At 41.3% G+C, this 144,179-nt stretch overlaps 4 protein-coding genes across 4 annotated transcripts; 2 read left to right on the forward strand and 2 right to left on the reverse strand.

Annotated features, from left to right (window-relative positions):
* The first annotated feature begins 6,220 nt into the window (after positions 1 to 6,220).
* slc4a3 (solute carrier family 4 member 3) lies at positions 6,221 to 45,974 on the forward strand. The gene is made up of 22 exons (XM_079169699.1): positions 6,221 to 6,340; positions 14,628 to 14,799; positions 15,892 to 16,142; positions 16,328 to 16,515; positions 18,090 to 18,316; positions 27,864 to 28,009; positions 29,233 to 29,413; positions 29,615 to 29,750; positions 34,454 to 34,637; positions 35,377 to 35,482; positions 35,959 to 36,143; positions 37,086 to 37,305; positions 37,899 to 38,114; positions 38,207 to 38,355; positions 38,450 to 38,644; positions 38,873 to 39,064; positions 39,416 to 39,505; positions 39,607 to 39,773; positions 39,878 to 40,131; positions 41,999 to 42,168; positions 44,656 to 44,829; positions 45,877 to 45,974. Exons 1-22 carry the CDS (start codon positions 6,287 to 6,289, stop codon positions 45,952 to 45,954), a joined length of 3,735 nt encoding a protein of 1,244 aa, XP_079025825.1. The 5' UTR covers positions 6,221 to 6,286; the 3' UTR covers positions 45,955 to 45,974.
* Positions 45,975 to 51,704: 5,730 nt separating this feature from the next.
* LOC306703698 (receptor activity-modifying protein 1) lies at positions 51,705 to 70,443 on the reverse strand. The gene is made up of 4 exons (XM_079169751.1): positions 70,359 to 70,443; positions 56,289 to 56,334; positions 55,188 to 55,305; positions 51,705 to 53,744 (listed from the first exon to the last, which is right to left on the reverse strand). Exons 2-4 carry the CDS (start codon positions 56,332 to 56,334, stop codon positions 53,477 to 53,479), a joined length of 432 nt encoding a protein of 143 aa, XP_079025877.1. The 5' UTR covers positions 70,359 to 70,443; the 3' UTR covers positions 51,705 to 53,476.
* Positions 61,803 to 79,888, forward strand: igfbp2b (insulin-like growth factor binding protein 2b; the record flags this gene model as incomplete). The annotated part of the gene is made up of 4 exons (XM_079169750.1): positions 61,803 to 62,163; positions 71,534 to 71,685; positions 75,697 to 75,837; positions 79,730 to 79,888. The coding sequence occupies 4 exons, from the start codon at positions 61,803 to 61,805 to the stop codon at positions 79,886 to 79,888; spliced, it is 813 nt and encodes a 270-aa protein (XP_079025876.1).
* Positions 79,889 to 88,102: 8,214 nt separating this feature from the next.
* On the reverse strand, positions 88,103 to 100,761 carry igfbp5b (insulin-like growth factor binding protein 5b). The gene is made up of 4 exons (XM_079170394.1): positions 100,067 to 100,761; positions 91,196 to 91,410; positions 90,879 to 90,998; positions 88,103 to 89,974 (listed from the first exon to the last, which is right to left on the reverse strand). Exons 1-4 carry the CDS (start codon positions 100,398 to 100,400, stop codon positions 89,840 to 89,842), a joined length of 804 nt encoding a protein of 267 aa, XP_079026520.1. The 5' UTR covers positions 100,401 to 100,761; the 3' UTR covers positions 88,103 to 89,839.
* Between the last annotated feature and the right edge of the window lie 43,418 nt (positions 100,762 to 144,179).

Genomic DNA, 144,179 nt, shown 5'->3' on the forward strand with positions numbered 1-144,179 from the left:
ATGAAGAAATAGCTCAAGGCTGTATCTGGAGTGGCTTGATCTGGCCTGGAGTTAGGGGGAGGTTGTTACCGGGCAAAGACCTGTTAATGAGGACTCTGCTGGTGGCCTCTGTTCAGGCTTTCTGGCCGACGTGATAGCATTGTGCTTGCACAGATGGTATTTTTGGCAGTGCTGCCCGTTTGTTGCTAAAAAAGATGTGCATAATATGCAAGGCTACATTAAGTACCGAGCAGTGTTAGTTATGCTGCAACACGATACGTGTGGGTTTAACATGTTGACTGGGGTTTGCAGTAACTTGTGATCTTACATTCTCCCTCTGCACTGAGTGTTAAGTCCTGTCCACGTTTGTCATTATGTACTGTGAATGTCTGCAAGATGTCTCCGCACTGATGCCAAGAGTCAGTCTTGTTCAGTTTTTGATCTAAGATAGTCACTCTCTGGTTTCTTCAGCGCCATAATAATTCCCAGATAATATGATCTACTGGTTGCAAAGATTAACAACCTGAAAAAGGACAGGGCTGCAGAAATAAGAATAAGACAGAATATGTATACACAGTGAACAGGAAAACAAAAATTGGCATGTTTAATGCAAATTGTATACATAAATGATAACTAAATGATACGTTTGATTATGTGATATTTAATGCATCAGGTTATTGACGTGATGGATTGATCCTCCCTGGGTTGGGGACTGCCCCAACTGAGGGAGTTCAAGTATATCCAGGTCTTGTTCATGTAAAATGGAGCATGAAATTCATTTCAATTCAATTCAATTTGTTTTGTATAACCCAAAATCTCAAGTCACAAATTTGCCTCAGAACGCAAAGGGACAGGTGGCTCTGTACAGCATCAGCAGTGATGCAGGCATTGTGCCGGACCTTTGTGGTAAAGAGGGAGCTGAGCTCACCGATGGTCATGAGCTTTGGGTACTGACCGATAGAACAAGATCGCGGATACAAGCGGCCAAAGTGAGCTTCCTTCGTAGGGTGGCTGGGATCAGCCTTAGAGGTAGAGTGAGAAGCTCAGACATCCAGAAGGAGCTTGGAGTAGAGCCGCTGCTCCTTTGTGTCGAAAGGGACCAGAGACTGAGATAGTTCAGGGTGGTCAGGATGCCTCCTGGACGCCTCTTTTTTAAAGTTTTTCCGGGCACGTCCAATGGGTAAGAAGCCCCCGGGTAGACCAAGAACACGCTGGAGAGATTAGATATCTCGTCTGGCCTGGGAACACCTCGGGGTCCTCCAGGAAGAGCTGGAAAATATTGCTGCGGAAAAGGACATCTGGAATATACAGCTGCCCCTGCAACCCAGCCGCCGATAAGCAAAAAGCTAATGGATGGATGGATGGTTATTAAGAATCAGTGTATTACTCCAGACTACACTTTAAAGCAATACTATCAGTAGATGCATTGGAATAAACATAATAATACAGGTTTAAAGGATGGATGTAAGTAAAGCAGTGAGCTGACGACTGATAGCGATATTCACTAATATTCATGGCTTATTTTCGACTGTATGGAAGTCCCCTTGAGTTGATTCAATCCCTACAACCAGTGGGAGGCCACAGGGCAGATATGGCTTTGGCATCTGTAGTGAAATTTGTCGTGCCATTTGGCACGAAGACCCACCTTGATGTGCAACAAACACCAGGCTGCTGGAAAATAAGCAAACAAACATGTTTCCATCGCTGCTTCTGTGTTAATAACACTGTTCAGTTTTAATGTAGGACCCTCCACACAAACCAGCCTCTGTCCCTCAGGGTCTTAGCTTTCTTTCCAAGTTGCCTGGCAGAAATAGCATTTCATTTCATTCTTAAAATAATTTTAGTTTTCTTCTGATAGTATGTGACGCAGCAGAATTATGAGTGTAGTTATTTTCGTCCAGTTTCATAAGTCAAGATGTAAAGTATCTTTAGAAATGACCCTCTTCATATTTAATAATGCAGCATTGTTAATTGTTGCAATCAAATAAACGGCTTGAAGAAGCTACTGTTCATTGGCAGCAGTGGTGTTATTGTGAGATGTAAACATATTTAAATATAATTGATTGCAACCTTACTAGTCACTTAAGCCAACAAACTAGCTGAAACAATTATTCAATGAATCAATCAACAGAAAAACAATATTTTGATCAGCAATTTGATAATTAAGTCAATATTGTTGGATCTACGAGGATTGGTCGACAAAATAAGACATTGGATGGCATTACTTTGGTACTTGAGAAATCTGTTTTTTTTCAGAATTTTAATTTCATTTTTCCATTAGTTTCTTTTTAAGTCTGATGTCTGGACTAGTTCCATTCAATTGTGATAAAAACAAGTGCTTTACAAAAGCAACAGTGAAAGAGTGCAATAGTGTACAAAATGTGTGGTTAACATCAATTTTATATATTCATAACTATTCATTTGTCAGCCACATCTTTCATGAAAGTGTTTGTGGTGGGTGAAATTGACCCTCCTGTCCATTTGACCGAGCGTGTGGGTCCGTATGTCTTCTCTGCAGTGAAATATGTGGCTGACTATTTAAAGGGGGTCCGTCCTGTGCCACCCTCATCATCTGTATTGTAGCCCTGACATTCACCGGAGGTTTTGTTTTCCTCTTCTTGTATCTGTTTGGCATTCCTCAGCAGCTCCGCCCCACACCACCACAACACTATCAATGTCAGTCACTTATGTATGTCAGCGTCCCCTTCACACGTTCAAAGGGCGAGCCGTGCAGAGCTCTCTGATTACACAGCTGGTATGAAGGGGTGGCAGTGAGTCAGGTGGCGGTGGGCAGGAGCCCGGGCCAAGGTCGCTACACACTCCGCCAGCGGGCCAATCAGGATGACCCACAGGCCCTTCGGACACAATACAAACTAGAGCGGAACATTTGCAGCGGGTGTTTTTCCCATAGCATATTTAAACTGCACAAATTAATTGTAGTAACGAAAAGGTGTTGGAAGTTGCCCAGAACGGATTTGTCCCTGCCTGTTTTTATTGAGCCTGTTGTTCTTGGCGATGCAGCACAGCTATAATTAATGCCTCATTTGGGCACAACAATTGCCCATGTGCCATAATGCAGACTCATCTCATCGTTTTATATGTGCAGCGCCTTGTGCGTAATGTGAGCCACGAGCCAGCCATAAATGTCTCAGAGTGAGTCAGCTGAATAAAACGCAGACAGACCTCTTATTGTGACAGTTGGGAAAACAGCAGCTCCAAACAGAGTGGCTCACTTGGGACTTATCAGCTATATTCCATCGGCCTCTTTGTGGAGGCAGCATCTAATTGTAATGCTCAATTCAGTCTAAAGTGTTCTTTGTTTTGTCCCATCACTGCATGTGCTGCTGTAACTACAGGCGTAGCATATTCTGGTGTTCCCTATTCATATTACTAAGGGGCATGTAAGCACTGCGGATCGAATCAAACTCTGAGTGACTAGATCTCGACTCACACTGTCCAGAATAATTGCTGACCAGCAATCCTTGGCATGTTTACAAGGATGAGAGGCACCTGTTTTCCTCCACGTGAAAACCAAAATAATCAGCGGCTTCCATTTTGGCACCATCAGCATAATTAAGCGGTCCCAAGGTGCCCTCCCTTTGTTTGTGTATGCGTGTGTGTGCTACAGTGGTGCCCAGATTAGACTGAGAAGTGAGGATACAGATAAAAGAAGTATTGCCTGTGGCCGGATATGTTACTGAAATTGAAAGACATGGAATTTGATGAGAGAAATTTGATCTTCAGGGTACCAAAATAACAATCCATCAGTCTGTCGGAAGCTACTAAGTTGCTCATTGCTATGTCGTCTGCGTTTCCATAGCGGTCTAAAGATCTGTGAAGACCAGGCAAATTAGTCCCCTGACGTACGAAAAAGCAACCTGACATGGGATGGGACGAGGGCTGCTGGTGGTCGCAGCGGTAGCCTGCAGTTCAGTGTGGCCACCCGTTTCATCTAAAAAAACAAAACAATGCGATGAACCTGTACAGGCGTTGACGCAGCAGTGCCTTGTGTGCAGAGATGGGCAAAAATACATCAAAATGTATTTTGATACAAAATACCCCCAAATAAATGTATTACAACAAAATACAAAATACAAAATACTGGTGCCAGAAAATGTAACAAAATACATGTATTTTATATTTAAAATATAGGAAATACTTTTTTCTGGATTTTCCGTTTTCTCACCATGTGGTATAGCAGAGCATTCAGGTTTATATAATGTACACAAAGCTCTGGTGAACCCCACAAACAGGAAGAACAGTCACAGAATGTCAGTGTAACTAAGCAAAGCTATTAAAAGACAACAACTTGATTGATTATGTATATATATATTTTTATTAATGGGACTTAACAGCCCATAAACTTTGGCTTTGTATCATCAAGAAAATATGAATTTACTTATGACATACAAGCTCCCAATCTCCCTCTTCCTATAGCTAGCTACTCCACTGATAAGCTAACTTGCTAAACACTGGCTATGCACTAGCCTAGACAGCATGCTAGCGTCATTAGCATGTTAGCATCGATCGCTAGCTTGATATTATAACCATCACCATGTATATACAATAGGCTATGTAGCCAGACCCAGACATAAGTTATACATCAAGCTAGTTGACATCTGTCACACTCAGATACAATATTTAACTTGACAGACAATCCGTTGAACTTGAAGATCTGAAGACTGAACTCTGAACTGTTTTTTGTTTCGTGGAGAAAGTATTTTGAGTATTTTAAATACAAAATTACTCCACTCTAAAGTATTTTGTTACAAATTACGTTAGATTTTGAATCGGCCCAATCAAATACAAATTACAAAATACTCAAAAGTAATTGAAATACGTATTTCAAATACAAGTAATTGAAATACTGCCCATCTCTGCTTGTGTGTGTACGACCAATCAGCGCCAGTCATTCCTGCAAACTCACCACCCCAAAGGTTTCTGTACGTTGAGGAAGCACTAACTCCTGACCTGAGCCTCTTTGGGGGTTAAAATGTCTCCATCAAAAACATAATTTAGACCCTGGTCCGTGAGCTTGAAATGCAACAAGTTCCTCAAAAGGTTACTATAGTCCCTGGGAAAAGTTCCTGTTTTCAAAAAGGGGCTTTAGCTGAACATTTCCCAGAGGAGTTGGCAGAGGTCTAACAGAGCTAAAAGGAGACTCACATTCGCCAGATGGACAGAGAAATGCCTCCTAAATGAATGCTAATATTGCTCTGCGACTGCTGGATGTACAATTGTTTGCTAATTTGTTAGCCATAATAACTTCAACTTTGTTCCTCTGCCCCTAATTAGGATTGATAAAGAACTTGTTTTTACCAATACTAATTGTGCACATGGTGAGAACATAATGAGGCTTGCTAGATAATTTGTTGTTCAAATACTGTTTGCATCCAGCTCTTAACCCGGCCCAAGAGAAGTATGGCAGGAGAGGAAAGGGAGGAATTGTCACATCTTGAAGGAAGATCCCCTGGTACAAGTAGTACACCTAGAGGATGTAATGTGGAAAGTTAAGTGTTATTCAGATCAATGCATAGTGTTCACCTTTCACTCCACTGAGATACTACAAGTATAATGTCCCCCCTAAAGTTTAATACAGTATGACAAGAGGAGGGTTGACATGGGGATGACCACAACACCCTCGCTTTGAGTCCAGACAGGGGCTCTAGTTGCATGTCAACACCCTCTCTGACGCCGTTGAAGCTGAAAAAAACACAACAGGGAACCAGTGATTCACAACAGATGCATTTATTCATTTAAAAAAAAAAATGCAACGGTAACTAACTGACATATTGACACATTTTATTTTGCAGGAATTTGCTCAGACATTTGAAGCAATTTGATAGGAATATAGCTATTCACTTTGTGTATTTCTCAGCATGTGTTGAATCATTTACAGTGCTTGGTTACTGTGCAACAGTTGCTTATATATTCCTCATATGCGACGAGTAACTTTGTCTCTCCTGTCCACTCTCCTGCAGGTTATGCCACCCCAAAGGCTTCCTGGATCCCCAGCCGTGAAAGAGAAGGGCTGATCCTCGTCCTCCCCGAGGTTCCTGCTGCTCTGCACCCCATCTTTCCCTCCCTCCCTCTCCGGCTTATTCCCCTCTCCCAACAGCACTGACCCCACCCCACCCCCACACCTGCCACCCCTTTAAGACTGTCCGTCCAGACACATCCCTCCCCACAGCAACTCCATACCCAGTCTCTCTCTTTAGTTTACAGCAGCCACACTAGCCGTCTTTTCTGCAGACCCGCGCCCTTGTCATAGAGCTGTTCTTCACACACTGGCTGCACGCCAGGCCCCATGGCTACAGGAGGTCATGCCCCAGAGATAGATGTGTTGGACAACCTACAACAGGTAAGAATTACTTTAGGTGTTCCTATAATCTAACCTTGTAAAAGGAAGATATAAAACATGGAAACGTGACTTAAAATACACACGCCAAACATCTTTAAATAAATCCCACTGTAGATTACTGTCATGTCTGGTGTTATTAAGTGTTACAGTAATATGAACTTTTTTTCTTCATTCGATTCGGAACCATAAACGTGTGAAATAGGCTTTTGCAGTTCTAAAAATGTCATAAACTTTACATTTTATATAACTAGACACAAGCTTGTTTTGCCCAGAGCTAGTCGGTTCTGAGCTGGAGGGATTCTGCTGCTTTTTGGCCAGCAGCCCTCTCAGGAGGTCAACTATTCAGCCCGGTGTTCAGAATGGCATAATCTTGTGAAAAAGCCAACAGCTTTCAGCTTGATCTAAATTGCCCTAATTAGACCCGGGAGCTCTCCCAAGCAGCCAAGTGAGTAACAACAGTGGCAGACTCCCTGTGGCAAGTAAGGTAATGCTGTTGGAGTTAGTCCTGTTGATTTCATTCATTTTTCTACAGAAAGTGCGTAGAGGAGTACACTAAGTAGGAGTGTATTCTTTGCCAACAAAGAAAACATAATCAATGAACATGTGTATATTCATTGTGGGTAATGTGCTAACTGCCCTCTTGCCGAGAGTCAGATGAGAAGAACCATCCATGCCACTCTCATGTCTGTGTCTAAAGATTTAAATCCAAAATGCTATTAGCTTAGCTTTGCTAGCATAACAACTGGAAACGGGGAAAATAGGCTACGTCCAAAGTCAATTTGTTGTATTTTCCAAAATGTTCTTTGAACAGAAACTAAAGAAAAAATATAATAATATGTTATACTGTAAGCACAGACAAACACTTTCTGTGGTATGCAAAACCACTTAATGCAAAAGAAAAATAATATGACATTTTCTTTTCAGCTGGCAGTGCTGGTTTGCATTATGAGATGTAGAAGTAAGGGGAGTGAAGCAGGGTTAATAGTTCATTTTGGAAATTGACTGGCATCTTGAAGATTGGAAAAATGGATATGCAAATGCAGACTGCTAGGGAACTGGAGGAGAGTTTGACTTTGATGGAGTCACTCTCAGTGAGCCAGTAAAAGAATCGAGTAAGATGCCTTTTCACTAGGGAAATTAATGTTCGCAGTGTATGTCTAAGCTGCATAATCTCTAACATTAAACTCACATTTTCACAACAATCAGCTGCCAAATAACATGTCTATAAAAAAAAAAGCTTGTGATGTGGTGTTTCCTGTTTCCCTAATCAAGTATTTTTCCAGCTGGATCTGGTATTTCTAAAAGAGGCATGTGTCACTGTTCTCTAAGCCTCTAAAAGGCCAGTGCTGCCCATTAAAACTGTTTGTATATCATGAATGTCAAACAAAAGGCCTGTTTCAGTTATTTCAAATGGCACTTTTGATATTTTTGCAAAAATAGAAAAGTTTGAGCTTAAACAAGGTCTGCCTAAGGTTTTATCATTATTTGGACATTTATTGACAATAAGAAATTGAGTTTTTCCAGATATTGCTCAACAACCAATTGCAAGGGCCACAGCAAAAAAATAATCCATGCCATGAATTTGAAGTTCTAGAAACTTGTTGACGTAGGATTAGCTGGCAAACTACTGCTGGTGAGCTAACCACTAACATGCTAGCCAGAGCTTTTTTTTTACCAGTTGGACGACTCTGACGTCCAGGAGGCATCCTGATCAGATGCTTGAACTACCTCTGCTGGCCCCTTTTCTACTCAAAGAAGCTGAGACTCCAAGCTCCTACAGGATATCTGTGCTTCTCATCCTATATCGAAGGCTAAGCCCAACCATCCTACGAAGGAAGCTTATTTCGGGTTTCTTGTATCCACAATCTCATTCTTACAGTCACTACCAAGAGCTCATGACCATAGGTGAGGATCGGAGCGTGGATGGACGTAGATGGATTGGTAAATAAAGAGCTTTGCCTCCCGACTCAGCTCCCTTCTCAACACAACGTTAACTGGACCCACCCCGTCATCGATGATCGTCCGTCCATCTCCTGCTCCATTTTACTCTCACTCTTGAACAAGACCCCGAGATAATTGAGCTCCCATCGCTTGGGGCGATGATTCACTCCCAATCCCGGGGTTGCAATGCACCCTTTTTTGGCAGAGAACAATGGGATCGGACTTAAAGGTACTGACTTTCAATCTGACCACTTAACACTGGGCTGCACACCACCCCAGTGAGTGCTGAAGGTCACGGTCTGATGGAGCCAACAGAACCACATCATCTACAAAGACTCTGAGGCCCCCCAAACACCCATGCGGCGGCACCTTGAGATCCTGTAAATGAAAATCATAAACCGAATCGATGACAAGGGACAATCCTGGTTGAGGCCATACCCGTTGGAAATATGTTTGACCTTCTGGACGAGTATACGGACACAGCTTTCACTTTGGTTATATAAAGACCGAATGGCTCGTACCAATAAACTCTGTGATCCCATATTACTGCAGAACCCCACACAGAACTCCCCAAGAGACAGGGTTATAAGCCCTCTCCAAATCCCTCTCCAAGTCCACAAAACACATGGGGACGCGATGGGCAAACTCCCATGTCCCCTCCAACATTCTGTTAACTGTAAAGAGCTGGTCCACTGTTCCATGGCCAGGACGGAATCCACATTGCTCGGCCTGTATCTAAGGTTAAACAACCTCTTTTTCCAGCACCTTAGAATAAACTTTCTTGGAGAGGCTGAGCAGTTCACACATTGCCTAAAAGAAGTATTTTCCATTTTAAGGTTTTGAATTGAAGTATAATGAGTAAGGGTGTCACAATTATTTTCTTAATTGAAAATTGTTTGGACTGAGCTTTCGATTTCGAACTTTAAAATCATATAGTAAATAACTATAATATTATAACTATCAAAACCTGATTAACAATGGCATATAGTGTAAGTGCTGAAGAAAAATCATGTATCTTGATTGAAAGATGCACTGAAATGCCTTCAAGACTGAATTGTTCCCTCTAGTGTCTCACATAGGGATGGGTCTGTGGAAAGTGCTCAAGCCCTGCATAGCAGAATGCTTCCTGGCTATTAGCCTGTGTTCTCAGGGAGAAAAAGCTCTGTCAACTAAGTCGGTGATGTGTCATTACGCACAGTGGGGACCGTGTCATCCACAGTGTGTATAGCATATTGTGACACTGGTTTGAAGGAAGTAATAGGCTGATAGCCTGGCTACATAAGTGGACCCTTCAATTTCCTTCCCTCAATTACGTGTGCACTCTCTACTTACAGCACACACACAGCATCCATAGAGAGACAAAACGGCTTCTTTGCAATGTTACCTCTTATAGCTGATCAATGTCACTCTTAACTCTGAACAGATTCATTTATTTAGTTTTCTGAGGTGGTTTGGTGTGAGTGTGCGGAGGATATTAAAGCAAACCTATGTGGCCCAGCTGAGTGTGGGTTGCCACAGAAACATCACCAGCTGCTGCCAGCTTACGTCAGCTGCAGTTTTTGAAGAGATCCTCTTATGGATGTTGGTGGCTTTGGTCATCGCATGTGGGTCTTAAGATGAAGATAGATATGCTTCAATTGAAACAATAAGTGTTGGATTTTGACTGTTAGCGACTACAAGTTGCATTGCCTTAAGCTCCACTGGCAACCGTAGTAAAGCCTCATTATAAGCTTCATGAAATAGGTTTTCCATCTTATGTTATGCAGTCCATATATTCTATCTTATTTGTATGTGCATTTTATGTCCATTTATTTTATTATTATCTTTATTATTATTGTTATTAAAGAGTGAAGATTGCGGAAACTCTGCTCTGCTGAATCTGTATTCTCTGTGTCGCTGTTGTTCGGTGGCAGATTAGAAGTGCAAAGGAGGTAACAGGAGTATTTGTGGTAGTTAGATGTTTTTGTGTATGATTGGACCATATTTAAGGCAAACTTGCAAACAATCCCAGTCAGTGAGGCGCACATTTTGAAATAATGGCTCATAAACATCAGCTGTGCGGTGAAAAGGGAAGCAAAACACTGATGCTGATATTTATGTTAGTTGCGATTTGTTTGTCTGGGAAGAGTGCCAGCTCCTTCAATCACTGATGCCGGGATGAAGGGATGATGGGAGTGGGAAGCAGTTTAAAACACTGCTAAATAAAAACGAGCAGGAAGCAACAGAAAGCGGCGTAATCTGCAGAGGCAAACAAATTGATTGTATATTTTCATGCGACTGGATTTTTGATAAGTCACATTTTTTAACTGACTCCCTAGCACTATGCGATCCTCTTCGCCTGGCACTGGATTGTGACATTTACAATATCTGTGTGAAGAACAGCAAACATACAGTGACATACTATCAAGCAGTGTAACATACAAGAGCCCAGAGGCACTTTCTTGCTCAGCATAAAGATAGAGACAACTCCCTTTCATTTGATTCAATTAGGTTGATCCACATCCAGCAGACACTGAGCAGCATCTGATGAATGCAAGACATTCACTCTCTTTTTAGCTTTGGTCTCCAATAACTCCTGAGGGCACTAAAGGCTGCTGTTTGGTGCAGAGCAGGTAGTGGACAGAGCTTTTTGAGAGTAAACCAAAGCACTGAATGTGCAGGCTGTAAAACCAAAACCTTTGTAGAGCTGAAACTGCTAAATCTAGTGTTAATTATCTATGGGTTTGTCACTGCGAGTGACTCCTTTTACAGTACACGGTTACTTGATCTATTTATAGGATACAACTTTTGATTGGAGCCACTTTACGTTTTCAAAACCAATATGGCCCGCAATCACTGACAACGTTCTATAAATGATGTTTCCAGAGTTCTTGTAGGACATAGTTGGGCAAAATATGCTGCCCCTTCCACCTGGAACAATGTATATAGAAGAACATGACATGACATTTTTCAGAGGTTAATACTCCTACGCGGTCGATGCTTTTTCCTTTTTCAAAACACCAATGTTGTTTTTTTGTTGCCTTATTGGCTTGAAAAAGAGCTTTTACCTGGGGAAATTAAAGGCAGAGTGGGTCGGATATTTCCTATCAATGTATGACTCATACAGAAGTAATCCCTCTAAATCCCTCTAGTCTCTGACCCACTAGAAGTGTGTGGTGGTGTCTATATCTGCTAAGTCCCTGCCCTCTGCTTGCATTCTCTTATTTTGGAACGTTTCTGGGCATCAACAAAAACATATTGCCAGATAGTATGGGCGCATCCAAGAGGAAGCTATGAAAATGGCGGACACAATGCTGGAAAAAACCCCCCCGCAAATATCACAAGGCGAAACACAAAAAAACTAATCTGGGGTTGGCTTGTACCAGCTGGTGAGCACCTTGACCCTAACAGCGGTCAGGGGGCGTGCACTTCTGGGTTCGTTTGTCGATTGTTCCAACATCTGTAGTAGGGTATACGATGCCTGTAGTTTATTTTATGGCTGCACCATCACATCAGTAAATACATCGACAATATTTTCAGCTTTCAGCATAACTGATTGATTTTTATATATAGAAAAATAAGTGATATTTTTGAGTGAACTTGCTCGGCATGTGTTTTTAATGGAACTCCGATGGGTTCGGCAGAGTGCAAGATGCTTATTGCATTGGTCAGATGGTCTGCAGGTTTATGGGCAACTTAATCTAACAATTAAACTGTGGTTCATTCAATTTAAAGGTTTAGGTAAGAAAAACTCATGTTAGCTTTAAGCAACAAAAGCACTTAGTTTTGGTCTATATATATATATATGATGGTCGGGGTAAAAATAAGTACGTAATCAAAGTAAAATACGTAAACACGTCACAAAACTAACTTTACCTCAACAACAAAGCCTTGCGTTTGTTTGACCCATCCACCAAAACTCCTCCCCACCATAGGTAATCTCTCTCACTGCTTATACATCACTAGTAGCATATTTACCAGGATGCATTCAATAGACATGAAAAACCCAAATATGCCCTCGCCCCAGAAGGTTTTCCTGATCACGACTGTGGAGGCATTTGATCTTGACAAAACCGGGCAAACACCCTCCTCCATATTAGTCAGCAGATGATGAATATTTTAATGTAGCTCTCTGGCTCAGTATTCCATTAAATATGAAATATTAATGCTGCAGTGGAAGTTGGGCAGTTGGCTCATGAGAAAACGTTAGACAGCATGTTTTAGCTGAACAGTGATCACACTGTTTGAATCGCAGGCTCTCCTCCTCATAATTGATTAGAAGTGGCCAAACCAGCCACAGAGTAGTTGAGTTTTATACGCATCAACTGTTGTGTTTGATGTAGATGGTAACCCACAGTGCTAATGCTCCTGAAGATGAGCGCTCTTATCCAGCATTCATTATGTGGAGATTTCCATCTCTATGTTGGCTTCGCCGCCGACAGAAATTGGATTGTATAATTCCTTTGTGCTCCAGAGGGTTTTATACCACTCGTCAAAGGATACACTCTGTTGACTGCTGATTCTTTTTTGTTTTATTTCCTTCAATTCATTTTCGCTGTGGCTTCAACTTGCTCTTGGTGATACTGTATTGTTCCGATTTTTTTATCTCACATCAGAATTTCTCACCAGACAGAATGACTGGTCCATCTGTGTCTGTGTGGATGAAACTAGAGTTTCAGTGTATCCAAACACTGGAATTATAAGAGCCAGTTCTAAAATATCTGATTGCTATTGTGTCCCACTTGAAATCACTGCACTCCATTGTCTGTCATCCAAATTGGACTCACACAGTGACTCCACCACCTGGGCATGGGTTGCCCTCCTCCTGTGTCCCTCCACCTCCAACTGACTTCAAAGATGACATGAAAGAGTTTTGTGCCAATGGAGCTTGAGCAAAAGCAAAAGCAGGTTAGGAAAAAAAAAATCCCTTTACTGTAGTATCTGCCACAGCTGAGAGAATTACCTCCCCATGCATTGCATTAGGACTATTACATTCAGAGTCTTACACGGATACGAAGTAAGAAGAGAAGGATGTTAAGAGAGGTTGAAATTAAACCAGAATGGCTTCGCAGGAATATAGAGCCCCTGAAGTAATGAGCTGGCCATCCAGTGAAAACAAGCCTTTTACTGCTCACTGAATTGAAAATTCCCCCTTTTATAGTTTGTCTGGCTTCTTCTGCCTCAGCGTTGTGTAGATAGGTAGCTCAGATCATTAAACATATCCCGTCCCTTCATCCCACTGGTAATTAGGGAGTAATGGAGCCCTGGCTCTGAGAAATCGGAGACCACCGAGCAGTTGCCAGACTGCTTATACCGCTCTTGCCAGCACCAATCTGAGGCCGAGGAAGCGGCCTGTCCCAAAGATTTGACCTATCAGAGGCAACCAAATGGCTCTGGCAGGACACTCCCTTCAGCCTCCGCTGTCTCCAGGGGCTGTCTAGTGCATTAGTTCTTTGCTGCTTAGCACTATGTTGTATTGATTTGATGTCCTCACATGCAGTGGAGGGTGTACAGACACTATGTGCTTATTGTGTAACAGAATTACAGTACATTACTTTTAGCGTACTGCTATGAGAAATACAAAGCAAACACCAAAACCCTGTTTGTTGATGGTTTTTGGCTTGAATTGGAGCAGTAATGGAAGTTTTTGTTGGCAGAAGATTCTTACTCTTTTTAGTTCTACGCAATTTAAACTGTTTATGCGCAATGCATTGAGGCAGTTTTCAACCGTATATACACACTGTGGAATTGGTGCTGGAAGTCCTCCACATTTATTTGGTCTAGGTTCATCCTGATTAGGACTTTCTCCAAAGCACTATGAATACTTAATCCATAAAATTACCATTTGTATATCAAATTATAACCCCATGTTACTTTCAATGCATCCTAAATTATGCATTTTCGCCCCACTCTTACTATTTAAAACACTTCCTCCAGTACCGTCTCATGCACAGACTTGCAGCGAGCGTGATACAGTAGTGGAGGACTTGTTTTAGGTATTAAGATTTGTTTGTGAATCAGTAAACATATGACTAGATAAATGAGACTTGGATTATACTTCATGAGTTGTGTGAGAGTTTGCAAAAGGATATCGGCCTCCATTTACTACCATTCAACAAGACTTATCTCTGTTTTTATGATTCTTCGTTCACCGCGAAGGCACGCTTGAAAAACGACCTTTCTTCAATTTAAAGGTAACACAGGGTGTGTAATTAATGTAGAAATGGACATTTTGTGGGTAAAGTATTCCTTTTAATGAACTTTTTAATGAACCAATTATTCCCTCGTGGAGCCCTCTCCTTGTTAACTCTTTCGACCAGTTCCTTTTCAAGTGAAACGTTTTCTCTTTCTCTCCCTTCTTCTCCAGGTGAAGGTGGAGGAGGAAGATGAGGAAGGATCAGCGGAGGAACTGGAAGGAGAAGAGGAGGAGAACTGGGAGAAAGCGTTGTCTGTGGAGCGCTTTGGAGACATCATCAGTGATTCTGCTTCCGCCAGCGGAGACAAGATGGGCCGGCATTACACTGAGAAAGACTTTGAATGTAAGCAGAGCTACAGCTTGCAAGTACTATATATACATTATATCGACAAGTACACAATAACGCGCACACTGTTTTGTAATCCAGCAGAGACCCGTAGATTGCCGCCTGGTTCTACCTGGTGTTTTGGGCTAATTAGCAAATGTTAGCGTGCTGCTTAAACACCGAGATAACATGAACATGGTAATTATTATTCCTGCCAAACATCGTGACATTAGCATTTAGCACCACTGCCCCTCAGTACAGCCTCACAGAGCTACAAGCATTACAAAATATCCACGTCTATTATCTGTTTATATCATCCACTTAAATGTAAATGTGTTTATGCGTGTATAAATACAATATATATACAATTTATATAATTGGATCTTGACCTTGTCAATCACAGTTTGGCTTGTGTTAATACTAAGAGATCAGAATTAGATCAGGGCACCAGATCCTGTATATGTAAACATATCAGTGGATTATTATTAGACAGATTAGCTGACTGATACAACATGCTCTGGCAGGAGATAATAGTGGCTGGGATTAGATAGAGCTGCTTTCTTTTGATGTGTATTAAACATTGCATTTCTCCATTTTTACACGTTAATTAAAATCTAAAGCTTTTGTTTGTGTTGTGTCTTTCAAGTGCTTAATAGGGAATTAGGGAGAGAGAGAGAGCATCCTCTCCGAGAATAGCAATGTGTTTGTTCTTTGCATATTTCACCCTAATGGAATCAAATCAGTATGTGGTTCTGTAATAACAACAAATGGTGGTCGGTGATGTGATTTCCTATTGTTGGTCTTGTTTGCAATGTGCATAGTGACGGAAATGCTTCTGCGTTATAGCTCAGATTGCATAGATTAAATTACAGTTTGTAAAAAATTGTTGCCCCGTGTTTTGGGAAAAATCATTAATAGGTCTAGAAGCATTGCGTCGCTCAGAAAATAACTCTGAATATGCTGCTGTCATCATGAGGAGAGATCCTAACTTGCCATTTGCAGCGTCAATTTAGTTCCATATCCAAAGCACAACAGAACCTTAATGTGTCAGCTGTTCATCATTTACATACTACACACTTCTGATTTCATTCTTAATGTCGTCTAACACAGATCACAGACACACTTTTCACCATACGCACCACCCCTTATCCACCCACCTGCCCCTGCCCCAGCGTCTACGCAAGAGGGTGCACAGCATGGACAGAAGGCGCAAAAAGAAGCGGAAGAAAAAAAAGACCTCCCTGCCCCCTTCCGACGTTACACCCACCATCCACGAGGTAGACGAGGAAGAGGCCGAGTCTGAGACCGACGGACAGGGAGTGGCTGCCACGCCCACGGAGCCACCTGATACCCAACCACAGGTAAAATAGGACTGAGGAACCATTGGGCCTCTAGTGTAAAGGTGGCAAGATACATTCGTACAATTGACGGAGGCTGGTTCCTTCTATTGAGATGGCCGAGGCATGTGTAACTTTATTTGTGCAGGGGTGCTGAGCCACAAGTTAGCACATTCCTCCCCTCTCACTAATCTTCATCTTCCTCTCAGTTTAGTTTGGGGAGCCAAGAGGACTTGGAGGAACCCCTTCCCCTCACTGCCTTCCACACGGAAAACGAAGAGCATCCATTGTCTCGGAAAGCCTCGGCCATTCTGATAAAGGAGGAGGCTCATAATGGGGCAATTGCAGTTCTTGGACAGAACGAGGAAGTGCACGGAGAGGAAGCGGCGTGCAACAGGTGGGCTATTAGGACATCTCAAGTTGTTCTGTTTGTGCAGAAGACTGTTGGCCTCTTGGGTTTATAATCAGATTAATTCAAACACATTCATACACCGATTTTGGGAGCAATTTAGGGTTAAGTGTCTCGACGAAGGACACATCGACATAGACTAGAGGAGCCGGGGATGGAACCGCCGATTTCTGATTGAGGGACTGATTGAGACTCGCTCTACCTTCCGAGCCACAGTCGGTACATGCAGGTACCGTTCTACTGATTCAGTTAAAAGAGAGAGGATTTGGAACACGCTTTGATATTATATTATCAATATGTTCATATAAACAAATATTTGTAATATGAAAGGTGTCGCTTGTAGTGACAAACCCACAGAGAACTAGAAGGACAATCGGAGAGGGCAGATATCCGCCAAGGCCAAATGCCCTATTTCGCAATGTTGAAACAATAATGGAAATGTAAAGCTTCTTCATTGGCCCATGCTACACCCTTCAACCAAGTTTTAGGAAAATCGGGCGAGTAGTTTTTCCAAAATCCTGCTTAAAAACACAACCTCATGGGCGGAATGAATTATCACCTGATTTTTCAGTTCCTCTCACCTCTACTGAGTCTTCCTCTGCTTAGCAGAGTTTTGTCTCTTCTTTCATCACAGTCATTGAGCAGCAAAAAACAACTGATGAATGTAAGTTGTAATATTTACTCTCCTTTTAGATCTGTTTTGGTCTCCACCAAGTCCTTATATCTGTCAAATATCCATCTTTTTAGCAGCTAAATGTTCACCAGCTTCTCGCTAACCGTGTCATTCTGCTGTTTGTCGCTGGTGAGCTAGCGTATAGTGGAATTGAAGGCTGTTTTGCTGTAAACAGCTGCTTGCTGGGGCTGGAAACAAGGTTTATTAGAGCAATGACAATGAAATGAACCTGTTGGCCATAAAACTAAAACAATCAGCTTGAAAATGTCAAAATGCTCTGTGAGGGGAAGAGCATTGTTCGGTGAGAATTGTCTTTGACTTTATATGAATAACTCCTTTGACATTACACACATTGTATTTTAGTGCATTGTGCATGGTTTTTCATTATGGTCCTAGTTGAGTCCTAGTTATTGGAAGACCATCTAGCCAGAAACACATACATAACATCGGAATTGCATTGTTTTTTCTTTTCTTTTCTTTAATTAATAATGTATGGATTTTGCTGGTCGGAGGTCAGGGGCCCCATGTGGATTCAGGTATTCAGGTCTCTGCTAATACCTGGTTGGATAAAAACCACAGAAACCCCACCATGCCTGTGCCATGCAAGATTGTGTTGCTGCCTTTGAGCGGACACAGCTGAGGATGACTCAGAGGTTTGGTGAGGAGTCAGTCCTACTGCTGTGTTGTGAAGCCCCCTTCTGGTGAAGAGACAGCAATGCAGCCAAGGAGCACAACACAGCATGTTGGTCAGCAGCTACATTTGAGTTTGGAGCAAATCATAACATCTGAATTTCGACACTTTGTACCACATCATTCCCTAATGTCTTATGATTTGAAGCTCATCACTGCAGCATTTAATGATCTTTAATCTCCCTTTGCTTTTTGTCAGTGTCCCCCCAGGATCAGATCCCACAAGCTCAACCACGAACCGCGGCTGGTTCCGTAGGAAGCCCGTCCACCACCGCCTGGCGGGCGCCCAGCGGAGCAACTATGACCTGCGGGAGCGGATCTGCATCGGCAGCATGACTGCTCTGGAGACCGCCGTCTACCAGCAGGTGCCCACTGATGAGGCAGAGGCCCAGATGTTGGCCAGCGCCGACCTGGATGACATGAAAAGTAAGGGAGATATAGCTGAGGTGGAACCACGTGTGTTCTCTTCTAACCTTCACTGTCCTATTGCACACTTCAGATTAGCAGTTGGATAAGTAGCCAAGAAAGAGGAGGTGATTTGCTGCAACAGGCTGTTACTCTTCTCAAGCTACAATGTAACATAGCATGAAATAAAAGTACCTTCATATGTTCTCATTGCTGTGGAGAAATAAAGGCTTCGGAGCAGGGGAATGGGAGATGATCTCCTCTGTTGCTAAATGCACCATCCGAGGTGACTCAGATTCTACTTTTCACCCACGCCACAACAGCGTCGTGGGGGGGGATCTTTGTGAGAAGTCTGTTTTTTTTTTTTTTCCCCGCCGTGAGTGTTATATAGCATAGCAGCCAGTCACTGTGCTCAACCACTTCTCCATCAGACCTTCATGATAACACCTGGTGTGGTTGCTAGGATATTTGTGATATAACTGCCGGGTCTGTATAGCAGTTTGTGTAGTCATGTGTGTGTGAAACACATTTTCATGTTTTTCCAGAATGTGCTGTTAGGCTGGTGATTGAAAAGCTCACATCCTCTTTTATTTTCTGATTTATTGGGGTTTTCTTCTGATTATTTATTTCAATCTGCAACTGGTTATCCTGCTTTAATGCGACACACTACACTAGTAATTGTGGACACCAGCTCAAGATGGGAATACCAAATATTAGTATGATCAAAGAAATTGATAGATGCCAGCAGCTCCTGTGTCTGCCTGCACTGAGGGATATCATTGGACGATGGGGGTTAAGACTTTCTGGATTTGAGGCGATAAATGAGTCAATGACTGTGATGAGGGAAGAGAGAAAACAGGATTTCTTAGATATTTTATCTGACAAAAAAAGAAGAAGGAAGAAATTGCCAATTTTAAGTTGCATCAGCACACTGATCTGAACATGAATGGATGTGATTTTAGACTCTGTGTATGTCCCTTCTCGCCAGACAGTAAAGGAAATACATCGTCAGCATCCATTCGACCTGACAGAGAGCTGGAAACCATTTTCATTGATGTCTCCACTGTTGTATCGTGGAAAACAGACTTGTGTTGGTTTGATTACAATATAAATGTTTAGTTATAGTAAAAACATGCCAGGGTCTCCCATCAAAGTATCAATTTCAGCAGCAAAATATATTCAGAAACGACATGTTTTGCTCAGATAGTATTTTCAGCTGCATTTTGGTTTTGAGGCTGGATTCATATTATAACGCTCAGCACCCTCTCCTGGTGATGATGAATATATCTGCCAGACAACACAGTGATGGTACAAGAGTTATGGCAATTTGAATGATACAATTTAAACATTTTAGCAATATTTTTAATGACTTCTTTTGCTTTCTGACCTTTCTTAGTATTGTCAGTATTAAGACATATTAGATTACCCAATGGTACACATACACACACACACACATTTTTTTAATTTTATTTTGTTGAGCATTTTATTGGCTGATTATGACTCAGCAGCTGCTGCTCTTTGGTTAGCAGCTGCTTTTTTTTTACTCAGCCTCCAAAAAAGGAAAATAACAATAATAATACGAACCGCTTTATCTTATTTAAGAAACCTGAATTATAAATATTGACGTTTTCATTTTTGTGCAGATATATTATCTGTTCCATTATTTTGTCCAGTTAAAAGAGCAAGAGACTTCTACTTTCAGTTTAAAATAACACATTACTAACTGTACACTGAAACATTAAGAAAAGATGTTTAACAAAAGAATTCAAAAAAAGATTATTAAATTTGTTTCTAACCCTAGAAATTCAAATAGAGTTAATGCAACAGACCTGTTGGACCCTACAAGACTACCTACTAGAGCATGTTGATGCTGTTCACAGTGACAGTAGTTTTCCAACAAAAGCAGCTAATTTGTACTCGATGTCAAATTCAGAAATAAACAATGACCAATAATCTAAAATTCCTGTTATAATTCCTGCCTCTGTCGTCCAACTGGAAACTGGAAAAGCATGTTGTTATTTTTGTTGCGACATGTATTGACTCCGTTGCTGCTCCGTTGCTGACCATTGACACGTTTTCTCACTGCTGCCTTATAACCAGGCTCCACTGTGGGAGTCCCACACATTCTGTCACATGAAACCAACCCACACAGCTCCTGGCCACCACACACACACGTTTAGAAGTCAGCTTCCAATCTGAATTACACACATTACAGTATCTACTCATGATTTCTGTCAATGATAATCGCATTAACGGTATAATGATAAAGAGAAAACTCCAGATGGGTTTTTATTATTGGGTTTCTTTTCCGTATATACTCGGTTATTAGATATCGTTGTGACACAAGAGTCGCGTAGTCAAATGCATCAAAACTCTGCATTACCGCTCATTTTAATGACAACTGCAGTGAAGAATTGTTTAGGGGAAATTAGTGGCACTATTAGTGCAGAAAATAACAGCTCATCCTCATCCCAATCAGATTTGCACATGTATTGCCATTTCTTGAAGACTTTTTCTCTCAAAAAGGGAGCCCAACGTATCATATTGTTACAGATTACAGGCCGTAGCTGTTGATCTGCCAGGGGCACAAATAGACAAGAGTTGAAGAGAGAAAAGAGTAAAATACATGAGATGCTGTGGCAGCTCCAAAACCAACTTCATTTGTTTTAGTTTTGCAGTTAAAGTCTGCCGCAGCTGAGTTTGTTGCAGGCTTAAAACCCTTGATCGTATGTTTATCCTTTTGTAGTAGAAAATAGAAAATGCACCACATATCTCACGTATCCAGGGCAGCCACTCTCTCCCAGCGTCCAGGGCATTAATTATCAGGGGATGCAGTCGATTCCCCTTCAGCAGCGACCCTGCCCCTGGCCTTTTCTGCTTTACCAGAGCAGAGTAATCATTGACCGTTTCGAAAACCGGAATCCAGATGACCCCACAGTCACTCAAAAACCAGCCCTCTGATTTGTAGGGAGTGACGCTCCACATTGACAGGCCGTGTGTATCACCGCTGTATGTCGGAAAGCTTCAGCTGCACTCAGAGTTCAGGTTTTGAGTCAACGTGTGAGTTGGTTTTAGTCTTATTAAAGCTGAAGAAATGATTCTGAATATATAATCACATTGTCATAGTGTACTCTCTGCCGGCGTCTCAGACCTTAACCCATCTCAATCAAAGATATTTTTAACTGAGACAAACAACACCTTATTGTAAACATGCCAGGTTGGGATAGGTAACGCATGACCTTCACATCACTCTCTTGACTTGCAAAATTACCTTTTAATTCGACAAACATCATATGATTACTTTATGGCGCAATACAATTGGGATCAAAACATGATTTGTCTCTCGATGTTAAAGAATGTGCATATTATTTTTCATCTCAATCACATATTTTCCACAAATTCTTTAACCATATCTTTCTGTCGTATGATTCATAAGGTGTCTTGAAGCATCTCAGGATTATTTGTCTAGCTCCACCCACGAGTCATGACATACAAATAACTAAAACGCAGATCATGGGAAAGAAAACATAGTCAACACAGCAGTGTATTCAACATTTCATTACACCTTCATTTTACTTTATAAACTGACAAGAAATACAAGTTACTAAAATTAGTAAAACCTTTTGCTTTCCTATTAATGCTTGTAGACACATGCACACACACACATGCAAATGCCCGCAGTGACACTCGCACACACAATATTCAAGCATGTCCTGTTATTAAGCTCACACTGGGCCACCTGTTATAGACAAGTCAGACCGGGTTTCCATGGAGATCCAGGGGCGGGTATAGTGCAGCTTGCTCTGATAATTAGCACCATGCTGGAGCTGATTCCTAGGTGTTATTCTAATATTGTCATCCTTTAGGTTTCACACTAGCACCGCCTGTGTTCTTAGGCAGTTCTCAGTATATGTTTCTGCACGTGTCTTTTTGGTGTATTAGTGTGCTTTTTCCGTCTAATGAGGTTCGAGTGGAGAAGGCAACCTTTGAAACTTGACCCTCATGCACATCACATGGTTGGAAAGTGATGGCGGCACTATGGAAACGAAAGTCCATTTTATGTTGGATTGTCAATAGCCACCAAGATCAATGGGCTGGGGACATCATTAAAAAAGGGCGGCACTACCATCCAGCTGACCGGCAGCCCTCACAAAGTAGACCATCCCTCATCAATACTTCTTGTTGGAGCTGCAGCTAAGGTGAATGTTGCTTCCATTGATGCATCGCTCTGATTGTGGATACAACAGGGGGCTTCTGCCTGAGGGTGCAGCTCCAACTTAGCGTTGTGTTTGGATTTAAGGCAAACAAAAGAGTTTTTGTGACATTGAGGATCTTGTGATTTGTATCTCTGGACTGAAGGGGGATTATTTTGATTGACACATCGTTGAAAGTTGAAAGGGTTTTTTTGTGATTTGTTTTTTAGGTTTATAGAACTTCCTTTTCAGAAGTTGGACTCCCGGAGCACAAGTGATTTTTTTCCTTGGCTTCCTGAGGCCAAAGACTTTTAAAAGGTTTTCAAAGTTTTCATTCAGGTTATTTTGCACAACCAGCGCAGGACCACAGAGGTAGGCTAGTATTTGCTGCATAGACCCAGGCTCTTCAGAACAGCGACCCAGGGCGAGCAACGGCGTTCAAGAGTCGGAAGCCCTGGATGAGCAGTGTGTCCACTCAGAGAGAGGAGGATAGGAGGAGGTACCAACCGTCGAGATGACAGACATTGAGGGACACGAGAACCAAGGGCATGGGAGCCCTGATAAGAAGCTTGGCACTGACCACCAAGAACCAGAACGTCACTGCAGTGTCCAGAAAGGCACCCCCAAGCAGCACCGACACGACCATTACAGCTCAATGGCCAACGTGGAAGGGGACTTTGAAGAGTTTGTTTTGAATTTCGATGACGATGACTTGCTTGAGTCAATCCACACTCAACTGGGGTCACCACTCGACGAGCCTTCCTGTAAGTTGTGTGTAGAGAGATACACCTGTACTCTTGCAGTGCGGCATTTTAATTCTCTCCATTCAATGCAGAGCTTTAAGTAATTTGACAGCAGTGAAAGCTACACAAACCTTCCGATGAAGGAAGTTCTGATGCAATAGTAACTCTGAGAGATTCCCATGGATGATTCTATTTTTATATGAATGATTAATGGACGGGGGCTCTCTTTTTTCCATTGATTGTGTTGCATTCCACTTGCTTAATTGATGGCAATATAATGCTCATTCAAAAAGCAGAACAAAGTTGCCCACAGTATTGAGCGAATTGACACCGTGCTCTACTGCTGCTCTTTCCTGCTTTCCTATTGATCCAGTGGCACCCATTTGGCTCTGGGGGGGAGCCACAGCTAGAGCGGAAACACATTTCATTGACCAGCAATATGTGGTTCTACAATTTGTATCCCTATTTTTGGAACATGGCACATATAGCACATTGTCATGTGATGAAGCTAGGTTCCAACAGATGCAAAAGGTGATCTGCCTGCAATACCTTAGCACGGGGCTAATCAATTACAAATTCAGTTGGGCCAGATTTTATAACCAGGAAATGCAGATGGGCCAGACGGTTTCAGAAACCTATTTAAAATCTTTTTGTTTTTGTTTTAGCTTTTGGCAATGATGCGATTTAAAATCAACGCAAATTAATGAAAAAAAATGTAATGCCTATTGGTTCATTTTTTATGCTCACATATCTGATTAAGGCACCATGTACAGAGACACACCCCTCCGTCTTCATGCTTCAGGGTTAACAGAGACATATTTTCAGGACAGCACTTCCCTTCTTGTGACTGTCATTGGCCAGATGTTTTGAAAAGCTACTAAGCTTTGTCGGAACTGCGTCACATGAGAAAACATTGATTTGTGAAAGATACGATTGCCGGTGTTGCCACTCGATCAATACAGCCTGCCCGATTGGTACTGCGCTTGTGCAGCTCTCGACAGAGATGAGAAGAAAGCGAGATGACTCACTCAATAGCTACTTCCATAAACTATCAGGGTTTTTTAATACCCACACCCACCCAACCTGTTATGGGAGCCAATCTGTACCGTCCAACCTGCAACAATATGCATTAATCAACTACCAGAACACAACCTGCAAACCGCCAACTTTATGCATTATAGTAGCTCAATTGTCCGGACTGAGACTAACAGAGAGACTGTCTGAGAGCCACGGCACTTGCTGTGTGTGTGTGTGTGTGTGTGTGTGTGTGATAGAGAATGACAGAGAGAGGGGAAGAGAAGCTGTAGGTGGACTATTGCACACAATATTACTTACAGAAAACGCTGGACCCCCGGGTTGACCCGCATATCACTACTACATATGTAGTTTACATTTTTTACCTTACGTCCGATTTATGTAATGCTACACAAGTCTAATTTAGCTTCTGCCGGCCACTAATTGAACATTTATAATCACTAGTTGGTGTAGGATTTAATACAGTAGTAGCTGAAAACAGCTAGCACCAACTGGGTACGTGGGGGTTGGTTAAGCATTTATAACTAATAAGTTGCTTTTGATAACTTTCAGACATTCATGGTCCCCTGATGATGAACCATTATGACCTTGTTGATCCCCTGATGCTTCCTATTGCGCCATTATCAGGTCAGAACTTGGATAGTGAAAATATAGCTTTAAAACTAAAGACAGTCTGGTCAGCTTTAGCTATACTTTAGTGCTAATTATCAAAGCCAAATGTTCTAAATGACGATGGGGCATGTCAACTTTGGCATTTTGTATTTGGTGATGTGACTGTAGACTCTTAGTCTTGTTTATCTTCTTTGGGTATCTGTTGGTCTGAGGGCCACAGTCATCTTTGAATTTGTTTCATCAACAAGTAAGATGGAGAATTGAGGTCAAACATTATTGTTTTTTAAAACCTTGACCGCTAGTCTCTAAGGTGAACACATCAAAGTGTGTTTGCCATGTAGGGGAGTACTACTGCATATGTGAAAAGTTGTATAAAGTGTACTAAGTGTCTCCGGAGGAAGATGGGTCAATTCTGAAAAATGGCTTAAAGTGATGCCACTTGAATCGGCATCAGTTGGTTGTGAAGATCACAGGTTTAAAAAATAAAAAATCTGGAGGGGTGGAGTTATAAAGAAGTGAGCCTACCAGTACACCGCTCATCTCTGCTTCAGGCTAGCTGCTCAAGGCTATATTAGCCACTACTAGCGAAACACACCCTAATCTTTGATCCATGCTCCATATTCAGCAGGGGTAAAACATGAGCAAGTCCCAGTTCCCATGGATGATTTAAAACAGGCTGAAAAGGAACAAACATTTTAGAGGCAGATGCACATTGACAGAGCATATAATCTGACTTTCAAGGCTCTAAATTGTGACTACTTCTATGTACATGTGTCCGGCACATGTCTAGCATTGATGCTTTCTATTGACGTATCTATTTCAAGTTCTTGTAAAGAAATATCCCTCTGAAGAACTAACCCTGACATTCAAAGGTTCATAACATAATGTCAACCCGTTTTTTTTTTTTAAAGCCACATCCCATTCCAAGCTAGATTTTAGATGATGTGGTTAGAAATAAGTTGCAAACTAGATTTGTACAACAATTGGATTTCAGTCAGGCCAAGAGCACAAAGAAACAGAAAATCAGATATGCTGACAATATTGCACATACATTGGTTTTATGATTTATTTATATGGAAGGGATTTGTCTGATTTCTAAAATGCACAAAGATCGGTGTTATCAAAATCAGATGGTTGGTTACACGGAGATAGTTCAGCTGACTTGTTCTATAATCGAGAACATGTGTGTCTTATCATTGACCCAAGTGAACAACGAAGCCTAGTCATGAGTCTGCTCATGTTACCAATGTTACGTCCTTTCACATAATAATCAAAAGTCTTGAATGTGCCACAAGGTTCTACACATGGAATATAAGTTATTAGAGAAAGAAATGTGTGAATTCTTGGTAGACTTGGCATTGCCTTTAAAAGGCTCGGTCTATGATAGTATACGGTTTATTTGTATTTACATTTAATTAAGTGTGAATGTTCCAGCAAGTGCATCTTAGCCAAATAGATTTGGAAACAGCCTAATTCATGCATAACAATTCATTTAGCGGATGATGTAAATTGTTCAAAGCACCATAGGAAACTTCTCAGAGGTTAAAAAAATGATGTGTGGTATTGTTGGATCATAACAATACGCTCACACTCCTGTAGATGGAGTGTATAGTGGTATTTTAAGCATAGGCTGCTTCATAAAATCGAAGGCCTTAGCCCAGGTGAGATACCAGCTCAAGAGGAGGAAGAGGAACAAAATGATGTCCTTTTCACACAGAAGTTATTTGCGCTGTCCGTGCCCCGCCCTATGGTGAGACAATCAGCTGGAGCGGTTGAGTTTTTCCCTTGTGAGACTACAAAATCAAATACGGCCTCACTTCATCTTGATTTCCATTTCTCTCTGTTTCCCTTAGCAAGGCATGACGCAGCAGAATGGAACAATTACTGCAGTTTTATGAGCACACACTCGCACAAACACACATACCCTCTTTCCTCTCACCTCCACTGTGGTTACCTCCGGCAGCTCCTGTAAAAGATTAAAAAAAGACTGTGTTTCATGAGAAATTATGTTCAGCCGTTGGCCAGTCTGAGTGGTCGACAGCAGTTCCAGACTGAATGCAAATGTCGATTTCTAAACTGTCCCCGAGATCTTTACCATGACCTTAAATACACCATCCCCATTTCATAACTTAACCATATATATCCTAATACAGTAACTACCCATAATCCCTACTGGCTACCTGGAAAATGGAAAATCACGTATGCTTTGAAAAGTAGTTGATAGGACAGTAAATACACCTGATTTGCAGTTAAAACATGCACAACTACTGGTATTGTCCTTTGACCATCTCAAATTTGTGTCTTAAATCATACATACATTTCACCAAATACCCATGTTACCATCTATGTATTAAAAACACGAACTGGGCCTCACAATAATTAATAATAATCACAAGTATCTAACCATGTCCTTTAACACTCTAATAACCCATTTCCACACAGGTGGTTAGCCTTTTTTTCACTTCCCAGTAACTTTATCCAAACGACTGACCTCACAAGCTTCCCACTCTCTCACATGGCAAATGATAGCCAGGTCCTCACCGTAATGAAAACACCTCCTCATTATGCTACATTCAATAAAATATGAGTTGTGGCTGAAGGAAATTGAAAATGAAATGACTCTTTTTGAACTGACAAGTGTCTGGAGGCAAAACCACCTCCTCTGTAACAGTTTCCCACGGCATACATACTGTAGATTCTCTCTCACCCTGAGCTGTTGCCTTCTGTTACTGGGTGTTCTTCTGTCAACTGGAAACTTAAACAGACATACAAATTAGCTTTCTGATTTTCCAGCCTGGAGCACATTTTCTGAGTTAGAAAGGATGTTGTGTTTGTTCACAGTCCCGAGAAAAATAGCATCTCAAGCCACTGCTTGCAGATGCACCTGGTTAGGTTGATTTCTAAATTAGTCTCCTAGAAAATCATCGTGACTTCGCTGTGTTGACCGTGTACATTTTGTCTTTTAAAATGCTTGTGGCTGTTCAGGTCACAGATTTGAGGACAACCCCGGGGTGAGACGCCACCTGGTGAAGAAGTCATCACGATGTGTGATGAACCGAGGCAGCAACAGTTCCACGCCACTGAGCAGCCTGAAGAAGAAGAAGAGAGCGGCAGATAAGAAAACCCACGAGGTTTGCTGCAAACTTTTTACCCCTTAAACGCATTAATCTACATATTGACCGCTGGGTGAACACTTCATATTATGCACGCCACACATAACCAAACAGTTTCTGTTGTTGAAAACATCATCTTTGAAGCAGTGTTCATTTCCTGACCACTTGGGGGCAGTTGAACTACCTACAAAAGAACAAGACTGACATCTTACACCTTATTAAGTCATCATGGTGAACATGTCATGTCAGCAGGTATTTGCACAGCACACAGTAGTGTTTCTGTTCCCCCCAACAAATGTAAGTCCAATATTCACTCTCCTTGTAGCCCTTGGTTTGCTCTCCACCAGCTCCTGAGGGGAAATATCTGGGTCTTAAACTGTTAAGCTATTTTTTTTAATTTAATCTTTTAAGATCCACTAGGCTTAGCTTTGGTTGCGTTGGGGTTTTTCAGTGGATTTTTGCTTAAAACAGCTGCCTACTGCTGCTAACTCAATTAATCAGAGCAGTGAGAATGAACAAACACGTTTTGGTGGGCCTTAAAAGCAAAACAATAGGCTGAAAGAGGCTAAACAGTTTGAAACATTAGACCTGGATGATAATCCTCGATGCGTGCAACACTACCAGTGACACCTCTCACATGACACAGAGTCACTTTATCCATTGATGAGTACTTCTTGATTACTGTGACTCCATCCATGTTTTTTGGAGTGTATAGTCTTAGTTTCAGCACATTCCTCTTCATTGACCTGATGAGACTTGAACACAAACTTGCTCCTTGTGTTCCACCTCAGTCTGCCCGCAGAAATGTCACAAAAACACAAATCCTATAAGTATTATATTGCTTTGCTCTGAGAACACTTTGCTAAGAAGGAATATTATGTTGAAATGTGACTGAATGTCTTTCCAAACGATTTGGTTATCCTCTCAGTCCAAACCACTCTTAGCTGGATCCAAACCACTTTAGTTGCTCCCCACAAACTTGTGTGTCAGCTGTGTCATTGGATTAGCCGTCTTTTAAATGTATTTTCCTATCAGTTTAATGTCGTGTTTTTGTTGAGAAACTGTCCAAGATAGGAACAAGCAGACTGTGGCTGAGCTGGTGGTTTTTCTTTTTTAAGTAGAATCATTTGTAGGCTGTAGGATCTAACCTTTGTTCTAGTTACGCTGTCGTAGATCAAAGTGAGAGGGGCGATATTCGCAGCTTTAAATGCCTATTTATCTGTTATCTACTTCATCTTCAGTTGTTTGTGGAGCTGAACGAGCTGATTGTGGACAAGGACCATGAAATGCGTTGGAAGGAGCGGGCCCGCTGGATCAAGTTTGAGGAGGATGTGGAGGAGGAGACCGACCGCTGGGGCAAACCCCATGTGGCTTCACTCTCCTTCCGCAGCTTGCTGGAGCTCCGCCGCACCATCACACACGGTAAAGGGCTCCTGCATGCATATAGCAAGGCAGATGTTCACTGCATCAGTCTTGCGATTTACCTATTTCCATGTGTCCATTTCCATGGTAATCATGACATATAAGAAAACTAGATAAACCTGCATTCATTTCTCCCTAAAAGCAGTTAGCCGAGCGCTGGATGTGGCTCCTTATCCTCCTGTACCTTTCTTCCCTGTATAGGTGCCATCCTTCTGGACCTAGAGCAGAACTCTCTGCCCGGCATCGTCCACCTTGTGGTGGAGACCATGATCATCTCCGACCAGATCAGAGCCGAGGACAGAGCCAGCGTTCTCCGGGCTCTGCTTCTCAAACACAGGTCAGCAACCACACTAACACTAGCTTTAATATTTAAAAGACATACAAGTTGATGCACCTTTTATAGTACCTGAGGCTATCGTATCAAGCGAGTTTAACTTAGTCCGGCTCTCTTTGACACAAACTCAGCTTCACTTAACCTAATATTAACAATGTTCAAACCTATGATTACAAAACGAAAGAAAACAAATGATGAAGATCTATGTGCAGGGATTAGGTTCTCCAGGCCTCCACAAATGCAACATTAGTATGTTAAAGCGGCTTCACTGATCCAATCACTGTCAGAAATGCTGTAAAAGAATTTCCTAAAAACCCGTTTTTATAGACATTTACTAAACTTCTAAAAACACACATGATCATGAAAGTTTCGCTGCTGGTTTGGAAACTCGTTTCCCTGTGCTGTTGTTCTAAATGCTTCTAATTGCCAACAAATCTCATTAAAGGCCAAAATCCAAAAATGAATGTTTCCTAATAACAATCCCGATATATGTTATTCCTCTAAGCCCTACGACTCCATTGTTGTCCATGAATCATCCAAAACACATCAATGAGCCAGATTGTTGCACTGGGTGACCACGAACACACAAAGTAGTTCATCTTGAGTCGATCCCACATGCTAGAGCATCACGTGTCATGTAGCATCATGTGTATAAATCCGCCGCTGGAAATAGTCCTCAAGAACTGTCCTATTTAAAGCTGTTTCAGTTACTTTTGCTAAAAACTACAGTGCCCAGCTGTGCAAGGATATTACTTAGAATTAAACTAGATTAAATAATGGATATATCCATGATTTATTTTAAAGAGGTACTTAAGAATATGTTATAAAGTTATTAGCCTCATCATGTAAGCACTGGTTTTGATGTGGACGTATTATTTTTGACTCATAGTTGATTGATGAGGACTTTCCTCTTTTATATGTTTTTATAAATGTAATCTGAAGGCTGAAACTAGAACTGTGTTTCTGGTTTGTGGTGTCAGTTACCATGGCATCAGATCTTGATTGCATTCCATGTAATAGTTAGTTGTTTCTTTATCCATGTATTGAAAAAACAACTGCCAGTGTATAGCAGTGTGAATGCAGCTTTGTTTACATTTTAAGCTGGGATTGAAGGTATGGCAGCATGAAGAATAAAATCCTAACCCGCCTCATTAATCATCCTGCAGGGGAGGTTGTTACAAAAAGGCAAACTCAGGGGAACTGAACAGGGAATTTCCAAATTGTGACATTTAACACTTGGCTCATCATCTGGTGTACTTCCCCGGGTTGACTAATAGTTTGATTCTTCATCGTGTGAGCTATCCTGGCTCTTTGATCGCTGCCTTTTTTTTTTTAAAGATCTTTTCTTTCTTAGTCAAACATGATTTTATGCATCCAAAATGTCTGAAAACCCAGGATTTCAGATGAAAGGAGGCTGACTAAACATCAGGCTTTTTGGGTGTCTTCATTCCAAGGTTTACTGTTTCTCGTCAACAGGGTCAGTTTGGGGTTTTTTGCATTTGCGGTTTTCTTTTTTTTCCCATCGCGCCCAGTCAGCCAGTGTTGGTATCAAGTTTAATGCAGTTGTTAGAAATTATTGGGTGTGATGCTGTCAAACCAGCAGCAGTGTTTGTGTGTAGATTTGGAGAGGTTTTGTTCCTCATGGGACACCGCAACTTTTTTTCAGATGGAAGGATCTCAATTCAAAAAGACATCAGCGACCAGGACTTGCGCACTAGAAAAGCTCAAACACACAAATTCTCGCAGCTGACTATTTTTCTATGAAGTGCTAACAATCACCAGAGGGACTAGTTACATCACATCCTGCACACTGACAAATATACAGTCAAAGAAACACAAGCATTTGGCTGTAATACATGTGAAATGTCATCTCCACGCTATCTCTAGCTCTCTCAAATGGTCCCCACCTATTGATCGGCATCTGCATTCCTATGCTAGCTAAGCTAAGCTAACACATGTGGCCAATGCAATAGTGCTACACATTCATCACAGTTACATAACCCAAAAAACAAAAAAAGTCAATTAAATGTCAGCTGTCAAAATATACTAGTAGAGGAAAGGTTAGCCATGCCACATTTCAGGGATCACTTTAAATGCTACACCGCATAGAATGGTCATCAGAAATATACGATTTATCAGTGTGTCTTTTGGTCGGCCGGTCTACCATTACTGTTACTATTGGAAAGACTTTTTCTCTTGCACCACCATTAGTTTTTTGTTTTTTTAAGTGAAATGTCTCGACAATTTGACTGCCATAAAAAGTGGTAGAGATATTCATGGTGCCCAGAAGATGAACCCTAATGATAATTGTATAAAAAATTCTCGGTAAATTACCGAGACTATTAGCTAAAGGCAGATAACACAAATATGCAAAAAGAAATATGCCAGATGCAAAGTTCATATTTCAAAGATCAAGAATTCATATACAAATAATAATATCAGTGCATTGTTATTGGCCTTTGAGCTTCCTTATCACATACGACAAATATGCTTTTAATTTTATAAGTAATGCCACCCAGAATTCTGTTCTTAGTTTTGGTCAATTAGAAACCATGAATGAGAGGATTCCTAATGGGATGTATAATGTCAAGAATAAACTTTCACTCATACCTGTTTAAGTTTTCTAAGGATCTCATCTTATCCTTATGTCCCTGTATACAGCTCTCATAAGCCACTGGTCCAGTGTTCTCTGACTGGGGGCCCCTCTGTTAAGCCAGAATGGTACAGCCGGGGTTTGATCAGAAACAGCTTTCTTGCATGGGCAATGCATTGGTGTGATGACACTTCACAAGTTTGGATTTGGCCAGTGGATATATGCAATAATTCAACATTACTTACATTGTGTTGACAAAACCTAACCTGCACGGTATTGATTTTGCACACACACAAAGTGACACAACAGATGCACAAAAAAACAAGATGTCCAGCGGACATTCTTAGCAGCAGGACATTGTGTGTTTATTCCATCTTTCACAGCCATTCCACATAAAGTCCCAACATGTCCCTGGCCGCTTCCACAGGGGAGACGAAACACTCTCATTCAAGTCATCGCCAGTCTGAGATACCAGATTTATGACATGGAAAGAAACACATTGAAATGCTGCTGAAATTTAGCTCATCGCTTACTCAGACCACTTTAAAGATCCTCTGGAAACTACTTGAGTACAATTCACTTTCGTGTCACACCTCGTTCCTTTGTCCAATCTGGGCGCCTTCTTATTGGACCATGTGGAACTAATGAGGTGATGTCACCAATGGCCTGAGCATGAAGCAGTGTTCAAAATCCTGGCTGGTTTGACAGACTAAATACTTTTCTGTAAGAGACAGAGAAACGTGCTACACAGATTAGTCTCTGGCTATTTTATTAACGTTCTAATGCAAATTTTACTTTTTGGAGAATTTCTGTGTCAACTCGAGATTTTCTCATGAGAGCATTGTAATTAGCTTGAATTGAAAGGTGGTTTGGATTTGGATTTTGCGGTTGACTTTTGTATATTTATGAGCTGCATTGCAACGGCATGAGGTAAAACCCTTCAGCATGTCGAATGAACGGGATGTAGATTAGGTTAACAAGAATCACAGCTGTGCTTGTCATTGCCAGAAATGATCCTGCAGCCCTCCTATTTAAAATACTTAATGAAAATCATTTTTTCATTTGTTTACGATAAAGAACTGCACTATCATGTTATAATCATAGTTTAATTATACTCAGGCTGGAGCGTTAACATGTAGCTACACATTCCTTTTGAGGGTCCCGATGCTTGGGAGAATTATACAGAGCTTGGGAGCAGTAGCCTGACAAAATAATCTTAACTGCTAGCCACTGATAGAAATATATGGTAAATCAGCAAACTCCATTTTTCAATTCAATTTAATTTATTTTTGTATAGCCCAAAATCACAAATTACAAATTTGCCTCAGAGGGCATTTGTGGATCAAGGCCATGACATGTGTTTTAAGGCTTGAGTGGACCTTGTGTTAAAGGACCAGTGTGTAGAATTGAGTGCCATCACCCCTCCGCTCGCCCCTGCCTTTCCAGGCGTGTTTGGAGAACTTCGGTGGCCTTCAAGTAACTTAAAAAAGCCAAAGGTCCTCTTTAGAGCCAGTGTTTGGTCTTGCCGTTCTAGGCTATGGGCTGTAGAAACATGGCGATGCAACACGGCGGACTCTGTAAAAAGGACCCGTTCCCTTTGTACATTTGAAGGGCTCATTCTAAGCTAACGAAAAAGCAACTATTCTTAGTTTCAGGTGATTGTACACTGATGAATATATAGTTGTGAATATTACGTGTCATTTCTGCTAATCAAATGCTCCTAAATCCTAGACACCGGTCCTTTTAATAAGACTTTGTCACACACTGTAATGAGCATACGGATAAGACAGAACTTTACTGACCATGTTGTGATGCTGCCCCTTGTCAATCTGTGTCCAAATGTGGTGCAGATATTCATGGTTCCAAGAGGTTGTATCGCAATCACTTTGGTTATCCCCTGAGTTTTCGTCCAGCACCTTCGTCAGATTAACATTTTCATCTGTATTTACTTTGGTTGATAAAACTAATAGCTGCACTTTGAGGTTAGTGCTAATTAGCAAATGTTAGCATGCGCACACACTAAAACTAAGATCATGACCCTGGTAAACATTGCTAAACATCAGCGTGTTCAATTTGACATTTTTACACTCTTGATCATGTTTTTTTTCCACAGCCACCCGAGTGATCTGAAACATCGTTTTCACCGCCACCAGTCATCCAGCAGTCTTCATGGCAGCTTCAATCACAACAACGTCCAGGATACCAGTCTGCCACTGGTGGCTGAAGAGCAGGAGGAGCACCAGGATAACAAAGGGGGGGTATACGACCCCAAACAAGAAGTGTTTGTCAGCCTGTTTGTAAGTATGGCATACAGTTTTGTCCGTGACACCTTAACTCTTTGAGGCAGTTTGAGATGCCGGTGACAGAGATTGGTGAGGTATGAGATCATGGTACAATAGTGAAGGCAGTGAGCACAGTACATACACTTTACGCCAAAGTGAGCGAATAAATAGTTTGGAGAAGAATCCACCAGGATAATTGAACTCCGCTATCTAAATGGACGGGATAAAAGCCACGTTGAGCTGTCTTGTTCTGGTTTATGGTTTGCATTAAGTTCTAAGAATCAGCAGTAAGCATAGATTTAAGCGTGATTACACTAAATTCCTGATGTGAGGCCTGTGGCTCTTGCATTGTTACTTGAAACACCCCTCCACAAGGTCAGAGGTCATGTAGGTAGTTCTTGAAGTCAGAAGGAGCAAGCCTCTCTGTGCCACATGTGTTGAATTATGTTCTTAGTCAGCTTACAGGTGCTTCTAGTTAAAGCTTCTTGATGCATTAACTGTGAAAACTTAATGTTCCCTGTGGCTTAAAATGTTGGCAAATTTAAAACAGCCTATTAAAAACATTCTGTTCAAACATAAAGAAGCAGTCATCCAGTTGGGCGGTTTAAAGTGAATTATGCTGGGCCATTAGAATATTATTGTGCACACACAACGCCGTTCCCACAATAAGTTCACATTATTGGTCCCATGCTATGTTACGGTGTCACATCACGCGCAACAGTGTGGATAATCTTTGTTCTATTCCTCCTCCAAGAAATCTCTCCACCCACTGCCTCTTGAGAGCCATCCAGCTGCGGCGAGATCGATGAAACTCCTCGCCAAGATTCCCAAAGATGCCGAAGCTGTCATTGTTTTAGTTGGTAAGCTCCGTGAGTTTCAACTAAGTAGATTAGATGAAGGAATTATGTCTTCTTCTTCTGTTCGTAGAAACTGCTCAAGAGATTAATCTGCTTGTTGCAAATTCCCCAGTAGCCTGCGTTTTAAAATACTAAAATAAACACCATAATCGTGCCATTTTCAGTTTGTCTTTAGTTTGTAGTGTTGCACTGCTGTTGATGTAAAGTCAACACTTCTGCAGCTGCTTTTCTATGCCCCCTTAGGACCTCGAAAACCTTTTGCTGTAAAGCTGCAGGATGACTTCTTTTTCTTGAACGGCAAATTAGCACTGCACAAAGATGTCAGTGAAGAGGAGATTCATTTTGCAGAGTCATTTGTGTTGAGACGTTTGAGAACAAACTGTGTGTTGAATGTACCAATAGCCGAAGCCCAATCACCGATTTTGTTACCAAAAAAAACTCAAAATATTTAACTAGACGTGGTTTCTTTGTTGTTTCAGGCTCCGTTGACTTTCTGGAGCAGCCAGCCATGGCCTTTGTCAGGTTGAATGAGGCAGTCCTTCTGGAGTCCGTGCTGGAGGTCCCCGTCCCTGTTCGCTTTATTTTCGTCCTGCTTGGTCCAAGTCAGTCCAACGTGGACTATCATGAGATTGGACGCTCCTTCTCCACTCTCATGTCTGACAAGGTGGATGTGAAACTTAAAAGATGTGAAATTTAAATCAACCCTTTCTCTTGCATCTCTAGGGGGATTTTTGAGCTTTTACATTTTAAAATGTTCAATCTTTTTGGCTGTGTTAATGCATAATGGCATGAATTTTTGGCAAAGGTGTGAGTTTTGAAACCTTTTCGAGGAGTGAAAAGGTTTTTCTTCTTTTTTTCTTTTTCAAACAGCTCCTATAATAAGTCGATAATAAACTGTGTAGCCAAACTTCAGACCCTTAAGGACAAAAATGTTGCCATTGTAACCCATTCAAACCAGACTTCTTGATCCCACGACCATTACAGCACAACATCATGTATTCTATTATATCAGGGTTTCAATCTAGAGCGCTGGCTTCACAATTTTCCACCAGATTGAGCCATTTTCTCATGTTTGCCCTACAGGCCAAATGCATGTTATAGTCCTGCTTTCCACTCAGGCTATTGCTGCTGTATTATTGCACTGCGGTGTCTTAAAACATGAAAATCAGTGTTGCTGCTAATCAGTGACATATCCTAGACAGTGAAAAATCCCTCCTAGCATTTAGTAAACAGAAAATAATTGATTGTAATTTTAAAAGGAAAGAAACAATACAATGTTTCAAATAAGTAAACAATAAAAGGTGATTATGGTCCTTCAGGGCAAATGTTTGTAGGCACTGTTTAGTGGTGTGGTGGACATCTAAGGTTTAGCATTTTGCTTGTTTTTTTTTTGTTAAACAGTTTTCACAAAACCAAACACATCTTGCTTAGAGGACAGCCCAGAAAATGGTCCCACTGTTAGAAAGTTGAAAAAATAATAGGGCAAACATGGAAAAAAAGCTGCGAATGTATCCCCCTCAAAATAATTTATGAAACAGCCCTTTGGATGTCTTCGTGTTGCATGAAATTCATTCTGGTGATGACATTCTTTTGTATGTTGTTGCAGAACTTCCATGAGGTGGCCTATTTTGCTGATGACAGACAGGACCTCCTGAATGGTATCAATGAATTCTTGGACTGCAGCATCGTCATTCCACCCTCAGATGTGGAGGGCAAAGACCTCCTGAAGACAGTGGCTGACTTCCAGAAGCAGATGCTGCGCAAGAGGAAGGAAAGAGAACTCAAGAGGCATCAGTCCTCAGCTGGAATAGAGCTGAACAACAAAGGTACTCGGTCAAGAGCCTCTTTTCCAAGACAAATACACAATTGCTAGGCTTGCATGAGGCACCTCTGTTTCTACCAACTTTGTGCTTTAGTGCAAACACAGATCAATCCCTGAAGTCATTTGATGCATAATTATAAATAATAACACAAATAACTTTATAATTTTTATTGTAGATTATAGATACAAAATTCACATTTTGTGTTCCTCAAGCCTTTTTTACCGTTACAACCACTGGGGGCAGCCCAGTACTTTATATTTTTCTCATTGTCAACAAACCTTATGACCATAACTAGTCCCACAATGCATGAATCGATCGTTTAACTGTGTTAGACCCAGCCTTCCAACTACAGAGGGAAATCTTAAAAAAACAGGTCAAAAATATATTTTAATTACAATTCTCTGTAATTTCATAAAACAGTTGGCCTTTGTAGTTTTTATGAAATGTCATGCAAACAGGAGTGAATAGTTGATTTATTCACATTTGCTGCTTTATTTGTTGAATTCTCAAGGCAGCAGGACCGTGTATGCTCAATTATTGTGATGATGATCAGTATCGGTTTCTTTATGTAATGGAGCCTGTAACAAACCCCCTAGAGGTGAGTCCAGAGGAGGAGGAGGAGGAAGACCAGGAGGTGGACCCATTAAAGCGCTCAGGGATCCCTTTTGGAGGCCTGATCCACGACATCCGCCGCCGTTACCCACAATATGTCAGCGACTTAAAAGATGCCGTGGACATGCAGTGCGTCGCTGCCGTCATCTTCATCTATTTTGCTGCACTGTCGCCCACTATTACCTTTGGAGGCCTGCTGGGTAAACTGAAACTACAAAAAAAACAATTGGATTCTATGTCACTTTGTTACCTGTGCTCTAAAAGGTGTGTTTCTGGCTGTTTTCTCATACAGGAGAAAAAACAGAGGGCATGATGGGAGTGACTGAGCTCATCGTGTCAACAGCAACTCTTGGAGTTATATTTTCGCTGCTTGGTGGTCAGCCTCTCCTCATCATAGGCTTCTCAGGACCCTTACTGGTGTTTGAAGAAGCCTATTACAAGGTGCTGAAAACATCTAATGTGGTTTTTTTCTGTTCCATAATTCCCATTTAGTTTTCCCTGAACATGTGACTAATATGTCTGTGTTTTCACTCAGTTCTGTCAGGCCCAACACATTGAGTACCTAACTGGTCGTGTGTGGATTGGCTTCTGGCTCATCTTCATTGTCCTGCTGATGGTGGCAGCAGAGGGCAGCTTCCTTGTTCGCTACATCTCACCTTTTACCCAGGAGATTTTTGCTTTCCTCATCTCCCTTATCTTCATCTATGAGACTTTCTCTAAGCTCTTCAAGGTAACAACCCCAGAAATCGTACAGCACAATGAGCTCCATAAGAATGTGGACAATAAAATACACTTTGATATGCATTTTCCCCCATAACAACAACTAAGAATGTTTTCTTGATGAGTCATTTATTATGCTTAATGGTTCAATACTTATTAGTTGAATCCTTCACTTGTCATATCTGCAAAAAGCAAACAATCAGCAGAGGATAAACTTGGACTATCTTCTTGTTTCTAGGTGTTTAAGGAGCATCCACTGCTGGCAATTTACCCCAGTGACTTTTACCCAGTTGCTGGGCATCACAAGGTTGATGAACTGATCTACAACCAGCCCAACACTGCTCTTCTGTCTCTGGTCCTCATGATAGGCACTTTCTTCGTTGCTTTCTTCCTCAGGAAATTACGAAACAGTCGTTTCTTAGGCGGCAAGGTAACCTAACCTAACCCTAAGAATGAATGTCAGGCTTCTCGTGGGCCTTTAAAGACGCCCTGTTGTGTAAATACACAAAGTCATGTTAATATTAGACAGCGTTTTTGTTTTACATGAAGTACATACTACAAAGTATGCGCTGTTGCATCCCAGTATGCATTCAATTGGGGCATACTACTTTTTCATAACATTGCACCTTGAAATATCACCATGGGAGTTTGAGGAAAATAATGAAATGAATGCTTTTCAATGAAAGAATGTGTTAAACAAATGCATCCAATGTGTATGTGATAAGATGTGTGCTGGATGTTGACTGGATTTGATTGATGTAGGGTTTCTCAATATCCTTAGGCCAGAAGAATCATTGGTGACTTTGGCATCCCCATCTCAATTTTATTCTCCGTGTTGGTGGATTACTCCATTACTGACACTTACACACAGGTAACTTTAATGTAAATTACTTGAGTGACAGCAACAGTTGAAGTGCTTCTTTATTACAGTTCCAACAAATCAGGGCTTTTTCTTTTTTTACTTACCTCTAGAAACTCAATGTGCCGTCGGGCTTCTCAGTCACCTCCCCTGACAAGAGAGGCTGGTTCATCAGTCCCTTCGGCGACAAGAAACCTTTTCCGACCTGGATGATGGGGGCATCTATAGTACCTGCCATTCTTGTCTTCATCCTCATTTTCATGGAAACTCAGATCACTTCGTACGTACAGTATGATTATCTACAGTAGTAATGTTTTGGGTGTAGAATCTGTGTAGTAAGGTATACTTTTTTTTTTACTTCGAATTTTCCCCCCAATCTATCAGGTTGATCGTCTCTAAGAAGGAGCGTCGCCTGGTTAAAGGCTCAGGGTTCCACCTGGATCTTCTTCTCATTGTCATTCTGGGTTCCATATGTCCTCTTTTTGGCCTGCCATGGCTCACCGCGGCCACTGTGCGCTCAGTCACTCATGTCAACGCCCTCACCGTCATGAGCAAAGCCACGGCGCCCGGCGAAAAGCCCATGATCCAGGAGGTGAAAGAACAGAGGCTGACCGGGCTTCTTGTGGCTGTTCTTGTTGGTAAGAGGAAAGGGAAGAGTGGGAGTGTTGGATGGACATTGGACATTTTTCTTTTTTTGTCAGAATTATGTTTGTTGTTGTAATACTCATTATGGCCACAAGAGGCTGAAGTACATGTTTACCAAATTTAAAATTGGACTAAAAGCATGTTTTCCTCCACATAACACACAAACCTTGTGTTTAGCGTGCATGGATAAGTAGTAGTGCACTTTAGACTGTTGTGGCCGACATGATTATTACAACAGCGAACATAGAAAAATTATCCTGACCAAGACATTTAAATCACCTGACAAAAGAAATGATGTGCGCCAAACTTTTTTTTTTTTTTTACTGGTTCTTAAGTCAAAACCAGAGGAGAGAAAACATTGACTTTTTTCTCGCTTGCCTCCCAGGGCTCCAGTAATAGTCCTCCCCCTTGATGCATTTTCTCCTGTTTGAAGTGACTTTAAAGTCAAGTTCAGAGGCTACACTGTAATTCAAAACCAATTCAGCTCCATTATCATAAACTGGTGAGAATGCTAACTGTTTGCCTGGGACAAGCCTAGTCTTTTATCACGAATGCAGACATCATCTACACACACTTAGGACTCTTTTACAGGGTTCTCATTTCTAAAGGAATTAGCTTGAAACACGAAAAAGTAAGCCGGAGACAGAGTTTTCAACCAACTTACAGAGGTTCAACGTGAGCAGTAGCTTACACTAGCTACAGTTGGAAAACTCTGCCAGCAACAATTGTGATTTCAGCCAAACTCCACAGTTGTTGGCTAGAAATGAGAAGCCTGCTTTTGTTTGCCCTCAGTGTGTAATGGGAGACCCATTGTTTCAACACTGAGAATTTAGTGAAGTAAATCACTGCCACTATAATCACTGTTAACTTCAAACATGCCATGCTATAACGAAAAGCTTCAAAGGCAAAGAAGTGATAGGTAACCAACGGGGATGGGGCTTAGCAACTGGCCAATGGGTTGGTGGAATGCTCCTCTTAAGAACCATATCAGATTCTGTATTATTATACAGTTTTTAGAAACTTGTTAACTGAATCATGAAAAGCATTTCATTCCACAAAATAGTTTTCATTAAAATCACAATAAACAAATCACATCCACACACAACCAAGTGCAACTGGATGGAGCTGGAGTAATCTGAACTACTGACCACTTGCAAAGAAATTATTTTGTTTTATAATCTGGCTGTGGTTGTTTTTTTCCTTTTTACCACATTATTACAGTGCTGGAATTTCCAGGCAATTATTTGTCTTGAGAGAAAACACAAGCTCAAAAGGTACAGAGTGCCACTTCTGCAGCCCCTGCTTGCCTAGCTAGACATTCACGAAGTATGAATCAGCCGTTGCTTAGAGAGCTTATAATGATTTTATAATCTGTTTACAAATTGTCCTCAAAATGAACCAAAGGAGTAATTTTCCAAATGAAAATTGTTAAACTCAAAATGGACGTGTATGTGACATGGCAACATTGTTTTCGTCCACTAGTACTATTTTGCCAGCAGGATATCTTGTTTCAATTAATAAGGTAGGGTTCCCAAAGTAGTCCTAAGTATTAGTTTGATCCAGTTTGAGTATACAACAATAATGACTCATCATGATTGTTGAGCCTTTGTTTGATTGAAATACTGCTTGAGATTTGGAATAAGACTTTTTGGATTAGCCCAAAGAGCGTTTCAACCAAGACAGCTTAACAGTGAGTGTGTTTCGAATCAACAGCATTGACAGCATGTTTGTCATGAGAGCTGTTCTCTTGTTGAATGAATAATTCTCTCCACAGTTGCAAATTATTTTTTTCACGTGTGGCTCAAAAACAGTAAGACTGCCATTTGAAAAATAAACCTTTAACCCATTTCTACCCATCAGGCATGTCCATAGTGATGACAGACGTGCTCCGCCTCATCCCTCTGGCTGTGCTCTTCGGCATCTTCCTGTACATGGGGGTCACCTCTCTGACAGGCATCCAACTGTACGAACGCATCACACTCATGGTCACGCCCGCCAAGCATCACCCTGACCACACCTACGTCACCAAGGTAACGCACGCGATACGGACGTTGTCAAGCGCTCGTCTTCTGTTATTAGTGGTGAGATGGAGAAGCCAAACCCAGCACGGTGGTAACTGCAGCAGAGCAGAGACAGACATGTTTCTGCAGTTTTGGTTTTGAGCTTGGTTTGATAGAGAGACCTGATCATTCAGAACCCTTTTATACATTAAACATGAAAGGCATCCAGGGTTTTTACAGCTATAGGCCACACTTGGACTCCACTACATCCAGCAAATCTGTCATTTCTTTAACCAACAGAGAGTTATGAGCAGAGGAGGAAAACGTTGCTGGATTTTTGACTCCAAACAGTTACCTCAGGAACACAGTTGGGTTTCTGGCTGCAGTCATCACACTGCTGGATTTAGCTTCTCCATCTGACCATCAGTAATGGAAGAATACAATTGTTTTGTCCTCTGCATTACTGGTGTCAGACGGTTTACATTTATTTCAGTGTTTTGATCCTCATTGTATTGTTTATCGCTACATTATGTGTTTTACTGGCTAACTGCGATGCAACTCTATCTCAGGGCGCGCCTGCACACGTAGCAGAGAATGATCAGAAACCTGGATAAGGTTTCTACATAAGGCCCAGGGGCCCAAAGTGTCAGGGTCCTTTACCTACAAAATGTCAAATAAACTCGTACCAAACAGCAAGAGACTCAAAATGACCACATGGCATAAAGCACACAAAAAGACTACAAAGAGACTCAACAGGACTACAAAGGACACACAGTGATCTCAAAGAGACACAAAGCAACTAGAGAGAGACTCAAAATGACAAGAAAGAGACACCAATTAACTATAAAGATACTCAACATGACTACAAAGGGATTTAAAGCAACTATAAAGAGACCCAACATGGCTACAAAGAGACTCAACATGACTACAAAGTGAAACAGGGACAACAAAGCAACTACAAAGAGACACAATAATCACAAAGAGACACAAAGCAACTACAAAGAGACTCAACGTGACTACAAAGAGACACAATTACCACAACTACGAGTAGTGGTGGGGCCCAGGGGCCCATTGTACACATACAGGTCATATTAAAGGGTATGCTCACAGTTTAAAACAACAGTTAGGTCCCCATGTGACCATTAACACTTGCTGTAATCTTTCCTCCTCTTTATAAAGGCAATTGCAAGATTCTTAATTCTCACAGGCTTCCAATGGAAGTGATATGGACAATATCTGCAGCTCCTGCTCTGCGGGAAAATGAATTCCAACGTTTATTTGAAGATAATATAATAAATCTTTTGGTTATGAAATGCCTACTTTGTATTTCCACAGCCAACGTGTCCTTGCTGAGCTGCAGTGGAGGGAGAGTAAATCAAAGAGGGAATTCAACAATAAAAGCACTGTAACTTTAACCAGTTGGTTTTTTCTATCTCTATTTGCTGCAGCCTCATATCAACTTCAGATAACCTTAGGAGTACTTATTTTGTAGAGCAAGAACAATAGATGTACATACATTAGAGTAGGCTATTCTTTAAGCTGAGGTGAGGGGTGGTGATGAATATACAGTAGGACACAAACATGCAGACAGCCTACAATACCTCCACTGCAGGGTGGACAAGGCTTAAATAATAAATGGAAATATAATAATAATTTGTATTTATTAATAAACCAAACCAACACAAAAAAATAACAAAAACACTGCAACACCGAACTAGCTTACTCATTCAACTTAGAAGAAAATGGGAAGATGACATAAAATGGCAGCTGACAAGTTCAGTTGGCACAATTAGACGAGCACAACCAACACATTGGCGTGTACATTGTAGCAGCAGAGCAGGGATTTCCAGCACAGCTTCACCTACTTCCAAGGTTGGATAAGGGAATGAAACGTGTGTAAAGTTGCTCTGTATAGTTCAAGTGTTGCTGTTTTACCTCTTCAAGCTTTATAATACATTACAATGGCAATCCAACAAAAGTATGACACGCGTTAAGGTACTTTAAGTATTGATATCACCAGATCTTGTTTTGAGCATTGATACTGAATGAATAACTAGAATCCATCTCAAAGAAACATTACATTAGTAAAATCCCACATGAACAGGAACATCTGTGTAGTGTCTGTTGCAATGAAAATATACTCAGAGGATCCTGCTAATGATGACATATGGCTCTCCCCCACATAATTGTACTTTGACATTAACAGTATTGGCATCAAACTTATGGATTTTGGTCCAGATTTGACTTGGTGTCAGATTGGAATCGAATTTTGAAAAACAGGAAAAAGACAGGAAAGGTTTAGAGAAAGTTCAGGTTGACTTACATATTTCAGACAAATCATTAGATGCAGGATTTTCCACTAGATGGAGCCAAAAAGATGTTAGATTGTCTTTATGCAAGGGAATAGTTTGGGATTCAGTGTGTTCAATGTGCCTCTCTATGCGTCTACGAGTATCTCTCTGTGTTTGCCTGTATTTGTTTGATACCCTTTTAACCACCACATGTGTGTTGCTACAGGTGAAGACATGGCGTATGAACATGTTCACCATCATCCAGCTGGCGTGCATCGTGGCTCTGTGGGTAGTGAAGTCTACTGAGGCCTCCCTGGCGTTCCCCTTTGTCCTCATCATGACGGTGCCGCTTCGCCGCCTCGTCCTCTCCAGGATTTTCGAGGAACGAGAGCTCCAGGCGGTAGGTTGGGTAGCAGAGACGCCCCAGGAATGTTTGAATCTTTGCCACAATAATCTGATCCCACATAGCCCCAGGATACTTATTTTACAGCAAATTGGATACATGGATGTTGGCATGTTTTTAACATCTCTTAAAGAAATCAAACAAAGAACCTACGAATGATTTTCTCCCCTGTGATCATGGACGGCTTTCTAATGTTAATATTTTCAGATGATATGCAAATATTTCTTTTCGAACCACAAAAAGATTCACAGTCCAACCTGAAGCCGGGCTCCATGTTTTCTTGGTTAGATCCCCTAAACCCATACATGTCAACACTGTCAGATTAAAGCCTTCCATTTCCAAAATGTCGACTTTTTCAGGAACTAGTATAAACAGCTTTGTTCTTAACTTCACCACCATCTGTGTTGTGTTCATCCAAAGGTCTCATGAACCCAAGGCACTGTAGAATCAAACTACACTAGGACCTTGGATATAATTAAAAACTTGAAAAGTACCAAAATTAGACCTCCAAGATGTCAGATCCATCACCCCTCTAACCGTCACCTTTATATGAACCAGGTTGTACACAATGTACGTTTTCTTTTTATTCTTTGGTTTGTTTTTCTCTAACAAACACGTTTGTTTCATCTGGTCCGGACCAGGAAAAAAAAAAGACGATAAATTGTTTTGCCTTTTAGTTTTGGTCCGCTTCCTTTTCACACTGGCTTTTTTCGAACAAAGAGCTGTAAGCATGAAGAGCTGGAGCTTGCTCTATCAAAGGACTAGTAAGACATTTGAGAAATACTTGGGCTTTCTTGCAGAGAATCAATCTTTTCATTCAACTCTCATCACTTATTTCCCCCTGAAGCAGGCCGAGATCCACAATTCACATGGTCTCAGTCCGATAGTTGAATATACAGCTCTCCGATCAGTCAAAAGCGCACCAGAGTGTGTTTGTACGCCTTCAAAAGGGGTTAGGTTTCAAAGCATCCGGAGTGGCCTGATTTTGACCTTTTGAGTAAGCCTTGAATGAAAATTATTGAAGATAATTTGTCTTTTTCACAGCTGGATTGCGACGAGGATTCTCCCAACTTCGATGAAGATGGACGAGACGAGTACAACGAGATCCACATGCTTGTATAAATTTAAAATTGGACCCTGCCAGTATGAATTTATCCACCCTCCAGCTCGGACCAATCGGAGGTAGCCTCTCCGGAAACCTCACTGTCTCTGCGTAGTGGTGATAAAGCGAGAGGAGCGACAGTAATGGTGTTATAGCTGGATGTTCCCCTCTTACCTTTGTTCATTCCAGTTTGTACTAAAAGAGCCCACATAATGTTAGATCTCTGTGGTGGTGGTGGTGTTGTGTTAAACTCCCTGAAGCGTGAGCACCCTACCTGAAGTGGACAGTGCAAATCTAGCAAAGAAATGTAACTTACATGAACACTTTATCTATTTTTTGTTCTCCCGTCTATCCCTTTAATTACTCTGCCGGTTCTGGGCATGAGTGCAATGATGATGGCGACCTCTAGGGCTACAGCGGGCTGGATCATTTAGACTTATATTTGTCCAGAGAGCGGGGAAAAAGGGGTTGATTTGCTTTCATTTCATTTTCATCCAGGAAGCGGATTTTCATCAAAATGCATAATGATGAACTGAAACTAAATCTCTAAGCCCTAAATTCCACTGCCTGTGTAGTTTAGCTGCCTTTTCCCTTTATCCCACTGCCATTGCCTATAGGTTGCAATGATGTGCAAACAAGGAGTTAAGTAGTCCTTTCCCTTTCTGCACAGACTTTTAGTAATGAGCACTTTGACTGGGCAAAAGTTCACTTTTGTCGCTGCCAACTGAGCTCCCTGGCACAAAGCCTCCTCTCTAAATGTACTCTCCCCTTGAAGCCAAAGTCTCTACAGAGACTGTGCAAGTCTCTTCAAGGGGCGTTTCTGTACTTTGCTAGGTGTTTTAATGCCCAACATACCAGTCCACTGAACCCCGTTATTGTGACCTTGGATGTATAAGTAAATAGCTAACATGGTCTCAACCTTATTTTTCTACTCTGTTGTATCTATTTATTTTGTGACCTTTGGACTTGATGCCATGCCAGATTCTCAGTGGATGTTTAGACTCCCAATAGCTCAAATTGCTATAAGAGTTACTATGAAATTAAAAAGAAGAACATTGTGTTGGTGGACACATTCAGCCATTATTCTTTCATCTTCTCCGCAATACTTCCACGTCGTGGTGCATTTTTTTTCAGGGAGGTCATGAATAATATGGTAACACATTTGGCTGGAAAAGCATAAGCACTAAGCAAACACACAAGCACTGAAAACGCTGGGGAACAGTTGAGTGTTGGCAGGACGTATGAATGATGCATTGTACAGTATAAGACTGTGAGCTTGGAATTACAATGTACCATCTGTGTTCAGAGTTCTTTTGAAATACCAAGAGATTTAGTTTTCACCTCCTATATTGCGAGCCCGCTGTGGAATTTAAATGTAACCATCCAGCCATGACACGTAATCAGACACGTTACTTCTGCCACACAGGAACACCAGTTGTAAATACAATTATTTTTCATAAGAGACTTAACAAGTCGAGCACAGATTTGTGTGACGCTCTTATTTATAAAAGGAGAGGAAGACATGTATGTGATTTTGGCTTAAAAGGCCAACGAGTTAGACTCCATTCTCACTAACTTTCCAGTCTAAATAATACATTTCGGAGCATTTTATGTATGTTGTAGTTGATGGGAAGTAGCAGAAGGTTTCTGCACACTGTCACTCAAGTTTAATATGTTGTCTATAAACATGACATTTTAAAATAGTATCCTTCTAGCTTCTATCCTTGCACCTTTCATATGTCTGTGTGTTCACTTCTACACTGTATCAGCTTCAATGGGTAAAGAAATGTAAGGTGGAATCAGGAAAAACACACTGGGTGGCAACTGAAGAGGTTTCTGTAAATAACTACTAAATATGGCAAAGTAGGAAACAAAAACATGTTACCTGATAATAATGATTACTTCTGCAGGTATACAATCAACTACTAAAAACGTGCTTAAAAGTGAAGCAAAGTTTCATTCTGAGAGTACGTATAAAGAAATATATATATATATTTCAGGGTCAGCAGTGTAGTATAGATTTTGTATGCTAACCAGATTAGTTTATCTCATTTCATTTAACCATGTCCTACATTATGAGCCATGCAAGAATTCTGTCTCAGGGGAAACTGACCTTCGATCTGTAAATATTGCTTCCAAGCCTTTAGTTTGTTGTCTCTTGTGTGTACATAAAGCGGTCAAGGCAATCCAACACTTGCGATGTCAAATTATAGAGCTTACAGTCCAGACCTTTGTGTTGTACAATGGAGAAAATGAATAGAAGTGAAGGTAATAGTGTGTTTACTCCAGCAAAGTGACATGGAATTATGCTGTAAATGAATCCTCCATTGTTGTCTTTAGGCAAACACTTGAAGCTACACTTTGATGTGAAGCGCACACCTGCTGTAGTCTGTATTTAATTCTGCAGCTCCCCAAGTTAATGAGTGACAGAATGTGTTTTCGGACTCTATAGGAGTGTCATTTAAAATAGGCTTAATGGACCTTTTCAACCATGTGTTTTTGTTTCAGGGTTTACAAAGACTAAAAGGGCAAACTGAGAGCAAATAAACTGATACGTTATCGCCGTCATACTCCATTATACGTGGCCCCGCTGTGTTCATGACGTTATTGAATGTAAATGTTTAGGCTGCCTGTATTTTCAAGCACACGAGTTTTGCTTGTCAGATTTAGTAAAGCTGTCCATTAGAGACAAAGCTATTGAGCGACCAAAAAGACATTGACAGTTGAGCACACAAGAGGTATTATGTGTTAGATACAAGCGAGCAGGGCTCTGGCCATACTTTCAGAAATACTGAGATTTAGCTAACCAATTCATTTAAAAATTGCCCCCTATATTTAATTCATCTACAGTTTTATAGTTACCTCATTTTATGATGTTTTTATTCATTTTAAACAATTATCTGTAACCGAGATGAATACAAGATTGTCCAAAAGCTGTTTGGCTAATATAGCTTTCTACCATCCGCTACGAATTAAATTCTAATCGGGAAAATTATTTTTATATTGGCAAATGTAAAAGAACCATGTCCAAAAAAAATGTTGGTATCCGCCTTTAAACAATATGTGCGTTCCAATACACATATTGCTAGACAGTTAAGTATGCCAGAAAAAGATTTAGTGTGTCCTAATACATAGTTTGTCAAATGCAGTATGCCAAAAATACCAGGATGCAGTTAGCCAGAATGCTTTTCTGGCTATTCTGACCCAGAATCTTCAGTACAGTGGAGAGCAAGAGGGTCAAAGTTCAAGTTGGAATATTACGCCTCAAATAAACGCATACTGCATGCAACAATACATATATCTGCAGAACGTACTCAATTGAAAAACTATGCGATTTGGAAGGCATGGTGTGTGTCCTGCTACAAAGCTAGTTTGAAACATCTTTCCCGATCGCTACATTTCAATGCACGTCACCACCACCCTCTGTTGATCAGTGTAATAACGTGAAACAGTCGGCAGGTGTCCCTTCACACTCACGAAAGGCAAACGAAAAGGGGCACGTACTTAAAAGCATTGCTCCATAGCGCTACTAGTGGTGAAAAACCCCACATGGTTCCTTTAAATCCACTTTGTTTAAATGTCTATTACCAATACAGCGTATATTTTGTTTCCTGGTTGTGTGTTTTATTACAACCTCACACGGTGCAATGCTATGTTAATATAATATGTCCCGATTGAATGCATACTGCATGCAACAGGACATATTTTGTGAAGGCAGATGCGCGATATAGGAAAAGTAAAAAGAAAAAGTATGGGATTTGGAACGCAGTGTAAATGTGACCCTTAATTGAATGATACTACAATTTCAAATTCCTAGAACAAAACACAGACATGAACTCTTGTGCATAGTAGCTGCAGCCCCGTTAGCTGGCAGTGAGGCTTCCTCTTCACTCCATCTTAGAAGTCATGCTCTGTGTTTTGGCTCTTTATAGTCCTTTTGATGTTAACTCCAGCTGAAAGCAGAACAGGCCAATTGCAGAATTGACCTGGAGTATCATCTGGAAAGAAGATTTTAATTGTGACCTTAATAGCTGGACGTGTCCACGTCTTGTTGAAGACTGTTGGCCAACATGCATTGGCGAGCAGTTTGACATTCTCAAGACCTCAGGCTGCTGAATTAGCTTGAGAAAAGCAAGAGACGATTCTTAAACAGGGTCTTACACAAAACTTGTTTCAGGCCGATGAATCTGTCCATGTTGACTAACAACTTTATTGAAACTTTGACTCATTTTGTGCTCAATTAATAGTTGTGTTATTGATTTACCAGCACATGGCTAGTATTCACACTTAGGTGCAATGCTATGGAAAACAAATATTAGATGGACACCATACGATTAAAATCTGACTATGACTTTTAGTTGGTATCTGCCATCTTGAGTCCAGTGGAGCTATGTTATTTGGTGTGCTGGTTGACCCACAGTGGTAAAAGAGTCACAAGGGTCATTGTCCTTTGTTGTCTGACGATACAAGACTGCTCCAAACAGCCACGTGCTCTTGTTATGGCAGGAACTGGCGTGTCTGAGTATGTGTGGAGCTGCGTAGGCCATAGCCAAGAGAGAGCCAGTGAGCGTATACTTAGCAAAACATCCTCTCAGTGTTTACACAAGAGGAAAAAGTGGAATTGTGGGTATTATTAAAGATAATAAAAGGTGTGGTGCTGCCACTCTGTCCCGCCTGGGCGCTAGATGTTGAAACACGCAAGATGAAAAGAAAAACAGTTTTTTTGACCCTCAAAAAGTTCTGCCATGTCAATGTTCTGAGTTCACCACATTTAGTCGCCTTATACCACCATGGTAGCAGGGCAGACCACCCACCCAAATCTAAGAGCTGGCTCTGGTTATTTTTGAACCTCTTTTTAATTCAACATCTTTGGTTTTGAGTAAAGACGTCTGGCAATTTTGGAGTTCTAGCATATGGAATAGTGTGTTAGGTTCAACGATTATTTAACTATAAATCCAATGTGTGTGCAACTAGATCCACTATTATAAGGAAGGTTGTTCACAGTGATGTGCGAGCACAGAATTATAGTTGATAGTGTCTTTTGGATGCTGCAGGAATGCCATTCATGTTTCTTTAATTGCACTGCATACCAAAGGATTAGTTCCTCACCAGGATTAGTTTCCTAATTTCGTTCTTCATTATATTTTGTTGATCTCAAGGGTTATAAATTAAATTCTAATCCTTCGTGTGTACTCTTTTTTTTATTCAGTGAAATGCTATCTTTATCATTAGAAGGTTTTATTATAGTGTTGTGACAGGTTTGTTCATTCAGGAACACGTACGATTTTTACAACCAATTAAAGCCATGATTTCCATAAAAGCTGCATTAAGCAATTTTTAAACCTTAAAAGCATAGAAAGTGTACAGCGTACAGTAACTTCCAGCAGAAACAAAGTAACATGGCCATTCCATTGGATTGCTATATGCACAACTATTCTTCACTATTCTGCCCTCTTGTTTACTTCATGTTTGTGCGGACAGAGTGTTTGGATCCTCAGTGAGACTGGCACTACTAGCTTTGATTTCACGTTTGCAGAAAGCTCCTTAGAGTTGACATTGAAAACATTGCTTAAATGGAGTTGTGCGTTGTTTTGATGACACACAGCAATCTCTTGATGTATACTCATCTGATGACAAAATTGTAAAATGCAGTATGTTTGCATTTGTAACACAGACTGACACTTGGTTTGTGGGGCTACTTGAATAGCAGGTCCTTGTGGCTGTAAAGAGGTTTTCAATCAACTGTAAAAACAATATTTTTTTTGTCTGGAATAAATATTTATTATGTGTTTCAAATACAAAAATAACTATTCTTTTTTTTTTTTTTTGGTCAGCTTTAAAAGAAATGACAATGCAATACAGATTATTCAAGTGTGAAGTTGGTGTCAAACAGTGACACCTGATCATTCAGGTTCTATTTTCCTCGATTCACTATAGGTGCCAGATGGGCGGAGTTCACCATATATGACAGAATAATGAGTTCCAGAACATTCAGGCATTTAGACAGTCAAGTATGAAGTTCTACCTAGAAAGTATGTTATATTTAAAGGCACAGTGTGTATGACTAAGGGTGATTTATTAGCAGAAAAAATAAGTATTTATAACGTATATGTGTTTTTATGAATGTATAATCACCTGAAACCATACGAATGACATACACAGCCATTGAGAGATATAGAACATGTGAAATTTGAGGAGAAGATAACACTTTAACATTAAATGATTTGACATTAAATATTAGTCCTGGGGTGCACATTTCATACCATGCAGAACTTTTTTCGGGATTAAAATGAGAAGAACACAATGAATATATGATATATAATATATGCATATATATGCATACTTCGATAAGAATATTCCAAATTTAAAATACTTTTTTAATAATTATTACTTTTAACAGATTGTAAAAGTGGAGTGGTATATACAGTATTGGTCTGTGTTTGTATCTATTACTTGAAGGGAAAATGCAGTGCTTTCATAATTGTGGTTCATGCCAACTTTGCACTCACAAAGATTTCATGAAGATTGAGCCCTTAGTTCTACATGAATCATCATTTCAACGCTTTTCCATGAGTCCGACCAAAAGTAAACAAAGAAAATATGCCTATTGATTGGCTAATCAATAGGGATATTTTAACTTTTTTAATAATTACGGTTTATTTACAAAGCACATGTTGTAAACCATGGTTTGTTTTGCCTTAGTCCACATTTCCCGGTGTCTCTCCACCACAGGTGGTGAGTGCAAAGTTACATCACATTCTCACTTCCAACTCGTCCCAAGCGGAGGTTTGATCACAGCGTCTTTGGCGTCATTTTTCATTGAGCAGGGTAGTAGAAAGACTTCAATACATCTTAAATGTTGTTAATTCCAATAAAACTACTTTGTTATGTTGAAGAAAAGATCATGGTTTAAAATGTTTGTTACGTGACTTAGGTTACATACGTAAGAGACAGATTAAGTAAAAAATACCTTTTCAAATATTTTAGATGACATCTGCATTTTGTGCACCATTTTTTTACAATATGCAAAGAAAAAAAAATATTTTCATATCAAAATACAATTATCTTTCCTTACTGTAAAACAAAATATGAAGTGCTCACGTAAGGTAGGCCTAGTACCAACCAGTTTCAACAAATAATATGATGATATTTTGAGAGGTGTGTTTATTGCCACAAATATAGCCTCTGTAGCTCCATATCGCTCTACCTTCTAAGTCCTGTATTTGTTGGACCCATCCATCCAACACAACCTCCCAATGCGGACTTGTCGCTATTTATACTACGTCACCTGACTTCCTCTTTAACTCCTGTCATAATTACTACAACCACTAGAGGCAACCCTGCACAACAAAACTGACGTGGACCAATCTGCCGTACGTTGGGAGTGAGAATGCGGTGAAAGTTATCATGACCCACTGTCAGAATTTTATTTTATTTTATTTAACCTTTATTTAACCAGGAGAGTCCCATTGAGATTAAAAATCTCTTTTTCAAGGGAGACCTGGCCAAGACCTGAATGGCCTCTGAATGGCCTCTGTCAGCTCAGCATATCAGAGCCCAAAGGGTCCTGGCCTTATCTGTGTTCCAGGTAGTGAGATTAACACAGAGAATCGGTAAGAAGAGTGTGACAATGATAACAGGCGCTATCAACATAATGAGGGTGGTGAGCGGGGGATCTTGGACCTGTCCACAATGTCTGAAGTACATCTTATGAACCTCCAAGAAGACCGTGTCTTTCAGAAATCCGTGACCCTTACACAAAGACTTAGTTGCCCAGTAGTCCACGCACATCTTCAGTGTGTTGTAGATGCTGCAGAGGAGGAGAGCAAGGCAGAGCACAAAGTTAAGATGGCTCTAAATGGTTCCAGAATTCGTTAGTTAATAAAGCAACCAAAGCATCTCGCAATAATAGACACAATCGTGCAACAGTGAGATGAAATGGGACAAAAATCCCGTCGATGCATGTTCATCGTGTTGCAATACTAAACTGTAACATCTTTCAAGCCTGTATTGACTTTCATTTCACATGGAAATGAATAGAACACAATGTCTTCAAGGTAGAAAACCATTTTAAAACAGTTCCAGCAGTGCTGAAGTGAGTGCTGTGGCACCCCAGTGTTTGGAAAGCGGTCACGAACATTATTTGAAGTTGATCGGCTGGCGCGGTCCTTTAAAGCTGTGACTTTAATATTCAAACTCAATATTTTAAGATAACGCGAAGTGAGCCAAAAACATCTAGCTTTGGCAACTCCAGAAGTTTCAATAAATGGAGAAATTGCCCACTGGTGTTGAGGCAGCTTACATTTCACTGTAAAGTTTTGGCGTGTCATGTCCTCCGGGTGGAGAAGCGTCCACAGCGTCAGTGAAGGAACATAAATTGTGGGAGCGGTTGTCACTGCACAATTTTTAGTGTGGAAAACATCAAGTTTCAATCGAGCCTGACAGCTGGAGGCCTTATCAACAAGCTGGGCTCCTTGTGATGATGGACACACCACCCTAATGTACCATTTGAGCTGTATGGGAGCTTAGCCTCAAACCATGTTAACAGTAAAATATGGATTATTACAGCCATAATTAAAGTCTACTTCAGTCTGTTGTAGGTATCACGGCAAGAACGAAAGTCTCCACAAAACAACTACTGTCTGGAAATATGAGCCCAGGAGTCTAGCACTTATTTTTATTCAAAGTTGAGTAATTAGATGAAACTTTGACCAGCACATAACGTAGCCAGGAAACAGGAAAGTATCTGACTTTCCCCATGACTAACGGTCATAGATCTTCACTGAAAAGGCCATAAAACATGTGTAATGTGCCACTTTATCCAGCCCTCAGTTTTCACTCACTGGGCTCCGCAATGTTGACCTCAGGGATGGCTTCCTGCAACACGTGCATGCCAAGGCTCAACACAGACTAATAGATGGCATGGCTCATATTCGTTATGACGTGCATATTCTTGATTATACACAATTTATCATTTCAGAAGGCATGTCTTGACCAAGTTTTTGTTCCAAATCCTGATCAGAGTTTTTTTTAATAGTGGGTATCTCCGATACCAAGTCTAATCTGACACTTATCTTTACTTAGATGTTGATTTAATATAGAAATAATAGCTGTAGTTCACTTAATCTGGCACCTTACTTTTACTTGATCCACATAATATTACATTTGTAATCTAGGATATGGATGAAAGATTAACTTGGAGAATGTGACATTTGTTAAATGACAACAAAAAGAAACTGTAAATTAAATGTACCGTTTTTCAGTAGGCCATGGGCAACTGTCCTGATAGCCACTTGTCTCCATGCTCTTGTTGAAGTGTGACAGGCAGTCGTCAACACGGCTGTCAAACATGTGCTGGTCACATGCCATTCCTGGAGAAAACAGATACTTACATGAGTGAGGATGACGGTCCGAATGCTCCATACAGACAAACGGCTAACATCATAGACACAGTGTATGAATGTGGTGTCAACATGTATTAGTGAAGATCTTGTTAACACTGAAATAGCTGGAAAATGTCTTCTTTTCTTTCAAGCAACATACCTACGTATCAGAGCCAGTTACTCTCATGAGCTTCAGCTGATTGAACCTTGGTTCTGTGCCCTCCTGCTCGCTGTGTCAGACTGTTGAATGAGCACACAGCTTTTTGATTTGAAAATCCTTTGTCAGTTTGTTTGTTTGTTGTTGTATGTCAATTCACTATATGTATATGTTTTTCTGACTTGTATTATTGCTGTAAGTCCGCTGCATGGTCAACTCAACTCTCTCTTTTTGGGTTTTCCATGAGCAAAGTTAGGAGCTGGTATCTGGTACTTGTGTTATACCACCTAAGTCAAGGTTTCAGGAGAGCTTAGCCGATACTAAATGGTGTATAACACTGCAGGCCACTGTCATATCCTGCACGAACCCAGCAGCGGAAAACGAAATAGAGAAAAGTACTGGTACCAAAAGGGAGTCGAGTAGGGGAGAGTCAAGCCGATCATTACAGTAGAAATGAGGCATATGATCAGTGTTGCCAACTCTATTCCATTGAAAGTAGCTGTAAAAGTCGCTAAAAGTAGCCAGATGACTAGATATGCTCATTGGCATATTGGTGGCGTCAATGTGCAACGTTCGCTTCAATGAGAGCACTCTGAGCATCATGGATGGGAGTAAATTATTTTCCCGGTTGCTAAATTTGTCGCTAAATTTGTTGCTAGTTGCTTTTATAGAAATACATAATATTATTGCTTTTCAGCCAATAATAATGATGATGATTAATTGAACTTCAAACCCACTTGATGATTTCTCTTTTTGGTATAATTACTGACCTGCTGCTAGCAAGCTAAATAGGTATAATGGAATTCTAGCTTACCTGTCCGGATGAAGATAAGTGCCAACAAGTAAGTAGACAACACCATCTATTAAAAAACAAACAATCGTGGCATTCACATAAATTGTGTCATTAAGGACCAGCTTTAAGATTGCACATGAGGTGATCAACCTTTTTACACGCATACAACGAACAATGAACAGAAGATGACGAGATCAAAACCTAATTTTTACAATGTTTTCTGACTCAGTTCGTGATATCTGTCATTTCCAGGAGCACAGGCACACTTTCTCCAGCTGGAATATCCACTTCCTCCCCCACTTGAGTGATAGGAAAGTGCGTCGTTAAACGCATGACCAAATAACAATACATGACCTCTATCGCAACAATTCCTTCATGAACATGTCACATTTTAAATAAAATAATATACCTAAAATAATAATACTTTCATAAAGCTCTGTTACTTCCCACACAGGATTTTGAACATGTTTAAAAGTCCAGCCTCATTTTGAACAAACATTTTTTGAAAAAAACATTAACATTAACAATAAGCCCTGTATGAAACAGACATGGTGGCCATCTGCTTCCTGGACATTCCCACAAATTAATGAATTTATCTCGTGGGAGGCAGACACTGAAAACAGATGTTACCAGGGAATGTAGGGAGAGGAAGATTTTTTTTTTTTAAATAAACACACATGTGATGTCTGTGCTTGTGTGGAGCAAATGCACTGTAAATGCTGTGAATTCTCAAATGTTCATGTTAGTTACAGGTCCAAATGGAAAAATAAAGATTGATAAAAAATGTACTAATTATATGTATTAACTCTCTTTTATATTATTTACCTTAATAACACCAAAACATCAGTGATTGTATCAATTACATAAGCAAAGAGAAAATGCTCTATAAGCACATACCCCAGCTTTTACGTTGCTGTTTGAAGCAAAAATAGTTTCCTGGTGGATTCCCGGTAAATAGGTCTGATTAGAACCTGTGCTGAGGATGCTTCAAATGGTTTACCAGCCAGCTAACAGACGCGCACAACTGGTCACAAAAACCCCTTGTGTCATCTGGTCCAGTTTTCTTATCTCCGAAACTCAGATCTAATTGGATTGCGCAACAGCATTGGACAGCCTGCTTCCTTTCCCAGACCGAGCCGGCTGTTCCCATACAAAGACACGTTCCACATAAAGCCTCCCCAGAGACACTTGAACTAAGAGGCCTCACTGTCAACAAGCCCGGATGGTAGCATCTCACAGAGACATTTAATGTCAATGTTTATGTTTTAAGGTCAGTCTTATTCATATGTAAGGTCAGATGGGTGGGAGTGGACTATATTCTACTAATCCAGCATGCACTGAGCAAAATGTTTGGGAAAAACTTGAACAGGTTAGCCAGGCTGTTATTGCAGGGCTCACAAAACAGACACAGTCAAACGTTCACAACCTGAGGAAAGCTGACAGTTTCCATTTCACATATTTCACATGAGCCTCATGTCAGTCGACAGTGAGAGGCAGCCAGAGCTCCCGGAGGGAACACACAGGCACCTGAATGTTCCCATCCATGCTCAGCACTTTCACTACTGGCTAAAGATGCACATATTCAGAAGCGAACATCACTTCCTGGACGCCTGGCTAAACCTTTCAGCACACACGAATCCTGACCTTAATTAAGTTAGAAAGCATTCAACCATGTAGAATGCAGCTGAAAGCAAAATGGGAACAAGCACTTTTTTTTTTATCCCCCATATCTTTCTGGAGTTCAGATAATCATAAAACACACATACTGTAAATACAAACACCTTGATTCTTGAGCATTTGTCAGTTATAACTCGAAGATTTAGCTTGAACTTGTAGACTGTCAGTGAGAATTTCCACTGGTGTCCTGCAGGGTGTCAAGGGTGCTAAAAACGTCCGAAAGGAGCAATATTACATAATACTGTAGATTATCAATAAGTATGATTTCTAGCGTGTGTAATAACCTGCGATTAAGAATTGTCGTGTTTTCAATACCTTAGAATGAGATGTTTAAATCTACATATGGAGCGGGTCCTCTCCACCACGCTGGCCGCGGAAAAACACATTCGCATTTTCACACGTAGGCCACCGTAGTTCTCGTACACGCTTGGCACACGGGAGGAGTTTCAGTTGGTTGTAATCAGCAACCTCACCGCTAAATGCCGCCAAATCCTACACACCGCACCTTTTTAAAAGGCAGAATGAGGAGAATCTTTCTAAAAAAGCAATGTATAGACTCCTACAAAAAGAATCCCTCATCACTTGTGACCTTGTAGAAGTGTGTGGGGGTGTCTGTATCTGCAGAGGATCTGCTCTCTGCATGCAATATCTTATTTTGATGTGTTCGGGACTTCACCCTCTTTAGAAATGTTGCAAACGTGTGCCAGATCATAAGCACTCATCCATACAAATTGCAGACACAGCGTTGAAAAAACACAAATATGGCGAGGCGAGCAGACAATGCTCGTTCCAAAACCAGTCTGGCCACTGGCGAGCACCGTAACCATGGTCAGGGGGCGGGCCCTTCTGGTGTCATTGGCCAACTTTGACAGAGGACACTGGTTCACATTCAGCTCTAGCTCTTCTGGCTGCAGGGCTGTTGTCCTCTGGAGTAATTACATGATTATCTGCTTCCCCAAGCAACCAAATACTGCAAATAGTTTCTTTTTTTTTTTAACTTACATAACGGTGATTTAAATATGTGGCATCGAATCTATTAGAAAGATGTGTTCCCCTGTGTGGGGAATATTGATGAATACCACTTTTGTTGAGTTAGAGTTGTATACGTTAATGAAAAACAACGAGCAAGAGAAACCCTTTCTTGTACTTATGCTGAAATCATTCCGAGACCTTTTTTTCATAATCCTACAACCTCATCAATCTCTTGTTTAGGGCTGGGTGTCAGAGGCCTCCCAAATATAAGCCTCCTTTTCACTCCTCTCCTTTTGAATTACATCCATGACTGGGGAAAATTACTGACTGTGGAAAATGTGACCACCTTTCTTTGGTACAGCATTTGTCTAGACTAAATTAATCTTTGAAAGATGGGTCTTTCAGGAGCCCAGTGAACATATCTCTCAGCACTACACTATCAGGTCGTTCCGCTTAAGTGCAAAATTAAACGTTTCAACATTGTTCAGCTATTGCCCACTCATTCGGAGTTGCTAAGCAATGGGTACACACAATACAATCATAATGCATTTGTGAGCGGAGAAATGCTGAGGAGTGGTCATAGGAAAATGTTTCCATTTCCCTAAATTGAAGGCATAACGGTGTAAGTGACAGAGCAAACAGATTACACGGCAGATAGACACTGTTTTGTAAATGCTCTGTGCCTGTGAAAGGCAATGCAAGTGCTGTTTGCACAGCGTCTCTCATTCAAAGTCATGGAAAATATTTTGTCAGGTAGGAACAAGAGTAGAACAAAGAGGCCATGTACTGTAAACTTGTTATTTGCCTCAGAAAGTTGGGGGGGAGGTGTCTGACTCTGAAGAGACCCTGCCTGTAGTTTCTTATTTTGCTGTTGGGACATTTCTGGGCATCAACCTTTACAAAAACGTGGCGACAAGGTGCCAGATTGTAAGGATAATACCAAGAGGATGAAAATGGCTGACACAGCGAAAAGGCAATCAACAAAGGTCATTACAAAATGACCACGGTCAGGGGGCGTGTGTTTTAGGTGTCGTTGAGTCGGGGCTCTGACGACAACTTTGAATGCTGTGTTCACAAACTGCAACGCAGTTGATGATTAGGCATCAAGATGAATAGGTGGTACAGATAGAAGGAGAAATGCATTGAAAAATGCAGTGTTAGACAGTTTCCTATTTAGCAATTAAGACGCAGTTTAATGGCACAAAACTGGACGAATCCACAAATGTGTGACTTTGATTCAGCCCTTGCAATAATTCATGGTCTTGTCTAGTTGGTATCACACAATTTGTGAAACTCTCGCAAGATGATTAACTTTCACTTGACCTCGAATGGTTAAGATTAAGTATATTGACTGGTTTTGGTCACCCTCTTAAACGATACCATACTTTCAAATATGGTGGCCTATTGATAACCCAGTAAAGTAACATTTTCATACCATTAAAAAGAAAGTCAGTTTAACATTGAAGCATCTAATGAAGAAAATACATGACCAGCCTTATAGGGGGTTGAGAATGCGATGTCTTGTGATATGCCAGTTGTGTACTGGAACAAGTGTATTCCATCACCATGCAGCTGCAAACGTGGGTGGGGAGGAGATTGAAAGTGTCCTAAAATGTCAGTAGGTTGGAATTTTATGTTAGGAACTGACATTTATTTTATTTTTTTCCCCATTGGTCCTATAGCAAACCTTTTTTTTCCATCCCAGAATTGTTATGTAAGTGTCAGAATCAAGCAAATAGGATATATGACCCTGACACACATTACTACATACTCCCAGAACAGCTAAATTGAAGCGTGTAACTACTGTGAGCTACACTGACATCACACCGGAGCTGCAGTGCAAGGCCAGAAATCTCAGCGTCCATCCTGGGGTCGGACAAAGATGAGGAAATATCTTCCTTGTGTAATGAGTGAGAAGTTTCCGGCTAGTTCACAGTCTCCAAGAGGCGCGGCACGCACTTCATCGCATGACTGTGTTAGTTCAACATTACATCACGTCACTAAGTCATCATCATTCATGCTCTTCTCCTCCCCAATTAGTGGAACCTATAGTTCTAACTTTCCTGTTTCAATTAATTGGCCAAATTTAAATATTGCTGGGTTACTATATTTACTTGCAAATTCCTTGAGACATTCAGTATGCACATATTGAGAAAAAGTGGGCAAAATCGATCACCTTTTTTGACCTGTCCTGTTTGGGAGGGATGTATTTAGTTTAACCCTAACCCCGTCAGTGGTGACTGACATACCTGTCGTTCCAACGCCATTTTCAGAATGGCACAGTAGTTGTGGACGGGGCCAGAGTGGAGCAGAATTGATATGTACTTGGCTTATGAATATAAATGAAGGTACATTGATATATTGCACAGCTGTGTATATAATGTATGTTATTGGTTAAGTTAATGAAGCATTACAAAAAACAAAATAGTATGGAGTTTTTTAATTTGAGACCTGACTTTATCATGTGACTGAATCCATAGCTATGCTGACCAAAGTAAAAAAAACAACAGAATGTCTAATTGCACACAGGTGAGAATAGTCACACGACAGCTATTCGGCTATTCATACCCCACCAAGTGGAAAATGCTACTTGACTTAGCAATAGTTAGCTAGTTGCAAGCTAATTATTAACTATTCCAAACTTTGCTTTACTGCAGAAACCTACCAAACTAACCAAAATCAGTCCAACTTACACTTTGGAGTAATGGGCCCTCTTGTTCCTGATTCACAGTAAGGTAGTAATATGGGAGCAGATAGGACCCTGTCAGTGGCATCACAATGTTTACGCACACACAGTTGACTTTCAGGCTACTGAGCTTGATACTTTTAACTTCCAAGGGTCATTTTGACTTTCAGCAGTCACTAATAAGCCTAAAAAGCGTCAGAATGGTCATTTATTTGACTTACAGGTTGCTGTTTGCATACCTTGCATTACCTGGAATCTTACTTGGGGATTTGGCTTTCCGATGCCCAAGTTGTACTGCGGAGCGTCTGGCTGCGTGTCAAGTAGTCACGGCAGCATGTCCAGAAATAGTGAGGGAGCCGGGCTGCGGCTGCTGTCCACTGTGTGCCAGGCTGGAAGGGGAGCATTGTGGGGTCTATACACCGAGGTGCTTCGGGGGCCTGAGGTGCTACCCCAGCACAGAGTCTGAATTACCTCTGCAACAGCTCATCCACGGTTTGGGACGATGTGGACAACAAGTGGACTTGGATGTCACGACAAGTCTAGACCAGCAGGCTACAAATGGTAAGTTCTTTTAAGAAGAAATGCTGAAAGGGGGAAGTTAAAGTTGCACTACAACAAAAAACTTTAACAATGGAGCAAAAGTCAAAAGTGTAAAGGGTCACTCAGTGATGAACTCACATCAAATTTTCCCCAGACTCTACAGCTCCTCTTATGCTGTGGTCACATCAAATTCGGCGTGAGTAGATTACGTACAAAGTCTATGAACAGACGCAAAGAGACTGGAGTGACGCGAATGGCGCAGCGCGAATGATGCAAATCTGCGTCAATCGCACCATTCTGTGCAACGTGATTGGTTGATGCCACTATTTGCGGTGCGAAAGTTAAGAAAAAAAAACATTGATTTTTGGCCGCGTAATATTCTTTTGTGAAAGTACTTGTCACAAAAACTATAGTGATGTGCTTAAGAAGTAAACATGTAGTAAACCAAGATATTTCCTGTCAATAACCGTGATATCAAAATTTCATATGGTGACAAGTAAAAGTCCTGCATTCAAAATATTAGTCAAGTAAAAGTACAAAAGTATGTAAAAGCCTCAATATTTAAAGTGGGCCACCAAAAGACAAAGTACTCGTTATGCAGAATCGTCCGTTTCAGAAGAATATAACTTAGGCCTAGTATCAGATTATAATTATCGATGCATTTATTTGCTAATCACTTTATTGCTGAGCCGGTAAAGGTGGAGCTCATTCTAATTACTTTATATACTGCAGGGTTGTTTCATTTATATGATCAGTAAAAAGTTGTAATCACTCTTTACAGTGTAATGGTTGTAAATGTTGTCATAAGTTCCCAGAAACAAAATCTTATGTTCCAGTCAAGGTCATTCAACTACATAATTGTGGTTTTTCTAAGTACATTTCACCCTAATTGGAAATGCCATGCAGACATTAAACAAAAGATTTAAGATGTAGAGATCTGAAATCGACACACCAGTAGGAAATGACTAGCAGGTTATGTCAGACCAAAAACATTTCCTTGACAGTACAGGAGACATTGCTGCTGCTTTCAATCAGCTTGAGATGCTCAGATCCTGATGTTTTCTTTGGGAGAAGCACAGTTCATGGCTTCTCAGGAATGAAACCCTTGCTTATGGCAAATGCTACTTTCATTAGGGGCGTTAATTTATGGATCATGAAACAGTGTCATTCTATAACAGTGCAGCCACACCTTAAGGTGATTTAGTACTGTATATGTGGTGGGTCCGTATGATCTTTTTTTGGAGATTGATTGAGTTGTCCACTGCCAAGTTCATGCTGTAATTTTAGTACAAAGCCCTCCAGTATTCACCAGGGAGTGTAGCATCTAATATTCTGTATGTGTGCCAGCATCACCAAGCCAGCTAGTTTTGACCTGCCATCATACCTGGGAAAAATGTTGAAACATTTACTTCTAAAGTAACACTGAGCAGCTGTACACTGACTAAAAAACAAAAAGAAATGACAGAAAAAAAACTTCTACATCAAACGTATTTGGTCACGACGACTACCCAAAGTCTGAAATCCTGCAGGGACACAGAACCGTCAAGCTTCACTCTCCCCACATTACAGTTATTAGGCTCAAAGGGTCACGATTGATTCCTGAAGATGAACGTTGACATATGTGATATGTTTGGCAGGCAGTGGCAGGCCCACATCTGTGAGCGCAAACAAGCAGTATCCCTCCGGTGAACCCCTAACATGTCTGTAACCCATGTATCCTCATTGCTCTCCTATTGGGAGTGCCATATTTTGATAGGATGTTGTTTATGGTACTTGAGGGAAGCGATTTCATACACATTTAAAAATGCTCAAGGCTCATGCTGATTGCATTTAGGAAGTTGTAACACGCTGTAAATATGGAAGAGACACTGCACACATGCCCTTCGGAATGGTGTTGGGAAAGTTGCAGATGTCCATGGTAACAGGTGCAACCTAATTTCTCTATCAAGCTCTTTTTTTCTATATTATCATCTTGGGTAAACTCACTGAGGAATGTATTTGATGACTTCTCAGACTTTCACACAAGGATAAACTCAAAAAGAGGCGATTTATAATTTTCTGCAGGAATCTTCAGTTGTTTTTTTAAGTTTCTTTGGGGTTTTGTTGGTAGAGGGTAGTGAAAACAAGCACGGGCCCTGTAACTTTAGCTAAGCGTGATGGACTTGTCTGCACTCTCTGCTGTGATTTACCGTCTTTGGTGTTCAAACCAGTCAGAACACATAAAGGAAAAGCTGAAAATGAGCATCAGATCAGGCTGCGGTTTGCCCTCGGTTCACTGTGTTATGCTTGGCCTTTCAAGCATGAGCAACTGCAGGCTATCGGATGTCAACATCTGTCTCCTTTGTCCCCATTAAAATGCACGTTTTTGGGGTCGTTTCCTGTAGTTCTTTGGGATTACATTCTCACTCCTAAATAACCACTACTGCTCTTCACTTGAAAGAGACTTGCATTTTTAGGGATTTGGTTGTGGTTATTTGGTGTGATCCTGAGTTCAAATGGCTTCATTCTTGCCTGTCTGAACTAAACTGAATTACACAGCGTGACGGCCTGAGTACACAGTCCAGAGTTCAAATCAACCACTCCAGCTTTGCCTGGTGTGAGCACACTTCACATCCCCTCACAATTTGGACATCATTTAGTTCATCATCAATACTTTCGCAAATTTCCACATTGCAAATGTGACAGCAAACGGCAACACAGATGATTCAAATCCATGTATTGATTCTTCTACATACGGAACATCATCTCAAGTGTTACTTGAACAACTTTTGCGATGGGGGTCGACTTTGAAGCGTTTGTCTCAGTCAGCGGCCACAAAGGTTTCAGGACAGTGATGAGTGTGTGCGTGATGAGAAAGTTTAACTGAATGAAAATATTGGTCCTGCGTTTTGAACCTGGACAAAGATCATTTATTCACTGGTCAGGGAGTCCATGGCAAGGGTGCAGCATCTATCGGGGACAAGGATGCGTCACTATGGAACAATATTTGTATTAGCCATCAATACGTCAACAGACACTGTGTTGCAGGGGAAGGTCAGTTGAGTAATGTGTGCTCTTTGTTCAGCACAACTCTGTGTTCACTGACTTGAAAAGCTGAGACCAAATACTTCTATTCCACAACAAGTCTATCACTAGCAGAAGTTTGGACGTTTGGAGTTGCTTAGTTTTGGAGTTATTGGCGATAGAGATGTCCAACTTCTCTACAATATAATGGGACTAAATGGCACATGGCTTTGTGGTGCTCAAAGCCATGCAACCCTCTTAACCTCTTAACTTTAGTCATACCTCAGTTGCCATGTTTAGATATTGTACGAGGCAAAACTTTTGAAAACATTGTGTTTGAACACAATCCGGGATTTCCAATATTGTTCTTGTCTTGCGATAGGGTTGCTACAATCACATGCCTCAAGTCCAAAGCTATCTGGTAATAGAAGGGCATTTGTGTATTCCTTGCTATCTAAACTACACAGACCACCAATCCTCTACTGACGAACCCCCTTCTCCAGCCAATAGGAAACCACTGCCCTGTTCAATCCTCGTTTGCACTTTCCTGGCACATGTCTCCTTCATTTTCTTGTGTTGTCGATGGTCCATGACCGCCCTTGTTGCCCTGCAGGTGATCCTGTGCTCAAATATGTTCCTTCTCCCTCACTCGCACTCTGGTCTTTAATTACTCTATATAGATGTGTGTGCACACAGTATGTGTGTCAACACACAGCCACAGGAAAAGGTGAAGACATATCGCTTTGGGTGGGAGCGTGTTGTTGCCTGCAATTCTGAGAAAACTGCCTTCGAGGTGTTAATAGGAAGCCCTCCCTCGTTCGTGCTAACCTTAAAAGGTTTAATGTTGGAAAGTTATGTGTTGCATAATATGATTACAACGTTAATGAGCTAGAATTTACAATCGGTACATTTACGTAAGTACTCTAATTAAGTACAGTTTTGAGGCACTCATACTTCAATCATCAGTGTAAAATGTTATTGTATGCTCTTTTAATTTCCATAATGTAAATATTGATAATAAAAATTATAATAATAAGGATGATACATTTATTTATATAGCACTTATCTAAACAAGGTTACAAAGTGGTTCACAAAGTACAAATACATAGCAACAATGATTATCAGTTGCTTTCAGATTAAGATTCACCAAAAAATAAATATATAGTCATTCTATTAATCTCCAGTATATGTTCTGCTGCTGAAAACAGCTGCCTTCAAACAGAGCTAATAAAAGTGGTGAGACTGAACCAAAATAGTATAGTTGCGGGCCGTAAAAACCCATGGATTGTGTGAGAAGTGGACGTAGTCACCAATTTGTTTGTTGACTGCCGCTTTGAAGCCTTTGACAGTCGCCATCTTGGATTTTTGTAACCAGAAGTGACGCGAGAGGGTGGAGCTAAGTACAACCAAACGCTGAATAAGACATTTTTAGAGAACAAAATGTGATAATTAACATTCACGGTCTGAAAACATACTACTGAGCTTATGAATCAAGTCAGAATGTAATTTTCTCATAGGCTTCTCGAAAATCGGAAAAATTCTTTTTGCAAACAGAGGAGTCGCCCCTGATGGTCATTAGATAAAAGTCAACCAACGTCCCCGGATTCGGGGGCAGTCGGGACCAGAGGAGTAGCTTATACCGTCGAAAAAATGCACTTATCGGGAACGAAGATAATGCATGTTAAGTACATGTTATATACCAAATTTTAAAAAAAGTCTGGGCTATATTATACAACTAATATAATCAACTAGAAGATTTACCACAATATCTAGTATTTTCCGCCATGAGTCCGCCGGCTACGCACTACGGTCTGAGCTACCAACACGAAGCTAAAAGCTAACACGGACAACCCAGATATCAGAAAGCAAGATAATTCAATCCAGATATATATCCAGAGATATCTTCAATATTTGTCTCTGTGAAACCATTACAGAGATATCAGCCAACAAGCACCAGAACCACAAACCGCTTTATTGATAATTATCAGAACGCACCTCACCTCATCATCGTTTTCGTGAAGAGAACGGATAAATTCCCAGCTATTCCTTCTCAAATATCTATTCTACGGATGTCCTGTTTGTCATAATTCTGTTTCCGTGAAGACAGGGGCAGAATTTCACGCGGGGGAAGCTTGGGGTAGGGATTTGACTTTCGGCGTATCGGATTTTATGCTTCACGAGAGACGGCTCGTTTTTTATTCTGACTGGCTAACGATGCTATCAATCTTTCCCACGTTACCCCAGCTCAATTCTATAGGCTCTAATGCGTCGAAGGAGGGTTCATTCACTGAAATCAACCAATGGGCTGCTGACTTAGGTCTACATAGACACAGAGAAACTGCAGTCAGACGAGAAAGCTCCATGGATCACAGACACAAACAGGGCTCAGAGAAGATTTTGGCTCTCAAAATGAAGCCAAACTGCTGTAATTGGATAGATTGAACACTATTAGTGATAAAACAAGTGAAATATATAGTTATATAGTATAGAAAATTAAAATGGCCAAAATTACAATTTGGGTGACCTCGTCTGACCTCTCTGTACTAAAACCTCTCTAATTGTGTACTGTTTCACTTTACCAAAGTCAAACTTTGCAGAGAGACTGTTCACATATTGTGCTATGATTTGGGAGAGGTTTTTTACTTGCAGCTGCCTCATTTCAAAAAAATAAAAACAATAAAAGTGCTTTTCTTTCAGGCGAACCTGAAACTTTTCAATTTGAGATGTGTGCCATCTTCATTTACTTTTAACCAGTAACCTATACACTGATATTTACACATCTGAACACATCTCACAAGTGTTACCTTTATTATAACATCAACATTATTAAAATAGACCTTGTAGTTGCAGAAATAGAAAGACACTTAAATATTTTATAGAGCTATGGGGTACTGCAGAGTTGGGTGACAATGCTTTGTTGTTTTCTCGCTTCGGGTGACTCCTTTTTATTATTTTTAGAAATATTGATTATTGCCATTTAAAGTAAAAGATTGAAATACTTTTTACACCACTGACAGCAGGTGGCAAGACAACAGACATGAACGATAAACTGTATATGTATTTTTAAATCAAGAAAGTGCTGTGGGAAAGGACTTCTGTCTGGCACTTGTAGGTTTGATACATTATTACAATGTTACATTATTACAAGTTACTACTATAGTAGTAACTTGTCACTTCAAAATGAAACATGTACAAAATGTACAAAACACAGTACAGAAAATATTAGCAACTCACCAAAAAAATATGGAAATGGTAACACTGGACAGTCATTTGACATGTGTCAATCTACATATGGGCACTTGTATTGATGGTATACGTTTCGTAAGAGTAATCCACCCTGACCTTAGACTGCACTTATTGTCTTTTAAGTCTGACAGACGCCGTAGGAGCTCCAATTGGCAACAGTTTTCCCTTGAAACTACAAAGGCAAACTTCATTTGGTTTGGATGACACACGCGGCCACACGGACGCATAGCAACATCAAGAGTTGAAAGAACTAGCTGACCGTAAAAGGTTTGAAGCTGATCTTTGGCGAGGCAAAACCTTCTTCATTATTCAATTGCTCTTTTTTTGTCTGTTTGCCAGCTGTAAAGTGTTTGAAGTGGCCGAGTCTTGAGAGGAACCATTTACACTGACAATGGTTTGAAGTACCGTAAGGCCACTTTCTTGGCTGTGGTTGCACAGTTAAGTTTTTGAGACTCAGCTTCAATGTGTACAATAACAGGGCAAATACATTAATGCTGAGCAACTCTGGAAAGACATTACTCATTCTGTGCTATGAGAGAACTGTGAAAGCATTGCTCAAAGGCAATACCCAAAGCCAACAGCTCGAGACAGGTAGTTTCTATGGCACTGAAGACAGAATCAACAACACAGCATTTGGATGACAGCTGTTGGCTGAAGAAGTGTTTGGGGTTTTTCTTTCTCTCCCTGGAACATGCTGTCACGTCATGTGAGATCTTCAGCACAACTACACTTTTACAACTTGTCTAAAGTTGCATCTCGTTTAGCTTTGAACATTCATGTTCCACCGAGTGTTGCCTTTTGAAACAAATAGTAAAAGTCAATGCGCTGGCACACACTAGGGGAAAGAAAAACGATATCGCTTTTCACCCTGTTTTCTTTTTTTAGAGCAACAGACGCTTAAATTAAATCATTAAATCAGTCTGTCTTGAATATGTTTAAGGTGTTCTGCAGAAGTTCTCACTACATGTGAGAGGTTATTCCACTGTTTGTGAATCTCTTAACAAAACTTGGATCACATTTTTAAGCTTGTGTGCTCAGCTGGAGGTTGAAATGTTTGACTTTTGGCCATCGCTTACATACTATAGTAAATATAATTTGACTTCTTCAAACATCAGGGTCTTGTTTGTGGCCACACAGCTGTTACTGTTTGCCTATTACAAGCATTGCCTTTCTAATTGGTTTATCAGATTGGAAAGATTTCCCTGTGTGGCTTGAGTCACATAAAAACATACAAAGGATGGAACACAGATTTTACAATATACACTCGATTTTAGGCGTAAGGGACAGTATTGTCCACTCAATCCACTGCTTACATCCAGAGTGAGATATGTTGTCATATATCGGATACATTTCCATGACATTCTTGGTCCCCAGAGGATGAATGATTTTGTCTTTCATCTTCCTTTCTTTTGGTCCGTAAATTTCCTCGAATACGTACATCAACACATCTGTGTTGGCATTTCTATCCATCGGGGAAGAGATGCATTCAGTTGCATTGAACATTAGGGGGTGTTCTCTGTATACGGAATTACAAACGCGAAATAAAACTGCGTTATCTTGCATTGGCTAGATCTGGTCGCTGGCTTTACAGTAACGCCAATTAAAAGTGAATAACTCTAAACATGTCAGTGTCTGCCTACATTCTTAGTAAGTCATGTCACTCATAGGGACTCGTGGCTCTTCATGAGATCTAGATGCCTGCTAAAAGCACCTAGCTTGAGGTGTCCTTTGCTACAAACTATTATCATTTGACATTTGATGTATGGATAAATAACACAAATGTGTGTTGCCCAAAAGAAGTCATGTCTACCAACGTATCAGTGCTGGCTGAAGTTTATTCTAACCGCATTGATAACAAATCCATTTTCTCAAATACAATTGACAAAAATGAATGAGTAAATATAAATGTTCATGGCCGGACATGAAGAAAAAAAAAATATCCGTTGTAATGTAGAAGCCAGACTTACTTTAACACCTGGCAGAGTGTGCACATATCCATTTCAGAAGGAGTCATAGCATGTGGAAGGAGCTCTGAAGATTCACAGGGGGGGCCTTTCCCTCTCAGGCGTGATTTACAACCTCTGGGTTCTGCTTCTGATTTTATAGAGCTAATTACAGACACACGCACACAAAGAGACACACCCACACACACACAGCCTCTAGCAAGTATATTAGGTACCCGAAAAAAAATCCTTACTCAGCATTAAAAGCCTTAATAAGAAGGGCTTCCTTGCGAGTCTGAACTCACCACCAATGACTAGCTGTGGAGCTCAGCTCTTTAATTCAGCCACCGCTTTCCTGCTGAACTGTGTCAGACAATCTCAGAACATTGTGTCTGTGATGACTATGACCACGCTGATAAATGTCTGTGCAGTGTTCATCCCTCCTTGTATTTGTATTTTACAGCCACAGTACATTGGTGGCACAGAGTAGGTCTCATTTATGGGACTGCTGTTCTCTAATAATTTATCATCCTACTTTGTGTCTGCTCCCGTTTTACTTGCTAGCTTGTTGTTTGTGTTTTGTATCTCCTGTCTCCAACAAATGCTGAACACACGTTGATCTAACATCAGCAGGAAACACACTCAGAGTGACCCCAGTGCTCAGAGGAGACCTGTGCTAACTGCGTCATAAGACAGAAATGACCTTGGCGGGCCGTTCACACTGTCGCCATAGTAATTACAGCCATTGCAACGCCTGACTGTCCAGTATAGAATTAGTGACATGAGGTATGAGGGAGACAGGATGCCTTGAGGACATAGAATGACCTGTCTTCTAATTCCAGGATTCCAGGACGTTATTCGATTAATGTTGGCTTTTAAAAGCAGTTTGTGATAATAGAATAGTTACACGTATGCAGATGAATGTGCGTGAGTATTTTAAAGAGCTGCAGAGACGGTGAGGCAGTTTTTGTGTGCGAGTGTAACATCTGTCCATTAATTACATAAAAGGCAGGACACTTTAATGCTCAACTAACTGACTCAGTGTACGCTTCTGAGAAAACTCCAAAGTATTGAGATTAAAACCAGAAAGTATACCAAAGGCTTCGAATAGATTAGCATTTCCAGGAAGGCCTGGGCAGAGTTTATGCACAGATGCTGCAGATTAACTGTCTTAAGTTTGTGTCTTTGTTCTGTTGTAGAGGTGCATGGGACTGAGAATCCTCTTACCAAAAGACCTGCCATAGATGCTTGGATTTGGCAGGAGTCCGCCAAGAAACAACACCTGAACGAGCGCAAAACCAAGATGAAGATGAATCAACTAGAGGACCCTCGAACCCAGAAAGTGCTGCAGGTCAGATCAAAACCTTCAACTGTTTTTCACAATTCATGATTAACTTCCTCACAGCTTTTTGGTGTGACTCAAACTCAAAGTTGTTAAATATTTGATTAAAGGTTTGTTGTACTAACATGTTGGCTGATTTAAACATTTCAAGGGCAACAACGGAGGTGCAAGCCAGTACATGTATTTGAAAAATGCATTGCCACACTGATCGTCTGGATCTGAAGATGGTGTGCCCCTTTTCTAAATACAAATACAACACCAGAATTTATTTGCACCACGACTCCAGTCCATTTATGAGCTGAATATCTGAATACTTGACCTCTACAAGCACAGTAGCAGATATTGAAGTCAAATAAAAATGATAGAACATCTTAGTGCAGGTAATTTAGCATGAACTTAGGGCCCTATAAACGATTTGTTTCCTCCCACAGCAGCATTAACATTTTTTGTGTTGCGTATTCCACAGTGTATTGTAAAGCAAGCAGTGACAAACGGTCAACAATGTGCTGTGTGAGCACCATTGTCTGGTACAGTAGTGCCCTCCTCTGGGCACTCTTTCACTCAAACAAGCATACGCACGTGCACACAATTGCTCTTACATTCATTCCCTTGGTGACTTGACCTAACCTTACTCCCAACAATCTCATGCCTAACTCCCTAACTTAACCCTCACTTTAACCAAAAGACAAGTTTCAACCCTGGTGTGGAGCACATTTCTGTCCCCATTTGGAGATGAGTCCCTATAATTTGACCACATTTTTGTCCCAACAACATGACTAATTCAAGCACAGGTTCATGTTCTGTTATAGAACTGTGATGTGAAAATGTATTTGTTGAAACATTCAATATTGTCCGTATTGAATAGCTGTTTAAAATAAGAAAACATCATGCAACGAAGTTATGTGCAATGCTATCTAGGAAATGCTGTGGTAGTTAGCCTTCATATATTTATGCTGTATATATTCCCTCGAAAATCATGTCGTTCCACTTTTAGAACACCAAAAGAGGCAATGCACAGCCTCTGTGCATGTATTGATGCATTTCCAATGATGTATGAAGAACGTACAAGAAACATTAGCGACAATAAAAAAAAAAGAATTTACTGTTTCAATAATCAGCATCTTCCTGATGAAAAGTAAAGTTGTTGTTTTGCCCTCCACAGTGGAATGTGTGTTGGCAGTTTGATGCAGTCTAAAGAACACCGCCCCCCCCCCCCCTCCACCACCACCCTCCATTCTTTAACACTCACTCAACATTTCACAGTCTCAAACGCAGCTCCACAAAAAAGTAAAAACAATTCCAGGAAAACCCTTTATGGGGTGGCGTACAAACTGTACTGTTTCATGCAAATGAGCGTGGGCCCTGGGGGGGGGGGCGACACATGTGGAGGCCCCATATATGTCTCAATATGGCAAACAACTATGTGCGTTTGTTCATTTTCTCCCTCACTTAATTCACTCACTCGCTAGCATCAAAACAAAACAAAATTAAAAAAAGAAAATCATGGGCGGGAGGGTGCAAAACAATTGTCAACATCATTAGAAGCAACAAAAGAGAGAATGCAGTAAAATAAGTCGTGCAGCTGGGCTGGGGGAGCAGCTTCGGGGCAGCTGGTGTTAAGCATGGATGCACTTTGTTCCGCTTGTTCTTGTGAGGTCAAATACTGTACACATAATGCTTAGATGTCAGCTGGGTATCACATTTGTAACCTTTATTTGTTCAATATCAACACATTTATTTTAATTAATTAAAAGTCTAATTTGCATCACATTCATATTATTGTTTTCACACATAGACCCCGTAACACCAGTTTTCTTTCCTTTATTTATTTTTCTTAACCTTTGGCCTCATTAAACCTTTTTTCGACACTGCACTTGATACATTTAAAAAAAGAAAATATATATATCTCTATATATAGAGACAGATTTAAATATATTTGAGGCAGAGATAGAAAAGGTGAGTTTATCAGATATCTGTTACAAGATGTTTCTTTGCTTGAGGCTATATTAGCTTCCAGTAACAATACACACTAGAATCTCCAACAAAACTTTTGATGGTGCAGTTCAGGGGCGGACTGACCATTGGGAACAGCCGTTCCATTCCAGACTGAACGGTCCAGCCTTCTGTCAGTATTTACTGCATGATTTTGATTCACGAGGAGTCCGACAATGTTATAGGGGTGCAGTGCAGACATTGGACTCTTTTAACATCTAGAAATTGAAATTGTAGATTTCAGGGCAAGAGGAAGGCAATTCTGCACCTGATTTAATGTGGTATCTTTCTTCTGCATATTTGGTTTATTTTGCTCTGATTTATTTTTCTTCAGTTTTTCTCTGAATTAGTTTTCCTCTGAATGACTCATCACTCTTTAAAGGACAGGTCTGAATTTCTTAAAGTCCTTTTTAACAATACACACTAAAGAGTTACTGGCGTCTGAAATCATTCCTCCTCTCCTAATATTGGAACCCATCGGCTATCGGTCTGACAATGATTTGGCCTCAACGGACAGAATATCCTCATAATAAAAGCAGCAGAGAATATTGAGGGCACGTGACTGACTGCAGTCAGTGCAAGGTCCATGACATTGGTAAATGACAGTACTATATAGCATTTGAGAAGCTTACAACGTACAACTTGAAGGAATGCTGCTGTTAGCCCACTGGCCATTCTAGCTCCTGCGGTTTAAGCTCACAGTCAACCAACCCATGCTGTTGGCAAAATCTGACGTGACCACACCACAGCACGACTACATTGTAAAGGTGCCGTCAGACGGGGTTTTACCAGACACTTGGTGTGGCAAACCGCAGGCGTAAACATTTTAACTCTGGAAGCTAGTTCATCACTGTGGAAACATTGTGTTTTGGGACACAAACTGAAACATGTGTGCAAAAAGGATTGTAACTAATGAAACCCACTTGATTTTGCTGATGCCCAACTGCTGCCTCATATTAGCTTGAGCTGAACCTCAAAAATGCATTTATGCATATTTCTCGCAGCGAAAGAAAGGATATCTTCAAGGACAGTGTGGAAAGTAGGAATAATTGCAACAGCCAATATCTCATTAACATATACTATATACAGTATATATATATATATATATATAACGCTTAAATGCATGTAAAATATTGTGTGGCATAAAATTGACTGAACTTATTAAACGACAACAGGGAGAAAGCAGTAAAACTGGAGGGTTGCATGCACTAAGGTGTGGGTTTATTTTCCTTCATTATAAGAGAGAGAGAGATGGAATCAAAGACTGTAGGAGAAAGTGTTAAAAGAGTGAGCCAGAGAAAGAAAGAGAGTACTTTTCATCTATATGTTCAGATGTTTGATAAGGTTCATGGCAGACTGCGCCTCCTCCTGCCCTTCTCTCTCATCTTCAGCCAACTAATCATAAGACTGGACCCCTTTGATCCCACTGGCAGCCTGATACACTGGTAACTGTGTGTTACATTAAAGTGTTTGTGTGTGTGTGTGTGTGTGTGTGTGTGTGTGCATGTACACAAGGATACTATATGTGGCGAGTGTGTGTGCGCCCATCCATGCAACAGGAATAGTCTGCACTCTATTTATGAAGGTGTATGAACATGTGTCTACACAGGTCTGTATATGCGTGTGTGTGTGTGTCTGTGTATGTGAGGCCGTGGCCACCTGCTGTGTTGAGTAGTCTAGCCACTCATGTTCCAATCCACCAGACTCACATAAGTACTGGCTGAACTTTCTGCTTGCCTAACTGCCCCTCGTAAAAATGTTAGCTATAAATGTGTGTATTTGTGCCTTTTTTACAAGGCACACAGAAGTATTTTATTTCTCCATTCTTTTCCTTAGACAGAACACATACACATATAACTTATACTAATTCTATTTACTGTCTTCTGGTGAATCTATTTTGTTTTTGTTAAATAGTTAAGTAGTTTTTCTTCTGGAAATGTATTTGTATGTCTGCTTGTGCTAAGTGCTTAATAGCTATTGTCACAATTAGTACTGGTGTTAATAATGTTGTCCTTGCTCGTCCTTCAGAGCGCCTGTCAGCAGGAGCTGGACAGTGTCTTAGAGGAGATCTCCAAAATGACCTCTGAAGATAACAGAGGCCCACTGGAGGACCTGTACGGACTCAAATTTCCCAACTGTGACAAACATGGTCTGTACAACCTCAAACAGGTGAGCCATGGACAGAGCACTGGTCTCACATTCATGCCATTTTATCTCGACTGAACATGGCAGCTTCACCATTGAAAATCATGGTAAACATGACAAAGGGCAAAGTAAATGTCAGCAAAAAATTAATGACATTCTTTTAAGATTGAGGTCACCCACACACTTAAGAAAAACACTTTGAAATAGCCACTGAAGACACATTGTTTAAAAACTGTTGAATGATTTAAAAAGTTAGAAAATTAAATTTTTTTATAAATGCAACCGGCGCAATTCAGGATGACCCATAAACAGACAAACCCAAAGACAGGACACCCCAAATATAGTAAATAACAAATAACTTACACAAAAGTCGTAGCATCAAACCCCATATTGAGACATTTGGGATCAAGTTCTTGTGGAAATAAGTGCAGGACGTTGCATGCATTGGCATGGACTGGCATTGTCTGAATGATGTCATCAAGTCTGTGCCTACAGTATATATATATATATATATATATATATATATATATATATATATACCTAAACAACTTGCCTTTAGCCATCCGTATGATACATTTTTTTTGCAAAGCTGGGGTATTCCCACGGGCCCCAGAATTTAGGTTTGTCTTTTCCTTTAATGAAGCTACTATCCAATCTGGCCTACATGTATGATTGGCTTTGGAAGTGCTGTTTAGTAAAAAGAAAAAGTAACTAAAAATGACAGTAATTATCCAAAATGTCCTAAAGGTTTCAAGGTGTACAACATGTACTGTTCCTAACATACTTTTCCAAATGAGTTTAAATATCATAATGGAACTAGAAATTAATTTGGATACTTGTTTTGAGTGTTAAATGGGTTTGGAATGATCACATTTTAATTTTAAAATATGGATAATATTTGGTGAAGATTGAAAGAATGAATGTCTTGCAACTCTATACATCTCTGCCCTGTTAACAAATGCTTATTGATTAGGGTTGTAACGGTTATTGTATACATGTTGAACCATTAGGATACAGGGGTCACGATCGATTGTAACCAGAATACACGTAGACTGATTCACTTAATGTGGAAAGAAAGAGAGATTTCCGTCTGGAAACTTTTACCTGAAGGCAGTTATGGCTAGATGATATGGCCATCAATTTTATCACATATTCATGCTATTGATCCATAATTATCACAATATATATAGTATATAACCCACGCCATACAGCCCTGAGATGACAAACTCTAGGAATAACTATATCGGAAATAAAGTTTATCGAAAATCTTTTAGGTTGTTTTATCGCCCAGCGCTAAGTGTTATAGGTTATAGTTATCAAAATTTGCTAAGGTTAGCACAACTAGCTGATTGTCGCGCGAGTCAGACAAACTATGGAAGACCCACCTGCACATTCTTCAGGCAGCTACAACAGAAACGGAGAGAGAGTTGTGTATGAGACAAGGACAGTGTGTCGGCGTTGCGCCACCGTTGTAGATCATGTGAATGAAAACACATTGAACGTGCTCATTCATATTCAACAGCATCACCCAGATGTACAAATCACCATATTTTGAATTTCATTGCATAAAATATGCTTTTCAGTTGTATAGCCTACTGTGACCTATTACCTTTTGGGAACAAGTTTCTTCAGTGTTTGTACAGTGTTATACTGAAGTGTTTAAAATATTCCTTTTTATTTAAGAAAGACATTGTTTACAAAAGTTGCCAGTAAACAAAATGCTACCTCAGTCTCCAGCAGGAGTATTGTGTCTGTTTTTGACACTTGCACTACTGGGTATTCAAAATAAATGAATAGTATTGGATCCTTATGCTTTTTTTTCTGCCATACTGAACTGGCACCGAATTGGGACTTCTGTGAACCATTACAACCCTGTTGTTGATACAAGCATCATTCAAATGCAGTAGTTTATATGATAGTCGAGTTCACAAAGTTTCCCCAGGATACCACATCTAGCATATCAGGCAGAATTTTAGCAAGATGTCCATAAAATGTCTAAAAATCTATAAACAGTGTCTCAGTAATAGGCTGAGGGGTGGTGTTTGACTGAATTGGACACCTATGCAATATTATACCACTCTCCGTGTCATTCATCCAAATTCAAAGATTGAGCTCACATGGTGGTTATTCCATATCGACTGTGCAGTGAGCTAATTTGTCATCAAATTAATGAAGAAAAACACAGCAAAAAAAAAAAAAACTGCTTCTCTCTAAGGGTGGAAAGTTCCAAGAATGTCACAATACTGGCCACACCTCAATCAGTGTCGTCACAGCAGGTGTTTCGCTTTCGACAGCGGATGGACAACACCTGCTGTGACATCACTTATTAAAGTTTTGGGCGGGGTTGTGACATGTGAGAGTTTCATCCCAAAGAGAGCAGTGCAGCAGCAGTTTTCTGCTTTGCGGGATTCACTGGTGACTTACTGTTTCATGGTGAACACGAAAACAAGAGGGACACCAGTCATCAGGTTTCTAATTCTGCTGGTAGTTATGTGACCACTGTCTTTATTGATGGAAAGGGCTTCTGTGTGTGAATGTGATTGATCACCATTCTTTCTCCCTTTGTTGCTTCTCCACACCCTCTACCTTTTTAAAATCCGTCACACAAACACACACACTCATACTGTATCTTTTTGTTCAATTCTCCCTTGGATTTCCACTCACTCACTCACTCACTCACACATTTAAAGCATGACTATCAGGGGACTTCCAAAATATCCCCTGTTTGCGATGTAGTCCCCTGTTGGTGAATGTGCAACGACACCTAAGTCCACTGTTGGATAGGAAGATAAGTACACAAACGCTTTTGTATCAGCCTGGCAAAATCACCCTGGCAAAAAAATATTCCCCCCCCCCCTCCCTTTTTTTTTTTACAAACACACACACCCACCCTCCTCTTCCTTAACACTCTGGTCTTAGACACACACACACACACACACACACAAATGCGCGTGGAGATGTTGTCATCATGAATGAGGCAACAGCTTCTGAGCTCAAGGTTACAAGGCAATAAAACAGTTTGGCGTACTTCATGGGAAGACCTTTGTTAGGCCGAGGAACGAACTGTGCTTCCGACTGGGGGCTTGAATTTGAATTCTGCTCATCCATAGAAATCAGACGGAGGAGGACAAACAAGGTCACATATCCAGTGTTTTCTTATGGGGATAGTAGAGCAGAAAAGAAGATTTGAATAGGCGCCACAGTTTCCTAAAGCAGGGCTCTCAACCACTCAGCCAATTTTCATCACTGGTCACAAACAACAGCATTGTTTCGGACCGGAGTCCTCGGTTCCCAGGGAGGAACACTGTACCTCCTCAACACTCGGCTCCCTTTTGGAGTTGTCCCTCCTTGTCGCGGGGTAATTACTGTAACTGTCACTTTTTTTGTTCTTTCTCATCGAAGGAAGAAAATGGAAAGTCTTTTCTTTCCCCCCAGCTCTTCATTCTTTTGGCCGTCCCCTCCGCGGCTGCCCCGCGTGCGCGGCGTAAACTGTGTCCACTTCAATTACGACCTCATTTCTGAGTGGAGGGGGGCTCTGCGGGGGGGTGGGGGGGCTGGTCTACTGGCATGCCGCTGTGTGTGTGTGTGTGTGTGTATGTGTGTGTTTGTGAGTGTCTGTGGTGGCATGTGTGGCTGTGGATGGGTTGTGAGTAGGGGGCATGACCTGAGGATGGGCTGTTATTGGGTGAGTGTTGTCCCACCCGAACCATGGCCCTCACTCTCATCCAATAGCCCCCCACCACCAGAAGATCCACAAGTACACATACACACACACACACACCCACACATCTCAAGCCACCATAGGCCATGCTTCATTAACGCACCCCCTATTTCCCCACTGTGCATCTTTACCCCTCCCACTTTTTTCCAGTGTTTTCCAACTTGTCTAGTTTGTGTTTTTCTTCCTTCTCTCCAGTGCAACATGTCCACCCACGGCCAGCGGGGCGAGTGCTGGTGTGTTAACCCCTTAACCGGGATCCAGATTCCAGCAACGCCTAAAGTAAGAGGGGATCCCAACTGTAACCAGTTTCAGGAGGAGCTCAGAGCGATGCCCACTGCAGCAGAGTTTCACTAGCAGAGTCCAGCACATCCTTTGACAGGGTTGGGTTTTCTTTACAATTCCAAATCTGAGAGGATTTGTAAAAGAAGTTGCTATATATCAAGGCTTTGTTTTTTGTTTTTTGAGACATGAAAGCATACCACTAGGTTAAAGGTTAAAATATTGTTCTTGTTGTCAAAGTATCTAATATAAAAAGACCAAAACCAACAGTGTGTCCATCTCTCAATGCTTTCCGACTTCCCTGGCTCGTCTGTGGGACTCAGACTCAAGCTCATGCATACCTACTAAACATTTACAGTACATCTTTACAAAAGAGGCATAAATATATAGTTTCTTTTTTTTAAGTAATGCGCTGAAACAGCAGGGCACGGTAGTTTTCGGCAAATGTTCGTGAAACTGAAGTAAATAGTTTATTTGTTGGGAACTATTTTTAGCTGCGGATTAATACACATTTGGTGTGTAAGTATTTATAGATTCACGGCAGCAGGACAGTTTATGTGGGTTTTACTCAAACTACAGTGCTCGTTGTCAATGTAATAAAGAAACATGCCAACCAGTGCATTTATAGGGGAAAAAGCTATATCATGCAGGCAATACTTGTCAGTAGGATCTTTTCGTTGTTGCTTTCAGCCATTTCATGGGATTTGTTGACAATAAAAAATACAAATATAATACCAGCCTTATCTAAAGCTGCATTAATTGATTTTGTTTGGGCCACTTGGGGGCAGCAGAACAAGCTGTAAAACACAACATTTGAAGTATTATTATTTCAAAGTGAATGTGTCAGCAGACAAAGCAAGATTAGCATTCTTTTGGAGTTGTGTTTTTGACCCCCACATGACAAAGGTTAGTACAATATTCACTCTTGTTTTAACTCTCTTTGGATCTCCACCGAATCCTAAAAATGATCTGTCTCTTTAGCTGCTAAATGCTCCAGTATGATTGGTAGCTTTGCCGGCCACTTGGTGCTGTGCAGCTATCGTACAGTGGCTTTAGTGGCTACAGTGGGAAGGTTAATGAGAACAGCGAGACTGCGCCAAAACAATAGTTGTCCATGGGTTTATGTCTAGAGCGACCATTTTCCCACCGCACATAGTCATTTGATTTATTGTTTGCATACAAATATTGATTAGTATAGCTTTAAGGTTAAACCTAAGGCTATTATTTGCATTCAAAAGACGTGTCTACTATCTCTGTAATTGTTATGATTTAGTTTTTTTTTAGGGGGACAATGTCCAGTACTACAGAAAAAAAATAGCTTTTTGGTTAACTCTACATTTATGCTTATCGAATCTACACTTCCACGTTTACATACACTAATAAATAAAAACATTTAACATACTTGTTAAAAGTATATTCACATGTGAATAAATGTATATGAATCTAATACATCATTATTTCCAGACAAAGAACAACTGCAACTGTGTGTTAAAGGCTTTGGACATTTGAATGCTAACAGTGTTGGCTCTCACCTGCCTCGATCAGATAATCATGCGAGATTCGATGCTATGCTTACAAACTAGTAATTTAAACATATTAGCTTTTAGTGTACTTGAGCAGAGGTTAAATACTTACAGGTGCTCCTTGAAATCCTTCACAGATATGTACACACGATCCAGTAATCATTTTAGTGCCAACAGGTTGTGTAACCGTGTTTCCATACTTTAATCAAGCAGGTAATTCAAAGTTGTATCACTGTCATTTGGTTTGATTGCATCTTGTAAAATTCCACTGTTGATGCACCAGCTTTGCTTCCGACATTTTTAGCTGTTGTTTTGCTCTGACAATCTTAACTCAAGATGTCAAATCTGACACCATCCATGTGTTTCCATGAATCCACACCCATCAGTTTGGTTAGCAGCAGAGAGCTGTTGTTGTCGTTTGTCAGCAGTTTTCCCATCAACACTTGTCATCTCCAAATACGTGTCACTTGAAAAAAAAAATGGCACTTGCGGTAATAATGTTGGAAGCTGCTGTGCGGCTTTACTATTTCTATCACTGCTGTATGCACAGACATGCATGTGTGTGTGTGTGTGTGTGTGTGTGTGTGTACCCATGTGTTGCTGGGGTTACTAATGAAGTGTTGACAAGAGGAGGGATTAAGATGAGGGGCTGACATTGACAAATGTGATACTAAACGGGTAAAGGTGCCTATGAATAAACCGACAAGTACGCAAATACACACACACACACACACATTATTGTGCTGCAGATCATGGTCTTTTGGTCCCTCTGTTGGTTACCCATCTTTAACCAACAGAGGGATGTGGGGGTGCTATTAATGATTGTGAATGCCCCAGACAAAACTGGATATTGTGACTATCATGACAATGTGTCTGACTTTGTGCAGTACTGTTTCACTTTTACAGGCTGTGCTGGAACAATTTTGCCATCAATGGGCTGTAAACAATCCACTGTTGTTGTCCCTTAGACAGTCAAGTGAGTGATGGATGACATGGAATGTGTTTATCTTATTTCAAAAATGATCTGGCAGAGAGATCCATCCTAGAAGTCACATGTAAGTTTGTTGTGAGGAAACAACAGCGGCAATAAACCTGCACACCGGCAAATCAAAAAGACCCACTACCAAAAGCAACCTTAAAGAGACTGCTCACACCAAAATCAAAGATGTATATATTTCAATATGGCACTTGGCTTGTGTTGCACAAAGCTGGAAAACATATATGTATTTGTAAAAATTCATGACCCGGTGACTGGAGATAATCAGACCTTGTTGTGATTTTGGTGTGAAATGTCCCTTTAAAGTAGCCTTTTGGAATGCATTTTTGCATAGACCAAGGACTGTGAATTTGGTCCCCCCATCTTTTAGTGTCTAGTCGTAGTAGGAAAGGGTTGTCTCATAACTTTTGAAATGTTCATATAGCATGTGAGTATTGTTTTAATGCAAAAAACTTGAAAAAAAACTAGTAAAAGGGTCTGTAAATTCTCTCGATCAGTGTCAATCAATGTTGAAAAGATTATTTATGGTAGACATTGCACTGACTAATTGAGATTTATAATTGTTCAGGCAACAGTTAGGATTTATGTAAAGAGTTTATTTGTTATACAGCCTAAGTACATTTAACCCGAGGCTTTGAAAAGTCCCCAAACAAAAGTCGCTATTGATTTACGATCAAATAATTCAAGATTTGGGTGTAAAGAAAGACTTCTTGGAAGTTCTGGCCAAAAGTGTCTCATATGAGACCACTCCGGACTGGTTTTGGCCTTGTAACCTTATACATGTGCCAGTGTGCCAGTTAGCTGAGCACCAGTCCCAGAAACGCTCTTTCAGTACAGCTTTACAGCTCTGTTCAGTTTTTGTGACTCACTGTTTTTTTTGTTTGTCTAATTTCTTTTAAGGTTTGTTTTTTGGGGGGCCCCACAGTTTGCTGTAAAAATGTGACAGCTTGGCCTGGTGTCAGACACGGATCTCGGGCATCCTCGGGTTGTTCAGCACATTTAATGGTAGTTTGAAGCTTCAAGCTGGCCTTTTCTGAAAACAAATCAAAACAAGTGTCTTTTGTTTTGGGTTTGATAGATCAGGCACAATGGGCTGAGGAGGGTAGTTTAGCAGTGGGGGTGAGTTGCGTGATTGTGTCTGTGTATGTGTGTGTGTGTATGTGTATGTGCAAAAGCACATGTGCGTGTATTGGCCTGGAGAGCCGAAGATCTGCCCTACTTTCAGGCTAGTATTTCTTTTGTTAGCATTCAACAACTTCCCTTGATATGTTGATGGCGGGTCTGCGTCTAAGACTCGCGGAAGCTGTACTTGTTGAATGTTAACAAAATAATTGTTGTTTTATCTTTGTTAAAATGACATGGTGCTCCAATGGAAGCAGGAAGTGCAACAGCAGAGACATTCTTCCGTGAATATGGACAAAGGAGCCAAGTATTATGTTTCAGCCTCGTAGAAAGACTGATTAAAAAGAAACGTCTATGCAGAAATGTGCAGTGTTACGGAGGCTTGTGGAACCAGGAGGAACGGGAAGAATTCACCTCTCTATAATCACAGTAACAGTGCCTGGAATCTGTACAAAGGTTGTTATGCACTTGTATATTTGCACTGTGCAAGAGGGGCAAGAATGGAAGAACAAGTTATTATCTTTAAGTTGATATCTGCATGTTTTTCTAGCCTAGATCCATCAATACATTATGTGTTTTGGGCGATCGGATTGCAATCCGACAGTGCTTGACCAAATGAAAATAGAGGTGCAAATCCATCCAAAAAGGCAATAGCGACGATGAGCCAAATTTGGTCAGGGACTAAATTTGACCACATTGAACCCAAGTTTAATTGAAAACGCAATCGTTTTCAATCCACATACAACAACTATGTGGGCGGTACAAGCTTGAGTTTGGGCGGGTCAATTGTGACAAAGCAGCATTCTGAGTAACTTACAGAATCATTGCATGCAATAGTCCACCTTCCATCTTCTTTTACCCTTTCTCTTTCAAACTCACACAGCGAGCACCGCTTGGATAGGGCAATAATAATAATGAGTGCGTATGACTACGGCAAGAATGGTTGGTCAGAGTAGTACCGAAATTGACCTGAGGGTCTGTTTACAACCTGTCTGACCACATTTGTTTCTTGCTGAGTCAAACCTATTTTTAGCGAGGTAGCTGTATTCTAAGATCTCAGCAATTTCTTTGGGACCTACAACCGATGGCATGAACTGGACAAGTTGCAAATGTCAGATTATTTGTTTTAATTGCTACAAAGCTCTCATGACATTTTTGTGACAGTCTTCTTCCTTCAGCATATTTTCTTACCAGACGCCAGACAGACTACAGACTGTGCCCTTGACTGAGATGCTGCAATGCATGGCAGTCAAAAGAGAAGCATTTTATCTGTGACGTAAAATGTTCCTGCTATGCCTTGTAGGATGTCACATCTTAATCTCAATGTTGGTTTACTTAACATGCAGTTGAGGTTCTCACAGTCACATCCGATCCGCGCTGAAGAACCTTCCATTAGGGATTCCGGGTCTAAGTCCATCTTTGATGAAAGGGCTTGGATGAAAACTAGCAGACACTTGTCTGCCGTCTACTACCACCGGCATCGGAGGATTCCACCGCTAAGTCATGTGATTTACTCTAAAGCACTGTACATTCTTTCAAATCTCCTTTCATCTCCGTCCCGGTGATGAAAAGAACCACCATTACCTCTTTAGGTGATGGTATACAAGAGCACAAGCAGTGATTTGCAAAGATCCCAATTATGCAGTGTAAACATCTGCATGTCATTTGTACGCTTATGTCTTTAAATGCCCCGCCATTGTTTCTAAAAGTCACATTTAATGATATGAGCCACTGGCAAATGGATGCACAAGCAAGTGTGATTCTCTCCCAAGCTATTGCATGTGATTTTACAGCGCTAATAATTTGTTTGATCGCATTACTGCATCCAAAAGAAATGCAAAGAGGAAGATCAGCAGCCTTTTGTGCAAAACGCCGAGGTCTGAGCGGCACAGAAATGCTCGGCACAGCGGTTGGACTAGGTTTGGGATGGAGTGAGGTGCGTGAGTTGATGTCAGATGTAGCCATCCGACCTTGTTCCCTAATTATGTAATAAAAGGGGCATAAATGCTTTGAAGTCCTAAGTGCAGTTGTCAGTTTCTTTGAAGGCAAATAGTAATTGTCATGTTCACTGCCTCACAAATCAAATCTTCTACACATGTTTCCTCCTCCCCGAAGTCAAAGTCTGTGCCCTCCCTTCTGCGTGTATGCACACAGACACACCACAACAACCTTTACGGCAGCCTTGATCTGATGTGCCCTCCACCCTTTCATGCCCTGCATCAGTCACCCACATCTGGTTATGGTCAAAGTCCTGTGTTCCCCAGGAAGAAGACTTTGGTGGCCCCCAAAAAGAAAATTCCCATTCTGTCACTTCCTGGAATCCATGAGGGAATAAAAATGACCAGACATCCCTCAGTGGAGATGCACACACAGATTCTTAGAAACTCCCTCAATAGTGTTATCCTTACGAGTGTTTGTACATGCTATAAAATTCAAAACAAATTGCTCATCGAGAGCTGATATAATTAGTGTTTTAAATCTTCCACCTAACCAGGTGGCCTCATGATGTTATTCAAAAAAGCAGTGTGACAAATATGTGGGTTTGTGAGTGTGAATGTTGCTATATCTGCCAGACCTTCCATAGCTTTCCTGCCTCAGATTCTGTCCACACCTTGTGTCCATGTATGCAATTTTAGCTGAATGTGTGTGTCTTTATGAATGGACATTACTCAGAGGAGTGGTGATAAAAGTAGGTTTTCATACACATGAATCCTCCCCCAGGCTACAAATCCCTTCCTCCCACTCGTTTGAATAGTGAGCTGGCCCCATTAGATGTTACCCCCCCTCCCTTGAAGTTCAAACTCATGTTAAATGACTTCCTTGTTCCTGTGCAATCTTTTGACTACGGTGTTGAAAACCAGGTGACTTGCCCTCGGGCGAGGCTTTTTAAAGTCACATCCTGCATGCTGCATGAGATCCTTGTGGGCTAGCCTGGGTGTCTCAGACTTATGTCTAAGAGGTTTATCAGCTCGTGCCTCGGAGATTAGTCAGTGCTTACTACCAGGATGACTCCACTCCAAACTGTACGTTTCAAGCCATTTTAGTACTCGCTCCTCTCAAACAAATGCAACACTAGAAATGAAAACCTCACCAGAGTGTTTAAATGAATACATAACTTTATTTAAATAAATGCTTTGTCATAACAAAAAAAAAAAAGACAAAGGTTAAAAGAGTACATAAATTACAAGTTGAATAAATATTACACAGTGATATTCACTTTAATAATTTGAGATTTTTTGTCTTTTCTTTCCTATTTGTTTTATGTAGTTCCAAATACTGACCATTTTATTTCCCACAATCCTCCTGCCACCAATGGGTCCATTTCACAAGCCAGTGAACACCAAATTATGAAAACCAATTGTATTGACTCATTACATCCGGAAAGTGTTATGTACTCAGAAAAAAAGCTGTACTGTCGTTACTGTACTACTGAAGTATGAAATGTGAATATGAGTTTAAACCAAGTAGGAGATGTGAAACCTGAGGAAGTCGGCACGGCAAACAGGAAGTCACCAACACTAGTAGAGACTATTCTTTTTAAGCCTGAACCACAACCTGCAATCCAAACAAACAAAAGAAAAGTATACCTGGAACATTGAAGTATTCACACACTTGATTGACCCAGACAGTGAATGGTCCCAGATATCAGATACATTTTCAACTCAAGAGTATCAAATTGAAGTGATACTCTATTCTTGGTTCCAGTATTGCATTCCCCAGATTTCCATGACTCCTGGTGACTGTCTTGCTAACTGTATCTAATGTCATGCAATTGGTGACCCCATATCGGGGAAGTGGCTAGGCCCTGATTATGACCACTGCCCATGGCGCTCGCTCGTCCTCTCTCCTTTCCCCTCCGTCGCTCTTATCTCCTCTCTCCAACTCTCATCTCTGTGCAATTGGCCACGAGAACATCTCTAGCTGCGTGTTACTTTAAAATCTATTTCTCCCTAAAGGATGTTGCTGTATTGGAGGTCCCAGGCATGGGCTGCACAGCCCCTGTCGACAAATATTACCTCAAAGCACCACCTTTAAAAGGTTAGCACAAGATAACACAACATTTAGCTTTTGTGGCTGTTTTTTTTTTTTTTTTTTTGTCTTTTTTCTTGTTCCAACAACTTCATGATACCACATCTTAGGACGTCGTTGTGAGTCAATATCAATAGTGAGTAACTGAAATAAGTGCAAGCTGCTTTATTTTTCGAAAGTGGTAGTGGGGATTTGGTGTTGGAAGTGGGGCAAGGAGCCTTGATAATATATTCACAACCGGAAGCCATTTAGGATGCACTTTCATCATTTCTCTTTCGGAAGGAAATGGTTGATTTACCTCCAAACATCCTTTGGCTTCCCCTCTCTGGCAATGATACAATGATATACATCGGCATTCAGATGAAAAAGCAAGAATTGTAGCTTATCGGTTATCAAAGAAAGAGCGGAGGGAGGTCTAACTGGCTGCGGTTTGCACAGCAGCTCCTCACACATCATTCTTGTCCAGAATTGCCCCGAGGTTCAGGCTGAGATAACACGTGGATTTTGCGATTCATTATGCTGGCACCATTTACAGGACCTTTATGATCATTGTTCCTCTCTTAATCAGAACTAAGCCTAGACCTCTTGATTATTATTTATATTTTTTTTGGGGGGGGGGGGGGGGGGGGGGGTTGTGTGAAAAAATAGAATTGCCCAGTTTAATATCCATGTCACTTTCACGTCACTGTTTAAATGTAATTGCATGTAGGAAGGCACTGTGACTTGCACACAGAGAGAAGAACTTAACTTAAATGACCCTGTTATAACCTGTAACCTTTTTGCCTTGATCATGCTCCCCTTAGATGTATAACCTTTGCATGGAGGCATGTAAGCAGAAGGCTTCCAGAGGGTTAGCTTCTTTGACTGCCCCGTAGCCTAATGACTCTGGGTCATTCACCTGACAGGCTACAAGGAACTAATTCTTTACAGGCTAAAATCGTTTTTTTTCTTTTTTTTTTCCAAGTACAATTACATTGTTGTCATACTATGTTTCTACAGGCAAAACAACATTCAATAACTATATTTAAAAGTAATGTAATACACCATGGTTACACTGTAGTAGCAGTACTGAGGGGAAACCACTTGATAAAGGAACATGGCTCAAAAGTGGGCGGTCTTTACTTCACTGAAGGCAAAGAAAACAGCGCAAACAAAACCATACAAAACTACACTTCACACAACTGAATCAGAGAGGCAACTGGCCCGACTGGCAAGTTTGATTATGCACTCAACTCGAAAGATCGGAGTCAAACTTGAGTCCCATTGCTTAAGCTGAAAATACTTTATTTCACCGGTAGAGTCAGCGCTCTCTAACCTCTGTGTCGCCCCGCATGGCAGTGTCTGTTTAAATAGGCACAGTTGGCATATCAGGCTAGCTACATTGTCGAAGAGCCACTTACATAGGTTCATCTGTGACGATCTGCTTACTCTTTTGTTTCAAAACGCTCCGTGTCCCGAGACATACTTTACATCGGTTATAGAGAAGGCCAGCCCAAAGACCACTTCAAGCGCTAGCAATACTTGTTGTGACAAAATCAAACAAAAGAGAAAAAAAAAGGACATTCTTTTTGTAATAGGCTCCATCATACACCAACACAGGCAGATACATACCACACACACGCACTGTACACATACACGCATTCATGCACGCATCATTTTGTGAAGGTACACATACCTAAGCAGGTTCCCCTATTCATAAGTGCTCTGACAGAACCACATATCCAGATAGAGTCAACTGTTACAGCATATCCCTATCTATTGTTTCTTTTTTTTTTCTTTTGGAAAACAGACGAAAAAACCAAATTACTCTGCCAATCAACAGTTCCACAGTGGCATCATGTTCCACAGCCTAAAACTGATCTGTTTTCAATCAATGTGCCTGATAATTTTAGATTTTCTTCACAATGATTTGTGTTAATTTTACATCATACAAAGTGTTGTATTGAAACCCCCAAGCTTCTATAAAAATGATATCCATTGTGTGCATATATTTTCATGATCTGCAGCCAGGGGATCCGCTTCATACAAGGGGTCCCATGAGCAATAGTCAAAGGATCTAGTAAATCTTCTGAGACATTTTTCCCCTCATTTGAAGATGAGCGCTTGGTCAACAACAGAAAAGAAAAGAAAAAAAATACAGGTGTCTTTTTTTCAGCCTGGTCTTTCGTTCTGATTTTTTTTTTTCTTCATTTTTTTCTCAATTTGAAAAAAAAAAATAAAAAAAAATCTTGAAGCCAATGGAGGGTGGAGCATACAGATGTGATTCAGAGAGGAGGCGTGGGCCCTGGGTCACGTGGTAGTTATGGGTGGGGAGGGAGGGTGGGGGGGGGGGGGTCAAGGGGGGTCCTCCCCTTTTTACTCGTTGTTGTTGCTGTTCTCCAGGTCCTTACATTGAATGTCCCCGCCGCTGTAGTCTGTGCCAGGGAGCTGAACGCCGTACTTGTCCACACACCAGCAGATGCCTCGTTTGCGGCCACGAGATGGTTTGCACTGTGGGCCAGAAAACAAGATTATAGTTTTGGTGAAAACCACTGCAATAGTTGGAAAAGGTGGTTGGGGTGAAGGCCCTGTCACGGCAAAAAAAATGACAGAGAAAAATGTATTTGCACGTGTTCAGGAAAAAGGCTAGCAGCTTGTTAATATAGTTATTACTCAAAATTGGTGAACTGTTGTAGCCGGAAAGCTAATGCTTGCTTGCTTGCTAACTAGAGATACCATCTCCGATACCATTTCGTCCTTCCTGAAACAGATTCTAAAACCTGAACTTGCATATTGGCGGATACTTACAGCCATTTTACTGGTGGGGCGTTCCAGGGTAAAATATTGCCAAATTGCATAAATTAGGCTAGCTCTGGCTCATGAGAGATGGCGAACGTGACGCCTAACTACTTCCATCATCGATTTCAGACAGAGCAATCATTTTTCCTGAAGCTGAAAGTAGAAAACGAGTGAGCTATCTTGCTGCAGATGGCAATGCCGATGGGGAAGGATGTACCGGTCGAGTAGCTAGCGACACATGTTGCTGTTCCTGTGTCGCGTAAACTAGATGATGAATGATATGATAGCGTGATATTGGCTTGGTGCGTAGACTTGTGTACTCGTCAATACCTTATCCAGTGGTTTAGGCCGTATCAGAGGCATTTCCGATACTGGTATCGGTGTCTAAACAACTTTATCGCTAACTGTCAGTTAGCAAGCTTGTTAGCTCGTCGCTAACAGTTCAGTGACCAAAGTTGTTGCTGATTTAATTTGCCCCCGCAAGCAAATCCACTCAAATAAAAAAACAATGTTTGAAATGCTGGAGTGACCTTAAAAGGTACAGTAGCCTACTTGGAATGGGGTAAAAGAGAAAGCATATTTTCAAGATATCAATGCAAAGTCAAAGCAAACCCACCTGCTTGCGCTTGAAGAATCCTTTTCTGTCACAGTTTGGAAGGTACAAAGACAGAGCCATGACACGAGAAGTGTCCTTCATTCCCTGAATGATCCCATCCAGTTTTCTCCTGCATGGACCCTTTGGGGTAAGACAGCGCAGGGTTACAAAGGCGCTCTCATTTAGATCAAAACTCAAATTAAAAGTGTATTAAGATATAACATTTAGCTTCTATTGCTAGATAGAACCACTAGGAGTCATCGAGGTCCGAAATGTTCACATTCTACACATGGTAGCTTTAAAAATTATACAGAATTAACATAACATTGAAAACTTACAAATTCGGGCTCATGCTTGTCAATGGGTAGAGGGGAGTAGTCCATGGGGGAGCCCATGGAGCGCTGTTTGCCGAGCTTCCTCTTCTGCTCCTTGCGCAGCGCGTGGACTTTTTTACTGTTCACAATGTCTTTGGGAAGGAGTGGCACTTTAGCTTGCAGCAGCTCCTCTGTAATCTCTGTGGTAATGGTGTCCTCATGTTCTCGAGACTCACGTTCTGCAGCGGAGTAAATAGAATACAGTTCATTGTCACATTTTTTAAACAATGTATGACTGGCAATGTGTTATTTTCAATAAAATAAGCCATAATGTGAGGAAATGTTTGGCACTGGCTGGCAAGTTGTGCCTGCCCTCTGCTGGAAATGAAGAGAAGTGTGAATGAATTCAATAGAATTGCCTCACCTAAAGCTCCTACTCAAACTGAAAACTTTGCCATATTATCATGATATAAAGATGTTATGAACATGCAAAAAATGGCATCTTAACACATTCAACAGACATTTGCATTTGGCAAATGTCAGTCAAATATTCACTCTCATTTTAGCTCTGTTTTGGTCTCCACCATCTCCTGATGGATGTATCTGACTTTGTAGCTCCTAAATCCTCTACTATGTTCAGCAGCTATTTACTAACTTTGTCTGACTGCTGTTTGGTGCTGGGCAGATAGTGCACAGTGGGATTATCAGAGCATTTTTGCTATGAACAGCTGTCTGCTGTGGGTCAAAGTGTGATAGAAACTAAACAGTAAAGTTGTCAAAGAGCCGAATGGTGCTAGTAAAATTTCTAGAGTTTAGGGTTAGGAAGTGCAAAGTTGTTGATAGTTAGTTTTCACAGTACACAGTCACTTGATCCCTTGTTTTATATAACAATTCGAATCAGCACAGTTTTAGAATAAATTTCACAAAATCAGCTCATACAATGTATTAGTTAATGCCATTAAGAATGTTTGTCATTGCGCTACTTTTTAAGTGGGAATTCCCCCACGTTGGTTTATTTAAGCTCCAGCATTATTGCGTGATGACACTAGTCTTAAAATGAACATAAATATAAACATAGAATTCAGGAATGTAAAATAACTCTGTAAACGATAATGTCTGATCTAACAGTCATCATAGACCCATAATTAAGTATTACGAGGAACCAGTGAAATCTAGATATATGATTGCAACATTTTACAGTCACTGAAAAAAAACTATCATTTGATATCTGCACAAATCGGAGATGTGAAAATTTACAGCTTGTTATTCCTTCCCACTTGAATACAATACCAGGTGCTTTTCCCGTGGTTTGTGCCACCAACTGTTGCTTGCCATTTGTTTATGGAGGAGAGGAGGCTGGACCTCTGATCAACAGCTGATGAAATCCTCCAGCTAACACAGGAGTTTAAGCTCCCACCAACCCCACCTTGTTATAGAAAAGTAATCTTCAAACATCCATTCAAGTAAGACCAGATAGATCTGTTCTGAATCCATAAAAACAAGAGAAGTATTTTGATGTCTCCAATATATCAGAGCCGTGTTGGTCTTAAAGTTAGTTGAGGTCACACATACTGTAAATACAAAAACAGAGACACCAGGCAGCGCATATTCGTGTGCGAAACGGACCACTACAACTTGGGAAAACTGCATCACATGCTGCACGGCTGCCTTCGCAGTGCCTGGAAAATTTGCTCACACGTTATCTGGACTGCTAAACTTCGCCAGGGACCAAGGCCTCTGAATGTCGTAACTTTACGGCGACGTGTCCCTCATTAAACTGATTCAAATGTCAGGCTGAGGAAATTCCAGTTGCTCTGCGGACTCGTATAAATGCTTGTACATTTCTGTCACATTTTATGCGCTGCTTAGACGTAATTTCAGCTCCCCCAGGGGGGCACTATAGACTCTTGATAGGATGTTCACAGGTTGAGGTCCTTTATCCTTAACCTAGATCCCCCCCCCCACCCCAACCACCCCCCCTCTCCTATGTTGGGGGCTCAGCCTCTTAAGCCTGGACCCCCAACCAGAGGTTCTTTGAGGGCACAGAAAGAAGCCCTGAGCTCCCCCCCTCACCCACATTTGGCTTAGCTGTTCCATAAGTACAGAGTTATTGCGGGGACTTTGCCAGGCCCCAACTGGCCGAAGCGATGGTGCCAGTGGATGACCCTGGTTATATTTATCTGACAAGGAAACCCGCCGCGGTGCACAGGGCCAGAAGCACTGAACCAGAGAGGAATGTTGGCCGCGGACTGTAAGGCCAACTGCTGCTGAAAGACAAATCAACTTCCATACTCGTACACGGACAAGAGAGAATAGGCTGGGGAAATAAATTATTTAACAAGTTGCCATAACTTCCCTGACTGGCCTGTTGGTACACAGCCACCGCAGAGAAATGCACTGAGACAAAACAAGGATACAAGTTCCGAAAAACTGATGTTCAAAGAGCCCTGACACAGCATGAGCGTCTGGAGTCTCTGGGAGGGTAAGGGAGGGGAGGGGAGGGGGGGGGGGGGGGGAGTGTGATTACCAGAATTGGGTCTTTGGCTTCTGCGCTGCACTGCCGTCTCTTTGAAATTAATCTCACAACTCATGACTTGGCAGGCCTTGGTTTGTGTTTAGATATGTCCTTGTGTCTCCCCCGCTCAGACTACGAGGCTATTACTCGCTATAAATAAATACGTCAAACCAGCATTCCTACGTACGCCCGTGCATGTGACCACTGTGGAAAAACTCTGCATTTTCTGCTGCACGGCCCAGTCATTTCTCAGGGTGCTTAATTGAAATGCTGCATATTTGGCAATGAAATATGAAAAAGAGGGTTGTGTTTTTTTGTTTTTTTTTACTGTGCATTCTTGTTTCATGTGTAATCTCATTGGAGAATACAAATGGCCCGACTAGGAGAGGTCTGAGCCGTGGCACATCGATTATATTCAGCTTACAAGTTAAGTCACTTTGAAAATGTCTCTTGTTGGTAACATAGGATAGAAAGAACGGTTTTCCAACTGCATTTAAGAGAAATTAAATAGTTTTTGTGAAGACAATGGTGCCTGACTTCTTTTTATCCTCCACTCACAAAATTGTCAAATTCATCTTTTCTGAAGTGGGCTATTCGGCGCAGCCACAAAAACTCAGTTTTTCCATGCTCAGGGTACCCAGCTTGTAAAGGAGGCTTACAGGGTCTGTGTTTAACTCCTGAAACTCAGCCAGGACGCTGGACGTGTGCCAAGTGAGCCAAGTCATGTGCAGCTCTTCCATTCAGCTGAGCCCAAAGCTGTGCCGCTATCTCTCTCTCTCTCTCTCTTTCTCTGCTCGAGCTAAAGATTTCATTAGGACGAGAGGAGCCGAGCAGCCAAAGGAGGTGCACCTGATACTTTTCTGTTTAAAAATTAACATCCGCACACAATTATGCCTCATGAATATCCCAAGTTTCTTGCGGGCAACGGTCCAAGAATGAAAGATAAGCTGCCTTGTCTTCTCTCCCTTTGGATCTTAAGGACTATATTAATACCACTTTAGACAGCAAAAAAAAGGACAATAGATTCACCTTTAATTGGATTTACCAGCATTACACCGCGTTTGTTATGTCCCGCCTTTTGATTAATTGCGTCTGCGCTCCGCATCTGAAATTACATCTTTACGAGATGTAAGAGTTGTGAATAGAGGTGCTGTCTAATCCCAACAGGGGGTAAGACAAGATAGTGTAGGGATAAATGAGCCTGAGGGCCTGTGTCATATAAAGCACAACGTTAGTAAACCATCCTCCGGCCTCAGACTACTTAATATTTGAAAGCAAGGCCACGGCCTGATAACCCTGCAGTTTCTGGAGCCGAAAGGGAGGTGTGAACAAACCAGAGGAGTTGTGCAAGTCACTGGGGATGTGTGTGCGCAGCGGCACAAAAGTTAAGTCCCGATGACCAAAGGACACATGGGTCATAGAGGCTTTTAAAACTATCAGGCGGCAAAGTAGTTTGGAAATCAAATAGAAAAGTTTGCATCACTGCAGTAAAAACGCTGTGGCACGGGTGGCGTGTTGGATTTTTATAAAGTGACAAGCAAAGGTACACCCTCTGCACATGACTTGACAGCTAGTGCACGAAGCCCGGTTACATGAGAAGACAGAGTGGCTGATGGCTGGAAAAAAAGGCTCCATTCCAAACCAGTTGGAGCAGAAAGAAAATGTGGGCCTTATCAAATGTTCTGTCCATGATAGTGTAAGGGTGAAGTGTGAGGGGAATTATGTTTTGACCCGCATGTCCTGTTGTTGCCATGGAGCTTCTGTTGCTCGACCCCGTGCGTGGTCTCAAGTCGGCTTCCGAAAAGAAATTGCAGGAAACCACTCTTCCCACGGTATTGTGCGTGCAGAATATGTTCATTGCAATCAAAAAGTTTCCTGCTTTTCTGAATGCTCGGGTATAAATAGCAACAACAACAATTCGAGGATTATAAATCACAAAGCAGGATTTACAAGAGGATGCAAAATCCTTCCACGGGGGGGGGGGGAATGCTTCTGTTGGTAAGCAAACTTTCTGACCGGTTTACAGCTTCCGCGATGTAGACGAGCACACGATTCACGTTGCACATTATCAGAGCGAAGGCGCATGGCTCTCCCGCTGCACATTCCTAATTTTGGTCTGAGGTTTGGGTTTTTCAACAAGCCGCACGGACGGACGCAACCTCTTTTTTTGGGTCGCCATAACCACAAGACAATTGCCGGGTGTGACGATGTCCTAACTCCCCCGAGTCAAGCGCTCCTGGCTGTGCAGCACAAAGCTGATCTCCAAGCAGCATTAAAAAAAAAAAAAGCATCACAGTGGGCAGGCAAACTGACATCAATGTTAATCAATTGATTTGTGCAGCATAAAAGGTGTGCAAGACTTGGATGTATTGGAACGTTATTTTGACAACAAAACTTCGGCATCAACAATGAGGCAATTTCAATTATTCCAAAGTATTTAGCAGGAAGCACTTTTCAATGCCAAGGATGAGCCTACCCACCCCGTCAGGGACAAACAAAAGCTTCACTTAGTTGTCTCACATTCTCTGACGGCACCAGCATTTCAGAGAAGTCCCTGGAGCCTCTATTGTTTCCCAAATCCTGAGAAACCCAAAAAGGCCTATTTTTGGTCCTTTCTCCTCGCACCATGTTGGCATGTGACCAGGTGTTGGGAGGTGGGATCACAGTACACAGGTTAGGTGTCAGCTCATGTGACATCATCTTTGAGCCCAGCATGTGGCCATCCCTCGCCTTTATTGAATCACATGCTCCCAGCGAAGAAAGACGACAGTAAAAGCGCAGATTTCTTTCACAGCTGTTGCCACCAGCAGGCTAAAGGTGTCAGTGACCAATGAGCTGTACAAATACCACTGTAGAGTTTTACAGGAAAGAAATCAGGCAAAGCGTGCTAAAAAGGTTATGCGCTCGCCGGCGCTGGAGCCTGCGCCTATGACCGTACTTCGTTCTACATCAGTCGTATCGATGTCACATCTGAGAAACCCGGGTTCTCTGCGCTTTGCTGGTGTCACATTTTTCCGCCAAATCTCGTGCTTCCTTTTGTTTTGTTTTTGTTTTAAATCCTTGTGGGACATCTTCGCAAAGTGACCTTTCAAATAATTCTCCCGAGCACCTGCAACGGATCAGTTGCAGCATGCTAAGCCTCCACTGCGCTGTCTCAGACGTTCAAGGTGAGATGGATGGAAAAGCCACATAGTCTTTCCTTTCGCATAAGCCCGTCACGAAGCTGTCAGGCAGCTGGGGCCCCACACGTGACCGGGGCTATATCTAACGCGGCATGTCTGCACGAGCACGCAACGTCCACGGCAATCGGGAGCGCGGCCGCTGGTTCGCATTAGCCCACAGTGTACGCTCGGAGAGAATCAATGTTTTACCACATGCTTTGATCCCTCAGCTATACGACCCAGTAACCAGCTGTGTCAAAAAAACAGATGGCCATTCTCAAAGTTAAAAAAGTTTTCTAAAAGTACGTGATGACAAGTGATTCTGTACGGTGCTTAGACACGACAAGGCGACGCGACCGCGCATATGTGAAGTACTTCGACGAGGCATCACTCGTGATTGTCATACTGATAACGGAACAATGTGACGTTGGCACACGTGCAAAGAGTCGAGAAAGAGTCAAAGTATTAAAAATGTCAGCAAAGGCAACAGGTTTCCTGTTGCTATGCTAATAAGGGGGCATAGTATTTCTGTACGTGTGTGCGTGTGGAGTATTCTGGATTTGGAACCACTCCCTAATCATCTTTTGTTTCTTGGCAAAGAGCAATCCGTTTCAAACATAAGGCCCTTTCAAGAAGCTTGAAGGAACGGTGGGGGGGGGGGCCTGCTGCTATGAAGTCATATCTGTTGGAAAGCAGTCCGGGCCCTGATTCACTCGTAGGGGGCTAACAAAGTCGGAGAGGGGCCCCCACAGCACACACCACGTCCTGTGCCTTACAATCTAAGCAAGCGCAGGAGAAAAAGGTGAATTAACACACCGTTGGGACGCGAATCCGGGGCACAGAGCGATGGCCAGGATTCTTTTTCTGAGAGCTGTAAAGTAAGGGGAGGTGCAGGATAGCAAAGATTCCTCTCCCATTGTTTGGCTGCCCCAGTCAATATTTAGTAGGCTGACACTTGAGCTCCTCCTCCCAGTGTTTGACTTGCTCAGCTGGTACAGCACACTGACAGCTGCAACCCCACACCACAGGAAACCAGAAGCTCACCTCACCAGTCTGTGGAGCCGTTTTGACAGAAGGCCCTTCAGAGCAGAGCAGAGAGAGAGAGAGAGAGAGAGAGCGAGAGAGAGAGAGAGAGAGAGAGAGAGAGAGAGAGAGAGAGAGAGAGAGAGAGAGAGAGAGAGAGAGAGATTCTGCTGAATCACTGCGATGTGACTGAGCGCCCATGCAATGAATGCAGTGCCAGAGGCAGGAAAAGATGCTCTGATTTACCTCTGTGGGCCAACAAAGAAGTCAGGAACTGTGTGTGTGTGTGTGTGTGTGTGTGTGTGTGTGTGTGTTTAGTGTGCGAAGCCAGAGTGAGACAGAACAGCCTGAGGCGTCTTCATTCACAACAACCACACAGACAACGCACGCCCACGCAGCCCCGCCCGATAAGAGCAAAAAAAAAAAAACGCACAGGACCCGAGAGCCCACCTTCACTTTGTCTCAGTTCCCCGTCCAATGCCTCGCCAAGCGTGAGGATTGCTGCTGCGCACTTGTCTTAAAACAGTGACGCTGGCGGACAAAACCTCCGTTAGGCTGTAATGTCATTAAGCGGAGAGGTGTTCTGCTCGCTGGGTGCAAGCAGCCTAATGACTCTTGTCAACAGCCCAAAATGAGCCCCAGTGGCAGCCTATTTTATAGAATGAGGCATGTGGCCAAACCCCTTTTGTGGTTACCACCTACTTATCTAGTTGTTGACAAGCTGCTGAAACTCTTGAGCGACAGTGGACCCCCTCCGCATCAGCAAGAAATACCTTAAATCGTTCAGGGCTCTACTCTCTTTCTCCCCCCTGTGTGTGACTGTCTCCCTGTCGTTCCCTCTTTTTTTTCCCTCTGCGTCTCTCTCACGCATACAGATTTAGTGGTAATCCGACTCTGAACGCCACGCTAGCGGCAGCCTGCAGACCTAAATCTATCTGAATTCCGCTTTAACGAGACCCGATGCGTTTTGCAGAGCGGCACCCGCTTGCTTATTCCCATGTCGTCTACACACACACAAACACACACACACACGAATCGGCTCTTTCCTCATGACGTCCGGGGAGATTTTTTACGTCTGTCTTAAGGTGCGAATGATAATTAAAAAGAAGGCGGAAAAAAATGACAGACGTAGAAGCGTAACGCGCTCTGGCGCGAGGGTGGAAAAGACACTTGTTACAGGAGTGGATATTAAAGGCGGCAATTTGCAGAATAAGCACCACTTTACGGGTTCCCGCATATATCCTCTTAGTACCCCTTACATAAATACGCTATCATGTCGTGCACAGACATCTTCATAAAGTTTCGCACTCGGTTTAGACGTCGGGATAACACCAGCGGTGAGACCTCTTCAGAAGAATGCGCTTAATAATTCGCGCCGCCCTTATAATGGAACCATAATAAAACTGCCTTGGAAACTGCTGGGTCTCGCTGGGCAGCAGTTTGACAGGCACTACCCCCCCAACACACACACACACACACACACACACACACACACACACACACACACACACACACACACACACACACACCGCCCCCCCGCACCGGAGGCTCAAATCTAGCCGGGGACACGCCATGTGCGTTTTTACCGCAGCAGAGCGCCGAAGAAGCGCCCGCAGCGCAGATGAACCGGCACCGCGCGCACGTCCGCGTTGGGTTCACCTTGTGTCGTTACGGTGTAACGCGACGGTGCCGTTACAGCCCCGAATGCGGAGAGCACTGCGAACAACCGGAGGTGCACTCGTGTCATGAGGAGAGGAGGAGTGTTTAAGCTCCTGTGCGGGCAGTTTAATCAAGGCGGTGGATACAAGTTAATCGGACGGCACCCTCAAACCATCTGTCAAACAAGCGCTCCGTCAGACAGCAGCGGTATCGGCTGCTCCTTTTCTACAACGGCGGGTCTCCTGGTGAACCACCTGGATGTGGCAACAATATGACATGAAGAATGTAATCTTACCTTGGGGAAAAAAAAATGATGAAATAAACGATTGTGGTTTTTATTTATTTCCCGCTATAGGCTTTGCGGTCCCGCAGTTGATCCCCACATGGGACAAGAAACATGATCAAACACTGCCGTCCCGGTGTAGACGACGCTTTTTTTTTGGTTCTTTCTACATTTACAAACTGCAGCCGAACGAACACACATTCTCAAGTCGATCCCGAGCATGCATTCGGTCGGCCAGCCGGTGCGCGTCTTACCTATGGGCGGGTGGGCAGGTTTGTATCCTTTCTCGTTGGTGCACACTCCCCTGCCGTGGAGAAGGGCGTGCAGGGGTTTCTCCTCGCCGCTCCTCGGCAGGCAGCGGAGGCCCTGGGTGCACGTCCCGGTGTAAACGCCGCACGCCTGTCCCTCAGACAGGGCGCACGTAAGGCAGCAGCCGCAGCCCGGCTCCTTGACCAGCTGGCAGCCGACCGGGACCGGAGGGCACATGGACAGCGCCTTCTGGTCACAGGGCTCGCACGGCACGTATGAGCCCAAGCACCCGGACAGCCCCAAGATAAATGTCACCAAGAGGCAGAAACTCAGAAACATTGTTGGCGTTCTCTTCAGTTATAAAGCATAAACCTCAAATGCGAAGAGGAGGGGGAACAAAAGTAGACTGGTCTAATGAGCACAATGCCTCAGTCAGATAATCCGATTTTTACAGCTAAAGCCAAGAGTCTTTATCCAAGAGTGTCGCTATCTGTTTAAAACACATTAATTAACGCGGCTCTGCGCCGTGCACCCTGCAAAAAAAAAAAAAAAAAGAGTTCAAATAAGCTATTGAAAAAAAATGATTTGTGATGTTGTTGTTTTTTTTCCAGAGATGTTGTCCTCTGCAAGAGCAAAGCAATTCTTTGCACAAAATCTCAACTTCTCTCCCCTTCAGTTTGGACTCCAGTACTTTCTCCAGCAGAAGTTTCCTGAGCAGACTGATCAACTGGAGAGCTGCCTTGCCTTTTTAAAAACAGCCGAGCCCAAACCCCTAACTATGAATACGCTAAACAGCAGGGAAGGGAGGCGCACTTGTTCCACGGCTTGGCAGGCTGCCAAACTTTTTTTTTTTTTTTTTTTTTTTTCTTCCTCTTCTTCAGCAGCAGGAGGATCGCTCTTTCACCCTGAAGGCTGAACTGATGCCGAGGTGCAAGAGGCAACAGCAGAGAGCAACGCAGCCCTCATCCAAACATTTGAGCAGGGGAGGTGTGTGTGTGTGTGTGTGTGGGGGGGGGGGGGGGGGGGGGCCTGCAGGCTTTCACTGTCTGCAGAGTTGCAGCTTCACATTCTCCATAGAAGAGCTTTTAAAGTGCTCCACACTGCAAAATAAACCTCACACGCACATATCCAGCCATACAAACTCACTTGTTAAACAAGCTTCTTTTTTTCATACAGCGGGTGAGGTGATTCTCCTCGAGATTCATCTTGGAAAAAGTCAAAGATTAGAAGGCTTCTCTACAAAAGGGCCCACAATGTAAGGAAGAGCTATTGTCTCCCTGTTCACTGAAACACTAATAACGTGCACATTTCACATTCGTGGATTTGAAAACATCTTGAACTTTCATTTAAGTCACAAGGAAAACTAATTTTCTTACATCATGATTCTTTCTTGTCCATGAAAAACAAATCCTCGGCAACCCCCCCCCTGCTTGAGTCAGAAGTGCCTCATTGTCACGGTTTCAATGGAATATCCTCAGTAAGGAAAAGCAGCACGGGGAAATCTGAAGTGGTGCTTTGCATTCACGTTTGGAATAAACTTATTTTTCAAAAAGCACCGGATTGACCATATGTCCATTATTGAATCACTCACTTACATAAGGGATGGAACAAGAACATGGATTTGCAATTATTTTGTATTATATATTTTCATCCAATTTACAGCTTTTCCATGTTTTGTTTGTTTTTTTCCTGTGGAGATGACACGCGCAGGGATGCCTACACCAGTCCATAAGTCACCTTTAAAGCCTGCACCTGTTGCTTCCATTGGACATCATTGGTGTAACAAATGTAGCCAGAAGGGAAATCCACTAACAGCTCTCTCTTACACACACAGAGAGAGAGAGAGAGAGAGAGAGAGAGAGAGAGAGAGAGTCATCAGAGAAGAAAGAGAAACAAGAGAGAAAGAGGGGGGCGGATGTCATGAACTTTGAGATGCGAGGCAACGGGCTGACAAGTTAAATGCAACTGGGCCCTATTATTTTATAGCCTGTACGCAGAATAATGCCTGATTGCTTCAGTGTGTGCTCTGCTGCTCGCACCGCATGTGCACTCTGAATCAGCCCGGCCGGGGCTGTTATTTCCATCTCTGCTGCGTTCAGGGCAGATTTTTCTTCCTTAAGTAATAGCGGAGTGTCAGGAAGCTGTATCGGCTGTCCTTCCCATATCCACTCACTGCTTGATAAACGGTCACACGGTCGTTTCCTGAAGGTGGCTATCATTTTTACCCAAGCCTGAGGCTCAACAGGGAGGGGATTTTCTCTTGCGTTAGTTTAACAGTTGACCACTAGAAGGCACTGTTAACAATGATAAATGCTGCAGAGCAGCTGACTCACATGTCCTCTGTGTATACTTGGGAAGTCAGAGAAATGACACACACTAACTGATGAATACGCCATCAGAGCTGTAATATCACAGCGTACAGTGTATGCTGCTATTGCATGGGTACACATGGATCTATAAATAGAGCAGCTGAAGTATTCATTTTATACCGAAAGTGTTCTCCATGGAATTAGTGACTGGATGATTGCATAATCTCACTTACACTGAAATTGAATTATCATGGGCATTTCAAATTTTCTTTGGAAAAGCTCTCAGAAATGTGATTTGTTTTCACCACAACATTAGCATGGCACATGTTTAGTGTTTCCTTTACTTCAATTCAGCCATGATTGTTTAAAACCTGGTTTACAGAGGATGTCGAAGGGTTCCATAACCACCGTTTACATATCTGGACTGTTTTTTAAAATGAATTTCCATGACTTTTCCTCTGGTTTCTCTTACATGCCTCCATCCATGCTTATCACTTCCCATCGTTTGCATTCAACCATAAACATCTGGAACGGACTGACATTTCCTTTTTTTTTCAGAGCTTGACACAAGGGGACAGATCCTGAGAAAAAAAAAGGAAAACACTAGTCACAAATTAATCCAGCAGCCGCAGAAACTGCACCGAGTGAATTGTGATGGTTCAACTTCTCACCAGCCAGCTGCAGAGCGAAGGACTGTGGCGTGAGTCAGTGTTCCCTCCAAAACCAACATGAGCGGTAAAACCCGGCAAGAGCAAACCAAGACATAAATCTCCGCTACCCGAGCAGCGATAATGAACAGGATTAAGACAGTAAAGCAGCGTGGATTAACGGTGCATCCACCATATCTTAGCTGGGCATGGGACGATGAACGGAGAGAGAGGATGACAAATTACAAGGGGAAATATGCTCCCAGTACAAGTTCCAGTTAAGGATGTAAAATATTATACATGTAATAATCATTGAAGGGACACTTTGTTCTTTTAGCTACGCTCCAAAGATCTGTTCATGCACCAATCCATCCATCCCGCCCTTTGTCTGTGACGAAATAAGTCAACGTTGACTTTGTCGTTTCACACAGGACACAAACAGTGATTTCCTGGGTGATGGTCCTGTGTTTGTTTGACCCATCCATCACCAGTCCCACCCAACTTAAAAGGACTATCACGTAGTTTATACTAGGTTTCTTGCTCTATTAATGACGCGGGTGGGTTTACATTGGAGTTACAGGTGAAAGCCAGGTGCATTGCATACAGACGATGAAGGATCCCTCAGATGAAGCCACACCACGATGTTTTTTTAGTAATTCTAACCAAGTAGTTTTGCTGAATTTTGTATGTTAACTACGTACACATACAACTTAAATGCTGTTTAGTTGTATGGGAATGTCATTTTGTAGGAGATAGGGGAGGTTATTTATAAACCTGTAGAAGGCTAACGGGCTAATTGTAAAGTTAGTTATGTATGTTTTTGTGCTGTTTCTTACTGTTATGTCATCTATTTTGTTTATATTGCAATTACTTTTATTGTTTCTGTTTTTACCATGTAAAGTGTCTTTGAGTATCATTTAAAACGCTATACAAATGAAATTATTATTATTATTAATGCCGCCCTGGTTTCTCTGAATCTCTACAATGGAGCCACAGTAGCCACGTTCATGGGAAATATACCAGGTTGGAAAAAAACCAGAATTATCCTTCAAGGTACATAATGCATACAGTCAGTGCTGTTCTATGCTATTGGCTTCTTATTCAACTAATCACTGGCAGTCATGGTTCGCGTGTTGCTTACAGAACACATAAACGACTGATTTCATTACGGCAATGTCAGCAATATATCTGCCAAACATGCTAAGCTCTCACATGTGCCAAACTTGCGTACGTGCGCTGATGTACATTTGCTGTGTGTGAATGTGCGTGTTTCATTGCACGTCAAAGTATGTGTCAAAGAGACGGCAGTTCTGTGCTCACGTGTTCGCCGTAAATTGTGTGCGTGTAGGTGTGTGTGTGTGTGTGTGTGTTTGTGTGGGCAGGTGTATTTGTGTTTTATGTCCTTGCATTCCCCATAGATGGAAAATAACGAACACCAGAAAACGCAGCTTGTAATTTGTCTTGTTCCACTTCGTTGAGTCGTCACTTTACATATACACAAGAGGAGTGCGCGATACACAAACACTCTTGGACACACAAACAGTCCTATTTCCAAGGACGCACAGAAAAGTGTTGTTGTGTATATCTGTTGAGACCAGACAGCACGGCTCCAGGAATGAACCTGTTGGCACTCTGCATTCTGTCGTTTAAAGTGTGGACGAAAACTCCGTCCGCAATGCTTCATGAAAGTATGAGAGAGACACGGGGGACGAGCAAATGCGTGAGTGTGCAGGATCGAGAGTGAGTGAGAAAGAAAGGAAGGAAAAGATTTGACTAATACACATGGCTCACACAGAGCTTTGAATCACAGAGTTTGGCTTTAGTCTGTGTGAAAGCAGTGGATCTCTCTGCTGCAGGGAGCTACTACACCTACAATTATTTCATTTATCTGGGTTTCACTGGAGCGCTTTAATACCTTATTATGGTATAAAGGCTGTTTCAGAGTCTTTTATTCTCTGTCAAGAACAAAAATATTGACTTTTTGGGGCATGCTATGGTCAAACTTTAATGAACTGTATTGAATATCAGTGCAAAATATGAACTATTGACAGCCGCAATGCAAAACATTGATATCAGTATCAGCCTTGAAGCAATTTGAATGACTGGGAAGAGAAGTCGGTGGTCTCAGCTGTATGTGTGCTCAATAAAAGCAGGGGCCAACTCACTTCTGTCAGAAGAAGAACATAAAAAAAGTATCTCCTGGTGAATTGTAAGCGTGCACAAAGCTTATAATTCACTACATAGTGAGAAAAATTGAACTTGCTCCTGCTTGGATCGCATCTCCCTACAGTTGACAGTGTTGCCATAGAGGCGTTGTCAACAGCACGGTGAACTTTGCGGTGATGAGCGCCCTGCGGGTTTCCATTAGCGTGGAATCGCCTCGATGTCACCATGAGGAGACCTGCAGGATGTTGTAACGCGAGACGGTGCGAAGGCTTATCCGAGCGCTGCCATTGGAAACTCTGCAGATCGAGATAAGCTGGCTGTTAAGTGTAAAGCCTTACACAAGTGGTAGTCTTTTTATAGTCTATTAATGCACGGTTGGCCAAAAGCATTTCCAAAACGAGGACCATTCAGACATGCGCATGAAACCAAAGGGAGACGTGAGAGAAGTGAGGGCTGTGTGAGGACCATGGGATGGTCTTGCTTCGTGGCCTGGTCCCTGGCCAAACCTTTAGCTGGAAATGGCTAACGCTGGGCTTTGTTAAAAGGTGATGTATTTGTGGCTCTCTCTCTCCTTCAACACCTCGGATGGTGTACTTAAAGCTACATTTCTCTTCTGCATATTGTTAGTTAATCGGTTATGTGTGCATGTGTGAATATGTGTGTGTTTTGGTGTGTGTGTGTGTGTGTGTGTGTGTGGAGCCCGGTCAAAAGTGACAAATCATACTTACAAATATTTGAATTTTTACATCAAGTACTACTCAAGCATTCTGCAAACACATCCAAACAATGTCCTCGATTTGTCAGTTTAGGTATTTTGCATAACACTCTTATCCATAATGTCCCACACTAAGATCAACATTTGAATTCCTCTGTAAATTAAACTAAATTCCTCCACTGGCAACATATCAAGAGAGCATGGTGTGCAAAACAGTTACACACACACGCACGCACGCACGCACACACACACACACACACACACACACACACACACACACACACACACAGAGCACACAAAAGCCTCATTAATCATCAGTATTTGAGAAGTGCTTAACTGAAATTAAGAGGTAAACAAAAAAAAAGATATATCAAACCTGAACAGACATGACCTCTAGTTCCTCCCAGTATGTAACGGAGCTTTTTTTTTTTTTATTAGAATAGCTAGAAGCAAATACCAGGGTGGAAACTGAGAACGAGCAGTGAATTGCATGCATTCACATAGAAGTGTCTAATTAACATAATAGAATGTCTACAGTCTTGGGAAAAGGAAAAAAAAGGATGCTGTCATTCACTTTTTGGGGACTAACTACTACTTCTATCCAGGCCATGCCAACATGCCCCTTTTCAGTGCCAGCTGCTGAATGGTACGGTAACAGCTCAAAGCAAAAGACTTTGGTACCGGGCAGCCCAGGTATGTGCCAACCTTTGGGTATGAGCGGCATGTTGGATGGTAGACCAGCTGGCAGACGCCAAACCTCAGAACCAGGACTCTGCTGGAGAGATCAAACAGATTAACATACTAGCACAATATGCCAGGCTTGGGGTGTGTGTGTATGTGTGTGTGTGTGTGTGTGTGGGTAAGTTAAAACTGGGAAAAGGGAGACAGCGGCAGGTGGTGAGTGAATTTGAACATTATGAAACTAGAATTCCAATGTAATATGATTAAGTGTGAGGCCATACTTCGGCACGGCGGAGCTTAAGGCTAATGCTAGCATGGCAACATGCTTAAGATGACAATGCTCACAATGCTGACATGCTGCTGTTTAGCTGTCATGGCGATTACCACGTTCCCCATCGTGGATTGACATGTTAGCATGCTAACATTTGCTCGGCAGTTAGACTGACACTGCCATCCACACTGGCAGAGCAACGCCGCTAGCTTGACTAAAACTGCTGATATCCATTTGTGTAAAAGACGTGGGCGTAGCCTGTGGGTCTGAAAAGTGCTATGTCTACTTTTTATATGCTGTCTATGATTATTTCATGTTGTGTGTCCTTCACATGACAGCTTTCCAAATGACAACAAGATGTCTTGGACATGCAATTATGTACATATTTTTCTGTTTATTTGAGGGAACAGCAATTTTGTTTCACTGAGTGCCATTTCCTCTTGTTTGAAGGCCTGGTTGTAGTCTCTGACATCATTCATAGGCATTACTTTAACATTTTACTTGGCCAGCCTAAATGATGAGATAACGGCCATACAATGACATCACTATGGTCAATGTGGCAATCGCATGAGTAATCACACAGGTTCAGTTTGACCCCTTTTATTTTCCCCGAAGTAGATTTGGGATTTTTGAAATGACTGTCTGACAGCATCGTATACATTCTGTATCAGCTTGTTCCAGCTCTCCATAGAAGCTATATTTCACAATGAAATATTTTAACCCAGAACTTGTGTTTTTATTGCTGCACCATTTCTTAAAATGGAAAGATTCTTGATGTTTCATCATTTTATTCACATCCCCCACCAATTTGGCCTTTTATGTGGCGTCCTTGGAAACTAACTAATACATATAATAAAATGTGGGTTTTAACAGTTTTTGGCAGCACAGTGTGCACAGGTAATGAAGGACCCACCAGCAGATCAGTGGGGTTCAGGTTATAACTGCCCTATTTTATATATACCACCTATCTGCAGGTGAAAATTGAGGTAAATGTAAACTGTAATGTCCTGAATCCTTTGTAACCGTGTGCTCACAGCCATGGCATGTGTTGCACAGTCAGTCAAAGTAGAATCATTGCATAGCGGTGCAAAATGTAACAGTTTGGTTAATTATTGTAAATGTGCTGTCTTTGGCTTACAGTAGGAAGGGTTAGACCTGGGAGCTGCAGGAATGGTGCAACTCCACTAAAGCAACACATCCAGTGCAGTAACTCAGTGCTTTTCTCTGGAGGGAAGGGGGTTGGTGTTCAGTGGGTTAATTACTACTAAACAGTAAGCCTTTTGTCTGGCACTGAGAGTACAGTAGGTCAATTTCATATACACCCCATTGAAAAATCCTATATCCATTACATAAATATCCATTATGATCTATTCTCCACATTGTGAGAAGTACTATGAGCTCAGATTTTGTAAAAAAAAATCAACATTACTCCTCTGTGTATTCAGTCCTCTCTTTTTAACATCTCCTGTGCAGTTGAAGAGATGATTACACTTTATTTAGGATGTACAGTGAAGGCAGAGAAATAAGGATGTGTGCCTGAGACAAAGTGACCAAAACACAAGTGTACACTGGGGTGAGCAATACTACAAAAGTTCTGTTACCGAGTAATACCAGGACTGGAATCACTGATATCAATACAGATACTTAGCATTATGAAAAGTGGCTAATAAAACGACATATAATGAGCTCAATAGATAATATTACTTGATCGCATGATCGATCTGCCTACCCCTTCTAGACATGCATTGTACTCGAACAATAATTAAAGTGGTTGGTTCACACAGGTTTACACAGTTTACTGAATGATAGAGAGAGTGAAATCCAGAACTAAAGAATAAAGAATTTTATATTTAAAAAGAAAATGTTTAAAAACAAACACCAGCCCACAAAAGTTCATCAACATCAGTACCACTGGTGTGCTTTGTGATTTAAAATGCATTTGCATCAGAGGGAGAGGGATCCCACGTCAGTTGAGATTTCTTCCATTTATCCCCGTTAAAGGTTTATTATTTATTTCTTTGACTGAGGTTATCCATATCTGCTTGGTCTAAGGACAGACAGTGTTGTATGTTTGTGAAGGCACATTCGGGATATTGGGAATTACTTAACATCAGTGATGGTATGATTCTAATTAGGCTGTGCTTTGATTTTCTTCGACAGATATATGCATGGCACACAGAGGATACAGAATGGATGAAACTTTGGCGAAGGCTTGCCAGCCACACATTTTTGACCACTGCTGTTGGTTACAGGGGTGTTAATATAGGCAGCGCAGGAAGATTCTTCTACTGCTTGCATCATATTTTTAAAATGCACACGTTGCATCAGTCTCTGAAAGATCCTTTTCTGTCACCTGACCAATAATCTTTATCAAGTCTCTTAAAATTTAAACCTGTATGACAGCGACCATATTGTTGACAGCAGTTCCCCCCCCCCCCCCCCGTCCTAAATTATCGGGTGCTTCCCATCAGCCACAGTGATAACTTTGCTGCAGCGTGCAGTCATTTCTCTCAGCAAACCCCTGCCAACTGTAATGACGGGACATGTTTTGCAAAAGGCTCTGCGCAGGCTGCAGCGTCTCAGCCGAGGGCTGTTTTGCAGTGGCTCAAATGAAAACAAAAAACGGTTGGCAAAGCTGCAAATCAGAAATTACACCCCAATTGTTGGTGTAAGGATATTTAGCAAACTGCAGACATAAAACTTTGCCTCTGGATGTGAGTTTTCCAGTTTTTTGATTAGAGAGTGGGTTTGAGTTTTGATTTGGTCAAGGCTCTGGTTATGACTGCAATGCTACAGAGAATCCCAAATGGGCCCGAGTGGACACAGAGGCTTTTGCAGAGTATGTAATTACATAGTAAATTATTCAGTGGGTCCAAACCAAAACATAAAGGCATTCATTTTCAAAACCAGCTTACAAGGAAGCCTCTGGCAGCGCAGAGCCACACAGTTAAAAAAGAAGGAGACCTTCTACATATGCTGGAACCATGTACCTGGAAGTGGTTTATTGTTTTTGTAAAGTAGGAGGATGAAGTTTTTCATTTCCTTACTCACGGGGCCACTGTGAAATATTGTCAATAAACATGAAGTAAACACGTCATATCTGCAGGAGGGAACAGGGAGCCATATCTTTGCTTTAAGAATCAAAATGAGGGCGTAAAACAGTTCCTAACTCTGCATGATCCACACCAAAACAATGACGGCGGAAATTCAGTGATGACAGAAAGCGAGAGAGCGGACGAGGGAGTAATATTATGTGAGTCCGATGGGATTGGCCTCGACTTTGATTCTGTGTAAGCAGATCCAACCAGAGTGTTTGTACAGGCAGACACAGTATCCATTGGATCCTGTGTCTGCAATGAGTTCAGCATTCCTCTTCAAGTTGAACATCCTCTTCCTCAAGCAAAAATGAAGGCATGAAGAAGCGTGGTTTCGAGACACATGACACATTTTTTTAAGATATTCATATCGCTTTACAGACTTCAGGGTCTGTGGTTATACTTCTATTTACTGACCTTTCAGATGACCTCTACTTCTCTTCTCTTTCTTCCCTCTGTCCAATTTAGCTTTTCTTACATTTTTAAACATCTGACATTAATAAAGGGATTTCTGCTTGCAGAGGTTTCATTCAATCATTTTCTAACATGTTGAATAAAAACCTATTGATTTTGACTGATCGACTTTGCTTGGGGTTGTGGGCCTTTCTTTATAGTGATGGATGGTGATGGTGAGGACATGTGTGACAGAGGCAGATTGGTAATCGGAAGGTTCGGGAGAATTCCCAGTGGACGGTACTGTTCCATCTCTGTCCCATACACGCACACACCTGCACTCCTTAATGTCCACATAAAGTCTATGGTAGGAGAGTAAATGAAAGTCGGTTGACGGTACGTCTCTTGGTCAAGTTCAACAGTATTCCACACAGTATTAAACATTATACCAAATCGTTTTCCCAACTACGTTGTGGGGACAAACGTAGTCGCGACCTGGATTACACCCAGAAGCACTGCCAGGCTAAACAGGGTAGTTTTCTGTTTTGGTACTGGCTAAACTAGCCTGTTTAGCCAGTACCAAAAAGATGAAAAGAGGCCTCAGAAGCTACCTTCAAAAAAAAAAGAAAGGGTGCTAAACAAAGGCTGTGTTCGAAATGGCACTAACATACTATTCATGTAAGTATTGAGTAGAATTAAGTATGTAGTGTGTTCACACCAGGTGGCAACCTCCGGTTCTGTCGAGTGAAGTCAATACAGAGGTGTTTTAAACCTGCATTCTCTCTACTGGCCATCAGGGGGCGACTCCTCTGGTTGCAAAAAGAAGTCTTGTATTGAAGTCTATGAGAAAATGACCCCACTTCTCACTTGATTTATTACCTCAGTAAACATGGTAAACATTAGTTTCAAGTCTTTTTCAACATAGCATGATGTTCATTTAGTAAATGATGGTCCCATTTAGAGTCAAATAAACAATAAAGCAGAGTATGCTTCAGGATGGGCTTACTGTGATCGACAGGTGGCTGCCGCTACCAGAGCCGTACACGGCGTCTCTACACCACTCCTTTGCGGTACAAATATGGCAACTTCTGTTCACTGGTTGCAAAAAGCAAACTTCATAGTAGGTGGATTTTATGTATGCGAGAAATGCTTGCACCAGACCTACATTAGCAAGAATTTTTGAGTAAGAGACGTGAGCTTACTGCACATACTTACAATGCATTTGTGTCTGGGTGCCTTGAGCAGGGCAGTCAGTCTTGTGAGACTTTGACCCAGGATAAAAGGTCTTAATGTGTCACCTTATTAAGCTTTAATGTGTGTTTAGAAGAGAACGCAACCATTTAGATTCCCAATATGTAGTCATCATCCAAATAACGTCTGTTTGGAAATTTCTTGCAACTTTTTTAGAGATGTGGCGGAGCCGCTGGCGGGGTGCCTTGAGACCGGCCCAGCCGTCAGTCTTGTGATACATCTTGCTGAAGCATACTTCAGGGTGACCATTTCGTAAACGCTATGCAGTACATACTGAGTGGGTATGGAGTACGTAAGTATGCGATTTCAAACACCACCAAGGTTTGCACCAAGTCATGTTTTAGATGGTAGAGTTTAAGTTTGTCATGGTTATCTTGTGTCTACAGGCTGACTACTGAATACCATTTGTTGATTTCCAATTGTCAATGGTATATGTTTCTTTTGGTTTGGAGTGGTGTCAAACACAGAGCTTTGCTATGGAATTTGTTCGTGGTTGTATTATAACTGCCCAATAGTGTCCAAGTTTGCCAAATGGATATAGAACATTAAAATGTATTTAAAATCACAATAAAACATGAATGGGAGTTGTTGTGCTCCTGTAGCAGTTGCATACTTTGCCTGTGCAATAGCGCCCAACTCTTTTCTTACCACCCTACATTGACCCCACGCTACATTTCGTGCATTAGCTCAAAGTTAGTCCCACTCTGCTCTTAGAAATGCATGATATCACGCTGTCATTAGCGGTGGTTGGCTTGAGTATTTCCATAGTCTTTATCTTGCCGCTTGGTTTGATCTTTATTTTTGGCAAAAAAAAAACACTGACGATAAAAGAAAAAACAGGACAAAGTATCTACATTGTTTTCTCTGGGCCACATGTGTGAGATAAACACATGCTTCTGGTTTTAAGGACATGTTGAATAAGTGCTTAAACTTACTGAAGTCGAATAACATTACCGCAGTGTAAAAATACTCCCTTACTAGTAAAAGTCCTGCATTCAAAAGTGTGAAAGTACAGAAGTATTATCAACAAAAAGTACCGAAAGTATGTTGCTTATAAATTAATATTCATGATGTTATTAGATGATCAAAGTCAATGCACCACTGCATAAGTAGACGTACACTTAGGAAACCTTGATATCACCAAAGGGGCAATTTGGTTCAGCACTGTAAACAATAAGCATAATATACAGAACAACAGAGGCAACAACAAATGTCCATGATCATGATCTATCAATGAATAAAACATATTTTGCACATCCCTATGTATTGCACTCCCTCAACTCCGTCAATGAGTTACATCATCCCGCCGACCCTATGTTGCACATCGTCCTACCTCAGCTTGTTAAAATGGATTATTGCCGTAGAAATGAATAACTGAACTGTCCACTTTTAAAGTCGCCTGTAACTGTTTTAGTTAGTCCAGGTGGAGCTAGTTTCACCTACTTTATATACAGTGAGGTAGTTTAGTCCAGTGGTTTCCAACATGGGGTCTGGCCTCTCCAAAGGGTCACAAGATAAATCTGAGGGGTCATGAGATGATTAATGAGGAGGCGGGGGAATGGGTAATGTCTCTTTGGTGGAAGTGCTAATTACTCATAGACCTATGCAACAGGACAAGGGGGTCTGTGGATTCACTTTGTTTGTATTGTATATTTTGTTGTTTTAAAAAAAAATGTCAGATAAAAATGTAGTAGCAGTAATTGAGTAGAAGTATAAAATAAAGTGTACTGAAGGTTAAAATAGTCCAGACTTTTATTCTTTCAGTTCCTCCCTGATCTTTTGCAACTCAGTAATGCTTCTTTCACGTGTTTCCACTCAGAGAGAGAGGGAGCGAGAGAGAGAGAAGTGGCCTCATATGCTATGATGTATGCAGTGTTGTCTGATGTTGTTATCATGCATTTATGTGCTTTGTTACACAAAACGTTGTGGCAACCCTGCTTTTGAAAGCACTTCATAAATCACATTGCTGACTGGACCAGAGATCTCTCTGCTATGAGAACGACTGGAGATAAAACTGGAGTGGGCGCAATCAGTCCAACAAATAAAGTGACTCCATCTGGTTTTGTGAGGGCCCTGGTGTTGACATTATTAAGTCAGAAAAACCTCGTGTGGTGAGGCTATTTTGGACTCTCCACAGTTGCATCTGCTCTACTTCAGCCTTAATAACCTGGCGCAATAGATTTGTCACAAGACACCAAACATTCATCGTACGTCATCTCGGAGTCCCTTATTAGTGGTGAGTATCACTCCACCTTAATATATGCAAGTTTAGAACCTTCAACAAAACAAGACTTGACGAAGGGGCCAATACTCAAATTCTAACATTACAGTAATTTAAATACAGGGGATGCCAAATAGATGTCTCTGAAGAAGAAATATTACCAGACCGGGTCCAGTATGAAATGATGGACAAATCCACATGACTCTTTGTTTGCAAAACCGTGGTTAAAGAGCTTTACTGCTCCTTAAACTTATTGGTTGTCAAATTACAGCAATGAAATACGATATGGGCTGGTGCTTGGAGCTGGTTAAGTATTTTTCCTCCATTATTTACTTAAAAGAGAACACTAAAGCGTGTCTTTTTCCATTGTAAATCAAAGTCAAAGATGAACAAGAAGTCCCCGGTCGAAACTCGTCTCCTCACAATCCCCATTCCCGGTCAGGCCCCGGGGCTCGCTTGATTGGGTCCCCTAATTACCCAGAAGCCTCAGGGGGTTGTTATCCCAGCAGAGCCTCAGTCAGCACACATCATGGCCGGGGCTGTGGCGGTGTTAAGGCGGTGGGGGTCAGAGGGTCTTCGTCAACATGTGGGCCTGCTTTCAGCATGTAACTGCTGACCCATGCATTGTATCACATTGCACTCATTTAAAAAGGTCAAGACTTGTGGGACCTGGTGCCTTTTGCCGAACCCGACCCTCGACCTGGTGTGGACACTTGCTCCGTTTAAATCCCCAACAATAGGTCCCATTCAGAGCCAGGCAACCTGTAGGACATCTGTTTCTGTGGTCTGGAGCAGACCATAGATCAGCAGCAAGGGAAGGAGTCAGCTGTAGGTGCTGCTCTTTCTTTTCTTATCTTTTGCTTAGAAAATAGACCTGAAGACTTTGAGTTTGAGTACAGAACTGTATGTTTCAATGTGATTTATTAAATGATCCTGTCCCTACTTCAACAACGTAAACCAGTTATTTTAATCAAGATGTAATTATGAATCTAAGAATGTAAAACGCCCTTATCACAAGTCTGTGTGCTATTTTCAGTAAGCTAAGGTTTGCAGCAGCACTAATGCATACAAACGGCTCTCGCTAAACTGTTCTTTCATATTATACTTTTTATATATTTTCTCATCATTATCGCATAACTAATGTATTTTTTATAACAACACATGTTCATGTGTTCTTACGAAAAGTCCAGTACAGAAAGATCCAGTACAAGCCCAATAATGAAAGCTGTGTGAAGGCTGCCTTGCTAAACTGCTGCATTTCTCACAGTCATGCTCGTGCACAGGACAGGGGAATGTAAAAAGAGAGAGCCAGTGGGAACGAGAAGGATGGTAAATTTGGAGGGTTGAGTTCAAACATCAGCAATTTTCCTCCAGAATTGCTTCGACATGTAGACAGGAGGAGGCACAGATCGAATGGCCGACCTTGTGATTAATGGTCGATCCGCTCTCCCCCTGAGCTGAGTCCGACACGACTAGGTTAGCAGGTAGTCATGGATGGAAACAATGCTGTATTTGAAATGCTTTAAGAAAAATCTGCCTTTGCAAATGTTTTAAGAAAAACACAAGGTCTAGGAAACACCTTTGTTCGACCTCAAGGATACATTGAATGTTTGTTGACAAGAAAAATCCACAGGGCACTTTTAATTAGAGGATTTACAGGAGGATCATCCTGAGCTCCTGAATCAAGCCCCCCCCCCCAAAAAAAATCTTATGGCTCTTTCAGGAGGTAAAGACGTTGGATTCCAGCTTTCTTGATTGCTCAAAACAACTGGTAAATGAGTTAAAAACCAACGGTAAACAAAGACAAGTTATGTGGTACCAGAGTTTGACAGACATCTGTCAATGTTTCAGGTTAGTGTCCATAAGATGCATTCTATCTAGTGTTTAACAGTATACCATTTTATTTTGGGTCCACTTAATGTGATTTGTTTGCCAGTGAACAATGATCCCCAAGACGCAAAGGTCATATGAATTTTCCCATCTTTAGACCGTTAAACAATTGTCTGGTTTGAGGAATCTGCCAGTATGGTAAAGTTAAGTAATGTGTTATTTTCTTTTCCTTTGCAGCACATTTGCGTAATGAATGACATTCATTAATTTGCATTCGATGCATTATCTAAACCTGTCTTGAAAAGAACAAATCATTTTTTACGATTCTTTATATGAACCAATCATTAAGTAGATGCATCATATTTTACCAGATATGTATTTGTTTGTTGATCCAAAGAAACACGGCGGTATGAAGAGTCAAAAATCGTAACCCCCACATGCACCAACTTTTGGTTTACTAGTAGAAGTTTTATATTTTAAAAAAAAACACACAGAAACTTTGTCCAGTCACATTCCTTTGTCATGGCTCGAAAAAAACTCACCATATAATCCCAAAACACTGTCACCCTGTAAAAATACACATGCAAACACATGTTAGGCTACAATGAATGCTACATTTATCATAATTAGTAGGTACGAGTCTTTGACATCACGCGTTGAACCTGCTTAAACTTTGATTTCAAAAATACATGTCCATTAGTGAAGAAACAAGAAGGCATTCTTTTCTCATTCTTACCAAACGCGCTGTTGCAGATGCATGTTTTTTTACCCAGCAGCAGCTGTACTTGCAGACTCTGTGCCATGCAGATTCAGTTACACATGTGAGCCTCTATTTGCTCCTCTCGTGACAGGCTCGCAGCACCTCAGGCGCTGCAATGCTGGCAAGCCACAACAAGATGTGATGAGCCACTCTAACAAAAAGTGCTGACACACTTACTTCTCTCTGCCTTCAACAGTCAATATGAAACAGCCTTTTTTTTCGAAAATACTTTTTGTTTTGTTTTTGGTATTCCTCTGTCATATTTTAATGGGGTGCTGGATTTCTTTTGGGAAGGTTTTTCTTCTCTTTAAATTGCAGTACTGGTTAAGGAGTTGGCTGCTTCACTGATGCAAAGGGAATGACAAATATATATATATATGTATTTCTCCCCAGCAATTACAGTATAGTAGAAGTAAGAGGGAGAACCGCCTTACTTTGTCTCTTTCCGTGCATTCAGGACCATGGCAAATCAAGCCACATGGGGTCTAATCAAATGTCACGAATGATTTTAAGCATGCAGTTTCTCGTCAAATTTTACTCTAATAAAGTCTTCTTCAATACTCCAATGAAAAAAAGTGTACAAATCTACAGGATCCAAAAATGAACAGCTCAAAGCAATTTTTGACTCAATGGTTTAAATAAAGCCTGTATCATTGAATACTTATATTGGCAATACGTTCTCTACGGGAATCAAAAATGTAAAAATACTAATGAAATAGGATGGATAAAATGTGTGTTTGTGTGTGTGTACAGTATGTGTGTCTGTGTGAGAGACTGTGCATTTGTAGAGTGTGTAATGTTTGCGTGTGAGGAAGCCAGCATGACGTAATACCAGTATTGCACGCCTACTAAGTATGAGCATATTCCACTGTCTTTGCTATGGGCGTCTGTATGGTAAGATGTTCCATGTGTTGGCAGTTTCAGAGAGCATTTCATCGAGTGAAATGATGCACAGGTACTCTAAAGTAATAACACAATGATGCTAATCTGATTAGCCCTAATTAGAGCAACACGAGGGGAGACATATCCCGATGACGTGCTAATGATACTTGCACAGCATGAATAACATGATTGTTTTTCCCTCTGGCTGACATTGAGTTTTGATAAGCAATAATTCTAAAATGCGTAATGAGGGAGGGGTGAGTGGCTTGTTTCTCTTTCCCCTTTCACAGTAACCAAAACCTTCATGGTTTTCTGGTTATACTTAACATTCCTACGGGGTTGTTTCTGGATGATGTGATACATGCAGTAAAAGTTTTATGAGGCTACTCCAAATTGTCCTTATTTCATCTAATACAAATCAAAATGTATGGGGTCGGTGAGAAAGCATGTAAGCTTTCTAACAGCATCCTTTATTCACATTGATAAAACTATATGCATTAACATCTGGTAGGCACGCAGTAAAACTGCAGTGCACAAACACTTTACATCGAGTAGTTGCAATGCTGCATCTTGCGGTTGAAGGTCTTTCAACAAACCTCACCAGAAGTTATTAAAAAAGTGCATTATCCATTTACTTCACTGCTAATAAACGTACCTTTCCTTTTCTATTGTTCCCTTATTTCTCTCCATTTGGCTGGAGCACACAATGACAGCCAACGTGATCTGAAATATCTTCATCTGGTAACAGCATTCATCTCAAGGCAGGTTAAACCACGGATACAGTATTATCATCATGTAGAAGCAAGAATTTTGAATTTCCTTTCAGCCTGCTCTCTCTTCAACTTAACTGTGGTTGACTGCCTGTTAAAACTGAACTATATAAAGATCCAAGCCATGAGACATTAAAGTACTTTGAAAAAAATGGGAATTACTGATGTTGTTGAAGTAGAGATTTAAAAAGAAGTCTCATGTTTTGGTCATTTATATACTGTGTTTACAGGTCTTGGTGTCCTTGAAACTTGTTATACCGTTCATCCATCCAGTCTGCTTATCTGGGTGCATTGGTAGCGAGCTGTGAACCATCGACGCTTCTTGACCTGGCTTCTTCCTTCAGCTTGTAATGCAGGGATCCCCAGGCCAGATGGATAATCCCTCTAGCATGATCTGGACATACCCCAGGGTCTCCTTACTCTTGGACATGCCTGAGATTGTTCCACAAAGAAGGGTCAAGGGGGCCTCCTCGTCAGGAATCCATACCACCTTAACTGACTTTTTTCAGTATGGAGCAGCAGTTCTACTACTAGGTCCTTCTGTGTACCCAAACTCCTCTTTCTCCTGAAGCTACCACTAACAAAGGATGCAAAGGATACTCTGCTTGTATCCGCAATGTCATTCTTTCATTCACTACCTAAAGCTCATGACCGTGAGAGAGTTGGAACATACTGTATATCAATTGGTCAATCAAGAGCTCTGCTTTTCTGCTTCGCTCCCTCTTTATTACAAAAGTCCGGTGCAGTGGCCCACAAGAAACCGGAGAATTCCTTCACTTTTAGCAATTACTCGCTCTCAACCCACAGGAGGCAATCCATAATTTTCTGGCAGAGCACCATGGCCTCAGAATTGTTCCATCTCTAATCCTACTTGCTTCACACTTGCCTGGAAAACCACCTGATCCCACAGTCACACATACGGGCCCAAACACTAGAGGTGCAACAGGCTGCTACACTGCTGGCACTGCCCAGAGCCATGCAAGACTCGGAAGTTGCCCTGCGGTGCAACCTGCCTCTGATTCATTGGAGCGACAATCCAGAGACAACCATTCGCATTTCTTCTGAATCCCTCAAGAATCAAAAGCACAGTTGTCCCCCATACCCACGCCCACCTCACCTCAAACTCAGCGTACTTCAAACAAGCTAATCACCAAGGTCAAGAGCATTTCTATTCCGTGTGATAGAGCTATAACAAGCTAATGGGTCTATTGTAAGAAAAACAATGCATGAAAATACATAGCATGGTGAAAAAAGACTACGCAGTAAAATAGCTTAGTATGTAGATTATTACCCTGTTAATACTAAACACGCATGCAATCTTTATGCTTGAAGTTCATAAGGACGAGTAAGAAGTCCTTCTCGATTCATGGACGCCAGTGAAGACAGTCGAGCCTCCCCGGTTGTATTTCTTGAATACGTTTTAATACGTTTGAGGGCTGAAAACGTCTGCTCCACAGAGGCAGCAGATATTGGGATTGTCACCGCCCAACATGTCACGCTAGCCCACTGACCAATCACGTATGGCTAGGCCAGCTAGCAGGCTCGGACACGTCAAAGAATACGCCCAACATGTCAAACTAAAGATCTGATTGGTTGAACACTATGACAATCAACAATATTGTCCCCATTCACTTAAACTGCACATGGATTCACTTGTGAGTCTGCAGGCCTCGGGCCTCTCTTCTTATCTAAAGACACAGAGGTGAAATCTGATTGGATAAAAGCTCTACTTAAAACAAGCTGCACTGGAAGCAGAGCAACTGAGGAACACAGTAGCTGTGCAATGAGAAAATAAGATAATGGAAAAACTATTTTTATAAATTATAATACATGCAGTATATTTAAGAAAAAATATTAAATTATAAAATAGTTATAACTTTGTGATTCTGTTTAGGCTAGCAGAGAAGGCTTTGCAGGCCCTGACTGCCCACCACTGCATTTAGGTGATACAGTTTCAGAATTGCGCGTACTCACTCACCGACCACTGACATACTGGTACACTTATTTACACTTGTGCATTTCTTGCTTTGACAACTCAAAATGCCTGCCTTGAAAAGAGACCAATACCCCAAAAGTCTTGTTTCTTCATTTGATTTCTCGACTGAGAGTGACACTCCGTTAAAGCTACTGTGGCGCAACTTCCATTTTGTGTTGATTTTGGCAGTACCTCTAGACCAGGCATGTCCAAAGTCCGGCCCGCGGGCCAATCACGGCCCGAGGTCAGATTTTATACGGCCCGCGCCTTCTGTCTTAAAATGCATTATTTATGGCCCGCCAGCACAGTCAAAACGGAATGAATAAATCATACAAATTCAACATGCAATTCCTCTTTTCACCTCATGGTGGCAGCACCACTCTAACTGTCTGGCTTTTTTTAATTGTCTCTGACCCTTCAACTGTCATGGCTACGGCAAGTAAAATAAGGAAAGTCGATACCGAGGGCCGCCGCTTTCATATTTTTTCACCGAAAACCGAAACAACTGTGTCTGCCTAGTTTGTCATGAGACTGTTGCTTTGTTTAAGTGATATAATGTAAAGAGACACTACGAGACAAAACATGCTAATACTTCAACAAGCTATCAGAGAGCGACTGTGCTAGAAAAGCGAAGGAAATCCAAGATAACTTGGCCACACAGCAGCGGTCTTTTTCGCGGGCCCACGAGTCAAATGCATACCTGCAAACTTGTTGCTTTTCAGCGAAATTAGCCGTTTTGAATGAAAATATATCATTCACGTGATCCGTAGATGTTTTCTCTTTAGGGGGGGGGGGGGGGTCATCTGGCCAGCCAGCGTTTCTCAGATTGGATTGAGACGAGGAAAAAAGGTGATGACGTGATCTTCGCAATAAAACATCTTTGATGTGTCGAGTCTTGGCCAATCAGCGTTAAGATGTCTACACCGTCTTTCCCTCCGTTACAGTTCAGACTTGCTCGGTTAAGGATAACGTCCACTGCATGCGGAACTTTGTTTGTTAACATTCGTCATTATCGCGATTTAGGAGGAAAAAAAACGTAACGCGATGAAACATGCCCGGTTCAGTTCACGTGGTCACTCGTTAACGTTAAACCGGAACACCGGCGGATCTGCTGGCAGGTTGTTTTTTTTAACTCAAAGTAGAATGAGGATGATTTCGTGGTGACAATAACTTTTAAGACCGCGATGATGAGGCCCAGATACTGATGAGATGATGAGGTCAAAGAGCTTCAGGGAGAGGACGCTGTTTGTGTAGCGCAGCTTGATGCAGGGCTGAGATGTGAAGGAGCTGGGCCTGGATAAAGGTGGAGCTGGGCCTGAATAAAGGTGGAGGTCTACTCTAAACAGACGCGAGTACAGCTTCCTGCTGTCGCAGTGTTTTAGAAATATTGATAAGGCAGGGTATGCTAAATGCTGCCTCTGCTCCAAGGAGATGAACTACAGTAACAAGGGCTCACGTGCCCTCTCATCACACTCCCAGACACTGTTCACTGTGATGACCACAGCCAGGGTACTTCCGGTCCCAACAGGGCCCTGAAGTAATGATAGAGAGGGTTAAGGTGCCTGTATCTTCATTTCAGCGGGTTGCTAATGCAGAGGTGTGTATAGATCACAGCTATTACTTTACTCTTCATTCTAATTTAAATAATTGAACTGGATTGAATGCATATTATTTGCAAATAGAAGATAGGCCACAATTCTAACAGCTTTACAGTAACAGTGGAAGTTAATACAGTAACGGGGTTCAATGAAAACTAATCACTTTATTTGTACAGGCGATGGTTCTCGCTACTCTTGCTATCTTTGTTTTTAAATGACAAACTTTTGAAAATGAGACCTCTTTCTCAATGGATTTTGTCTACATAAAAGGTTAATAATAATAATAGATTAGAAAAAACTATCCAGCTGTTCAACCAGAGCTGAAATACTGATTAATAACTGAATAATAAATTAGTTTTTTGCTTAAAGTAAATGTCTTATCACTTAATTTTCTTCTCAGAGTACACCAGAATGCTACATTTTAAAGATCATATTTAAAATAAAATTATCCCTGCTGTGTCATTGAAAATATAATTATTAAATAATAGTGTATGTATAGGCAACTTGTATTGTTTAAAATAATGTCAGCAGGGACTGTTGGCCCTTGGGCATCTTCACATTATCAAATCTGGCCCTCTTTGAAAAAAGTTTGGACACCCCTGGACTACAGCATCTGCAAAGAGAGAGACTCACCAAACGGAACCCTCTCTACTCCTTCAACTGAAAACACATCACTCTTTGTGTTGTCTTTGCTTGACAACAGGGATGCACTATTTGATTATGAGGGCATTGGACACATGCAAATAAACAACCATGACGCATTATACTTTGAAAGACATTGTATATGCGTGGATGGACAGGTAACATGCATTCTGATCTCATTTCTAGTAAAATATAAAGAACAGGCTAAAACATGCTGTGGATACAATCTTTCCACCATGTCGTTAGAATGGGGCGATTGAGACGTGACGATAAACCAACACATAGCTGAAAACACTGGCCCTTTCTGCTTCTCTGCTTTTCAGTAAAGGGAAAGCACAGAACGGAATGGGATGGTTGGTGGCAGTAAAGTTGATAGTAGTTGGGATGTGGGGGCCAGTGTGAAAGGGAACAGCTGGGGATGGATGGTAATCTAAATCTGATAATGCTCATGTACCGTGCAACTGAGCAGTGAAAGGTAAAACATGATGCCACAGACCCCACTCCCTTTTTCCGTATCTGGGTTTCATTGCCTTCCCTCACTATACGTCACTGAGATGCAGACTACAGGTCTACACAAAGACGCCCAAAAAAAAAAGGAAAAAGTTGATAGAGACAAGGGGGTGAGGATCTAGTGCTGCAGGTTTGGGGAAAAAACCTTTGTACTGTGAATAGCAGAACTTTCAGTTGAATACAATACTTTTGTACATTTTCTGTCTCCTGTTTCCTTCACCAAGTCAGACATTCCAGGATTGTGTTTCTGCGTCGGTGGGCAAATGTGTCTGTGCAAACCAATCTTTCATTGTGTGGTGCTAAATGTCACAATGATGCCACAAAAGGAGAGAACATGATACACATATATATATTCAGATAGTGGGAACACAGCATTGCAAAATATCAGACAATGGTTTTCTTTTTCTTTCTCTTTCTCTAATGAGAGTCAGACACATTGACAGATTTATGAACACTGATTTAGTGCTACACATTTGGTACTTTTAAAAATATTACTGACACTTGTGAGTGTATGGATTTTTCAAATAGATTGGAAAATGTGTGCCATATCATAGATATATTAAGGCATTCTAAGCATACTCCAGCATAAAACCAGAACAGGCATGCATAAAAGATATTATATGGAAAATAAACAATACATTGCTTCCAAAAAATGTACAGGGTACAGTTTTCATTTTAATTTGCATCCAGGGTCAAATTGTATGCTGGAACAATACATTATCATTATTTGATTTAGCAAAGCAAAGGCCTTGTTTATGAGGCCAGCTGCAGGTCAGAAGAAACAGTTTTTGTGATGGGGTGTTTTGGTCCTGATAGACCTTTATCTTTAACAGGTAAAAAAGTGAAGGTAATCATTTCTTTTTTTTTTTAAAAAGGGCTTAGTAATTTCCTAAAACAGCTGGGCAGTGTCTCAAAAAATTGTAAACGCTGCATATTTTGGGGACTACTTTCAGATGCGGATTAATACATATTTGGCATTCTTGTTATTCTGCAGCATTGTGGTGGGATTATGGAATTTCTATGAAGCCATGTTCATTAAAACAAAGAACGATGTTACCATATATTGCTCTATCTCACTTGTTTATACTTAGTATAATCAATTCCTTGGCGGTTTAGACTTTTTATTGGATTAGCAGAGTGTAGATTTGTTTTAAACATTTGTTTAAACATTCTTAGTATTGCAAGTCTGCTATTAACTGATGCTCTCACGCATATCTTGAAAATACAGTGGTTCTGCAAACAAAATATGTCTGGATGGAGTTTTTAAAGCATTATATTCACATTGGTTGCTTTTGGAATACGTTTAGACAGTTAGTTGACGAGGCAGACATGACTGATGAAGCTGTAACTTGCATGTGACAGATGAGTGGTTTGTAAATCAAATCAAGTTCAAAACTCTGAGGACCGTTACAATTTCTGGGCTCCAGGTTGTAGGAATGCAGAGAAAACATTGCCGTCAACGAATTATTTGGCGATCGAAAGGTTTACTCGCTTTATAACAACAGTTCTCCTAATTGCTGTTTTTTTGTGTGCCTCTAACACTTTTGTCTCCTACTGACGGAAGCAGGAACCTTTTGGTTTGGGGAGAAGTTACAGCTCAATGAGGTTAGAAGCCTGATACTCCCTGTGGGTACGATGACGAGCACAGACACTGTATAGGTGGGGAGGATGGGCTGACAAGAAACATTATGATAGAGTGAAAAACAAAAAGATGTAGGCTGACAGGAATGGATATTTGAACAACATAGCGACAAAGTAGCGTGGCAATAAGGCCCCGTCTCTGTCACTGCCAAGCAACTGACAAAGCTAACATCCTTGAACCACTGTTAGTCACAAGATATAGTAATGGAAAGATTGAGTGGAAGTACGTGCTACAACATACTCTGAAAAGTACTTACCCACCAGAGCTTAAGAGCAAAAGCTGTGTTTTTCTTTATCACGGTAAAAGAAGCTGACTGCTCCTGCTCCGGTATTGTTTTAGGAGAGCTTGCGTCGGCATGCTGCCGAAGCGGGGCGAGACTCCACGGTGTCTTACCTTGATGTCAAGTTGGGCATTCTCACATCTCCTTCCTTGGGGAAATTGCCTCAAAGAAATACAGCCGAGCCCCATCGTTCCCCTTTCGCAATTCATCAAATGTGTTTTAGTTCATTCTGCAGCAATCACATCTCACAAAAAAACAAGGCTATATAAATGAAAGAAAAATAAATCCTTGCAATAAAGAAGAGAAGAGCTGTCAAACTATGTCAATTCAACCATTACTTCTAAAATGTTGGCATGCACTTCAAATAGTTATATTGTCCACGTGAATCTGTTTGAACTCATGCAGAGCAGGCTGTGTCGAGGCATAAATATGCACATTTGTGAGTGGATTTAATGAGGATCACAGTGTGCTCACTTGAATCAATATTTTAGAAATATATAAACAGGGGAGTTGCACATAAAAAACGCTTCCTACAATTTGCTTATTGTAATTCCAGGCCACAACACGGCCCAGAAGTGCAAACACTCTCTATGCCATATAGTCTCCTAAGGCAGCCTTGCTCCAGCTGACTTTGATCACGGTTGTGGGTATTCTCCTCGGCAAACATCTGGTCACAAGCCGATTTTGTAGACGTTTAAGTTTACCACTATTCCATTAAGTTTAATGGGAAGCTTTTGTGCAATTCTCTATAATGATGTCTGTTTGGTGAGCTGCAACTTCATTTGAGCCAGAACATGTGAAAAAAAAACCATTTGACATGACTGGTATATGTGTTTCAATAATTAATATGTAGGCTGCATATACTAATAAGTGTATGTATAAACAGCTCCGTATTTCATTTTAGACTAGGCTGCTTAAGCATACTGCAAGTCTTTGAAAAGAAGCCAAAAAGGCATGGCCATGTGTCATTAGAATAACAAGCAGTACATACGATTTAGAGCTGACATCTCTCAGTGTGAATTAGTCTTGGCATCCGCTGGATAGGGGCTGCGTCCTGATTGCCTGGCTCGCTGTGTGCACGACGCATTGCGCATACCAGACTGAGAGCAAATGAAGTGATGGAGCTAAGATAAACAGGTGGAGACAAGATCACCATTATCAAGCAGTGACGAAGGTTTGGGTGTGCGTTGGGAGGGTAGCACCATGATGAACACAAATGGTAATGCAGACCTAATCTGAAGCTTCAGCTTTTGTCAAAAATGAGCTGCCAAGGCCTGAATTCCTTGTACCCAAACAACGCCTCGAAGGACAAGAAGAAGCCACAGTGATTCATAGGTTTACAGTTCTGGGGATGTGACTCAAAAAGGGCTATTGTTTGACATTTATGCTCACCACAATGTGGCAACGGAGCCTGACAAAGCAACTGGCCAACGCCATGGCTACAATTTGACCATTAAGGCAACGTCACAGAGTTGCTTTTCTTTAGAATTTTAGAGTACAAAAGACTAACGAACACAATGAGGTCTGGTTGAAAAACAGTTGCTGATAGTTTGTAAATGTTGTTAAAAAGGAAGGGTACCAGAGAGCCCACACACAGACTTCCAAAATGTCCCTTAGATTGAACAATGCCTTTCTGTTTTTTGTGTTAGACTGATGGTGTGGCAATGTGGAACCGGCCTGCAGGAATTAACAAGCTCTCAATGAGGGGGGGGGGGGGGGGGGGGGGGGGGAGTTGGAGGACACAAAGCTCAGGGACAGCAGGGGAGCGACAAAGTCAAATATCCTGCATGTCATTGACCACAGTTAAACGGGGAGCATGTTAAGACCCACTGGACTCTTAAGGCACTGAAGGCTTTCCCCCCCCATTAGACTTCAGTGAAACATTAATGCGTTGTTACTTAAAGTCTGAATTGCCATGTGATGAGACCATGGCTATGTAGGCCTTTTGATCCGCCCTTCTGTGTTAATATAAAGCTTCCACTCATTTGGAGTAAGACTTAGACACACATGGGAGATATTTGGACATTGCCAGCTCAAGAAAAGTAGGAAAAGTTCCTTGAATTCTTTCAATGTGGCATCCCTGTCTGAAACAAAGAAACTAGGAAATTGCCACCACGACTTTATTATCCCCACTCACAAAAGCTGAACCTAAGTCAAATGTTCCACTTTATTCAGCAACCTTTTATTATTAAAGGAGTGGTCAACACAATTTTTTTTTTTTAACTCTCGTCTAGTTGTCAAGTCATCACATTTACACAAAGGTCGAATTTTCCACAAATGGAAACGTTTATCTTCGAAAAGACAATTTATTTTCGACTCTTGTGTCGCTGTTTTGTTTCCCCCTTTTCCCCCAGATGTCCGTGTAACACAAATCTGTCATAGCAAAATATACAGATGTGGCTCGGTTTAGTGTGTTCCCCTTTTTTCATTCTCTCTAACAATGAAGAATCCAAACGGTATTTCCCAGACCACTTGTAAAATCTAATCTGCGTAGCATCAATCTCCACTGTGATTTTTCCCATTTTTATATAATGTGTCAACATGTCAGCTTTCGAGCCCAGGCCACTTCCTTCCATAGGTGTCACATGATTGGTTGCTGGTTTTTGTGTGTTGAGTCACTTGACATAACATCAATGAGGGAGAGGACACGCTCATAAAACTTTTTACTAGAAACAGACGGCAGCGTGAGGCTTTTTCTCCGTTTCTTCTGTTCACTCCTATCCATCATCGGATCTTTCAGAAAGACCTGCTGAATGTGACAGAACATGAAGAGGACTGCTGACAGATTATTGGCAGCAGATAATAACAAATGATATTCGGTCTGAGGAGGCTAAGTCACAAGTGGGTGAGAAATGAAAGTAAATAGAAGTTAATGAGACAACAAATCTATCTTTTCTAATCTCTTTCAAACCAAAAGATTTCTCTTCAACACCAAGAATGAAAAACAACAAATGTGACATGTATTGCCCCATTAAGCATATTTATCTCTCTGCTGGAGGCACCACTGTATCTGTGTTGCTACAGAGCTTTGGTGCAGCAACATATCAGCAGTGTCAAGTGTTCATTCTCTGTGACCAGCTGCAAGCCTGATTAATTATGAGGAGTTGTTTGTTCGGAGCCACAGCACACATTTAAACTCCAAAAACTGGTTTCCATCTATCTTGTTAAGTGCAGCGAAAGGACTGGGTTCCAACGATACAAATAGTTTGTATTATATAATATGCTCTCCCAGCCAAGGATATGACACTTTTCAGCCCCCAGTTTGTCATGGTCTAAATTACTTTATGTATCTATTTGTATTTACTATTATTACAACTGGCTTGGCAGGAGTAAGATATTATGTGTGATTGGTGGGATTTGTCAGAGGTGGAAAGTGAGTGCCATTTTGTGTATTGCATTGTATGATGACTTAAACATGGCCGGAATGATGAAGATGATTAAATTAACAGTTTGTCATTTTGTTAAATAAGATTATTCACTTTGCCTTTAGTCGGATGAGAACATCTCATATTTGTGTGTAAAATATGAAGCTATGGCCAGCAGCCATCTACGTAAGCTGAGGATGAAGACAGGACACAGGGGACTATCTGGCCTGACTCCGTCCGGAGGTGACGAGTGGTATCGATCTTCTCATCTTACCCTCGCCAAAGCAGCAAATATGCATATTTCACATCATGTCAAACAATTGCCTTAAGTTAGCAAACTTGTAAAAATGCAGAAGAGAAGACAATACACCAATTACCAGCCATCACAGAGACATTTTTCAACATTTTTGGACAGGGTCAGCATTTGAAAATGTTTGTGCTGCATTCTGGATCTGGTCTCTATACATTTTTGATGCAGGCTGGGCATAGTTATATGCGTGACACAATAATAACCAACTTGATCTTTACCTTCATCATGATGCAATTAGTCAATGCACCATTGGTCGTCAAGACACCTCCGCAGTTTCATTGTGCAGCCGATCATTTATCCAAAGCTGTAAAACTTTGTTTTTAAAGAAACATACAATACGAGTGTGATTTTGCTGTGCAGTGTGTTTGACACACTGCACACCTCTATTTATTACTCTCACTCTGATTTTAAAGAGACCACCTGGTGTCTGTTTTAAAGTGCTGCAAACCCGATTTGACTTTCTCATACTGTTCACATTAGGGTGGTGTGTTTGTGTGCCAATGAATGCTGTTTTTATGATGTTATTTCTTTGGCTAAATCAGCAGCAATTACTTATCTGGACGAGTCACATTTTAACAGGCTCTCAGCCCTCCCTTCCCGGCCTTGTAAAGCATGTCCTATCCTTTTTTTTTATATCATGGGGTTTTGCTCGAATTAATGAGTTACTTCCTCTAGCTTCAATGTCACCTTCATAAAAAATATTATTAGTTGGAATTTTGACAAAATAGAGATCACACAAACCTTTAGTTAGACCGCCCACATAGTGTATTAAATGATGTTTCTATCCCGTAATGGGTAATATTTGTAAGTAATTAGTTCATAGTCATGAGATAAGACTGAGGAAACTGCAGCTCTCCCTCTTTAAATATATAATCAAATTGTTCCAAATGTGTTGGTTCGGAAACATATTGATGAACAGCCATGTAAACATAATAGAAGAAGAAGCAGCAACAAAGTAGCATTGCTGCAGTGTGTTAACTTCCCCACATGAATCTGCCAGACTATCAGAGTGAATTGCCATTTTGTGTCACTTTTTTCATTCAGTCAGACATCACTATCATGTCAGCTGATTTGTTAGGGAGGTGGGTATTTTTGCTGTGTTTCCCTGACCTAATCCTGGTAAGCCACATGTGTTCGTCTAAATGTAATTTTCAGGTAATATGGAAGCTGTGGTAGCAATTGCTAGAAGTGGTCAACGTTTTTTATGATAAGGGAGAGAAATTAAAATGTAAGAGTTGATATGGCGTCACTCTCACTCTCATCCACACTTGCCACCACATGTGTGGCCTTTTTTTGTCACTATTTTTGATGGATGTAGCCAACAAGCTATGTAGGAGGACATCATCGTTCTGACTCTAGAAAAGTTCTGATTCGTAGAAACGGGCAGTGCTTCAGATGTGTGGAACCTGCCTAACATCTGTCCACCATGTTTGTTTGTGTATTTAGGCCCATTAACGTTATTTATATTTGACACACTTTCTGCTTAAGACGCCTTCACATTATATGACTTTGCTGTCATTACATGTCTGTCTTTTAATGAGGTGTCTTGAAGTTGTGGTTTACACATTACACAAGTGATCGGCGACAGGGCGTCACACATTACAAGAGATTTCACGGGGCGAAATTCTGTCTGGTCTCTAAACTACGTTTAGTCAACAAAACACACGCAAAAAGGTGATACGAGAAATGGCAGGAGAACACATTCGAGACAGGAGTTCTTTCCTTTAAAAATGGATGTCTGCAAGAATCAAGCGATCCAAGTTGTTTGTGCGCCGATTTGCTGTGAAAAACAAAGGAAGAAAAAGAAAAGAATAAGTAAGAGATCATGGTTGGGGAGACACAAGCAAAGAGAGATGGACCCGTATCTTGCACTCTCATTTAGACTTGCAGACAGTTCCAAATATTTTAAATCTTGGGCGTTCTCTCAGATTGCATTTTTGAAAATTCACACAGCGAGAAATTCGGGAGCGTGCGCTGATTTGCCTTTGGGGCTTTTGTTAACAATCTCCAGAAACTGTTGGCGATTGAAAAATCAGGGCTAAAATCGTGTGGTGTAAACACTGCATTTCCCTCCGAACACATGAACGCATCAAAAACAAAAAGTAATTCTGGAATGTTTGTGATGCTCTGAAAGAATGTATTCAGCGTTGCACATTAGTTTCTTTTTTATGGTGTGGGGGAAAACGTCCCTTTGGGCTAGTGGGCATCATGTGACCTGTAGTTCCGACAGTGGCCACCAAATCAAATTTTCAACTGCAACGGTGGCATTTACAACGAAACCATGTTGAGATGTTCAACACCTACAGGAGAGACGTCTCTAAGCTGTAGAAGCCGCTCAATTCCTCACGTTCAAACTCAAAATGCAAAAATATGTAGGTATTTGCTCTCTCTATTTGGCTCTATTTGGCTCATCACAAAATTCCTGTTCTCATTATGAATTAGATGAATGTTGAACCAGGAGGTCTTTGCAATTGTTAGTTCTGAGTGTTGTTTTTCGAAACCTGATCTGAGATGTCCCAGTCAAACTTTTATTTTGGCAGAATATGCACAGGGAGAAAGGTATTTGCTTTTGAAATCGGTGTTGCCAAGAACACAGTGCACATGTTCTATGGTCCTCTTGTGAGCTCTTAGCGACGTTGTATGCACATCACGATTTGACATGCCTTGAAATATTGCTAGATTGCTCAGATATTTTCCTGAGAAGGAGCCCAATGCTGTGCTTGGGAAGAACCTGTTGCTTGCACCTCTATTCCGCTTGGTCTTCAGGAACGTGGTATTTACAGCATTAGAGATGTAAGTGTACATCTCTAATGCGTAGTGTACATCTCTAGTCAACTCCGCGCACGCACAAATGAGAGTATTGGAGGTCACATACATGCATTCCTTAATTAACATTTCATCCAGCATTTCAGAATGTTGTCGGAAGATTACACGTGGGAAGGCAAGGTCATGACATTTTTGTGCAAACACATGAGAAGAGGACTTATTTGTACTCATTACAGACACAAAATAATGTGCTGGTGTTGCACAAGCAGACAATTAATTACCTGTCTGGTTTGTTGAAGTTCAGGGAGTATCTGTGTAATATTTATTGGGCTGACCTCCAGATATGAATTTGGTTTGTCTGACAAAACAAATGGCCCTTGAACAAGTCAACCAGTTCATGTTGTCGTGATTATGCGCACGTTCCACTTGAGAAATGACCAGACAGACCACAACAACAATCCAAAGTGGTCAAATCCCAAAAAAAAAAAAAAAAAAAAAAGCAAAACACAAAGAACACGTCATCCATGTCTTTTTTTGAACACACAATGCAGACGGTTGTTCTGGGTTTGCTATGACCCTTTAGTGACTGCACTATAACAGGATTCAGACACTGCATGTGGACAGGCAGACAGATTGTTCCCAGAAATTGTCATATGGAGGTTGAAATTGGTTTGAAAAACAAATGTGGCCGAATTACATATTGAGCCATGAGCAGTTTTTCTAGCAGCAGTAAGGAATGAGATAAATTGAACGAGCTCCGATTGTAATTACATTAGTGGTCTTCAAGGGGATTTCTGTTGGTGTTAAAGAGTTGGAGATAATGGCTGAGGTCACCCTTCATCAGCCTGTTTTTGATTTATGACAATCAGTTATAGTTTTCCGTGAGCGCTAGTCCTTGCTAGCGAGTAGAACATTTGGAATATTGGTGCCTTGACCCTGATGGTGAGCCCCGTTCTGCCCTGTTCACTATTTCGTGTTGGGTCACTGTGAATTCTGGTGTTGGTGTTCTAAAAGGACAAATTCTCTGGTTTTACATGCAATCTAGTTGGCATTGTACGTTTTCTGCAAACCATGATACCTAAAACATGTTTCATGCCTAGTATCGCACTAGCACGATACTACGTGGTTAACATTGTGAAACGGTTGGTTAGGTTTAGGCAAAACAAAACTACTTTGTTAAAGTTAGAAAAAACATCATGGTTTGTGTTAAAATAATAATGTAACAACCCCCCATAGCGGACTTTCTTATGTTATGTTACGTAGTAAGAGTAACAACGTTAAGGAATAAGCATAAAGTTAACATTTACTTCTGGTTTTACAAGGGTCACAAACAGCTTTGTAAAAGTCCTGTGTTTGCTTGACTCATTATTTGTTATTTTACCACGCAATTTGAAATTACAGTCGCTTGATTTACAATGTTACTTACTATGCGTGTTGCTCATTGTACTTCACTTTGACCGAATGCCAAAATGACGACATTCAAGGTATTCGTGGTTTGCAAACTGTTTTTGGGCCGACACGGCTGGTAACATGACGAGAAGATAACATGCAGGTGGTTTGCCTTGTTCAACATTAACCCAGACACGTCCTTTTTTACGGAATTGTCTCATGGCCTCGTACGTAGCAGCTATAGACAGATATGAACCTCCTGTCAATAAGGGTTTTTTTTAAACCACAGGCTGGAAACATTAAAAAGCCAGAATGAAATGTTGGCGTGCTTGAGTTCAATAGTATTTCTAAAATCATGGCCACAGCCTAAGACTCATGCAGATCTATTTACACTGTATTTTACCCACACATCAAAAAGTTGGCCTGCTTTCTGTGGCAAAACCACTGTTCACTGCAGTCGAAAGAAAGGTCCTCAGAAGATGGTTCCAGTGATAGAAAGTGAAGAGAACAATGTATGTCGAGAAAATGAAAATGAGCAGATGATTATCTACCAAAGTCAGTCAGAGCAACTAAAAATAACAAATCAATGCTTATACTACAGTGTTTGTAATGCAAATGATGTTCCCCTTGGATTTTAATATTCAAAATAAGTGAAACATTAGCTTTATAATATGACACTAATGTGCTCTACTCATGTCGTTTTATTAAATCACATGCCTTTTGTTTTACGTCTTTGAAAGGACATTTTATCACACAGGTCATCACCTTTTCACCGAGGTGTAGGCTCTCTTTAACATACTGTCCTGTGCTCAGTAGGGCTTGAGTCATCATTGTAGAAATGATATGCATACATAGCAATCCCCCCCCAAGGAATCCTTTTTTTTTTCTCCACATTGCTTCAAGATGCATAGATAAAATCCTAAACCAAAGATCTGAGGAACATGGCCCACTTGGTTCAAACAGCCATGAAATTGTAGCAGAGCCAGATAAGACCTGATTAGACTTGTCAGGTTTGTTGCTTACCAGCACGTTCAGCAGCACCACCTGCATCCTCTAACTCCAACTGTCTAAGCACTCATCCCTCTCCCTGGGAAAAGCTGAATGTGCACTTTCTCCCCTCACATCTGTGACCTCTTGTGTCTCAATGAATGCCGTCTGCTCCCTCTATCTCCATCTCAAGCACACACACACACACACACACACAGACAGACAGGCACACAGGCACAAGCATGCACACACATGCAGACACACACTTTTTTCTGTGTTTGCTTTGCCCAGCCTGCGACGCACACACACACAGATGCACATGCACACTTCTCAACCTCAAAACGTGGTCTTCCCTTCCCCCGCTGTACCAATCTGCGGTTTCGACTTGAACCTGATTCATTAGAGTCTCAAGAGCTGCGTTCCAGCTCGAGAGACATTTTCCAAATGCAGCGGCAACGGCCTGAAAGTCAAGCCATCCCGTTCCTGCCTGGAATTAAACATGACGATCATTTGTTAATGAAGTTAGATTTGGAATTGAGGTCCATCATTTGCCATGTGTTATGCTTCAATTTTGAATTTATGTGAGTGCTTATGTGTTTGGTCAGGCACAGCATAGATGTAATTACAATTGCATAACTCCCCTCCCTTGTGTGGAAAAGGTTCCTAGCCACAGTTTGTTTTCCACAACAGAGATAAATCCAGAATTGACCAAATATAAATCCTTAAATATACTCTAGAATATCAAATAAATGGTTATAAATAGCACCCTTATGCAAACAAAAAAAAGTATTAAGGATTGACTTTGCTGCTTTGAATTTTGCACTAGTGCACTTCTTAGTTAGTTAGTACGTTAGATAATTAGGACCCAATCAATGCAGTCACAACCCTAACTCTTCAAATACCACAGCTTGCTTGCGGCCTGGTGCGTCTTCATAAGACTTTATAAGTCTTTATAAGACGCACCAGGCTTTCAATTAACTCCAATGTAAACCCTTCCTCGTCAGTATTAGACATTCAGAGTAACTAACATCGTATAAAGAGGATGGCTCAGATAAACACAGAACTTTCACCCAGGAGACCACTGTTTTTGTACTGTGTGGAACCAAAATGTAATGTTTTACCATACTTTTGTTACTTTAATAACGTCAGCTAGATAACAACCTAATTAAGCACTTTTATTGCCTAAACTAAGTAGTTTTGGTCCCTAAACCCAACCAACCAACCAACACAAAGGATTTGATGAGGAACGTTGCAAATGAATAAAAGACCTCACTTTTGTAGTATAACCTTTCAGATGTCTGGAGAGAGAAGTACATGGCCTGGATACTGTTGTTATCTTCTCATTGGTTGATTATGGAAAATGACTTTTTTCTTCAATCTTAGTCAAAGCAACTGCCTTATCAATCATAATAAAGGCTGTTCATTCCTTAATTTAGCATTTACACCTCATGGCTGTACTGAATACCGTATTTGTTTCAATAAAGGAGCAAAGAGAGCGTGTATGTTTACAGACAATATGAGTAAGACAAGTTCTTAAATATCAAGCATTTTTCAAAACTTTTGACAAAATGTGCAAAGGAACTCAGCTGATGTATTAAACAGTAAGTGAAACAGCTACTTCATTTTGGCTTACAAATCTTGAAATTCCTTCAGTGAGGTAATAATCTCCCATCTGTGTTTAGGCCGTTGCAGAAGGGTCAGGAATTAAAGTCAGTGGTTTCAGTAATGGAGGGTGTCTTTGTAAGATGCACTATATATACATACACAAGTAAAAATATCTTGGATCGCTGAGATGATGTAATCTACGCATAGCCCAAACTCTTGGGTCAGTACCATCTGCAGGTTGGAAATTCATTTCACATGGGAATGTTATCTCATTAGCTACTTCTTGCTTCACTAACATTGAAACACACAAAGCTCTGCACAACTGGATTTTACTAACGGCTTAAAATTAATCCTGCAATTGTAGGATTTTAATCTTCCTCTGGTAATAACCATGATCTCCTTGAAGTGGGAAACCAGGAGTCAGTAGATCTGTGTCTGTTGGCTGTAAAGTGGCCTCCAGTATAATGGTGTATTCTGTATCGGGCAGCTCACAGGTGTGACTGTAAAGGAGGACATTGAATTCTATTGAATGAGCATGTTTCTGATTATCCACCTTTGTGCTTGTAAAAATCTGTTTATTTATTTGTATAAATGTTTTTATTATTAATCTGTATTAAAGCAGTGGTTGTTTTATTCAGGTCTTGTAACAACCTTTTTTTTCAGTTTCCCTATTGTCAGATTTTAGTATAATTTCGAAAGTCTTAAACTCGAACTCATCCTCTGGTAAACGAGAAACCCAGGTATATCCAAATTGCCACTATTATGATTAATGACATATAGAAGAAGAAAACAGCAGGAAGCACATTTGGTTTCAGAAGAAAAGTCAGTTGGGGGAGATAAATTCATGCTTTTACAATCTGGTAGTTTTAGGCCCAAAGGAAAATTTGAGAGGTGGCATTCTCTGTTCCAGATGGATATTGTTTGTGACTGAGTGCATCCTTGCCAGAGCTCCCCCTTATCCAAGGGCAGCACAATGCTACATAGCAGGGCAAAGCACCAGAAAATGATGTCATTCACTAAGAAACTAATCCATGACCAGGATGTTGAAGGATCTACCCCCCCCCCCCCCCTTTCCTTTGCAATAGAATAAAACGAACAAGGGCCATCACCGAAACCAACTTGAAGAAAAAGAGAGATCTTCTCTTAAATAGGACGAACTGAAATGAACTGCCTTAAGAATCCCTGACTCAATCAAGGGTGCTTCCAAGGACAAGTAAGGGCTGCATTCCATTTGTGCACACAAACAGAGGCATACCACCAAGCCACCTCATTCAAAGTTTGTTCAAACAATACAAGGTTATTGCTCACAAGGCCGCCAACTCTTCATCTTTGCTGCCGTTAGAAATGCTCAGCAGCAATATTTCATGTGCTGATGGAGTGGCGTAAGTACTTCCAAGGAGCAAAATCAATGCATTACTGGCTTTTTATGGAAGAAAAAGGGGATTTTGTACACAAGTGATGTTAAAATATCACTACGTTCCAAAGATAAAACACTCTCAAACGACCAGGGTAAGGGTCAGACATAAGTTTAATAGCTTTTTAAGGTGATTTGTAAGAGTTTTCTTTTAACCTGATGAGTGGGTCTATTGAGTATGTAAACTAGCGTGGCTCTACAAATGTCAATAGCGGTCACTCAGTTAGTCCACCACTGCTGTGCAGACTGAAATATTGTCGGATGGACGTAGTTTTCTTGTGAAAGTGATTCTAAAAACTGTATGCAGAGAGACTGTATACATGTAATGAGAAGAAACACTCCGTCCCTGAGTCCAAGGACGTCATAGTTTTCAGCATTGCCAATGACCAAGCTTCGCTGTTTGATGACTTAGTAGTGAGAATGTGTTGGCAGAGCACAGAGCTGAAGCAAAGCAAAGTGCAAGTAGGTAAAAAAATGTAACTCTGAGTGCAGCACTCTGCCACGCCAGGGGTAGCGCTTTCAACTTGCCTATAGGTAAACGACGGCACCGCCATCACAGAGCAGTTCTACCGCTGATCATCTGTGGGTGGCTTAATAACTAAAAATCTAGCACTGGAACAGAGCCTTTCTCAACAGTATGTAGTACTGTAGTAAAAAGGAGAATGTTATTATCGGATTTATCATGGGTTTCTGCATGCAAGTTGGACATGCTATATCCACCAGACGTTCTGGCTTGTTGAATGAAGGAAATACAATTTCTTGAATTGCATTGAAGACTGGATGTAAATCACAAGGTGCTGAGTCATCCAGTATGGATGTATTTCCCAGGGATACCAAGCTGTTTTTTCGGCTGCTGAGATCTTAAATCTATCCATGTGTTTGATAAGATATACTGTTTATTGGTCTTCAGGTATGATACCCTAAAACTCTAAAGCTGGCACTTTTAACTTGGTTGGAGACATACTCCAAAATGTATGCTAATCGGTTTGTCATTCAATGGCTATTAGTGTTAAAAATGTCACTAAAGTGAATACAATATTTGTGTTTAGGTTACCTGAGAAAAACCGCAGCACAAGAGGTCCTGTCATCTTTTCTGTAGTGTAAATATGTAAAGTTACATATTTCATCTTTAACTGACACATCTGAATGTTAAGTTAAATGATTAAAACCTTATCTTATTCAAATCCAGTGCAGTTTTTGACCCTGACCTGAACGGGAACACAATCTGATTGCTGGATTCCATCCTAACAGCACACTTGACACATGCTGATGTTAATTCCAGATGCTTTGCATGCAGGGACGAGGCATTGTCCAGAAGCGTCTTGTCTTGGAGCGAGAGTGCTAAGAACACAGGAAGGTGAGATTGAGATAACAAAGCCATAATGATGGGATCCGTGTGTGAGGATTCTGAGGAGCAAGCCCACATGCACAAGCTGGAGACAGAGAGCTTTTTAAGAGCTGTATAACTCTTTCATAACTTATATCTTAGATATCTGTGTAGGAAAAAAACAGCTCCCTTCCCTGGAGTTATTATTTTCCGCATGACATATTCCAAAACATTTTTATTAGATGCCTCGGTGTACTGACGTCTACTTATAGAACATACAACATCTACTTATAGGACATGTTTACCCACATTCTTTTTGGGAGTGCTTCCAGTCTGTGTCTGCGTTTGAGGCTTCAGTGTCTCACTCGGTTTGTGTGTGTGTTTGTGCATGTAAAGAGAGAAGGTACGTAAATTAGAGATTATGCACAAGTTTTGTGGGGTTGCGGGGTTAACCTCTGATTAATTGCACAGCTCCAGTCGGTTGCGGTGAGGGCACGCTACTGTAATTTTGCAGCTGCTTGATTTCAGCATATGACACATGCAGTCCAATTGGCCTTCTGACCGCACACCAAAGCATTTAAAATAGTGTTCGTTTCTCAGGGCTCTTTGCTGTCAACAAAACAATATGGGGAGTTATTAATAATGTGTTTTCCTCTCAATTGGTAACATGCACTAACACTAAAACAGAACTCTCTGCTCTGGCGTTGTTACTGTTTTGCTTATTTTGTCTCCTGTTGTGCCTTTTCAAATTAGTTTGCTCTGTTGCATGTTAGGACTTGCTTTTAATCTTATAATTTGAAAGATGGGCCAAAGAGTGTGTGTGTGTGTGTTTATGTGTTTGTGTCTAGAAGTGAATGGAAAGAAATGTTTTTTAATGGCACTGCAAAGTATCGATGACTCAGTAAGCAATAGGCCTACATGCTGAGTCAACACAAAGGTCTTTACCATTCGTTTGTTTAGTTTTCATGTTGTCAGGAATCCAGGAGATTAGCCAAAAACACTCTCCTCCTGCGTCAAAGTGCATGAGAGACATCTCTCTTGAGAAGAATTCATTCCGTCACCTAGATTGAAGCCACAGACTCACGAAGACCACTGAGATTTACTCCCACGTAGCTGCATCTGCATTAACTTCGCCCCAAGTCAGACTCGTGTGCCGTGCTACAAGATGTGTTTAATCACCCACAGATTCGACGAAGTTGGAACTTGCGGGCCTGCGTAAAACACACCAGATGGAGATGTCTGTTTGACGTAGTTTGATAGCAGACAGATATAGAGGAGTGTCGCAAGCCTGACAGACTGAACTGAATATGTTGCCTAATGACCATGGCGTCCTGACAGTAGCGCTGCGGTAAAAATGTCAAATTACATATTACATCATAAATCAACATGGAAGTTGTGCTCCAACATTCTTCTCTAAGAGTCACGTACTGTCCGTCCAGCTAGAAGGAGCTGAGACAAATGGGAAGATAAAATGAGGAAAAATGTGATGCAGCGTTGTCTCATAATCATGAACTTTATACAGACCGGGATGTCACGAAGACGGATTTGTGCGACTCATTCAAGGTGACCGAAGACGAGGGCTAAGGGATAAAACTTCCAGAAGGTTTTGATACTGTGATTCTGGACTTCCTCCGAGTGAGCTTGACTTACGAGATAATTAAAAGTGAAATGGTGGGCAGGGAGCCCCTTCAGTCATGGAGACTGGCTGTCAGGAGGCTGGAGACCGGCCAAGGATCCCGACCCGCCACACGGCAGCAGCTCCATGACGTGGCAAGGCCCCTCCGTGCTAAGAGGTGCACAGTAATGGAAACCTCAGGCTGCTCTCTTCCCTTCCCTTCCTCGCTTTATCTTGCCATCTAATTCTCTCCGTATAGGCTCTATGCAAAGTCACCAGAAGACAAATGTAGATGTTCACACACATGTCCACACCTGGATCCAATGATGATTAAATCTTCCCTCATGTGGGATTGTATTGACTTGAGGCATGCGGTCTGGATACTGGGGAAGTGTTTAAAAGTTATAAAAATACAAAATAGAAATGTTTTTTAGAGAGGTTTTTAGAGGTGAGAGAGGTTTAAACGTGTGTGTAGGATTCATTATTATTTATATTTCATCGATACAATTCTACTGCATATTGATCCTGCTTGTGATTTTTTGCATTTCAATGTAATTGAGAGGGAAATACGCCTTCATTTTCAGCAGATTTAAAGCAATGTCACACCAAGCAGAGATTTTATTTTGAAAAATGTCATTTTTGTGGCAACGCATGCACAACCCTGCTGAACATTCGTGCAGGAGAAAGAATATTCAAAAGGACCTCTATTTCAGTGGATTCCCACCTGCGGAAATATGTTTGACCAATAAATTCCTTTGTTCCTATTTATATTATACAGCTCATAGCTAAAGGGAGCTTGCTGCCAATTTGGTTACCCAACACTCGATATTTTACGACAAACACCACATTGACTACCTCAACAACCAAATAAAGGACAATTTTGAGATCGCCAAGCAGCTGGGATAGAATGAAGATGGTGTTGTAGCTGATATGCATTTGCTAACTTTATATGTTGACCACAACAGCTAGCGCTTGCATGAAATCTGGAAAGGTTCTTGTTGTGTGGAATTCTCGTGCTTGAAGGCTCTCATTGGTTAACTGTGGCTATTTAGTGTGGATCATTTGATTAGACTTGAAGACCACTTAACAAGCGTTGCATCTGCATTTTATGTCAATTTGCTAATCACAGATCATCAACCATGGGTGAATAACAATACTGTATATATATCAAAATATATATTTGGTATTACATATTGTACTTTATATTTTATTTTCCTGTTGTGACACTTAAATAAACCATAGCATTAAGAGGTCTCAGGTGAAGGAATTGATTTCATGGTATCTCATGTGACGGTAACAACCATTCAGAGATTAGTGCATCTGAAAAGGGGGCCGTGCCACAACTTGTCTTCCTTGAAACATCATGGATCTGTTTTACAAATTCATCAAGGAGGATGAGGAAGGCACTGGGCTCTTTTTCACAACATCAACTCCCTCTCCTCCCATTCCCTTTTTTAGTATTCCCCTGTGGAGATTCTTGCCACCCAGAGCTTGATACAGAAACAGTAAATGAGGTTCCCCCTGACATTTCCAAAGTATCAGGGTGTGCCGAATGGTAGTGGCATGCAAAGTGAGTCTAAAGCAGGGCCTGAACTTTTGAACCTGTCACCTCGCCTTTCTTCTCTGCAACTGCATGTGGACTCTGCCTGCCTTTGTGTTACAAGCTGAAGATGGAATCAGAGAGGTTGGACTTTGTGTGAACTTTTCTCATTAACCTAATTCCCCCCCCTTAATACTCTCACATGCACATATATTTAACTTCCTCCCTTATTTAACATGTGAAATGCAACTAATTCCAGATGGAATGTATTATATACGAATTAATAACTTGTGTTGTGGAATTACTTAATTAGTCTGCATGAATAAATTAATTCGTGCCATTGCATAAATCAGGGAGGGCCACCATGTTGGCAGCTTTGTTCTAGTCTAGAAATGTCGGCACAGTTATCCCTTGTCCCCTTGACAAAGGGATACATATGATAGATTCTACACAAATATGGAAAAGTACATTTGTCACCTAACAATAAACATTTCAATGAGATATAGGGACTTGTTTTTTTGACAATGCGTCTTGAAAACATACTAATTTGGAAGATTACAGGCTCATTATGACACACAACATTTTCTAATACTAGCGAAATGAAGCTGAAAATGAAATTTCCCAGCTAATTTCAAGATGTCTTATACAAATATTACAGCTTATTGCAGGAATAGCACAGGTGCTAACATTAATGATGGCTCTGTTCTATTCACGTGTCCCAGAAAGCCAGGACAGTGTGACAGTTAGCCAGCATGAACGATTGCAGGACCCTGAAACTGAAGCAACTAAATGGAATTCAGCCATCAATGCACCCATGCTTTACATCCTGTCATCCTAAAGCAGGAAACAACATTTCATCCTGGTGAGGTGTTTCCTTCTTGTTTTACTGTTGTTAAACCGCGTGTTACCGCCTTTTAGTTTAGCTTTGCGATACCTGGTACAAGTTAAAGGATTTTAAAAATGTGGGAGACCACAGAGATAATGAAGGATTGCACAACATTTTTTCAAAATTTTGAATCATAACAACAAACACAAGAGATAACTGAGTCAAGACGCAGGACCACATACGTGGCGTTTTTATACAAAACAACTTCAGAGTGGCGAATCCAGGAACTTTACAGAAACGTGCGTCGGGGAGGACTGTCGTTGCCAGATGGTTGCACTTCAGTGTACAATGTTTCGCACCGAAAAACTAAATAAATGGATAAAGTAATGGTTGAGATGATGGACTTAGCATGGCTAATGCATTTTGCAATGCGAGCTAGGGTTTTGGATTAAAACGAGTATGTTTGTTTAATTGTTAAGTAGGCTACATGATGTAGTACGTTACTTAAAATAAGTCATCATTGACTATTTGTTTCAGATGGGACACAAACATCAGTCTCCTGGTTGAAACTCCTGGAAACCAAAGATCCTAATCGACTTCCCTATAAGCAGACTTTATTTTCCTTTATTCTATGTAACCCAACTTCCTCCTTTTCTCCCATCGTAACTACATCCATGTGGTGTCATAGCTGGATGCATATCACCACTGACCAAGCTGTTGTATTTGTCGAGTTGCTAATGAGAACAAGCTGAAATACCAGTGCTTCATTAAGTCCTATCAAAGACAGAAGCAAAACAAAATAATTATCATGATGAAATACATTAAAAACTTAATTAATTAGAATGCGAAGAAACGGGGAGAGTGTACACTGTGTTGACATATGCAACAAATACATGGAATTCAACAACTACTTTGTCTGTGCTCGCCAGAAAGAAAGATATGGGCTAAGGAGCCTTGTGGAGGGCTAAACAGAGAGAAGATATGGGATCGGGGGTTGTGGAACAGTTTAACTGTTGGGTTTGGGTTTCAAATCTTGCCTGAACACCTGGGCCTGAGTATTGCTTGGTGGAAGCAGCTGGGAAGTTTTTTGGCCTGGAGTCCAAAACCTGGCTCTTACTTGGCTGTGCTTTCCATCCTGCTCCTATCTCGCTGGAAAGTCCTTTTCAGCTGGTGGAAAGTGAGAGGGCTCCTAGAGCCCCACAAGCCTCAATAAATAGTCTCGAATGTCATTGCATGCAGAGTGGGGGATGTCTCAATTAAGCATTGGTGACACACTGGTTGCCATATGTAATGTTGCAGATAGTTCATACTTTTGTCAAGACCCAGTACCACAAACAAAATACTTTGGTTGTATGAGGTAATTGGAATTTTACCTCCTTAATAAAAAAAGACAATTGTTAGTCCATGATTTAGTCAAATAGTGTTCCATACGTCAGCCCGTCATCCAGCAATATGTTGTATTTTCAGCAGTGGTGGGCTGTCGGTGCCAGCAAAGCCTTCTCTGTCCAGGCCCGAGGGCCTGCAGAATTACAAGTGACGCCCTTTGCAGTTTAAATAAATGGGGACAATATTGTTGCTTGTCATAGTCTTCAACAAATCAGATTTTTAGTTTGACATGTTGGGTGTATTTTTTGACGTGCCAGAGCTTCATGCTGGCCTGTAGCCGAGTATGTCAGCATTAACGTGTGGCTTGATTGGTCAGTCGTTTTGTCAGTCACGTGACTGTTGTGAAGCTTGCTAGCAGAACTTTGTACTAGTAAGAGGTTTTTTTTCCTAGCTTTGTTTTTTTAACACTCAATGGCTGAAGGAGGAGGAGAAACAGATTTGATGGTGGATTTAATGGCAACGCCTTTCTCGAGAAGGACATTTCAAGAAAAGCTGGACATCATAACAAAGGGTTGGCCAACCCCACAGCTAGCGGCCCTGAGCCAGCCAGGAAAAGGATTTGTGCGAACGTTATTCCTGGCTAAAAGCGTCGGAGAAGCATTGCAAATTTGATGGCTGGGAATGCGTTTTATTTGCAACTGAGCATCTTGGTGTTTGGAGCTACGCTGGATTTGCAAACCAAGGCAGCAACAAGACACCATAGCATGACAGATCACTTACAAGCTACGGTCTTTTTGAAAACTTTAGCTGAGACCCAAGTGGATATACAACTGTTTTAACGTCGCAGTTTTCCTGGATAGATTTGTCATGCTTTGTTGTTATTTAAATATATATGACTGGCAAAATCTACATTTAAATCCAATATTATTAACACAGACAGAACCAGCCATTGCTCGTGCAGCAGACTTATCATAGGTTCCAGCAAAGAATAGCAAGCAGCACAGTCTGTG

Source organism: Pholis gunnellus, assembly GCF_910591455.1.
Source record: "Pholis gunnellus genome assembly, chromosome: 12".
NCBI classification, from domain to species: Eukaryota; Metazoa; Chordata; class Actinopteri; order Perciformes; family Pholidae; genus Pholis; species Pholis gunnellus.

Coding starts and splice junctions, on each gene's coding strand:
- slc4a3 (XM_079169699.1), top strand. CDS start 6,287: ATGGCTACAGGAGGTCATGCCCCAGAGATAGATGTGTTGGACAACCTA. Junction 29,751..34,453: donor GCTCTGCTTCTCAAACACAG/GTCAGCAACCAC, acceptor TTTTTTCCACAG/CCACCCGAGTGATCTGAAAC. Junction 38,356..38,449: donor TTGAAGAAGCCTATTACAAG/GTGCTGAAAACA, acceptor GTTTTCACTCAG/TTCTGTCAGGCCCAACACAT.
- LOC306703698 (XM_079169751.1), bottom strand. CDS start 56,334: ATGGTGTTGTCTACTTACTTGTTGGCACTTATCTTCATCCGGACAG. Junction 55,306..56,288: donor ACTTATCTTCATCCGGACAG/GTAAGCTAGAAT, acceptor TGTTTTCTCCAG/GAATGGCATGTGACCAGCAC. Junction 53,745..55,187: donor CCATGGCCTACTGAAAAACG/GTACATTTAATT, acceptor CCTCCTCTGCAG/CATCTACAACACACTGAAGA.
- igfbp5b (XM_079170394.1), bottom strand. CDS start 100,400: ATGTTTCTGAGTTTCTGCCTCTTGGTGACATTTATCTTGGGGCTGTCC. Junction 91,411..100,066: donor ACCTGCCCACCCGCCCATAG/GTAAGACGCGCA, acceptor ACTCCGCTGCAG/AACGTGAGTCTCGAGAACAT. Junction 89,975..90,878: donor GATTCTTCAAGCGCAAGCAG/GTGGGTTTGCTT, acceptor TCTGGCCCACAG/TGCAAACCATCTCGTGGCCG.